Source organism: Mchenga conophoros, linkage group LG9 (genome assembly GCF_057382185.1).
Source record: "Mchenga conophoros isolate Kocher_MC1m ecotype Shallow Benthic linkage group LG9, M_conophoros_male_GT1.1, whole genome shotgun sequence".
Taxonomy (NCBI): domain Eukaryota; kingdom Metazoa; phylum Chordata; class Actinopteri; order Cichliformes; family Cichlidae; genus Mchenga; species Mchenga conophoros.
The window spans coordinates 18,789,346-18,933,524 of record NC_140534.1 but is presented as its reverse complement, the minus strand read 5'-3'; the positions used below and the strand labels follow the sequence as shown (position 1 = coordinate 18,933,524).

Genomic DNA, 144,179 nt, shown 5'->3' with positions numbered 1-144,179 from the left:
ATTCTGATAGCTTCAGCAGCCTCCCTCCAGGAACCTGCTGACATTTACGAGTCCTTATATTGATGCTATGATTATTAATCCTTAGTTTCAGACAATGATTGTTATTCTGCCACTGAGAAATTCAAAAACTGTGCACAAAAAAAAAAAAGAGCTGGAAATGCATAAAAGCAATCGATGGTACAGGACGGGCCAATCACAGAAGTCACCGACTGCATCAACCTGATGTGTTGTTACATTTCAAGGGCGGTGCAATTCAGGTTAAGTTGTGAGTTACGGCGTATGGTTTTACAGCAGTTTGTAGTTATGACGTAGCTACAAGTAGATTTCCCACTGAAGCATAAATCCCCAGTTACAAGAATACATATAGCTCATGAGTGAAGCATAGGACCAATGAGTACTGATTATACTGATGCATCGCTAAATTCTAGTCAAACTCAACACAAGACTGAATTATTACCCCTTTTCCTGCTGTAGTCCCTCCCTTTCTTTGATCTTTTCTTATCCTTATGGTGTTTCTTGCGTCTGTGTTCACTAGATGCTGCAGACACTTCCGATGAGTCGGATGCCTCAGAGCCGCTGTCGCTGCTGGTGGAGGAACTAGAAGAAGCTCTTTCTCTCTTTCGAGATTTATTTTCTGAATGCTGCACTCTGCTCAGCTTGGGAGCTGAAAAAAGACAAAAAAAAAAAAAAAAGCGTATAAGAGACAGTATGATAAATAACTTTGTGTGCACGATAATATTATACAGTATATGCTGTATACCTTAGTAGCGTTATAGTAACATCAAAGTTGACCTGGGCAGTTCAACCTACCAAAACATACTATCGATCTAACACCTAGCTGGCTAGCTGTTAGATCGATAGCCAATTGATGCCAATTGTTACTAGCATCATTCACAGCTAGTAACAATTGGCGCAAAGCAACATTGGAGCAACCGGTGGTTCAGGGGGCTGGGAAGCTCATCTTGTAACCGGAAGGTTACCGGTTCGATCTGCCGATCTGTCTTGGTCGTTGTATCCTTGGGCAAGACACTTCACCTACCGCCTACTGGTGTTGGCCAGAGGGGCCGATGGCGCGATATGGCAGCCTCGCTTCTGTCAGTCTGCCCCAGGGCAGCTGTGGCTACAACTGTAGCTGCCTCCACCAGTGTGTGAATGTGAGAGTGAACGAATACTGGAACTGTAAAGCGCTTTAAGGGTCCCGAAAAGCACTATATAAATGCAATCCATTATTATTATAACATTATTCAGCATAATATAGCAATACAGGATCAACTTAAATAAAATCATTTATTTAATTAAAAACAACAGTTTATTTAAGATGCTTTATACAGTAAAGATACTTCAGTATTATAGAGAAAACCTCAAGAATCATCTGATCCTCATACGAGCAGCAGGTGATGATGGCTAATGATGGAACCACAGGGGAACAGCTAAGAGGCAGTGGGGCAAAATATCTGCATCTTTTATGTTTTTTAAATGTAGTTCTTCAAGTAAAATAACTATAGACCATATAGAGGCAAGTGAAAGTTTTAGGCTAGTTCTCATAAAAAAAGGCCTGTAGTACAGTAAAGAAACAGTATACTTCACTTCAGTTACTGACTTTCAGTCACAGGACTGGGGGCAGCAAACGCTGGCATGGAGCGGTTACTTGTGAGGTTTTCAATCTGGCTTCTCAGGAACTTGCGGTCTTGCATCAAATCCTCCACCTGCCTCTCGAGAGCAGCGATGCGTTCTTGTTTGCTCTCCAGCATGCACTGCAGCTTGGTGATGGTCAGCAGCACCCTCGGGGGAAGACCCTCTACTTGGGAAGCAGCTAGAAAAGACAAGACAGCCACACAAAAGAGGATTACAAGCACACAAGTTAAACTTCTATCATTTTTCTATCAGTTTTTGTCTGTAGAAAGGATGGTGTGCTTTTCAGGCAGTCGTTTCAGTATTTGTTCAGGATGAGAAGATAAAATCAAACAAATTATTATCTATTTTCTTAACTATCAACATGTTTACATCACTGCTAAGCCAGAGGCTGATGCTGGCTCAGCTTAAAGGACCATAACCATAAAAAGTAAACTACATGAAGCAGCAAATACTGTCAGAGCTTCCCATACCAGACATGGCACTGCTGGGTGTGTTGTCCTGAACAGCATCTGCTGATGCTCCCGTTTGAAAATTCTCCCACTTAATGATACGAAGGTCGTCTTGCTCCTGCTTTAGCCAGGCAGGAGAGCTGAGGCGCTCTTTGGTCCTCACGGAGCTGGAGTCGATTTCTACACAGGGCGAATAACATGACGGCTCCTGATGCCAAACAGATGACATCTCTTCAAACCTGGAAAAGGACAAGAAGGGGGTATCATAAGCCAAAAAGGTCAAAGGCTAAAGGACAGAATGATGTAAGAGTTCCTATATGGATGACACCCCAGAGAGAACAGGTTTTTCACCAATCAGAAGATTGGCGGTATAAATGACACCTCACCTGTACAAGTGCCCATTGGGAAGACAATGAATCTCAAAAATCACTCCTGATGCATTTATCAGTGAGTGTGATAGATTAAGTGCTTAAGCCTCAGTCACACAGTCCTTTAGACCAGGTAGCAATCCCCTGGCAACCACCAGTGATAAGGGAAAGGTAAGGTAGCACTTTAATTTGGTTTTTTTAAGGCAAACATTTGCAGTGTAAAGTTTGTGTTGCACGTTTTAGGGTTGCATTATCCCATGGTGAGTCGTTGCTGAGTATCTTCATTTTCCGTGCAAACTATGGGTAATTTGCTAGTGACCAAAGAAAGGAGGTTTTTGGTGCAGCAGCCTCTTTTGACCAATTTCATGTAGCAACAGCCAGAAACCTCCAGCAACCACACACCAAGCAATAGGGGAACACTAGCCTGTAGGCCTGCTGAGGCCTTTAGTACTGGTGATGACTCCAGTACTAAACCTAAAACAACTTTTACTGTGTCACAGAAATTTCAGTCTTACATTAATGCAGGAGCATAGGGGTAATGCAATATCTGGAGAAACATTGATTAAAACAACAAAGCAACTGAGGAGTTTTTTCAAAGTTGCAACAGTACTGCTCAGGAGAAGACTGAAGTGCTTCTAGGGAACCAGAATCAAGTTACAAAGGCGTTTTGATGTCACTGTAAAAAGGGCTTCAACTTCTGGAAAAAACAATGTAATGTCAGGGACTCATGTGTAGCCACAGAAGGTGCCTCGTCACATGCACTTCTTTACAAAATGTCGACACATTTTAAATAATATTTACTGGTTTTGAGAGTACTATTCAGCAAATGTAGTACTTCCTGTGCTGTTCAACGGGGCCATGCTCAAATGTTAACTAGTCATTACTACAGAAAGAAACCAGGATTCTTCGATTACCAACAATCTTGAGTTTGACTCTGCAAAATCATCTGCAAATTTCTGTTCATGGAGATTTACAGGATGCCACTGGCAGTGATTTTTCTCAGGACTGCAGCTGTATTTTTTTGGTTTAATTAATGGATATGTGGACTTCCTTATGTTACTCATGTTAAATGTGACCACAGTTTAAAATGAAGAGGTTGGCCTATGTGCAAGTAATCCCTGTGAGCCAAGGTTCAGCCTCAGGTTCCAGACAGCTCTCGACACTCAGGTTTTCATTGTTGGTTTTACATGATGTCAGCAAGAGATGATACAAAGTGAGAACAATTCTGTACATTCGGTAAAAAGTTAAGACAATGAAGCATCATGAGGTTTTTGGACTGCCTGATGCATAACACAGTTTTAAGAATGGATCATTTAGTATTTCTTTATTGTTCAGAAAAAACAAGCAAATGTGATTTATAACCATGAAAAAAGTCAGCCACCCTCTGTTCCTGCACAAAGCTACAGGTTCAAACCAAAGGATTACTCACATGTGGTGGCTTGCATTGTTACAATGTTTACCATCAACAGCTCTCTGCAAGTAAACCTGCACCAAAGCTGTATCCATGGCAACTTGATATGATCTTGTAATTAAGCGATGTGTATCTTGTAATTAAGAGATGAAGATCTTGCAATTATGAGATATTTTTAAAAGATGCAGATCTTCTAATTATGAGATGGTACGTTAAAATTACGAGCTACAGAAGTCATAATTACGAGATAACATCACCAGTTCGTGCAACGTGCTACTGAGCAAATGAAGGCTTGATGTAAAACTGAAACATGACTCAAAGCGCTTTAGTACCTGAACAATGCTCACGCAGTATGACGGCCCTCTACGGCCTCATTTAATGCATGGCTGGCTGCATCAAGAGCTGTCACTCAAAATTAACATAACAAAGGCGATATTACTATCACGCTGTAGGTCATGCACAGCAGGCTTTAGTCCATACGTAGGTCTGAGGCATATAGTTTTAGCTGCAGTCAGGTTTACTCTGAGAAGAAAATAGATTTTATCTTCTAGATTCACTTGTAAAGAAAAGAACATTTTCCAAATTGTATATAAGGATGCACCCAGTTTTAGAAGTGTTGATGACTGAATTTGTCATCTGGATGAAGGACTGAAACAACTATTATTTATTAATTAGCAATGCTTAAAATAGCTTGAAACAAACTAATAAGCAAATATGACTTTTGTATATTAAATAATGAAAGAAAATCTGTTTATGCATTATGTTCATTAAAGAAAAGATGAACAGGATATTTTATTCTTCAATTATGATCTCTGTCATTCATAATTCTAATTTACTCACTCATAATTACAAGGAAAGGTCATCAGATGCTTGATTAGAAGTTTAATTATTATTATTTAATTTACCTCTATTTTAACATAACATTATACAGGATACCTGAAGAAGTTAGCAGGGTTTTTTCCATGTAGAATGACTCATGTGGCCTCTCATGGAAAACAGCCACATAATAGTTTCTGTTTCCCATCATCGTCATCATAACAGATCCAGAGGTTGACAGTGAGTCTAAAACATAGAGGTGCAAAGTTTTCCTCTGTGAGCTGACTGTTACCAAACATGGGAATGGTCACACACGGACTTTGTATAGTGAGAGTCATAGTTTAACATACTAACCTGAACGTATATGGCCACAATTATTGGATAAAGACTATTAAACAAAGATAGATAGAGATGTGGCAGATTTTTCAAGAAAAACAAACGTGTTTGCATACACTGCATAAAAAGCAAACAAAGAAACAACACAATAAAGTGTATAAGAAGAAGAAGTCACCACAACCAGTATGGATCTACATATTTGAGCTGGCCGAATATCTTAACTTCTACACTATTGAATCATTCACTACCAGAAACCAACAACAGTTTCTAAAGGGTAAAATTAATTTTGAGTAGAACTGACTTCAGCTTTTTGGTTCAACCCAAATAATCCCTGTTTGTCATGTGGCCCCTTGGGAAAATTACTGCCCACCCCTGGTGTAACATCACAAAAACATCTATGCTAGTGTGGGCCACAGTCCTCTGGTGGGATATGAGGGTACTGCAGGTAGGCCACATATCTATTTTCTTCTACATATCCAGTACATGTCATGTCAGTAGGTGTCATGGAGAACTGGGACCTATCCCAGCTGTAATAGTGCGAGAGGCAGGCTTCACCCTAGACAGGCAGTTGATCCACTGCAGGGGCCACAGTCATTTACAATAAATAAACTTTTTATTTGGTTTTCTGAAATTCAATCAAATCAAATCAAATTTTTATGAAATGTTTCTACTGTTCTTCTAAAGAACTTTTGATGAAGGTTTTCTAATTTTATTTACTGGGTGGCCGAAGATGTTCACATTTCAAACTATGTTCAGACATCGATGTTCAGACACCTTTCATGGATCAGTGAAGGGTGCTTGCTACTTTTTCTGCTCCTGAATGAAACACTAAACAGCACTATGAGATCTTCAATCCAAATTATGAGATAATCTCTTCTGTGCTAAAACACTGAAACAAAAACACTTAGTTAAAAGCACATGTATCATTAGTTATTGTTTTAATCAGTAGTTACTATGAATATCCACAGTGTGTCTTTTGTCCTGTGTCCCTCCTGTTAACCCCCATTGGTTGCAGTAGATGTCTGCCCCTCCCTGAGCCCTGCCAGAGGTTTCTTCCTGTTAAAAGGCAGTTTTTCTTTCCCCCTGTAACCAAGTGCTTGCCCACAGGGGGCCTTTGACTGTTGTGGTTTAATTTAACCCTAATATTGTGGCATTTACCTTAAAGTGGCTTGAGGCAACTGTTTTTGTGATTTGGTACTATATCAATCAAATTGAACTGAATAGGTATAAACTGCAAAACGTTTATATGACGTTTATCACGTCTGAAACACAGTAATAATGCATGAGGAATAGCGAGGAATAGCAACTTCTGAGTATCTATACATCAGAATAATGCACTAAGTGCATTAATGGAACCACTAAGGTATTTTTATCCTCTATAACTGACGTCACATTGATCAGAAATTGAGTGCAGTTAAATAAGTAAGTGACCCGAGTGTTAGCTTTTCATGACATCAGTGGGTTTGTGGGCCTTTGGTAAATGATTGATGATTAATGATTGAAAAAGATAAAAAACTAAACTAAAAATAATCTGTCTGCTTTACTGCTGCAGTGAGCATTGCTTTTACCTTTGTGCAAAGGCCTCGTCATTTATTAATCAAGAACCATGAGTTCATAACATATCACACATTACTACACTCAATAGGAGATCATGAACAAAGCACAAGTTAAGCATTGATTGATTATGTCCTAATTTCTGCTTCACTACAGTGTTATGCTGTTTTTCTAATTTTTTATCACTCATTAGCATGAAATGTACTTTGTTAGTCAGGAGAGGTTTCTGAATCAGACACACCTTTGCTGGGAAGATGTGGAAAGGAAACTCCAGGTGGAAAATATTTCTGAGTAATGCAACAACGCTCCATCTAAAGTGATGTATGTTTTAAGCTAAATTCTAGTGTTTACTGTCACAAACTTCTGGTAGCAGTTTCAAATGCGGCTCAGCCTCCTCACATGCATAAAACAAACAGCTGCTTCTGCAGGTAAAGAAAGCTTTGTTTACCATTTCTACTGTGGCACTTACAGTGGGATCAAATATCAGAGGCTGCCTGCAACACATGAAGACGCACACCCTGTATTTACAAGACTTTGAAGGGTGAGCTTGGCTCTGTGTTGAAACGATAAAAACTCTTAAAGGTAGGAGGAAGAGTGGGTGACAAGCTATAAAAGAGATGTAAATAACATGACTTGTGAGTTTAGACACTTTTCTCTTTACATAATGAATTTTATGCCACCAAATGAACTCAAAATTGGTTTCTATCAATCAAACTTTTTGTCTGAAAGTAGCAAAGTGTAGCATGTACAATTATGCACTGAAAACCAAAATGATCTAATGTCTCTTTAATCTCTCTAATGGTTTAAGATGGTAGTGAGACTTGCTATGATGTATGGTTTGGAAACAGTGGCACACAAAAAAAAAGAGCTGGAGGTGACGTAGCTGAAGATTTTCAAGGCTAACATTTTTACTGGGAATAACCAGAATGGACACGTCTAAAAATGAGCGCTGCAGAAGGACGGCTCTGCTGAATGTTTTGGAGACACAGTTGGAGAGGCAAGGCTGAGATGGTTTGGACATGGGCTGAGGAGAGATAGTGGATATATTGGACAAACAATGTTGAATAATAAACTGTTTGGTAGAGGGATGAGAGGAAGACTACAGAGAAGATTCATGGATGTAGTGAAGGAGGTCATACAGGTGGTTGGTGTGACAGAGGAGGATGATAGGGATAGAGTGCCATGGAGGCAGATGGAGTTGAACTTAAAAAAATGTAGATACATACAATTTTCTGTTAGAAATATGAAGCTTTATTTGCTGGAAGTTGGGCCAAAACTGAAGCAGAATTTCTCATCATATCTTAAACCAGTGAGGCCAAAACATTTCCCATAATGCAACTGAGCAGCACCTTTCAATTTCAGTTGTAGCACATTAATTCTGTTTAAACACTGTATAAAAGTCAACCAAAAAAGAAAAAACAAAACAAAATAATGAAATCACAACACACTGACTAAATGCTAAGCAAAAATAGTTCATCATACGTCTCCATAAATTCCTGCACCAGCAGACGCCAATCGTGAGAGACTGGACAAATGTCAGTGGTTAACGTTTGTAAGAAAAATTCCTTTTAATGAATGCAATATATGTATATATTATTTTAATCGTCGAAGGCTGGGCCAAAAAATGAAGCAGCTATGTCAAACCTCCATTGCCCAGAATGCAACCAAACTGTATGTTTTGTATTAAAACATCTTGAAGCATGCTCAATCATCCAGGTAAGCAAATCTCCAAAAGTTGATTCTGTTCATCTGAGACTGAAGAAGTCACTGGATGAGTGACGAAACGTTTCTCCCACTGAAAACGCTACGTCCAGATGAACAGAATCAATATTTGAAGATGCATTTTTTGTAGTTGTAATCAAAGTCCTCATTGTATAATTTCTCTCTTGCAACTTTTGTGGAAATACTAAAGTTTTGTGATGTTTGTGGCAATTTCTTCTAACCTCTTGGCCAGATCTCTCTGGAAAGAGATTCAGTCTCATCTCAATGAGACTTTAGTATATGTAAAATTAGCACAAAATTAACACAGAATCACAACATCATGATAAAAAACTAATGACACATCTGCATTAACTCCTGCATTAACTCACGATGATTCAGAATACTGGCCTTGTATTTACTAGGTATCTGATCTATACCAGTTATCGATCGATAATTTGCAGTATTGCACAGTATTAGTGTAAGATGTAATGGCTGCAGCCACAAGATAAGTGGTGCATTTAGGTGCTCAATTCCTTAATGCAGTATATCAAAATGACAGTAGTTTATCTGCTTGTGTAAACTGGAGGAAGTGGACATCACTGCTTAACTTGGTGTTTCCATGGAGATGTTGACTAACTCTAACAAGCTGAAGCACCAAAACACAAGTAAGTGAGTAAGTGCTGCAGTGATTAATCTGAGTCCAAAAAACACATTAATATCCGTGAGGTGATCCTAAGCTACTAAGAGAAAAACATGGGGCTCAATGCAGAAGGAAGACCAATGTTATTTTTTTTAACCTCTATGTTAATTACAGAAGCATAAATGTGTTCGGCAACTGTTTTAAATAAGGATATTTAGCATGACAGAAGTTACAAACCTTATAAAACACACAAAGGTGCAACGTTTAGAAGACTACACAGGGCTAAACATGTCTCCTTGCAGTGGGTTTAATTAGCTCCTACCAAGATGGATGCTAATGACTGTAATTACCAGCAAAAAAAGGGGAAAGGGGAGCAAGCAACAAAGCCGGTGAAACACGCGGGACAACGTACCTTTAAGAGAGTCCAGTGGATAAAAGTGGAGGTGATAATGTCGTCCTGTTTGTCCTGCTGTCAACTGAAAATTCACCTGGAGTAAATCACTTGGTTGGAGGGAAATATAAACAGAGACGGGTGAGAAAATGAGGGAGTACTGTAACGTGCGTGTCTGGCAGAGGGGCGGGGCCATGGAGCTGCCTTCAGGTGCTCCACAGAAAGTCAAGCTTCTCGTAACTGTAACTTTGATTTCAAAACTGTGGCGCTGTCGTTTCAGAGGTATAGCCAATGTAACTGGTTGCAAAGTTCTTGAAGTAACAGGAAATCATTAGTAGAGCTCCATGATTATAAAAAGCAATTTCTGGATGTAACAGTTGGAGTGCGAATGTTCTATATATCCAATATGTACCTTTTGCTGATGAGTTGTACACCGGATGCCCTGACTTGTGTCACCAGCTGGAAACAAACCAGACCTTTTACTTACCAAGCAAATGTGTGTTTTCTCGCCGGCTGGATTACAATGTATTAAATGCATTGTTGGACGTTGTTAATAATTAAATAACAATGGTGTTATATTACTGGAACAAAGATTGAAATGGTGACTGAATCAAATTTCTTACTAGCAGATCATAAGCTCTCTTGAAAATATAAGATATGGTGAATCAAATCTCAAAAAGCATTTTCTTTTTTGAATCTTGCTTTATCTCAGTTATTGTTCTGAGCTATGGGATAAAGCATATGACCTTAATTTGAAAACCTTAAAAAAATTATAGAAAGAACAACTAGGATAATAGCCGAGATGGGTTCAGGAGATCCCACCAACAAATTGTTTCTGAGTTTGTAAAACTTTAAGATGTGATTGACTTGTGATCAAAATTTGATTAATCATGTTCAAAGCAGTGGCCATTTGAGGCTAGCTCCAAAAGCATATTGATTGTGATATCCAGAGCTAAAAAGTCGAACTTTAAATAATTAAAAATAATCTTTGGATAGTTTCTCCCTTTCAAAAGGTCTTCACATAGTTCTTGCAAAGCTTTGATGTGTGTCTGGGCTCATTATTCATCTCCATGATGATGCAACAATGACACAACAATCATGGCTGCATTCACTGTTGCAAATGTTGTCTGTTGCAAATGCCAATCACCCATGGTCTTCTTTCCCCCAGAAATGACTGCAAATGTGTTTCTAAATCTTTAAACTTTCTAATAATACTATGGAAAATAGTTTTTAAACTCTTTCACACCATCACCAGAGTAGGTACTTTAAGTTCAGAACTAGAATAGGAAATAATATTTATTCATGTTTGACATTATTTCTTGTGCGTCTTTGCTGATTTTATGAAGGCCAAGTTAGGATAACCACATGTTTTAAGAGTTATTTTTTGTTTTGTTTTTCAAATGTGTATTTCTTTTCTTTTCCTTTTTCCACAGAGAGAATTTTCTCTGGCTAGTGTTGTATGGTTCTGATCACCCCAAATTTATGTTCCAGTGTGAGTCAAAGAGTAGGTACTTGTCTGTGTCTGGGGTTTCTGGTAAATTTCATTACTGAGGCTTCCATCTTCCTCAGTGCACACAACAATAGTAACCTATTTTCTTTGGTTTTTATCCACAGAGTTAATGTGTTTGTTAAGTTACAACAAATATTCTTACAATCTCAAAGATATTTTGAGGTTAATAAAAGAAAGCTCAACACTTACCTCCCAACTTGGTTAACTGTGTCCTTTACATGTGAACATTTCCCATTTTGATTTCCTAAATTAAATTACATTTACGTGCTGTTACCATATTTCCCACTGTCCTCGAAAGCAGCAAAGGGGTGGTGACAAACTTGAAGGTGGGGTCTCCTTTCACGGAACATAAAATGATAGTAAGCCTTTTCCCATTCAGTGTAACATGTTCAGTGTTCATGTTCCAGGCCATTTGGATTACTGAGGTATGAATAAAGTCAGACATGATGACATTAAAGGAAACTTTATTAGCAGTAAGACTAAAATTCTTTGGCTATATAGAAGCTAATAAGCAGGCTGATGCTGTGACTATCTCATGTGCTGTAAGTCATTTGAGTATCTTTTTGCAAAATGTTTATAATAGTGGTCACTCATAAGAATAAATCTCAGCTGCCATTAACGGACACACAAGTGACACAGACATCAGATTCTCCACATGTTAAAAATCAACCTGAACATCACGATCAGATTTCTTTTCACACACCCTCTGGTCTATTCTAAGCAGTATGCTAAATAATGCTCCGTATTAAACACTCTTCTTTGTTAGTCATAAAATATATAAAAAAAATACATGTATAACAAGGAGAGGTGTATTTGGATTTGTCAATTCCTTTTTTTTGCAACTAAATATATATCAATATATAATTTATTTCAATGAGAAACTGATAAAATATATAACCGCTGCTGTGAGAACAGTTCAGATTCAAGTCCATTGCATTGCATAGCCTTCATAATGCCAGCTAATACTCCTTCAACTCGAAATTTCACATTTCTTCATTTAAAAGCACAAAGCCATGCTGACTGATTGCATTAGTTATAACAGGCACAGTTTGGGGCACGGAGGGTGAAAAAGGTCAAAGAAGTATTTGATCTAAAGAAGCATAATACTTACATGAAAGTCTTAATAGATTAGTGAATGCAAGAGAATCAGGTAGCGAAGTAAATACAGGTCTTATGTTTTTAACATCATTATCTTATCAAGTCTTAAGCCACCTGATCACACCACGCTCGATCTAATTGATTCAGTGTGACTACAGCTGGCTCCTGTTTGTGTTGTAGAAATCTTGGTGCTTTATACTGGCCACTATATAAATGCTGGTTAATTAAAGATTAAAAATTGACTAAGAAATGGGCAGTAATTGTGAGACACAGCTTCACTCACTGATAAGTTCTAAGTAAGAGAATCAAGGTCAGCGTCTGTGAAGGAGGTAAAATAGAGAGCCAACCACATTAACAGTAAGTCAGTTTGGACAAGACACGAGCCAAGTTAATTATTTAATCGCCCCACTACCCTCCTGCTCCGGTCACAATATCATACAGAGAGACCGAGTAAAGTTAGTTTGTTAACCAGACAACCCGCGTCCTTCCTGCCTGCCTCTCTGGCTTTCAGTGGCAGATAGCGAGAAGGAGGCGCTTAAAGTCACCGCTGCACTCGTCCCTCAGGGCGTCCTTAAGGGACACATCATACTTCTCCAGGTACATGTCCTTGATGGTCTCCAAATCATACTGTTGAAAAAAAGAGAACCACAAAATTAAATTAGCCTTTATGTCGAGCCTGCCAGAAGTCAACTCATGGGAATTTACCAAATATAATATGATGGAAATAATCAGTTTCAACTTGACCCTCTAACAAATGTGGAGAAGACAAACTCATGTTTAAAGTTTCACTCACACAGGCCTAGAGACAGGCCAGCGATTCCCTAGAAACCTCTGGTCACTAGGGAAAAATGTGTATTCCCCAACTGGTTGATTAGCAGTCACTATAAGTTACTGGGTGAAAGTGGTCGCAAAGACGGTGTGGCATCGACAACCTGGAGTTACTGGGAGTACTGCCCAGTATCACCAGATAACATCTGGGAGTTAATTCTGAAGTGGTGCTTCTATGCAAATTGCTGATAACTGTGGTGACCAAAGCAATCACATAGAAGTTTTAGTTGCAGCAACATATACCTGTTTTTGCAACCAGTTTTTACAAAGCTAGAGCCACCAGTCTTCTGCAACCACTTGCCAACCACTTTGGGAATACACATTTTTCTCTAGCAACCAGTGGTTACCATGAGGTTACTGACTTTAAATCTCTGTGAGTAGGGCTTATACATCAGTTTCACAGTGACTGTCAGAAACCTAAAGCAACTACTCATAATTTATCTAGAATACAAATTTTTCCATAGTGACAAAAGGTTGCCAGGCAGTTGCCAACTGGTCTCTAACCTACGTGACTGGGGCCTAAATCATTTACATTTTCTGGAGTAGATTTCTGATCCACATTCTGCACTTGTTTGAATTCTTTTTGATTAGCATTTAAAAATGTCTTGTATACTATACGTTTGTATCTTAACATAAACCAGGGGACAGGATTTACCAGAGTTTGCCTGAAGATGGCAGTGAACAGTCTTATAAGTGACTTTAAAGTGTAAGAACATGCATACTGTAAAAACAGATGTAATAATCAGTGAGCTGTTTAGTAATCGCAGCATGTTGTGAATGTTTTTAATCATCTTTTATCGTGTATTTTAGCTTGACAGTCTTTGGCCCCTTCTTATAAACAAGGTCATGCATCATTAGCGGAATTACCTCGGAGCGACACACAATAATGCGAATCAGGGTGTCCTCATCAGTGCCTGCTCCTTTCATCGCTTTGTTCACACGTCTCGCAAAGTAAAGCTGGGGATTCTTGGCAACTCTTACTGTGAGGAGGAGGAAAGGGTTTCATTAAATTCCACAGCAGATTATGAACCATATGTTCCTGCAGCAACAATTTATTATTCTTCAATATGCTTATTAAACACAAAACTTTTATTTGCATAGCACAATAGGAGTTTACCCAACGTACTTTCCTGTCATCTAGTATACAAAAAACTAGCAGTTTGCCATGTGATTTTGATGCTACCACTGCTTCTCTAATCTTCTAATCAAATTAAATCAAATCTAGAATCATAGATTTTAATATGGACAGCTTTCTAATTCATACTAACCGAGAGCAGTGTAGCATTTTTTCAGTGTCCCTCCAGTCTCGTTCTCAATGGCATCGAGGATTTCTGTTCCAGAGAGCTGTTGAGATAGTATAACTAGCTGAGTTAAGCACTGTAAATGTCTTACAGAGTAACCTTTCACTTTCCATATACAAATATTTCTTATGTAGTGATTTAGGTGTCAGGAAACAGTGATGTGATATGTGCAAGCAGATATGCAATATCACTGCAGCAGTGGGCACAAATACCAACCTGCTCATATATCTTGAAGGTGGCCTGGAGCTGCAGGTAATTTCTGGTGGCCAGGATGTAGGTGAAAGTGGATTCGTCTGTCCCAAAACGGCTTTCACCAGCCTGCATCAGTTCAGCGAATATTAATGTTTTTCAGGGTCAATAAATCTGCCACGATGCCATTATGAATAATTTAAAAATGAAACTGTACCTCAAACAGGGCAATAGCATCTTGTTCAGCCAAATTCTCATCCACCTCATAACTCTCATCTCTGTTGCCCTGGAAGAAGACAATTAAGAGGACTTTGGTCCTTACTGAGGTCTATTTATCTGACTCACGCAACTTTATCTGGGCTCCGTTTTACTCGTGAGAGGCTGTCTGGATGTTGGCCAGTGTGTGTGTGTGTTCACATGGCATGGTTTGGCGAAGGGAGAGTGAGCTCGATTTCAGTCCAGGGACAGATGGGAGGAATTTAGTTACACGAGTAGAGTAGAAACTCAGGGCCACTTACCTGCAAAAGAGCTGTGAGAAGGTTTCTAACATCCCCGCTCGTATCTCCCTCGATATCGGCTTCAAGATCACGCTCGTGCACTGCAAGAGTGACACCGAGAAAAGTCACAAAGCATGAGGACCACCAGATATTCTTTTACCATACGATACAAGTGTGTTGGTGTTTTCTGGATAGTATTTTATGTTAGTATATTCCTAGATTTCATCCACCATTTTAGCCATTTCCTGCAACCATTCACCTATTCTCGTTTCCTTGCTGTGCATAAAAGTGTACAGCAACAATCAGAAAACTAGTTAATAGTGTAAAGTGAAGTAGTGCAGTTAGCTGCTTAGTTAGCTTCACAAGTAATATTGGAAGCAGAGCACATGACTCAAGTAAATATTTTCACATACTTGGTCATAGTCCTGGTTAAATGGGGCAGCACTCTAAACTATTAGGATTGGGCACTGGAATGATGGCATCTTTCTAACAAGCTATTATTTATTCTTTATAGCTGAGGTGACCAACAGACCAATTACTAGACAAATCTAGTGGTCTTTCTAGATTTGTCTGACCATTTCTATTTTACTCTGTGCAACATTTGTCACAGTTATATTAACCTGCACAGCCTTTTTCCTTTGTGTTTACACTCAATGTATGGAAACAGGAAGAGAACTTATTTAAAGATTTTGCAACCAGCCTTTTTATTTTTGAATACAAACCTTCTTTTACTTGAAGTGAGAAAATAAGATTTTATTATTATTTTATTATAATTAATAAATTAATAATAAAAATTGTTGAACTACTGTTGAATTGCTGTTTGTGTTTTATTTATCTCTTATGCTATTCGTTATTGGCCCGTAAAGCATCAATAAAACATTTGATAACTATAACATGGTGCTTGACTACTATATGGAAGCTTGCTATTACATTTAATAATTTTCTCATTATACGTTTATTAGCAGTGTGCCCTGCATATGCTATTGTGCTAGCTTTATGCTGTCCCAAGTAAAACAACAATACCTAGCAAAGTCAGCAAAGTCATCGCTCAGGTCTATAAAATGTAAGCTTTAGCTATCAGTGTGCTAACATAGCATATTAGCTAGTTCACCCGAAGAATAAGGACAAAGCATGCTAATAATCTGTTCAGCTAACCAGCATATCCACAGGCTGATTAAAAGCCATCAAACACATCAACCAAAGAATCTTCTAGTCATTCTAAATCCTAATAAAACAAACTCTTAAATAATCATACGCACTCTGTAGAAAATTACAACGACAAACTTGAATGATGATGTAATTCCTTCCATGCATAATTATAAAAAGAAAACTAAACAGAGGTTACTCTGTTCAAAACTCATAAGATTTCAGTGCCTATAACCACAGAGGATATAGCCAGCTATAGTGGTAAGTATAATCAACTCTCAGCGCCAGCATAATAATGAAAGGGAAGTGGAAACAGGATGGGCCTTGACTAAACAAAATGTGACATAGCACTAGAGACAAAAATAATAAGCTACTGTATGAGGTGTAGGTTGATGACTCACACTTAGTAATTTCATCAAACGGAGAAGAGATTTAAAAACTGCTAAGTTGCTTATTGTACTAACCCTGAAAGTAGCATTCCTTGAACATGGCAATGTCCTGTTAAAAAAAAAAGTAGGAAGTTAGACATTTCCTCTGAAATTGAATTGCAATATGATTGTCAATATAAATATATATTTTGCTAGTTACAGCGTTTGTAGCGGTGCAGAGGAGCTCCACCAAGACATCTTCATCAGTGCCCGGACCTTTCATTGCCTTCCTGAGCTCCTTCACAGCATAGATAACCGGCGGATCCAGCATGGCAAGGACAGCCTTCTCAAAGTTCCCTGACAGCTCTTTCTTCAACACATCCACCAATTCCTATCCCAGACAGACATGCTGATTTTAGCAGAAACATAAAAAAAAATGTTTCTTACACATTTGAAATGAGAAACATGTCAAATGGCACTCACGTCATCATATTTTTCAAAATAGGCCTGTTTAATTTCCTGACGCTGAGCTGAACTCCGGTTTGCCAGGATGTCAATAATAGCCTGCTCATCAGTTCCTGAAAAGAAGTCACAACAGATCAGATGCAGAGAAATCAGATGCATCCTTTCAAAGTTTAAAGAGACTAGTTTAATTAAATAATGTACCGTTTTCATCATATTCACAACCTACCTAACCCCTTGCAGGCTTTGCGAATGGCCTTGATGTCAGCAACAACATCAAAATCTTCATAGGGAAAAACTGTGGGCTGAGAAAACAAAAATAATAATGTTACATGCAGTAACTGTTATGGACACACACTGATTACAGCTAATCACTGTTTATGCAAGGATTTCTGATCGCAGGCAAGAGCAGCTGGCAGCTGGGGGAAGGGATGGTGCTCCTTGTTGAGGAATTCAGCAACTGAACTCTTTAAACAAACTTGGTGGAGGCCGCATGAATGAAAGCAGTCAGTGAAGTGCAATCGAGGGACCAAAAGCAAGCTGAGAGGGGTTTCACAGAGTGAGAGAGAGAGAGAGAGAGAGAGAGAGAGAGAGAGAGAGAGAGAGAGAGAGAGAGAGAGAGAGAGAGAGAACAGTCTCCCATAGCAAAGATACATTAGACTACATATATGGGCATGAATATTATGGTATTTTCATATATACAGGTTCATACAACACCCCTAAAATAACATATGCGATATTTTAGGGGTGAGGGGAAACATTGATACAGCCGAGTATCTTAATATTTTGTATGGCGATAGGAACGCCAAATATCGATATGTTATTAAACAAATTCAAATACTGGACACACTTCGCTCGACAGGACAGCAACCTTCCTGCATCTACAAAAAACCTCTGCCTGATGGGAGGCAACCTTTCTGCAGTCACAATCTGCCTGGGACAGACGTAGAAAGATTGTCGTAGGCCTGTATTACTCTCTAATCTAAAATTGCAGACAATGCCAACATGTTGCCATCAGTCTGAATGAGTCTTTGTCAATAAGCCCAACTCAAGGGTCTGATCTCAGCTGGCTCCCAGCCATACTTGCCCACCTTGAGACCTCAGAATTAGGGAGACATTCAAAAGGGGGGGGGGGTATACATATACATATATTTACAAAAAAAACCTTTAATTTTGCAGTGTTTATTTATCGGATAAAATAAGTTAAATGTCACCGTTATTATTGTCCGGCGGAACTGGCCTTCGCGGTCTAAGTGGGCCGGGTACTCCGAAAGCCAGGTAGACTGGAAGTGAGCAACTGTGAAATTGGAGGGTCTAACCTTCTTCTGTTTGACGTTTATTCAGCTGTGTGGAAACCCTCCCGAGGGATTAATAAAGTTTTATTTAATCTAATCTAATCTAATAACTTTAAACTCAGCCAAACCGATTTACTCACGAACAAATAAGACACTGAAAAAAGCCAAACAATAACATGTTTACGTTATCTAAGTGACTTATATGTCATGTTTAATGTGCCAGGAGTTTGCTGTTCTCGTCAGCTCAGATATTTGAAGTTTACACAGCTACATTCTCGCCTGAAAATATGTTAAAAGTTTATTTTGCGACCCAGAAAAAGTAATAAGAGTAATATAAAAACTAAGTAGCTGCAGTAGTAGTAGCCATTGTTGGAAACTGGAATTGACTGGGCCAGTGTGGGATATGGTTTTTCAATTTTGTTGTCCGGGTGGAAAATCGAGAGAAATTCGGGAGAATGATGGCTCCGGGAGATTTTTGGGAGGGGCATTGAAATTCAGGATTCTCCCGGAAAAATCTGGAGGGTTGGCATGTATGCTCCCAGCTGGTTTTATTCTGGTTATATTTCTATAGAACACAAAGGTTTCTGAGCACAAAGGTAACAAATGTGAATTTCTGTCTGTGTAGACAACATCAGATATGGGATTTTTGATGATTTATGACATTTCATTGGTGTATTGTCAAAAAAATTTAATAACTGGCTTGACACCCTTTAATTGCAGACTGATCGCAGACTGACTCCATCCTATGGCAGCATTTGTGGCAGGTTTTACTGATAGGGGCTGGCATGTTTTTGGTTTTTTTTTTTGTCCATTTCTAAGCAAAAAAAAATAACTTAAGTGAGATAACTGTATACTGGATAAAACAGATACTGACAAAGTTTAACTTTGAGGACCCCTTCCTGTGCCCCCTTCCCTTGTTTAGTTTCAGCTGATCTCCTGACTGATCCTCATTTCAAATTTAACACCACGGGTGCTCAAGCTTTCAGCTGTGCCGCACCTTGTTTCTGAACCCATTATCGCTGCACTTTTGTCAGCTTGAGTCTTTGACAGAGTTCAAATCTCAGCTCAAAACTCATCTGTTTTCATTTTCACATCAGTGATAATCCATCCTGATTTTTGTGTTGTAAGGTGACCTTGAGTGTTTTGAAAGGCACAAACAAAAATATTAATTATTATTAATAATAATAATAATTTGCAATTAAATCACATTATAATTGCAATGAGTTTTACAATACTCAGCAAATCTTAAAATGTGAAGTCAAGATCTTCAAAATCAACTGAAATTTCCAGCCCCATAAATGGACGAGCCAAATAGCTTCTGGGAAATTTTTTTTTATGGTCAGACGAGACAAAGACTGACTTATTTTGGTTACAATGACAAGAGGAGTAAAGATGAGACTTTCAAACCTTAGACCACTGTACCAGCTGTCATGCATGGTGGTGGTAGCATCATGCGCTGGGGCTGTTTTGCTGCCAGTGGTGCTGCTACATTGCACAAAGTGGATGGAATAATAAAGGTGGAGAGTTTTGAATTCTTCAGCTTCACCTCAAATCAACTTTTAACAAAATATCAGGCGGAGTCTATGGATGTATTAGAGCCTGTATACTTACATATAAAATAAATAAATATGAAATAAATCTCCTTTGCAAGTATCCTTATAACTGGACCTTATTCTACCTATTCTTCCTTCTGCATTTTAATCAGTCCAGTTATTTTTCTTTTCCCAGTTAAAATATATCAATAGCATTTTTAAAGGAACTTTGCCAAAAACTTCTCACAGAAATTTTCTTTCTGCCTTAAAATGTTTGACATATTATAGGTTCACAAGTTATTCACAACAATGTGCCAAGCCATATTACCTATAGCAGTATATAAGGAAGCATCTGAAAGACATCTCCTGGACTATTCTGCTCTGCCCTTCTATAATATTAAATATGACTAATATTGAAAAGTCCCTGATTTCCAGATGAGATTTTAAAGTCGAGGTCTTTTGCAGTGGATAGAATATGTTTTCACTGAGATAAGCCTTTGTGGATTCAGAAAATATATTGTACTTGTTTTTTTGTTAGTTTTTTTTTACATTTCAGGCTGGAAAATGCAGCCAGGAAGTGGTTAGTATGGTTAGTACGTTTCCAGTGGTCGAGTGTTGACAAAAACAATTCATCTCACGCTCTTCTCTCTACATCCAGCGCTGAATCATTAAAAGTATAGCTGTAGTATTTGCTCACTCAAATAAAAAGAGTAGTGTCAACCATTTGTACTGATTAATAACATGGTGATAGGACAGGATCCACAGCCTCCCGTGAAATCCTTTCATTGCGCACAGTCGAACTCATTAAAGAAAAAAAGAACTAGTGTAACGGGACCGTGATGAAATTCCGCAAAGGAGTGGCCCTTTCCTTTGCGTAAACCCCGATACGGCGTCTCCCAGACGGTGTCATTTGCAGCGTTTACACCGCTTGAACCTTAAAGAAACAGCGCTAACTGAGAATCTATATTCACAGCTCTTTATCTCGTCAGTGTAGTCGCAATAATAGAGGTTCCGTATGATGAAATGGGTTGTGCGTAAAGCCTTAAAAGTGGAGGGCGGCTCGCATTATACGGACTAAAATGATGCAAATAAAACATGTTTTAAACTCCTACAAAGACATAATCCAGCCGTCATTCCTGGCGGTGGTCGAACCGAAAGTATGGCTCATACAGACTTAAACCAGCGAAGCCAAGAGATTTTTTTTTTTAAATCTAGCCTTTAATCAGTGTTTTTCTCAGAGAGATTAGGAGGAGAATGACGCCTACTTGACAGTTGCCCATTTTCGTGGAGATGATCCGTCAGCAGCGGCTGATCTCTTGTTGAACTGGCAGCCTTTGGGTGGGTTTGGGGGATATTTGACCTCTTCTGACCAAACTGCGACTCAGCTGCACATACTGGAATGTGACGTCACCGCGGAGCACAGCGTGGCCCGGTTACGTGCGCAGTTAACGTCCACAGCCCTTCCCCCGGTTTCTGTCTGACTTAATCATGCTTACTGTAAAGATCCACTCCAGAAATGTTGCGTTATATAAGAACATATTAGTAATTCTTCCGATTAAATAGTTTAATTAGCCAATATACAAATATTTTTAATAGTCGGTATGAAGATATGGTGCACAAACGAGGATTTTATTACACAGCAACCAGGAGCGTGTACTGAAGAGAGGCATAGGGCACCAACCCCCCCCCCCCCCCCCCCCCCCAATATTGATTATATGGTCATTATTTATAGTGAAGTTACTCTTCCTGCTCACTTCATGATTAGCTCCTGATCATTTACCATTATCAAAAATATTTAAAAAAATTAGTATGAATATACTTTTTTCTCTTAATGCCCCTTCAAGTTGGGGACAGTGTGCATCTTAAACACATTTATAGTACTTGGTCATATACAAATGCATAACAAACACCAATTAGGAGTGTCATTAAATCAGAAGTTAACTTTACAATTATAATGGTCTAACGTAGCCCAGAAGTCAAAGCCATCCCACCAAAGTCGAGTTAATTAATAACTCAAATCAGGAAAATGCATTGTTTTTTTTTTTTCCCTTTTCCTCTTCCTATGTGATACCAGAATTACAACAAAAATAATGAAAATCTGTGTGGATCACAAAGAAGAAATATTGTTTAGTTATATAAAAACAACATCGCATTTGAACATTTTGTACTTTTTGCAGATCCACTGTCCTATATGCATACCATACATTGATATGAATGGATACATTAGATGAGAACATTTTGAGAATCCATGTTGTCCCATATAGGAGGCAGCGAGGTGATTTAGATAATATATGGATTCCCTGTGGCCCTCCTGTACAATAATACAGACCCCCCCAGAAAAGATCGTCATGGATCAGTCCACTCCCTTTACAAGACTTTGTAGTAGATATAATAAATCATTGGGTAATGATTATTAGATCGCCATCAGTAACTCAGATACTAACCACACCTGGTGTGACTGCTTCTGATCAGTACAAATTAGTCAGACTTAATAAGGCATTCTACCAGATCCCAAAGGTGCTCAATTAGATTGAGATCTGGTGACTGTGGATGTCACTTAAGTGCAGTGAACTCATTTTCATGTTCAAGAAACCAGGTGGAGATGATCTTTGTTTTGTGACATGGTTCATTATCCTACTGGAAGCAGCCATCAAAAGATGGGTGGTCATAAAGGGATGGACACAGTCATCAACAACACTCAGGAGTCAGGTGGGGTGTAGTGTTTAAAGATTCTTAATTGATACTAAGGGGCCCATAGTGTTGCAAGAAAACACCCCCACATCACCCATAGCCTGAGCTGTTGATACAAGGCAGGATGGATCCATGCTGCGTACACCAAATTCTGACCCTTCTGAACAATGCAGCAAAGATCAAGACTCATTAGACCAGGCGATGTTTTTCAAATCTTCTGCTGTCTAATTCTCTTGTCTGTATGAATCATTTCCTTTGTTTCCTGTTCTTGGCTGGCCAGAACCAACCCAGAATGATTTAGGTGTGATTTAACCATTTTTAATGTCTTTGACCAAAATGAATCTCATTTAATTGAATCATTCAGAAATATTTTCCTACATATATTTTAATGTTATTTTTAACTTGTTCACACATCGTGTTTTTCCCACAAAGAAGTAAAGAGACACGAAATTAAACACTTTATTCATTTATTATAGTTATTGTACCCCTTTTCTTTAATTTAACAAGCGTTTATATAATTAATAAACCAGAGTCAGAAAGATGATCTGTTAAATCGTTAAAGAATTTAGTTTCTTACAGCATAATTACCAACCTTACCAGCCTGTGCTCCAACAGTGAGTATTTTACTGTCCCTTAAAACTGTCACTGCATCATAATTACTCACCCACTGAATGATAGCGCTGCCGCTGCCCTCCATAATACACGGTTTCCAATTAAATGCCTGATATCGTCACACTTACAAAGCCATATAATCAGAGGGAATGAGTCACCTCTCTTTGATATATCATTAAATGCTGATTTCCTGAAACATCAATCAGGGAAAGTTAAACTTATTTCGGCTGATTACTCACACAGTTTAATGTGAGACACTATAATAAGCAAATTAGCAACACATTCTAAAAAATGTGAGTCATTTTCAGCGACAACAATCACTAGCCAGATTAAGTTTCATCAGTAGTGATTCTCACTGGCCTGTGTAGGATGTCGTAATGACACACATTGTAAGCTCACATGAATTTGCTGAAACCAATTAAATAACAGTTGTCCACACTGTAATTTCTCATTCATAAAAGTTTCTGCAGCTTCGGTTCTCACTTTTGCAGCTCACTTAGTAAACAAGGTCTTGTGCAATTATGCTTGTGCTGATGCAATTCAAAATTCCTCCTAACATCAGAGCTGTAGACCTGGACTAAACTTAGATTAAATATAAATAAATAAGACATATACTCACAGGATGGTTGGTGAAGTTAGGAGGGCTGAGAGAGTCCCACACAGAGTGGTCCTGCTCAACCTGACCTGTCCCTCTGATGTACACATTTCTAATGCTGGCATGTGCTCAGTGAATACCTCAGGCAGCAGAAACCCAAGAAGAGGAGCAAGAGGAAGAACCATCATGGAAGGACAGGCCCTTGCACGGTATGTACCACCAGCAAATAGAGGAAGTGGCTGACATCCAGAAATCCTACCAGTGGCTGGACAAAGCTGGACTGAAAGACAGCACAGAGGCACTAATCATGGCAGCACAGGAACAAGCTTGGAGCACAAGATCCATAGAGGCTGGAGTCTATCACACCAGGCAAGACCCCAGGTGCAGGCTGTGTAAAGATGCCCCTGAGACAATCCAGCACATAACAGCAGGGTGCAAAATACTAGCTGGCAGAGCATACATGGAACGCCATAACCAAGTGGTCGGCATAGTATACACAAACATCTGTACCTGGAGCGCACGTTGTGGTGACCCCCAAGCTAGGTGAGTGGCTCCAGCAGATCCCAGGAACAACATCCGAGATCTCTGTCCAGAAGAGTGCAGTCCTAGGAACAGTTAAGATACTGCGCAGGAGCCTCAAGCTCCCAGGCCTCGGGTGGAGGACCCGATCTTGAAGAACAGACCGCCTGCAGGGATGAGAGGGGATTTTTTTAATGCTGTCTTGTCTGGGAATACCTTGGAATCCCCCAGAAGGAACTGTAAAATGTGGCTGGGGAGAACAACATCTGGAATACCCTGCTTAGTCTGCTGCCTCCACGACCTGACTGTGTTTCAAGCTTCACTACTGGCAATTTTTCCTTGGTGAAAAGCCAAAGTATCTTTAATGGATGCCAACTTTTTTTTTTTTACTGAAGGAGAAACCCTGGAGTGTTTAAATCTGCTCCAAAGCATTAAGCAATCTACTGCTACAGAATCACTGCCTCAGTTTAAACATGAAGGGAAGCCACAGCAGCCTCATTCATGGTATAGATCCCAAATAAATGAGATGTAAACTGTTTGTGGGCCAAAATGGTAATAGGTTGCTATGGTTACTTTCAGGCATCATAATGATTGTCTTTTGACTTTCTAAATTGATTGAAGTGGGTTTTTTTTGAATACTCTAAAATACTCTATTTCACTGAAAAACAATGACAACAATGTCAAATTGACCCCTTTACTAACTGACCTTTACTTGTCCCATGTAAACACAAACTGATCTATAAATACAGTCTGATTATTTATGGCAAATATTTTTAGTAATACTCATCTGGCTGTTTGCTTTTCTTATGCTTTCAAAGAATTAAGAGATCTTAAGTTCAGATATTGAGACCAAAAGTTTTGCAATAACTTTAAACCTCTTTGAGGATTTGAAACACAATTTGTTGACTCACCAGTTAAGATGAACAAGTTCAATATGCTCAATATGCATTGACTTTTTTCTGCCAGGACAAGGTGTGATTGCGGTATGCAATGAGGAGCACAACACTGTTGCAGGCACCTGTTTATTTGGCAGCAGCTGCAAACTGAAAGCTTGCTTTTGTTTTTGTAAATTGTTCAAAATGTCTCTGTTTGTGTTGTCTTAATTTATTGTTTTCCTTGCGAGAGTTCGCTGCTGAAACAGTCCAAATTTCTGAAGGACTACAAAACTTAGACGTGTCTGGGGGAGGGTGGAAGGGTCCTGGGCTTTATTTCACAGGCGGAGGAAAGGGATCCTGCTGAAGCCTCTAACACAGATCTGGGGGAGGAAACAAAGGCGACATTCAAGAGGATCCAGGCTGTAATGTCATGCTGGCACAGCACCCAGACTCCCGTTATGACCTCAAACACATCTTGTTTGGAGTCTGAGCAGCTCCGACTGTTAATAATCACAGACAGAGGGCTGCGTTTCATCTGCTCTGACACTAAAGACCTGCCTGGAAAAGGAGGCCAAAATATTTGTGTTTAAAAAAAGAAAACTACAGGAGAAAAATAGTCTTAGCACATCTTCATGGATTTGTTTGTTTCAATATTTTAACAAATTCATCAATTCAAGATTTTACTTCAGTTTTGGCTTCTTATCTGAGCAGATATTTTTCAGCCCTCTTTGAATTCTTTTAGTTCAGAGTGATCATGAGGCTTTCTGAGCACACTAGGCTTTTGTTTGCACAGAACAATGCTAATAAACAGTGCATTGTTTACCTGCTCTTGTGGTAAAATTCTAGCATTGTAGTGGCTTGTGGTCATTCTTGCTGTACCCAGGTGGTAGTTTGGGGCACCACACAAAGTGCTGCGTGGTCTCATTGTGTGGCAAATAAGAGCTGTGAAAACTTTGCATGCAATCTCGCTCAAATAGTTTAACTATTTGGCTGTTGAGGTTGTTGTTGTTGTTTTTACCAAAAAGAAGTATGAGGATGCATTAAAAGTATAAGTGATGCAATAAAGTACAAATGTTCTTCTTGGACTGAAGTAACTAACTTTTTAATCATCAGTGAGGTTTCAGCTTTTCACCATTTCTTTGTGTTGTCTCCTCTTCTCTACCTGCTTATTGATGTCTTTCTAGTACCAATTTTTGCTCTGCTATGGACACATTTAAAATAAGTATCTAGAGAAATGTTATGAAGATGATGTAGATGAGATGAAGTTTAACCTCTCTGCTGATACTGGATGCCTTAAAGTTCATTGTGGACTCTTTGGTGCTACTGGTGTCCTGCAGAAGATCTGACAGCGACACCTTTCCCTGGAAGAAACTCGTTGCTCTGCATAAACCTGTCGTGACATTCCTTAAAGTGGATCAACACCACCACCTAGTGGTCACAGTACTAAGTACAGTTGAAATGTGATTTCCGACTTTTCTCCTTAGTGCTTTCCCTCAGTTTTCAGATGTAATGTGTAGAAAGAGCATTTTTCTTTTTTGATTTGTTTTCAATGCAAATGTTTTAGGACACTGGGCCAAAGTGCCAAAGAGAAAATGTCTAGTGTCAGCAAAAACTACTCGTATATGACGTTAAAATGATTAAATTCCACAAGGTATTACATGCAGAAATATTCCATCGAATTGTCAAAATCTGTAAAGCCCACTGACTCTGCCAGCAGTCCTGTGAAAAACTAAGCCCTTCCTTACAACTTCCATAGGAATTAAGAGGGTAAGTAGCAGCCAGGTGCTGCTAACTATATGCACGTGATTAACTGATCATCAGCAAGTGCAAGCACTTCTTTAAAAGCAAAGGTTTTGGCAGTTTCCTGGTCTGGAGCAGTCAGGTGTGTGTTAACACAATGCCACAATCTTACCAGCAGTTGATGACCCTGCAAATTCACTCCAAAGTCTGACCTAAGAGCTACATTTCTACAGGCCTCAGTTAGCACGTTCAATGTTTAAGTTGATGACAATACAATTAGAAAAAGTTGGACCTGGGCTACAAGTAGTACCAAAGTATTCCAGAGTTAAATGTGACATCATTTATCTGATAGCTAAAAGGTCGGCTGAAATTGGATCAGGTAACAAGGTGAAGGTCCCAAGCACAGAAGCAAAAAAAGACACGCAGCAAGGCATTGCAATGTCCCCGTCAAAGTCCAGACCTCAACCTTATTGAAATGCTGCCACAGGAACTCACATGAATGTCCACAATCTCAACGAACTGAAGCAATGTCATATAGAAGAGTGAGCTAAAATTCAACAATAACAAAGCAACAGACTGATAATGTCAGACAAAAACTATTAATTCAATTCATTTGTGCTCCTTTAAGCAGTTCTTTAAGTTACTGATGCATGAACTATCCCAAATAACTGCCATTTCCATTTCAGTCTGCACCAGATTTAGGGGGGTTTAGTTATTTATTGTTTTGAAACTGAATCTGTATATTCTGTATTTGTTCCGTTGGGAACAGCGCTCCGGTTCTGAGGCTGGGAAAAAGTCATTATTGTTGGTCTTCATATAACATTTGTTGTAAATAAAATTGATGTGAAATAGTACTATGTTTATCCTTTACAGGAACTAAAAATATGCCCCTAATCTGACACATAAGCTGTGAAACTTATTGCAAGTGCTGCTTGAAATGAAGCAGTTCCTTTAGATGTTGTTTCTCAAAGTTACAGTTCCTTCCAGGGTGAGTAATGGCAACAGGGCTGGGGGATAAAAGAGATAGGGTTGAAGCAGTTTATGTTATAGGCTGTGATCTGAACGTGAAGGTGTTTGCAAGCATCTACTCTTGTGAATGCATGACAACTAGAGCTGAAAGAATTTGCTGTCAGCTTTCACAAAAAATCTCTTATGTGTATATAGACAACTTGTTTTAGCTTCTTTTTCTTTACTTTTCTCATGCTAATGGGCATAAATATAAGGAAATATAAGATGCAAACATGCCACATTCATTCACAGTTTCCAGACTTGTCAAATAAAACTTTACAATAAACAAAACAAACAACAGAAACAACTATAAATAGTAACTTGATAAATACAAGAACAACGAGTCTGCTCCTTTATTGCCACTGCTAAGCTACGCCAATATTTAGTATCTTTACTGGTAGCACAGTTTGTCCAAATGTAGGGAACCCATAAGACACTGGTGGCACTGGTATCAATCTCCCTGTCAGTTTTGTGTTTAATTAATTTAAACGTAGTTTGTCAAGTCCATGTAAAAGCTCTAAAACCACATGGCTGCACTTTAAATGATCATAACCCAAAATATTGTGTTTCTCATTATAAAATGAGAATGACTTGCTACTCAAAAAATTTAAAATAGTTCTCTTTGAAGGTGATCCTACTGAATTGGTGTTTCTTCTGTTAATGACCAGGCAGTGAAAAACAAATAACTATCCATCCACCCGCTTATCCTTTTCAGGACTGCGGGGGGCGCTGGAGCCTATCCCAGCTGTCATAGGGCGAGAGGCGGGGTACACCCTGGACAAGTTGCCCGCCTGTCGCAGGGCTAACACATAGAGACACAGACAACCATTCGTACTCACATTCACTCCCGACATTTTGGTTTAAATTATTGTCATTTTGTATAACAGTGTTTGGGTGGCACTGGGATGTTCTGCCCTGGCTCCACCCATGCATAGGTCAATTACCCAGGCTTGTCCTCTCACACCTGTGCTTCCGGGATGTTTTCCATCAAGGAAGCACATTTAGGAGCTAGTGTGGCAATAGATCTCTGCCTGACCATACTATCCTCATGCGAGTAATTTTCTTGCCTTCTGTCTGCATGTTATCCTTGAGTAACCTATGTCTTTGTTCTCTAGCTTCGACCTGCACTCCAGTCTGAAAAGACCTGTTTGGCTTGGGAGGCCCGCACCTCAGAACATTAACGAAGCAGTGTGGGATCATACTGACAGAGAACAAAACAAAAGGTGCCAACATCCATAAAAGAGCTTTGAATGTGCTTCAAGAAGTCTGGAGAACTATTACTTAATACTGCTTAAAGAAATACCAAGAAAGCTTTCCTAAGAGAGTTCAGACTATGTTGAAGAACAAAGGAGATCATACCAATATTGACTTGTTAGGTTGTTAGAAGAAACTCTGTTTTTACCTTATATACTGTATTTCTATGAGTTTTCAAATACTTCACTAAATTGTTGCACCTATTTCTAGAAGAAATCTATAAAAAAAGAAGAGTAGCTTAAGACAATGTTACTGCACATTACAGCACAAAGGAGATCATTAATACAAAGTACAAATAAAAGGGGCCCAAATAAGGAGCCTTGGAGGATTCCTGCAGAACATTTAAGGTAAGGAGGCTTGAGATTGCTAGTACATATACATTGCTTCCTATGGGCCAAATCTGATTTACATCACATTCTTCATGAAAATTGAAAAGTATTGTTGCATCACTCGAAATCACTTCTCTTCACATTTAAACCAAACAGGTAGTTAATGATGAGGGACAGTTGTTGGCGGTTTAATGGGAAAATATTGACCGTAAGACAATACCACTCAAAACCTCGTAAAGGCCCATTTCAGCTGGTTTACTTCAAATGTGAATCAATTGGTGGAAACGCACTCAATGGCACAAACCAGCAAGAAACTTTGCCAGTATACTCATACTGACCCCAATTGCTCATACTTTTCTTTTTATGACCTGAACAGTGTTTACAATTTACACAAATGAATACTAAAAAGCAATAATATTGAGATATTTGGTGTTTGGCACTGATCATTTCCTTCTGTTTTTGTCTATGACCTTTACCAGTGAGTAAATACAACATTACACCTGAACTGTGGACTGCCAGTTACACATCATATCACATGTCTCTTTCTCCATTCTTGTTAAAGTCACGATATCTGAACTTTTATCGGTTTTAAATGCACAATCTGAATCTAAATTCCTCTACCCTGAAGCACACATCATTTCGTGCTCCAACTTCTGCAAGGGACTCGATTTTACTCCCAGATAATAAATCAATAAACCTGTTTTGTAACCCAGACTGTCTCCTCCGCTGACGGGGGAAAAAGCCTTTTGTGAGAGCTGGAGTTATCCATTTAGCTCCCACTGTAGCAAAGCCCACTCAAAATAAGTTGTACTATCAGGCTGACTCACATCGCCTTTCAGGCCGTGACTGCAAATGTGCTCTTTGTCTCCTCGTGCAGAATTCCCCTAGGCTTCCCGTGAGTGGAGGTGTGCAGTGTGGAGTGGCTGTATTGTCATGGAGGCAGTGATTAAGTAGTCTCAGCCTGATTATGTAACTAATTCAGTACTACAGTAGTGTGGATTAAATTCCCTGACTGCTCTCATTTAGTCTGAAACATCTTTTGATTAAACACAGAGGAAATACAGCAGAAATAATAATTAAATGCTTCTGACTTTATTTTCTTTTCCTTGTTTTATTCATTGTTGATCCACAGCTGTAGCAGCAGCTATGTTAACTCTGTTTTTGTTGTTATGTGGGTCTTACAGAGCTTTAGAGCATCACAAGACCTGCCTTTATATGTGCAACAATGGCTACTGAACATTTTGTATTTCTACAGTCATATGGACTGTGGCTACAAGAGCCTCCACACCATTGGTAAGACTTTATGTAACTTTATCCAAAAGTAGCTGAAGAGATTGAGGTAAGCAGCAGTTTGTGGTATACATAGAGAAAAGCAATCACATAGCAATCACACAGCTTTTGAAAACCATGTTTTTAACTCCAACACATCTTGTGCCTCATAATCACACACAATTTTAATACCTTAAATCACGTCTCAAACTCAAGCCTTGAGGGCCAAATTTTTCCCTTTTCAGATTTCAGCCTGGCCTTTAGGTTCTCAATTAATTTTTGCCCATCCTGCTGTGGCTGTGGTTGAATTAAGGGAGGGAGTCCTCTCCACTGCAGCTGCAAGCTAACAAGCTAGCTAACATGAAATGGATCCAAAAAGAAAAGGTGATGGTTAAAGCCTCGATTATACTTTCCACATATGCAAGGTCGACTAAGGTCCGTGCAGATGTCCTCATACCTGCCTGGTTTTTCTGACCACGTGGACTTGCTTGCAGACAACTTACATTGCATGTCATTGGTACAATAACTAACGAGCTACGCGTGTGTCCTAGGTGACAGACTTCCAGGTGCCTTTAAAGAAATATAACAGGACCGGCGAGATGTCTGTGTCCATGTCATCAATGCAATATATCAAGGTCTAACGCCAGATTTCTTCAAGACAGAGCTTTAAACAAGGCCTAAGTATCTGCTTGCAATAATGTTTTGTGAAGATAATTATTTTAAAAGAGCTGGGAATTGAATCAATGTGTAGGGAAAGGAAGCTTTAGAAAGTGGCTAAACTATAAAAAGGTATGAAGTTACCACTGAATGTCCTGTTTGGAGTCGAATTTCAAAGTGATGAAGGCAAATTTCATCATAGGAGAGGAAATGATATGATGAGAGAGGGGGAACAGAAAAACTACCAAGCTCACTTGCAGTTTTTATGAATTTATTTGAGTGATTGTGAATTCTACATTATTTATGTAAAAAGGGCCCTCTAAAATGGGTCTGCTGCTCATGGTGACACATGAAGATACTGCAATCCTGAACATGTCTTTTATCCCATCAATAGTAGGAAATAAAAAATAGCGCAGTGGTTGTCAGGTACACCTGTTAATGGAAAATCAGCCTTGATGAGCAAATCATAAGGAGGTCAAAAGATATCAAAGAATGGTAAACTCACTGGCTCTTCTAAGCTCCTGGAGCACTCAAAGCACTTCATTCATACAAGCACCTTTTTTTTCTCTATGTTCAAGTGTTGTTTTCTATCCAACATCCACACTCCGATGAACAGAGGTGAGTATCTTGCCCAAGGACACTTTGGCATGTAGACTGAAGCAGGCAGGGGTCAAATCACCAACCATCTGATTAGTAGATGCCCTGCTCTACCTCCTGAGCCACAGCCAGGAATCATTTTAGGCTCATGTGATGATCCGAGTTGTGATAAAAGGTTTGACATTTTCAGATTTCCAAGTTTACTACGGCAGTCTTAAGTTAAAGGATCGCTGGTGACAGCTGTAATTGTGACAAATTTAGGTGCAAGGTTAATTTGGTGTCCAGGACTCTGTGTTCCCTGCTAATCAATGGAGGAGTCTTAATCACGTAAATTTGCCTGTGTAGTCAAAGAAAGGTTTAGTGGGAAGCATCTGCTGATGGAGAAGTCGCCTCAGGCACCATAGCACTCTGGTTCACAACTGGTTGAGGTCAAGGATATTCACACCAAACGGTGGTCTTATCTCACTACCTCAGGGTTCACATAATAGGTCAAATATCACACTTGTTTTGGTGATTTCTGACAGTGGTGCCAGCAGCTGTAATCCTGCATTCACTGTGCTTACTTTTAAGAGTTTGTAACTATTGGCCTGCATTCTTTACTCGTTCTTTAAAGTGTTTGATATTCACTTTGGCTAGCGTTAATCTTGTTAAAATGACATTAACGCCATATCCGCATTAACGTGGCAAATCTCCGTTAGCGAGTTAGCACGGCGTCAGCGTTAGCGCGGTTAGCTCTATCTAACGGAGATTTGGTGCGTTAATGCAGTTATGGCGTTAATGTCATTTTAACGAGATTAACGCTGACAGCGCTAGTTATGATACAAATACATTTGAAGGCTGATGATTGAGGTTGACGTCACTTTATCACGTAACCTATGTGGTGCCTAATTATATTTCATTTTGTTTTTTGGGGGGTTTATTTTGTGTCTTAGCAACATTTTACAAAAAATACTATGAATTGCACTTTTTAAAATGATGATTTAATTTACTGAAGAAAAAAAAAATCTATCCGGCCCTGTGTGAAAAAATATTTTATGATGGCGTTGCACCAGCAAAGTAAAAGCAACTTTTGAAAAGGAAAAATAAGGGGAATAAATCTCTTTGTCTTGACCACTGTGGGCGGTGGTGGTAAAGCTACGTTTTGTTATATGTGCGTTTTTCTTTGTCTTACTATAGCCAATCATTGCAGAATCGCGCACATAGTCACATATTTCCTGCACGCATGAGTAAGAGTGAGTGACTAACAGTGTGTGAATGAGCTCACATTGGTCCCTGAGAGAGGCCGCCTCGTTCCCATCAATCAGTTGCCTGCATTCTACCTGGAGGCAGAAAACAGTGAAGACAAAGCACACTTACCTTCTGGAAATTGCTGTAATTGAGTGATTAAGACTGATGACGTCAAATGAAAGCCTGAATGAGCGCTCATTCACAAACAAACGGTATGTGGGTGACTCACCAGCATCCTGGCCTTGGGCTTTGTGCATGGCATCTGCATTCGTGCGGTAGCAGCTCCTGGTGAAAGACAGCGCCATGATTTAGAGTCAAACAGGCAGCGTTTGCACCTTTTCTACAATCAGAACAGAATATTGGATGAGTGGACCCATGTTTGTCCTTTCCACACCAAGGGCATGTTTCTGTTGCCTACACTTGTGCATAAACCATGCCGGCGTTGTGATCGCTGCCATCATCGTACTCATAATCACTGTGGGGATGAGCCGTGTAATAATAAAAAACAATTTTACTGAGATGATTATCACGTAGATCTTTAACTCCATTACTGTACATCACTTACATCCAGGGTTCACTGTCATACAAACACAGGAAGAAGACTTATGTTTTTATCCCTGCTGTCCACTCACCCCTCTGCCTGCTGGACTCTGTTTAACGTGCAGATTTCCCCTGCCCTTTATAAATCAGATCACAACATCGCATCAACTTACAACTTAATATGATCACTACTCTGGAATCAGATAACAGTATACTTAAGGGACAAAGGCAAATGTAATTTTATTAATATTTTATAATTCCTGCTAACAGAGATTTTTTTCCATAGAATTCAATAATTTCTTTTAAAAAAATGCCACAAAATATTTTGTTTCTCTGCCAGATTTAAGAAGTTAAAGCTTAACATACTGCAATGTACTATAAATGGTTAAGATACATATTAACTCTATATGATGGAAAATTTCTTTGTTACAGCAATGAAAAATGTATTTAAACATAACCCATTACAAACTATGTTAAATAAGAAGAATAGTATATAGTTAATAAAATAAACCCATAACAATATGAGTGCTTTTAGTGGAGATAGCATCTGAATTTCAGGAGCGGGACCGCTCCTCCTTCACGCCCCCTCCGGCCTCAGGCTATAAAAACCCTCCTTCTCCAATACCTGCTGTTCTCATTTTCATGCCCCACCCTGCCCACCCTTTTTCTTTCCACTCTTCTCCTGTCCTCTCCTCTCTTCCTTTCTCGTTAGTACATGGGGGGCCCTTCAAGGCCTTCCCCAAACCGCAGCACTTTTCACACTCCTCATCACTCATCGTTACCAAAGATGTGGTCCCTGCTAGTGAAATCAGATTTTTGATAACTTTATTTGACAAATCAAGATGTTTGTGTGGACATATACTTTAACAATAGTTAGCTAGCTAACTAAAATTATTATCACACATTTATGCAAAGGTAGGACTTATCTTTTTTTTTTTTTAATAAAAGTTAACTTTTTTCCTTGAGTTTTTTTTTTTTTTTTTTTTTTTACCCTGTTCATAAAGTCCATTCATTTGTCTGTGGTTCCCTGTTCAGCTATGGTTTCTTACTTCCTATTTTATTTTGCTACTTACCTGTCTATACTAATGATTGTCACTGTACTGCAGGGGTGTCAAACTCCAGGCCTCGAGGGCCGGTGTCCTGCAGGTTTGAGAGCTCACCCTGGGTCACCACACCTGAATCAAATGATTAGTTCATTACCAGGCCTCTGGAGAACTTCAAGACATGTTGAATAGGTGATTTAGCCATTTAAATCAGCTGTGATGGATCAACAACACATCTAAAACCTGCAGGACACCGGCCCTCGAGGCCTGGAGTTCGACACCTGTGTTGTACTGCCTGTATTGGCTTGTGCTGTGTTTGATTTGACTTCCCCTTCTCACATAATCTGATTAAAAGCTCAAACTAATCATGTGATCAGTTTAATCTGTACTCAGGTGTTTCTACTTTCCTCATTACCTTGTCTGTCTTTTCAAGCGTCTGGTACCCCAGGTGCTGACAATCACGCATCTGGCCTGATTGATGCTTGATTAACAGCACCTGTGAGCATGGCCTTTGCTACAGCAGTTGTTGTGTGCTCCTGACATGCCACATTTGACTTATGTGGTTTGGGGACTTAGCACAGGGCAACTTCAAGCTGGTGTGCTGCAAATTCAAGTTGCAGCATTTTTTGGACCTATACTGGAGTCCTAGTATATAGAAGTAGTACAGTATAGATATTTATTTGTGCCTTTGAAGCTCAGGAACAGTTCAAACTGTTCTATGAATTTTGTTTCATAGAACATGGACGTCAGTTCACCTAAATATATATATTTTTTATTGTTCTGCCTTGAGACTGCCACATTTGGGCCTTTCTGGTACAAGTATAACAGTCCATACCTTTCCTATACCAGTAAGACAGCGGTTAATGAGGTTTGTTTGCCAAAGAGCTTTACGGGTTAAGATTATACCGGCAACGTGATTTGTGGCCAAACTGGCCACTCATGAACCAAAATACCTGCCTTCAGAGAAGAGTGCCCGGTTGTTTCAGGTGAAATTAAATACATCCAATCAACAAACAGAGTGAAAAGTGGGCAATGAATAACACACACATGAGCACACACACACGTAGGCCTACAGGACTCCAGCATAAAAATACAAACACTGTGTTCGCAGCTGGAGTGTGTCTGTCCAAATAACAGGAGCAAGAAGGGGAATTTCTCAGAGAAACAGCCTCCTCAGGGCTGAAGGCCTTCCCTAATTGGGAGAGAGGTGTCATCGACCCCCAGCAGTTAATCATGGCACTGTGAGGAGAGAACTGCAGACACGGAGGACTCATCGTTTCTCCCCCCCCCTGCAAGACATCGTGAGTGCTTGCACAGTGTGCTGGGGAAACTCTCAGCTCCTTGTTACGTCTGCCAGGACGATAGCTTACACAGGTTCAAATAATTGTCTCGAGTATGTGGGATAATTACTGTAAAGCTATTTTCTGCTGGGCCATGTCTCTCTACTATCACTCAACTTGGATAAGCAGATATAATTTGGCTGATAAATGTCTAATAAACTCTAGATGTTGGGGAGGACTCCAGAGATTGACAGCATCTTGGGTTTCAGTAATAATAGCATTGATTGGCAATGTTTCTATTTATACTGTATATCATCCTGAACCAAAGCCATTATGTTACATTAGTCATCCGATTTCAGAGATGAGCCAGAACTAGGGTTGCCAACTCCCTGAAAAATAAATAAGGGACACCTCGTGGCCAGGGCCGGGCGACCCAGTTGTCTTCACCCTTCCCAGTGTGGTAGCTCTTTTTTTTGTGTGTGAAATTATTTTTTTAACCATTTGACTTGAATTTGATTTAAGTAGATGTTTATTCTTTGTGATATGAACACATGTGAAACAAATGATCATTTAGCCATTTATTTTTAGCTCAAAAATGACAACATTAACACAGTAAAACAGGTCTCCTTCTTAAACAGAAGCCTGTCATGCTTAACTTTTGAGAATATAAGTAAATCTTTCTTTAAAAGAACTCTGTCCTGCTTAACTTAAAATAATAGAAAACAATAGAAAGAAAAACATTCTTGTAACAGTGCACATTTAGTGCATTTAGTACAATTGGCTTCAGTTGAGGTATTATTTCAGCTTTTCTAATGCTAATCAGCTGCTCCTGTTTGTAAACCCACTTGTTCCCATGATTACGCATCTTAACTCATCATCATTATTCATCTATGTATTACTTTTATGTATTAGTCATCTATTTGTTGTAATCATCTATTCTTGCAGTTGTTTATTACACAAAATAAATTATATTATCACACTTCTGGCCACATAGCGCTGATATTCACTGCACATGCCCATATTAACTTTTTCCAGCCAGGTGTTTTCCTTTTCCCATTCTTCCCCTTCTCTGAGGGGAACAAACATTGCTGCTCTAATGCTGGGCTTACACTGTGCGGTTTTAGGCCCATTTTGAGCCGATTTTTGAGTGATCTTCATCGTGCATCGTGTAGTATACGTGGGGTAACTTTGGAAAGCTCATCCGAGCCTTTTCGATGTGGCATCACAAAATTATCATGACCACAACAACAGTGAAAATAGTGGGATTTACACTGCTGCTCAATCACAGCTGCCTGATCAATGTTTTTCATTAGCAATTTAGCAAAGTTGATGGTGGTGGTGTGTCTGTGTGAGTGTAATGCTGGGCTTACACTGTGCAATTTTTGGCCCATTTTGAACCGATTTTTGAGTCGTGCGACCGATTTGGCGATCGGCCCGATTTTGGCCTTCATCGTGCGTCATGCATCGTGTAGTATACGTGGGGTAACGAGACGCGATTAACACCTCACGACCAGCTCCCGATCATCAATCGCTCGTGAGGGTCTCACCACAGCCGCTCACACTGCTCACGCGCAAACACGTAAACGTCGGTGAAAAAGACGGAGCAGCACGGCTGTGCAGCGTGTGATCTGGACACAAGCGATGGAGGCACAACTTGTAGAACTTTGGAAAGCTCATCCGAGTCTTTTCGATGTGGCCTCACAAAATTATCACGACCACAACAACCGTGAAAATAGTTGGATTTACATTGCTGCTCAATCACAGCTGCCTGATCAATGTTTTTCATTAGCAATTTAGCAAAGTTGATGGTGGTGGTGTGTCTGTGTGAGTGAAAGACAGAGAGGGAGAGCGAGCGACAGATTTTCTGTTATAACCTTAATTTTATGGAGGCACAGTGTGAGCACTCAGGTCCCATCAGAGCATCGGGCCGTATAGTGTGAGACCTGCGTCGTGACCTGCAAACTTCTAACCCCTGCGAGTCAATTGTGCAGTTTGAGCAGGAGCTGAATAACGTGACTGAAAAAATCGCACAGTGTTTGCCCAGCTTTAGGTTTACTGTCGTCCGAGACTTGCACCGCAGTGTCGGCGTTTGTTTCCCTGTTGGCCATGCTTCTTGTTGTGGTCATCTGTTGTCTTCCGGTATTTTCTCCGCAAGCGACCTTTCCTCGACCAATGAGATGAGCGGTAATCTGAATTGTCATACTCGAATTGTCATAAGTGTGCTGTCAGCTCATTGGTCACAAAGCAGGAAAGGGGCTGGGAATTATGTTTTCAAACAAAGCGTTAATTCCATAAACATTTATAGACTACTTTTGATTCTCACTGTATTACGGGACAAAGTGCGTCCCTTATTAGCTCAATACGGGACGTGTACTTTTGTTTCGAAATACGGGACGATTCCGTATTTTAAGGGACGGTTGGCAACCCTAGCCAGAACTGGTCTCATCCTGTCAGCTGGGGGAGATAAATTGCCTATTAGCCCTCTGGGTTTATGATAATTTTGTACAATCAATCATAGTGTATGAATAGGTGTCAAATAGAGACTCATCTAACTGGAATAATAAAAGGCTGTATTCATACAGAGTGTCTATTTGTTTTCCCCTGAAATGTGTGCTTATGAGTTGTTCGCTTATACTTTTTAAAAAATGTTTTAAATCAGGGCAGCAAATCTTTCATTGGTTATTAGTGTGTAAAATTAGTACCTGGCCTTTTAAGTGTTCTTGGAGTGCGACTGGACGTTTTAGACTCCTCTCTCCTGTCATTTTTTTCTCTCTTAGACTGGTGACTGGTAGCAACACGTCACAACAAAAGAGGAAAATGTGACACGTAATTTGTGCTTTGCTAGCATGGTCGCAGTAGAGGTAATGAGATGAGAAAGGGTTTTAACTGATTGTGGTGAGATGGGGCAATTTGGAAGCTATTCTGACGAGTGAACAGATATACTGAGCTGGGACTTTCTGCTCTCAGGATTATCTGCAACTGAATTCATCTAGAAAGCAATCGTTCTCTGCTAGGGTGAATTGAGATGCTCAGCCAGCCATAAAACACACAAATAAAGATACAAACTTTGCTTAATTCACTGTAAATATGTCCAGCATGAGGTGATCTGGAGCTACACAGCTTTATGAAATTGATCACTTATTGCAAAATACTGTATAACTTGTTTTTATGGTGTAATTATAGAGTCATTATTCTTGGCATGCATGACAGACTACATGCCTGCTACCAGTCAGTCAGTGCTTAATGGCTTTATATTCAGAAAAAGGTGGCAGGCACTGTAAAAACAAAAACAAACAAACAAACAAAAAAACAGTGTTTGCAGCAATTAAAATCCACTCCCTGTATATAAAAGATGTAAACATTTATGGGCCTGAAAGGTGAAGCGAATGTGAAAGTTAGACCTGCATTCCTTCTAGTGGCCAGCAGAGGGGTGTCTCATCTGGTTGCATATGAAAGTGTGATTGCTTTGATGACTACGGGAAAAGATCCATTTCCTCACTTGATTTATAAACTCAGGTTTTATGCCTGTCATATTTTATGCCTCTCTAATATTATTTTATGTTTATTTTGTAAATGAGGGTCATTATTGGAAAATAATAGATGATAAATCAGAGTTTACTGTAGGAAAGGAGTAGACAATTCATTTTTCCAAGGTATCCCATTAAAAAACTGGTAGGTTTAAAATTAACTTGAACAGTCCCAGTTTTTCCATGTGGCCCTTTGGGGAAATCAATCCCCCAAACCCCTGCTTTGGGTCATGGCTAACTCGTGATTGATCATTTGCTATTGCATGGCAGTGTGGTGTCTTTTTATTTTAATTTCTCTGTTCTAATATCAGATATTTACTCTGTCACAATCTGCACTGGCACATTTTCAGCCCTAACAACCTACATGTAGGGAGTATTATGATGTAGTAGATTGCCTGTCAGTAGCAATCCCAGGCCAGCCTCTGTAATTTGTATCTACAATGGCAATTTTTAGTCTGGTTTGCCTCCGCTGACTGCCTACCTGTTGCCTATCATGCCTACTGAATGAATAAAGTCTGCTTTTATCCTTCACCTCCCCGTCTGCTGAGCCCACTTAGTAAAGAATTATTTTGCAAAGTGTCCAACCCACAGTCTGACATCCCTCCTCCACCTCCTTGTTGGTATTTGTGTGGTTGGTTTGATTCTCTGGCTCAGGAGAGAACAAGCAGATTAGAAGATATCACGAGCTGCTCAGACCTCTGGCTTCTGTATTTTCTAACCTTTCCATGTCTCTCTTCTGCCTTTCAGGCACCTATAAGTTGATTTCAGGTGACGTGCGTCCGCTCAGCCACTCACTGTATTCATTATTGACCTTAATGACTGATCTAACCCCTTAACATTCACCCTTCTTTTTATCCAAAAAGACTAAAAGCTTGGCGGCTTTTTGTTTGTTGGACTCTCACAGTAAAAATAATGTGCATCGGTGATTCAAAAAGTAACTTGTGTGGTCCTCAACACAGAAAATCTATAAAACTACAGAAATGGGCTCTAGTTAGCTGTGGTTGTGGTATCTTTAAAAATGTTTGCACCATTTAAATGTTATAGTCTTGTGTACCAAAATCATTGGATTTTAAATCTGCTGATACTTTTCAAAACATAGCCACAGAATTTTCAATTACTGTAAATTTAAGGGTCACTTTGAATAAATTTTAGGTTCAATTTATCATTTTAGTTCAGTACTGATTAATATGTGACTCCTTTATTTGTCATTTACTTCAGGTTGGTGAATCCTATAAAAAAAAAAAAAAAAACCAAAGGACAACTTTGTGTCCACAGACGAATGGGGAAACACACAGAGAAACACAGGAACACGAACACTGGTACAAATACTGAGGGAAGACCGCATTTTTCATACATAATAATATAGAGGTTTTGGTAGATTTAGTTTGACACTATTAAAAACACATGGCCTTTTTGGCTCAGTATAAATGCAAACACGGAGTATTTCTCCATAAGTTTAACACATCATGCCAGGAATGAAACATGACAGAACTTAACTGATGAAGGAAATGAAAGAATCTGGTTACAGGACACAGTGTTACCCTCAAATCCAAAGCCTAAGAATTGTGTCACTGGTTTTATAATCATAAGCTATTTCGATGAGTGTAAAATAAAGCATTTTCAGAGGTACTGCCAACCTGCTCAGACATAATCTTTAAGAAAAGGTTTTACAAAAAAAAAAAAAAAAAAAGCTCTGTGTGCCAAATAAATGAACAATAAAAGAAAAATCAAACCTTAAGAGTGCATCAGGAATCTGCGAGAGTTAAAAGGTCCTTTTCGGGTACATGTTTTGGGATGTATGCAGATGACATCAGTCCTCCAGAGATGTGTCATCATGTGTAAAGAGCTGATCTGTCAGCGTAATAGAGCAGAGTTACATTAGCTTCAAGGTTTTAATGCTCTTTGTTTCCACTTGTTTGCCTCAGCAGCAGTCACATCAGGGCATTTTTTTAAAATAACTGAATGACCCATTCATTACATACACAAGTAATTCAATCGTGATTGTGCACCTGAATGCTGAATTGTCTGTTAAAGCGTCGATTATTTCCCAGTCCTCCTCCCTCTGAGTGTGGAGGTGGTAGTAGTGGTGTTGGCGGCAGCAGCAGAGGAGCGTAACAGGAACGCTCTGTGAGTCATGAGTGCTTACATGAACCAGGGCCTCCTCCAGTGATGAAACCACCATTGAAGCTTGTAACGCTGTGTGGGAGTCCAGACCAGAGGACAGAGGCTTGTGGGTGTGTACTACTGGCTGGGGTCTCCAGCTTATCAAACATCCAGCTGACTGCTGAAATAAATCAGACTCCACGTTAAATAAAACAGAACCAAAGTGTCAGAAAATCCAAAAAGCTCAGAGGTACATTTACCCACTGAAACTCAATAACAAGATTCAAATCCTATCTCAATTCAAAGGTCACTGACCACTCTTGTTAAGGACATTAATGGGGGGCTTTTTTTCTCACTGTTGGTCCCACATTTGTATTCTTGGAGTTTATAGAGAAGCAATGCAAGATTTATGGCTGTAAATAATCTTTATTTATCTTATACTGGGTCTTGTTGCCGCCCTTAGTTCCTCTCCCTTAAGCCATCTTTATCCTAATTGGGTGCTCCACACAAACAGACGGTTTAAACAGCATGTGCTCACAGGATATCATCATACATACATGTCCAACAGTAAAAAATGATTTAGAGCTGTATGAAGTATTATGGAGCGGTATTTCACTCATCTGCCTTCACACAGATGAACTCGAGTATCCTAATTTAGCCCTTAATCCACAGGGTTTAATTTCATGTTGGCCCACACTCGGAAGCTATAACAGCCTCAACTCTTCTAGGAAGGCTTTTTTACAAGATTTAGAAGTGTGCTCATAGGAATTTTTAACCATTTTTCCAGAAGTGCACTTGTGAGGTCAGACACTGATGTTGGATGAGGAGGCCTGGCTCGCAATTCCCACCCTGATTCATTCCAAAGGTGTTCTGTTGGGTTGAGGTCAGGTCTTTGTGCAGGCCAGTCAAGTTCTTCTAGACCCAACTCACAAATCCATTTCCATGTCCTGCTTTATGTACTGATCCACTCTACTCATCCCCAAACTGTTCCCACAAAGTTGGGAAACATGAAATTATCTAAGATTTCTTGGTATGCTGAAGCATTAACAGTTCCTTTCACTTGAACTGAGGAGCCAAGCCCAACGCCTGAACCCACACCATAATCCGGCACCACAGTACCACGCTGGAATTCACTGGGCCCCTGAGACCAACCCATTCTGCCACAAATAATTGTAGAAGCAGTCTGCATGCCTAGACTCTTGTTTGTTTGTTTTTTAAACCTGTGGCAATGGAAGTGATTGGAACACCTGGATTTGATGATTTGGATAGGTGAGTCAATACTTTTGGCAATACAGTGTATGTTGTCCTGATTATTTGAAACAGAACAGTATATACATGACAGAAAATACCATATGATAATAGGTCCACTTGGGGTTACCACAATGGAGCACCTTTCTCCATTTCACCCTATACCTAGTATCCTCCTCTGTCACACCAACCCTCCTAATGTCCTCCTTCACTACATCCACAAATCTTCTTCTTTTCCTTCTTTCTGGCACTTCCATATTCAACATCCTTCATCCAATAGATCCACTATCCTTCCTTGCACAAACCACCTCAAGCTTGCCTCTTTAACTTTGTCACAAAACTGCCCAACCTGAGCTGTCCCTCTGATCTACTCATTCCCAATTCTGTCCACTGTGGTCATAAATGCTTTAAAATTTTGTTAGGACAGGGAGAACACAGGAGGGTCTTGCCCACGTTCAGGCGCAGGCACCCCTTGTTGAGCCAACCACTCAGACTTTGTGCATTTAAATGACAAAATATATCCTTTATCCTTCACATCTGAATATTGTCTCATTTCTGAAAGCAGTTTGTCTGGGCAGCAGTGAGACAAAGTCATTAATTTACCAGTGAAAAATAAATGGTGAAGTCAAACTCTCCTCTTAAATTGTGTCTGTACTACATGAAGTTCAGTGTCGTTTCAAACTTTTTAATAGGTAACAGTTTGTGTGATTTTATACAGGAATAATGATCACAAAGTCAAGCTCCAAGTCTGGTTTGAGCTTAGACAGGTTTAAAGTTGACAAACTCTTAACTGGACTTACATTGTCACAAACTGAAAGCAGGGACTCAAGCGCAGAGCAGGTTGACGTATCAGAACACGATTTATTTACACACCAGTGCAATACTATATACAGTGACGGGAAAAGTCCAGGGTTCCAGGGGATTAGGGGAAGGCTCTCTCTTTCTCTCTCACGCTCGCTCACGTCCTCACATCCGACTCACACACGTCCGTACCGCGGGGAGGTCACAGGTCCGGGAAGATAAACTGGAATAGGGAAGGGAGAAATCACTCACAAATCACGAAGGTAGGGCGTAAAGGTATAAGACCAAAAGAAAGACTAACGTCAGTAGCTCAATCATCCAGCGATGAGAGGATCTGTGACCCAGCCTCAAATAGTAGATCGGTAATCAGCTGATCGCCAACAGCTGTGTGAGCCAAGGGTGGGAGCCAGCTGTGAGCTCCGCTCAGGCAGAGAGGTAGGGGAGAGAGAGAAAAAGCAAAAACACAAGTGTAGCCTTGTGAGGCCGGCTGGGCAGGCACAGGGACCATGACATACATTTTTTTAGATTTCAGAATATATAAAAGTTTTAAATTAACCTCCTAGGACCTGGTGTCCACATATGTGGACATCACATTTTGGGTTATTTAGACCAAAATACTCAATTTTGCTCAATTTTGCCTGATATCCATTTACGAGGACATTATACTATCAAAATATTAAACGAATATCCTCATATGTGCCTCTTATTTTTCATAAAATCAAAAATAAGGTAAAAAAAAATATCTGGTAATTCTTTGTTTTTACATTTATCGGGCCCCAATATGCCCAAATATCAAAGAGAAATGAAAAATGCATGCCGTGGAAGAGTTTGGGTCTTAGGAGGTTAATCCAAAATGACGTCCTTCTGTGGTCATGAGCTACAGTAGAGAAAAACCAGATGCTTGCAGCTGTAATTATGTTGTACACATTTTGTGTTTCCACACGCATCTCCCACATTGCTCTCCCCCCACGCATGCACCCCCCTCTTTGTGAGTCATGAGTGCACCACAAGACACGATATGTCCTCAGTGTCTTTCCCCCTCCCACTATCCACCACCCCCACCCTCCCTCCGACCCTCCCTCAGCTGTTCCTGCGTCTGAAAGATGGATGAGTCAGCAGCAGAGTATACTTTGGCTTGTGCCAAGCCATCATCTTCCGCTCATCTCCCGTCTCGCCTCCTCTCAGCCGCCGTCCATCTCTACACGCATGCCCCTGCCACGAAAGGCTGTGATTCATGTGCTGTTCACTGTCTATACATAACAGACAACTTAGCAAAGAACCAGTTTTAAGTTATGTTTTCAGATGCTTTGTTAAAGAAATTATAAAAAAAATAATACATTATAATCTTCTTGTGACAAGCTGCTAGTAACAGAGTCTATGAAAAATGCCAAAGGTAACAGTTTGGCAGGCATTAAATAGTATTGTTGCAATAACATCAGCAATGTGATTCCCAAAGAACTATTAGCTTTAAAACTCGTGTCCTTAAAATATTTGAGGAAACTGAAAATAAGTGGCAACAGGTCCTATAGAGGGACAAATCCAAATGTGAGAATTGAATTGGTTCATGCTGTTCTGAGGCACTGTGCAGGGCAACTAGGAAGTGTGTTCCGGACTCTATTTCAACACTCAATTGACAGTCACACCGTCCCCCAGCTGTGGAAACACTCGACAGTCATCCCCATCTCCAAAAGAAACAACCCAAAGTCTCTGAATGATCTTCGTCCTGTGGCCCTCACCTCCCTGGTGATGAAGGCCATGGAGAAGATCATAAAACAGCACATTGTAAGAACAACTGACCCCCTGATGGACCCATTCCAGTTTGCTTACCGTGCACGCAGAGGTGTCGATGATGCAAAAATCTTCATCTTGGACCCCATCCACAAACATCTGGAGCTCCCTGACTCCTCCGACAGACTTCTGTTTGCTGATTTCTCATCAGCGTTCAACACTCTGCAGCCTCATATCCTGGCCACTAAGCTTTCCACCCAATTTCACCGGAATGATCAGCTAATACTGTGGATATTGGACTTTTTGACCAACAGGACTCAGAAAGTTCGGGTGAACAACTCTCTTTCTGGTCTCCGTTCCATCTCCACTGGCTCCCCCCAGGGCTGTGGGCTCTCCCCCCTGCTTTTCATCCTCTCCACTGATGACTGCAGATCCACACAGCCCAACTGTCAGCTGGTTCAATATGCTCACAACACAGTTCTCCTGTCACTGCTGTCAGGCCCCTCACAACACCATGGGCCCGCTCTGCAGGAGTTTGTAGAGTGGTGTGACAGCTCCAAACTTGAACTGAACGTGAGCAAAACCAAAGAGATGGTGGTGACCTTCTCCAGTAGGCAGAGGGATCTGGCTGCTTCAGTCACCACCACCATCCACGGGAAGCCAGTGGAGGTAGTTGAGGAGTACAAATACCTGGGAACCATCTTTCACAACCTCCTGAAATTCTCTGCCAACACAGAGGAGATTCTCAGGAGGTGCCACCAATGGCTATACCTCCTTAGGAAACTCAACTCCTTTGGAGTCAGCACACCCATCAAGACGACTTTTTACTATGCCTTCCTGGAAAGCATCATGACCTTCTCCATCACCTGCTGGCTCCACTCCCTCAGCGTTCAGAACAGGAACAGACTGCAGCACACTGCATCAGTGTGCTCTAAAATCATTGGCCTGCCTGTCAGAGCCCAAAGACAGGTAGCCAAAATCATCAATGACCATTTCAATGGCTCCCCTCTGGGCGACTCCTCCGCTGCATTTCCTGCAGGACTGAGAGGAGGAGAGCCACCTTTGTCCCCAAAGCCACTCTGCTTTTTAACTCCAGCCGATAAGACCATCTCCCACACCAGAAACATAAACTACTCTACACTCTTTTTATACTACCGACACTTTATTCACTTTTAGTCACTGTTATATGTTAATTGCCCCTTGGGGATAAATAAAGTATTTCTGATTCTGATTCAGGAAGAAGTCAGGAGAGAGGGTAATGAGGGAAATGGAAACATCTAGGGAGACACAGCTGACACAAATGAACATGACGCCACCCGGGAAGTAAAACAAAACACCTTGAATGCAAGAGTTTCAAAATAAAACAGGAAACATGGAGAGACGTAGACATGATAACACAAGCTTGACAACATGAAACACAAAGACAAGAAATACATGACAGACTAACACAGGCAACAGGAAAAGACTCACAAACACAGAGACATAGGTGCAACATAACCTAGACTAAAACTCAACTAAACTCTAACTAATAATAACACAAGAACCTGTTATCACAACTTAATATAATTCCAATGAAACACGAGGAATCAAAAATACAAAATAAACTCAAAATGCTGGGTCACACACTCAGCCCCTGACAATAGCTTTCTACTGTTGCTAACAATAAGAATAAACAAACAGGAAAGAAAGAAAATATGAGTACCTGAAACCACGATGAAAAAAATATAATAACACTGTAGGTAAAAGTGTTAAAAAAAGAATCTAGGTACAGAAAAGCTCATTATCTCAACATGTGCATTCAATATTTTTTATGTTATCCTCGGATGACTCAAACTGCTTTCTAACCATAATTAATATTAAATGGAGCATCAAGTTCCATTTATCCAGTATCAGCACATCACAGGTTATTTATCATAATTAGTTCTTTTCTGCTCTAATGTTTCTCAATTTTAGTTCCCTGTAGCAGCCTGTATTGATCTTGTATTTATTAGAAAGGCTCTGCAAATGCTCTTTAAAGAGCAGTCAATGCTTAGCCTTTTGCACTGATATCTGACTGCATCTCGTCTTATGGGATGTTCAAAACTGTTGTAGTCTAGAGTCAGCCCTCATTTCTTCCATATTTTGCTTCCATACAGCCAGAGTTCTCCATCCTTTGTGAACATAAAAGTTTCTATGCACATTGGCTTTCTCTCACTTTTAGTCCAGTGCTTGCAACGGATCATTTCAGAGGATTTTTGTTTTGTTTACTAAGCCACTTAACCTTGACCTATGAATCATTCAAGCATAATAAATGCACCGAACTAAAGAGATGAACCTGTGTCGTGTCTACACATAACAGTCAACTTAGCAAATAACTTTTAATGGTATCTTAAGGCACTTTGTTACCAGCAGCGTGTCACAAAGACACATGATTTAGTCCCATTTCTTCAGTCGAATCTATGAAAAATGCCTAAGATAACACAACTGGAAAGGCAGTATTTTTGCACGAGGTGATAAAGAGTTACTAGCTGAAAACCTTGTGCATTTTTGCATGGTGCACAGCATATCCCTAAAAACTGTAAAATAAATAAATAAATAAGTAAATTGGACAGTTTAGTTTAGGACAAAAGAAGAAGTGGGAGGCCTAAAAAATATCTACAGCAGATCTGAAAGTATCAGAAAGTCATGTCCTTAAGAAATCCACTAAAGACCTCAAAGGGCCTGATTGTTGCATCTGGCCTTTCAGCTGATCCATCTGCTGTTTACTGAAGACTCATCAGAAATAGTCTCAGTAGTAGGTTGGCCCAAGAGTTAAGAAGCCATTCTTAAGGAAGAAAAGCTCGAGATATATAAAATTACAAAAGAACTGGACTGAAAATATTATGTTGTTATGGATCTTATTGTGAGATTTTCGGTTCAGATCATTGTCAGTGTGCACAAAGGAAGTCAGGAGAGACGTATCATCGGTAACCATGAGTGTGTACATCCTATAAAACATGGTGGAGACTCTGTCCTGGTTTGGGGCTGTATTTTAATAAGTGGTGTTGGGGGATTTTGTCAAAACTGAATTTTAAACACACCAAAGCACTGCCAAATTTTTTGATTCCCCATGTAATATCATCTGGAAAGCATTTAACTGCAATGGCTTCATTTTCCTGCAAGACAATGATCCCAAACACACTGCCATTGCAGTAAAAGCAGACCTTGGTGGAAAAAACAGACAATAGAACACTATTAGTCATTGACTGACCTCCCCAGAGGCCAGACCTCAAAATTAAAGCAGTATAGGATCATCTTGACAGAGAACAGAACAGAAGGCAGAGGACATCCAAGAACCATTCCTGAAGACTCATTACAATTGTACATAATCTGTTTAGCCTTATATACTGTATTTGCATGTGCATGTGCATATACACACTTGATATTTCATTGAATGCTATGATTTTATGTTGCTTTAAACTAGTGCTGTCAAAATTATCGCGTTAATTGTTAAGATCAACGCGAAATGTTTAATGCATTAAAAAAATTTAACGCTGATTTTGTTTTTTTTATTAATTTCCTGTAATCTAAGACCTTTAAATTCATGAGCACCTCTGGAGGAGGGGGCAACAGTGTGCTATGCTGGCGTTTGGCCTGACAGAAATGATTAGAAGAAGAAGAAGAAGAAGAAGAAGTGACACCATGCTACTATCTAGCTAACACTAGCTAACACACGCAAGCATGGATGAGGGCGGACTTTTGGGTGGAAAGTTTCTCTTTAAGAAGTTGCCTGATGGCTTGTTGGACAAAACGAGAGTAAGATGCACAATTTGCAACGCTGAATTCAAGTACCACAGAAGCAGTTCATCACTGGCGTATCACCTGAGAGCAAAACACCCAACTGAATCCACCTCTACGGGACCTCGCCAGTCTACGCTTCAGGAGTATGGTGCTTGTGGACGAATAACAAAAAATGTGAGAGAAAAGGTAACCAATTCCTTGGTTGTTTGGATAGCTAAAAACTGCTGACCAGTTAGCATAGTAGAAGATGATGGACTGAGAGAAGTCATTCGTGCTGCATCAGGAGATGAGTGTTACAATCTGCCCTCGAGAGGAACCATTGTGTCGAGACTGCACACTTTGTATGGGGACCAGAGGGCTCAGCAGTCCAGCAAGCTTGTGCAAGTAAGGAATGTCGCTCTCACCGGAGACCACTGGACTTCGGTGAACAACGATAATTACTTAAAATATAAAGAATAAAAAAATGTAATTGGAGCCAGGCTATTAATAAAGTAATTGAGATTAATCGCAATTAATAACAGAAAATTGTGAGATTAGTTAGTTAATTTTTTTTAATCTATTGACAGCACTACTTTAAACAGTATTAACAGAGCAGGTTTTCCCTTTGGCTTGGGTATGAAATAATTTCACCTTGGCGGATAATTATCTCAGAATAGGAAAATAACAGCACTCAGTTTTTCTTCAGGGGTCTGGAGTCAGCATTTGATATAATCTTCTGTGTCCTGCTTCGTGTAGAGAATGTCCATTGATCTTCATCCAAAAAGACCACAATGAGCCATAAAAGCATTTCAGGGCAGTCGCCAAGAAGCACATACTCTAAAGTGGTTATGATGCACAAGGTCGTTAAATGCTGGACTTTCTCCAACTGTATGTCTGCACAAAGAATAAGCAAATCAATCTGAGACAGGCATGATTATAAGCAGAAATGCATCACGGGACTGTCTTCCTGTAGGATCTGAAGCATTGTAGTGGAAACAGAGGAGAACGCACAGTTAATTTTCATATAAATATTTATTGCAGAGGAGGTATCTTTTATGTACATGCTATCACAATATAACACAATATAAATCTACCAAATATTCCCATATATTGATGCTATAAGCTTGTCATAGAGCAATAGTTATAACAAGCACAATACAGTGGGTTAGAGACAGTATCACTCACTATACAACTTGTAACAGTCCATAAAAGATCAATTTTTTCTTTTCTTTATTTTTTATTTTTTGTTCTATCAAGGGCAGTGAAACATCGGTCCTACTAATTTCTTGAATTCATGCAGAAGCCACAAGAGCAAGATTTACGACGTTACAGCGTTGAGTAGTAGTAGTAGTAGCGATAGTAGTAGTTGTATTTGCCTTTGTGTGACTTTGTTTGGTCACAAGAAATAGAAGTCAGGTTTAAATGAAAGCAGCTAACCAACAAAAATGCACCATGGTAGAGACGACCCAATTGGAGGACAAAGAAGCTACGGGACACGGCGTGGTACAAGAACAATGGTCTTGGATTTTCACACCCGAGTAAATGGCTGAGGTTCAAATACTCACAGACTCATTGATGAATTCCAGAGAGACGGACAGTAACAAACACTTGGTTATGTATCACACTGTTTAATACGCATACAGCTATGGACTGGCAGAACTGAGAATTCCTGCAGCAAGCACGCTATTGTAAATTAAAAAAGTAGACTCAAAGTTACATAAAACAGTGACTTCATTTAGTGCTGGGATGTTGCACTGTCATTTTTTGGGGTTTAGTTTTAAAATCAACATAAATGACACCATAAAAATTCCTTCTGTTGTTAAAAATGCTAACATATTGCTTGTTTTTGGTTCTTTTTCTTTTTGGGATTAAATTCAACCAAAATCATGGAGCCTCTATTCGCTCCATTTCACTTTGAAATATGAAAACAAACACATCTTTCCATTTTGAAATAACTTTCCTACAGTGACAGTAAAAGAGGCAGCAGGTTATTCTTCTCCCGAGTTCAGTGAAAATGGCAGTGACTCCAAAGTTAGGTTTAAATAAAGAAGGGGCTTTTCAAATGTCGCTGTACTCATGCAATAAAATCCTGACTCAGATGATAGATGACGCTTAACATCTGGTTCATAAAGATCACAAGGATCCATCAAAGGATTGCAATCAATCAGTGCTCTCTGACACCTCCCACAGGCTGGAGGTGGAGGTAATTCTCAGAAAATGATATCAGTTGCTGGATTGTTTTCATTTGAGTTGTGCCAAAGAAATTTAGTAATTCAAGAAAACTCACCGATGGGTACTGGCCTGAATCATAGTCATTACCAACCCCTAATGGGTTCTGAGGAAATTGACATGAACACAGACAATTACAATCAGTAATTCTCACAAGATACCACAATGCACTGTGGATGCTTTACTGACACACAACTGCAAATATAAATGCGGGTATTTTTTTCACTTTGATAGTTTATGGTGACTATTTAGACATTTTGATACAAAACACGGCACATCTCAAAACCTTTAAAAGATTTAGTCAGATTATTATTTGATAACTACCATGCTAAGTTTAATTATGAACTTATTAGGTTGATAAACAAATGGGGGTTCAGTCTGATTTGTATTTAAGTTGAAATGACGCCTAATATGGAGATGCAAAGAAAAACTGCAGCAGTGCTTAACCTTTAAATATAAAAGGTCACACTATTGTCAGTATTTCACATCATTCAATGACAGTTCCTTTATCCAGTTAATAAAAACTTGGATTTTATTTTGGAAGTTATGGCCACTGTTTCTATCATTTAGATAGGATCATACTTGATGAACCTTCATTCATCCCTGTCTGTGTCCAGAGTTTCCTACATTGCAGATTTCAGACTTGATGCTTAATCTGCACTAGACCATAAACTTTGAAACACTATATAAGTAAATAAAAGATGGATGTGAACAACATGACATCACTGATGAAGAGTTGAGTTTGGCATTTCGGCTGCTGTTGGGATTTCTTCTATTTTTTGGAGCCAGAAAGAACCACATGTGGAAGTGAGGATGAAGGTATAAGTCATCAACTTACCTTAACTAACCCAACCTGGTACTAGCGAGCAAAGTCCTGGAAATATTCTTCAGAGACTTTGGTTCATAGTGGCATGATCACACAGTTGCTGTAGATCCATAATGTGAATCTCACCACTGGAAGGTGCGCTATTGGATTAAGGTTTGGTGGAGGCCATTTGAGTACAGTGAACTTAACGTAATGTTCAAGAAACCATTTGAGATGATTTGAGGTTTGCGTTAGCCTACGGGGAGCAGCTATCGGACAATGGGTACGCTGTGATCATAAAAGGATCAGCAACAATACTGGGGTAGGCTGTGGCATTTAAACGGTGATGAATTTGTATTAGAGGCCTACATCCCCCAAGCTATTACAACACCACCAGCATCACCCTGAACCACTGATACAGAGTTGAACCATGCTTTTGTGTTGTTAACTCCAGCTTCTAACTCTACCATGCAAATGTTGGAGCAAAAATTGAGGCTTCTTAGACCAGAGGGAATATTTTTCCAGTCTTCTATTGTCCAGTTCTGGTGAGTCAATGTGAAATAGGCTCAGTTTCTTGTTCTTAGCTGACAGAAATAGCATCTAGGACAGGCTTCTCCAGCTATAGGTCATCGGCTTCAAGGTTAAGAGATGCTCTTCTGCATACGTTGCTTGTAACAAGTGGTTATAAGTATTTTTCTTTCTTTCCTATCAATTCCAAGTAGTTTGGCCATTCTCCTCCGACTTCTCACATCAAAAATGTCATTTTTGCCCAGAGAACTGCCATTCACCGGATATTTTTCTCTGTTTTTGGACCATTCTCTGTAAACTCTAGAGTGGGAATGTGAGAAAATATAAACAAATCAGCAGTTTCTGAAATATTCATCCCAGCTCATCTGACAACCACAATCATACTACGTTCAGTCACTTAAATCACAGATTTTTCCCATTCTAAACTTCCCTATTAGCAGGTCTTTTTGACCATGACCATGTGACTGACTAAGTCAAGATTTGCGCTAATTAACAGTGAACAGTTGAGTGTAAACAAAAACATACCAGCACTCACACTCATTACAACTGTTGTACAGACCTCTTGCATAGACTCTTAGTACATTGAAATGCATCATAATCTATAATATTTGTCAGATCACTCGCACACTGTAAAGTTGGGCATTTTCAATATTCTCAAGGGATTGACTGACTTAAACATAGTGGGCTCAAGTGCAGTGTAGCACACAAGTGTAGCTAACAAAGTCATCTATCGCTGCAAGATCCAGAAAAAGTAGCTATGTCTATGAAAAACGAGGTCCCAGAGGCACAGCAGCATTTCAGGCAGCTCATTTCTTTAACTAAAGGTTACTTTCTGTTGCTACAGCATGGATCTCCACATTTTCGATATTTATGCTAACTGCCCTTGCTGACATGACCCAAAAGCGATTAGTGTCTCCTTCATTTTCAAACAGGGTGTCTTTTGCTTTTAGGCCATTACATTAGACTATAATCTACAGATGCATAGCATGTTAATTTGTTTAATTTTGATGGATGATTATCCAGACTAAGTAATAACTTCCAGACAGTTTTAGCTAAGCCAGAAGTCTCCTTAAAAACCTGTGGGACTATCTGGCAAATTTTAGTGGCCACAACTACTAGACAGAACCCAAGTTTTAATTACCCAGAATGCTTCTGTTATTGTGTAAGAGAAGTTGCTTTCCTTTTTTTTACGTTGAGGCAGTAGGATGGTAAACACAAAGGCAAGAACAGATCTTCTGCAAATTTTTCTGCATCTCATTTGTCCTTTAAATATTGCATCCTCAGGCACACACTTACTCACATTTGGTGCAAGACGAAGATCCAAGCTGGATTCATACACAAAGCTGGTGCAAATAACTTTTCCTTCACTACTTTTGACATATGTGAACATATCTGACACATTCATGTTAACGCTGCTCTCAAATATCACCCTTTAGCTTTTGAAACTATAAAACAGGGTCTCAAAAAAGTGAACTGAAAACAACATTATAGATTTGCCAACACATTAACTGTTTTAGTAGACAAACCGGTAGGCTTCATCTACTCTCGATACCTGGCTGTGCATGCTGTTTATATAATTCACCATCACAAAATGCTGAAGAAGAAGACACTCGCTTCTCTTCAGACTGATACAAGACAATGCTAGTTAGATAGGCACATACAGTACATCTCCGCAGACTTGGAAGCATTTTAATCTGCTGAGAACTACAATTAAATAGATCTAAACAAAAAACAAACAAACAAAACATGTCTGAGTTTGGTCAGTGTGTTATATCGTGTGTGATATCATGCCATGTGGTTGAAAATAAGAAGACAAAATGTACAAGTTGGACATAACCTGTCCTCAGTTCTTAATTTGTGAAATTGGCTAAAGTGCTATAGACTGATTTCTTTCCTACGCCAAGGACAAAAACTAATAAATTAACTTTAGAGCTTCGAGACCTGCATCCCTCTTTGCAACTGTTCACTTGTTCTTTGGCTTTCACTTTCCCTGTTATGCAATTCAACCTTCATTTTATACTTTCTTGTTTATACACATCAATATTTGTCTCTACAGTCTCGTCCAAGAACTAATCATAGCAAAAAAAAAGTAAGAACAGCTGACATGGTGAACATGGATGTTTAACATTGCTTATGAAGTGAAAAGACTGAATTAAAAGTTGCATAATTAGTCTACAATTTCTCTTCAGGAGTGCCCTGTAATAATCTGGAATGCTCATCATGACTTTTTTTTTTTTGTAGATTTCACTTTTTTCCAAAATAGATAAAACAGGAACAAAACCTTGGAAAGGAAGGCAACTTGTGGATCAACTTTGCTTCCAAGTCACCGTACTAATAGTAAAAGGTGATATTTAACGATTTCAAAGTGGAAAAAAAGTATACATCAATAATTATAATATATCAGTGGTCCATTAAGGTTGAGTGTCATGCTTTCTTGCTCGACGTACTATCCTCAAAGTCCCAGGGACAAACATCTGCCTTTTTAGCAGCACCTACAGGCCCCCCTTTAGGAGTTGGTTTGCTCTGTTTCACTGCAGAAGAACTTTTGTCTGTATCCGTTTTTTCCTCAAAATCCCACGGACAGACTTCCGCCTGCTTTTCTTTGGCTGCTCCAACATTAGCGCTTTTCCTTTTTTCTACCAGCAGCATTTCCTGGTGACTCTCTACATCCCACGGGCAGACCTCGGCCATTTTTTGCTGGCCGACATGTTTCTCTGAAGATTTACTCTTGTCCTTCACCTTTGTTCTGCTTTTCTCATCATCAGTGTCTTTTGATTTTTCTTGGTCAACTGTTCTTGTGAAAGGGGGCCCTTTCTTTTTAGAAGGGGACTCCTTGGTTTTGGGTGCTTGTGAGGGGCTGGGTATCCTCTCTGAATTTGGAGCAGCTGCACTGTTGTCGAATTCCCATGGATAGACGTCGACTTTTGATATTAGTGGCTGGAGTGATCCTTTAGGTGGATCTCTCACATCCATTGGAGAGGTTCCCTTTTTCTGCTTTGTCACGTCTGGTGAGTGAGCTGACTCTGTTGGTTTTTTCAGCTCTTCGAAGTCCCAGGGACAAACATCTGCCCGATGTGTTCTGGAGCTTTCAACTGAAGAGGGAGGCTGCTGGGCTTTAGACTGAGACATCGATTGCTTCGATGGTTCCGCTTGACTGGCTTGAATCTCACCTCTGTCTTCCCATGGGCACACCTCTGCTCGAATAGCCGATGACCTCTGAATCTCCTTTGGGTGCCTGCCACTGGATGGAGAATGATCAGAACCTTTCTGCTTCTGAGACTTGGCTCCTTTCGTGCTACCTCCATGAACAGTTGTGGTTTCCTTTGGTGCAATAGATACATGCTTTTGAACCTTATTTTCAGATGGAGTTGGGAGATCTTCCACCTCCCAGGGGCATACTTCTGAGAGATCATAGAGGTCTTTTCCCTTAATGGGGTCGGAGCAGATTGTCGGTTGGCTGCCACTAACTGGCTGTTTCATGATTATGCCTTTTGTGGTGCTTTGTTTGTACTCGACTGACTGGCTGATAATCATCTTGGGTTGGCATTCATTTTCTGGCTCTACATTTGCCTTTGTGTCTTTGCTCTTTGGCTGACTCTTCTTATTGCTTTCCTCTGTACCCTGGGTCTTTCCAGTCAAGCCCAAAGTCTTCTCTTTGGCACTAGCAATGACACTGAGGGACTTCTGCAGCATGGAGGCTCTAGGATGAATTGGTTTCTTGTCTGCAGAGAGATTATGGGCGCTTGCTGACTTGCATACCAAGGGAACTGATTCTGTAGATTCACTGGGGGCGTTTATGTTCTCACTGGATGTCTTCTTGACCAGCTTCTTGCCCATAAGTGTATCCAGGAGGGACCCTTCAGCTGTGTTCTCATCAATCTTATCATTTACAGTGCTGCTGGAGTCCTCATTCTGGTCCCGGACGTGATCATAGCTACTGTGTGACTTCTTCAGGGAGAACACCTTGTTCTTCAGTGTCTCTTCCTTCGCTGGTTTTGCTGGGTGAGTCGTATCCAAGGGGGTTTTCTTCAGCATGGAGATGCTGTTACGATTGCTGCCATGCTCTCCCGCCTCCTTCTCTTCACGGCTGCACTGGCGATGCACAGACTCGGGAATCTCTGTGATGCGCCTCATCAGCGAGCGACCTAACCCTTTCTTAGAGCTTCGCTTTTTCTGGAAATGAGGGTTGTTTGCTAGCATCTTCTTCCTTTTGTAAATCTCCAACTGGGAGTACAGTTTCTTCAGCTCTTCCTACACATCAATGATAAGACAGATACAAAGTTATAAGTCTTTTTTTAAAGACATTAACCTGGCTAAATAAAGAAAACAAACAAACAAAGGTCGCGCTCAAACACTGCTACAGAAAAGCACACAATCTGCTGCACAGAAAGCATGCAGTACTACCTAATGACACGTGACTACAAACAGTTTTTAAATAATGCATTACAGAGTATCACATGCTGAAAAAAAGCAAAGACGGGACAGTTTAGGACAGCATCAAATAAGAAAACGGAGTGTCTTTTAGTGTTAGGTCTGAAACAGCCTCTAAGCTCAGATCCTGAATCAGTTGGATTTCAATCTGCATTTCCCTCCGTGACAGTGAATGCTCTCAAACACCGGATGTCACCATAAAACCCCCTCTTCTACATTATAGGCTTAAGGTACCCAAATATTTTGGTAGAGAGACTTCTTCAGCTCTAACAGACAAACAGATATCTCTGCTCACGTTGGCACGTTTTTCCCAAAGGCTGTCGCAAGACCTTATGCCACAGCCATTAATAGAATTGAGATGGCCCATTTCGTCTGGTGTCTGCAATAAAAAACTGCCATGGCTCAGTATTTTTGGAGGATTCAAAAGGTGCACAATGGAAATGTAAAAGTTGGTGGAAACACCCCTCACCCTGATGTCCTCAGGGTCCAGGCTGTGCTCGCTCCATGCTGACGTTATGCTGCTGTTGAGGTACGATCCAGAGCGACCCATGTCCAACTCGTCCTCATAGGCCTCAGACGCGATATCATCTCTCATGTGGGTGCCAGCAAACAGGAACTGATGGAGGGCGGTAAAATTGGTCAACACTGATTGTTTCCATTACATTTCTTAAGCAAGGAAAAGCAAACAATGCAGAAATCACAATATACATATATAGCTTACTTACTTAACCTAACATTATTTAAGAAGATGGAAACAGTTCTTTAGTGCATTACTATGTATTTACGTGTCTATATAGCAAATATAAAACATTATATTTTACTGATGAAAATAAAGACCACCATGAAAGATAATTAATAAAATAAAAAGTAAGAATAAAAACAACAATAATAACAATATCTTAAATTGGAAATGCCTAAATCCTGGACAGCATCGAATACCAAAGGAGCTAAATTACAAGTAAAGCAGCATGTAAGCACAGGCTACATATGAAAGGTGAAGCCAATGGAGAAGTGCTTTAAATCTGGGCCAGTGGGGGCAAGTTGAATGGCCAAGTTAAGGCAATTTACTCATATACAGTAGAACATTTAAATGAAACTTAAGTGCTGCACAGATTCTTCTTCTTCTTTCCTTCCCTTAGGGGTGTCCACAGGGAATTGTGGACCCTATTTCTAGTGTCCTCCTCTATCACATCACCCCTCTGCATTTCCTGACTGCCAGATCCATGTTCACCATCCAATAATCCACTATTTCTCCTCTGCACAAACCTCTAACTTTGTCTCCAAACTGCTCAACTTGAGCTGTCTGTCTGATGTAGTCATTTCTAATTATGTCCCAATGAAAGTCTCAACATCTCCAGCTCTGCCTCCTGTTTTTGTCAGTGCCAATGTCAATGCCATGAAACATACATCATAGCATTCTCACTACTGTTTTGTAAACCTTCCCTGTCACTCTTGCTGCTGCTATCCCTCAGACATAAATCACCCCCAACACTTTTTGGAGCTTAAACTTGAATTAATAAGAACTTTAAGGCTAACTGACCTAGGGAGCATGACATCTAAAACTGGAAATAAGCCCAACAGATACTCAGAGTGCTTACTGCTGATTTGTTCTATGAGTACACACTATTTTAGGCCCCAGTCACATAAGTCAAGAGACCAGTCAGCGACTCCATAGCAACCTTTGGAAAAATGCATATACCCCAGCTGGTTGCCGAGTGGTTGCTGCACCAAAAACCTTGCGATTTCATTGGTCGCTAGCAGTTTGCCAAAATTGACCACAGTTTGCATGCAAGACACTGACTCATCTATGGCAATCTGTTAGCGACCAAAGCAATCACAAGCAGGTTTTTATTACAACACAAAGTAAAAAGTAAAATAACCTCCAGTAACTACTCACTACCTGGTTGGTGAATATACTTTTTCACCCTAGCGACTTTTTTAGGGCAACCTCATAGACTAAATCTATACAAGTTGCTACACTGTGAGCATGGAGGGGTGCTTGTGATTCAGAGCTTCTGAAACTGAGGTCTCACAGTGATGGTTCACAAACTACAATTATTATTGTAGGGTCTTTACTTTGCAATATAAAGCGTCATGAGGCGACTGTTGTTGGGATTTGACGTTATATAAATAAACTTAAATTCAATTAGATACTACACCCATCTTTTCCATACATTTGTGAATGTATTGCATACATTGAAATGGTTACCTTAGGAATGAGTAGAAGACCCAGGGTGACAGTGACAGTTAGGTGAGTGTGGGTGAAGAACAGGAGCAGCATCCAGTCTGGATGCAGCTCAGGAGCGAGAGTGAACCTGTAAAAATAAAGACAGACATCCAGATGTGAAGCTGATGTTAGTCAATTTCATTGACTGCCGATAGGATTTCAGTTTCTTATATTCTGATATCTATAAAGCTGTTCAGCATCACTATTCAACCTGCTAAATCTCATCACATAAACCAGGAAAGTATTTGGACACAAAGACACATCTTTATTATAGTTCATCAACTTTAAAGTGTTCATTCACTAACTGAAGTGAAACCTGCATCAAAGCTCTTGGATACAGATGGATGTGGGAGAGAAAGCTACCACCAGTGCAGCAGATTTAGCAGCAGTGTCTGTCTAGTCGTCAAATGCACTCCTGCAGTGTTCTACTTGGGTGATCCTCGTGCCAGCAAGGACACAATATTTTCCTCATCCGCTCAATTGGATTCACAATAAAAAGGAGTGACCTTCATCTGGTCAAAAGATTCAGTCTATGTGTACATCAGACGGGAACACACTAGGCTAGCTGTGCTGCAGCAGTTGGAGGAAAATAAGATAATTACCATCTGAAACAACAGTGGTGAGAGGAGTAGCTCCAGCCTGTTATTTAGAACGAACTAACAGGCTTTCAGCACAGTGAGACCTCGTGTGCACTAAGGATATGAAGGCATGTCTTGTTAGATGCTAATTCCACCACTGGAGAGCCTCTAACAAGCAAATGTCATGTAGCAGGCTCATTACGCTGCTGAGGTTGGCAAATGGCTAATTAACAAACAGTTACTGTGGTAATAGCTGTGAGGCATGAATGAAGGCAAACGTCCAGCATATGAAATGTCTCGAAGCTTTGAAGTCTTCTCTCCTTCGTGTTTTGTGATGAGTTTGTGTGCAGATGAGGATTTAATAACTCTGGCATGCTGTTTCCTCTCAGCCAGCAGCATTTCACTGAGCGATCTCCACCACTCCTACGACTCCAGCGGTTTCATTCCAGCATCCCATTTACCTGGACCTGGCTTATACCTGAAGATGACCACAGCCAACACGGAAGCCTGAGCTTTAACTGGTCACTATGGGATCAAATAGCAGGTTCTTCATGCAACATAAATGGATGGCGGTTGCCTTTAACTAGCCCCGGTGCACACTGGAGCCCCAGGTGGCAACCAGACGGAATTAACCCACCACACCAGGCAGTTCTCCAGTTTATTAAGGACCTCATCTGGCCATTTTCTGCAGAGGAAAGCCTCACAACAATGCTCGAGAGGCTCGTTAAAAGAACTGGCCAAGCAATCACAAGAGCCAGATGTTCAAAAAGACATCAGAACACTTAAAAACTCGCATTTCTTCCAGTAAACTATCGATCATGCACAATTTATTGGTAATGAACGATAATAAAGCTACCAATAGTTCAAGTAATTGATGCTGTCTTAGAAAAAAAAAATCACCCTGACATGGTTCATTAGTGAATAATGTGATGTAGCTGAGCTCTCAATTAGGGCGGCTCGAGCTAGGAGCGGCTGTGGCAGTGTCAGCTGAAACATCTCATTTATTAAAACTGCACATTGCAGCTACTTGACGTGTAGACTGGAGGGAGAGGGCTGATTTCACTATGATCAAAATTAACTACGAGCTGAACAGAACAGCTAGCGTACACGGAAATCAGGCGATCTACTGGAGGATATAAACATCAAAATGACAACCTGAAGACAGACTATGATATTAAATATGGAGCCAGTACGTACTGGGAATTTTGCAAATTTAAGTGACAACATTTGCATGCTGAACACAATGTATCTATTAGTAACTATGCTTAGAGCGCTATGTGGGTGGATTCGAGCCTTACTGTTATTCCAGTGTTAAGGTTCTGATTTTTGTGTTTGTTAAACTTGGACTTTGCTTTTGTTTCCTTTATTATTCCATTTACGTGTGCACACAGAAAGGTCCTGAGCTGGATTTGAACCCAACACCTTTTAGCTGTGAGGCAAAAGTGACACAGACTGCCATCCAAATAAAACAGACAAAACAAACAAAAAAACCCACTTCTTTATCTTAAATATCTTAAATAAAAGTGTCTCTTTTTCTTTTAACTGATCCTGTCAGTTATGTTACTGTCAGTTATCATCAGTGTTAGTCATAAAATAAAAGTTGGAGCGTATTTCAAGACAGAGGATTATTACCCAAAGAATCTCTAAATTCAGTATTGTATGGGGTATAACAGAATATAATTTGTGATGCTCAAAGTGTTTTGGTAAAAATTCTAGACAAATTTATTACATAAATAAATAGAAAATCAGTTTAAAAAGTTTTCAGTTTGGATATAGCATTATAACAGATGATGTAAGCTGTAGGCTTCTTACAGTATAGCACAGGTGGGGGAGTTTACTGCAAAAAACTGTCTGTGATGAGTCAGAAAACACAGCCTGACTGTGCAAACAGCACCTTTAACAAGTCTCACTGGACCCCAGAGTAGAGCCTTCCCAGTTTCATTTCAAGACAAGCTTATGCTTCTTCCTGCTCCTTTTTGAACATGAACGTTATTTGGAGTTGTGGTTGCTCGTTTTCCTTTTGTTTTGCTTTGTTCATTTGTCTCTTTTAATTCTATTTTGTTGTACTTTTTCAACATGTTCAAAATAAAGATTCAATCAATCAATCAAGACACCTCACAGATTTTTCTATCACACCACTGTATTCTTGGTTTGCATTTTGGGTTATTTTTGTTAAATAAATTGATTTTGCTCGGTTTCAGCCCTCTTCTCTTCAACTCTCTGTAGCTTTAAATTATTTGAGCTGCTGCTGCCCATTTCCAGAAGAGGGCAGTACCTTTCCTGCCATTACCACAAACAACCTGAACCAAAAATGCAGCAGAATAATTAAATTCTGTGCCGTAACCTCAAAGTGTCTGAGAAGAGCTGCTGGTTTATACCAGGTCTGTACATATGTACCAAGAATCTGAACAGACTGACTACTTTACACAAAGCAAAAATGTTCTTATGCAGTACTGATAACATATAAGAAATTTCTAGCTGATTAAACAACCTTTCCCTCACTAGTCTGCACCACAAATACCAGCTGGTTGAGTAAATAATTACTATTTTACTCATGTGCAATAGTTAACTGTTCTCAGATGCTACACAGCAGTATGTGATTTAGAAAATGAACAGTTGTATGCAGGCTGTGAGAGAACAAGCTAGTGTATAATCACTGGAGTAATGTGCCATGAAGTACAGCACAGGCGCGTGGATGCTAACCTGCAAAGAAGGAACACTTGGCAAGCTAATCTGACATCATGAGTATGATGATTTGCAGTACAAAGTGCCGCACTGTTGAGTGACATTTAAAATATGATTTGATTATTAAAGAATGTAATTAACAGTTTCAAGTGGTTTCTAAATATAAGCACTGTTTACACAGCCAATTTTTATCCTCATCCATTAGATTAGGCTACATGTTTAATGTCTTTCGTACTATTGCTGGTCTGCTGGCTACCAAATGCAAAGCAAACTTTCCCCCTGAGCTAAGGGTGGTCCACACACGGAGCGATGTGGTGATCAGAGAACATAAAATGCCAAAGATGTTCAGCAACTTCAAGCGATAATAGGAGAAGTGAGTGGGCATGAGCAAATGCAGCAAATACCAACAATGGCGACCCCCACATATGTTGATCGACATATGAGGGGGTGGCAAATAAATTAGAAGGTTACCTAGGCAACTGAGGGCTGAATTGTCCAAAAGCAACCAACCATTGAATGACCAACAGGATGAGGAGGCATGTAACTGATAGCTGGAAAATTTGCCATTTTGCACACCTTCAAGGCTTCATCTATTTTTCCCGTCTCTGCATAAAAGTGAGCTGTGGAGCTCCGTTTCTAATTGTCATCATGGGTTTTTGCTTTGCAACATGATGCAAATTTGAGTTGAAAAATTTTAACCTGCGCAAATGCGGCTTCGCCTCTGTTTGCATTGCCCAGTGTGAATTTGCATCAAATCACCTCATGGGATTGAAAACATGTTCGCAGTTTGAAGGTTTTCAGACTTTCTGATTTCTGTCATGTCATTTCCTTAAGATTCATTCTAGCTTACTCGATGTGCTATAACCAAGAGACTATGTTGGCAGTTCACTGACCTTATAAACAAACTATTTATCTCATATAACTTTTACTAATTTTCTGGTACGATGCAATAATACGATAGAATATATTTGCATTTTTTTTTAAATTCAACAAAAAAAAACTCATGGTGCCAAATCACTAGGAGGAGGAGCTCTTACCTGATGATGTAGAATATAGCTGACAGCACAAGCTCATTATGAACAGCGATGGCCATGTAGCGAGGCTCGTGGAAGGCCGACGGCACAGTCCTCACGGCGTAACACAGATAGACCGCCCACAGCAGGAAGAGGAACTCGGCTGGGAAGCGAAAAAACAAAAAACAAGCTGTAAACACAGCGAATGCTCTGGCCAAGAAATCATTTCAATGCGGCACACGCTCCTTACATGGGCACCAACCAACCAGCCACTTCACACTCCAGCGCACACATGGAGCTGCCACAGATGGTTGTAAAACACACGTATACAGGAAAGTGGCCTGCTCGACAGACTCATTTGCAACAGCTGTGGTTGTATTCTCAGGGCATTAAATGAGTCCCCGTGCACCTCCGCGGCAGCCTCACATAAGGTTTCCAAGGTATCCAGCTCCGCAACTGTAAACACGCCAGGTTGCTGCCTGTGAGGGCAAGTGAATCATGTTTCCTTACAATAGGAACAACAATCACTGCAAAGTGACTCATTACTGTAAACGCCTCCCTGTCTGTTGGACTTCTTTTTTTAAATAATTAGATCTCAAACTTTTATTTTTGTAAGTAAAACTATTTACTCGAGACAACAATAGAAATAAATTTGTTTTCTCCATTCCTTGAAATAAAATAGCGAGTGAGAGCAACGAGGGAAATCTAACTCTTTTTTAATGGTCTATTCAGAGCATTTGTAAATTATTTATCAGTAGTTCCAGCATATTAATCCTTCAAAATGGGCAGATTTGTTCATTTTTTTGTACTTGATTTTTTTTTTTTACAGCGTTAAACAAAAAATGTTTCTGGTACGTTACCAACTAAAAGACTTCACTCACAAGTTTAGCTACCTCAAAGCCTTTTCTTTCTTTTTTTAAACCATATATTCTGTTATAGAATATAACTTCTATAGAATAACTTTCTTTTTTTGTAATCTATCATGAACCTCCATACAGTTTAGAGTGGGCTTTGTGAAACCGATTATACAGAGGATTTGCAGACAAAGAACTGCTAACCCAATGACATTAACTCATCCCTGTGTATGAACACTTCTAGTGAAACTGGGACCATTTTCCTTCAAAATAAAAGCTGCACCTTTTAAACTTCTACTTTGATGGGGAGCCTTCTCCATTTCCAGTTTGCGTTGCACTTTTGCTAACTACAATCACTTGGGTAGTAGTTAGCAAGTATTTGCAGCCAAGCTGTTCGTCGCAAATTACAGGTGACCAAGGCAACCTACTAGCAACCAAAGCAATCATAATGAGCTTCTTAGTGCAGCATATCATATTCAATATGTTGAATAACGTGCACGCATGATATCACATGAAGAAAAAGAAATCTCTCTAGGTTGTATGGTGCAATATTTTTAAAAAATACTTACTACTCACTACTCATGTACTAATTTCTATAGTGTTTCTGTGTTCTATGATATTTAACCTTGCCATGGGTGTCACAAGAAACTAACTCGCACCAGCATGTGATTTACAAGAGAGGCTGTGTGAGGGATGAGGAAGAGGAGTGTGCAAAAGAAGTGTGTTCTCTTACCATGACTGCTGATAACTGCTTTTTTACTGTTTTCATGTTTATAAAGTTAGACTGCACAAGATTAATACAAGAATCTCAGTGTGCCTGTACTGTCCTCTACCTCTGCACATGCGAGCACATGATAACAACTACTGAAAGTGCAGTTTTGCTGCATGCTTGGGTCTTAACAATTCGTCTTTATTCGATAGGAGTTCATTTTTTATGGGATTGTTTCTGCGCAGAAACACAGCAGAGCAGAAAATACTACAATTATATCTCTTGCTGCGAGCAAATGCAGGTGTGGATTTCTAAATCTGAAAGATTTATTGCATCTCTGTGGGTGTAAATTATAAGCTGCATTCAGGTGGCATCAGAGTTGCCCCGCACTTCCATATTGCCAACCTATTTTTACCTCCTAATAAACAGAATGAAAATGTGTCCTCAGTATACAGTAGCGCAGCATGGCGGCCCGGCTGGGGGTCCATCTGTTTTCCCAGAACTCTAAAACGACCACAGCGCTCTCTCATGAAGCCTGAGTCAGCAGACATACACCAGCATGCAGACTTGCTCAAAGTGAGATGCTGCTCTCAAAGCATCTTTGATTTCTCATCTGTCTTCATCTGCTGCTGGTTGCCCTTCCCCTCCTGTGTACAACACAGGAAAGCATCCAAAAGCGTAGCACCAGTAGAGAGGATTAATGTCTTCTTTTGGGAAACATTTCCAAATGTACATGGAAGGGAGTTGTCTTAATCATCCAGCTTCACCCCATCACTCATTCTTCCCTCATCTCACTTTCAACTCCCATCGCTATCATGCCTAACAAATCACTTCTTAATTTCACGTGTCCATCAAGTAACCCACGTTTCCTCACCACACTTACCCACATGCAGAGTGCAGCACACTTAAATCTACTCACAGCGCCCTGCAGAGGCAGAGGGCAGTAACGGTACTTACCAACAGCCATCATATAGTCCCAGCGATCCAGGAGGCACATGCTGAACTGCAGCCCATTGGGCGTGTAGCCCACCTCGATGAGAGCCAACTTCCTGTCCGGGTTCTGACAGACAGCAGATGTCCAAGCCACCAGGAACCAGCAGACGATGAGCAGAATGATGCCCAGCAGACGTAGCACTCGCCAGCTGGTCATATAGGGGATCCTCTGGGCTGTACGGGACAGGAACACCTTCAGCACCCTGTGGAGGGAGAAGCTCACATTGAGACTGTTTCACAAAGTTTCATGTAAGCCTGTCGTCATTTCAAGTAAACAGAGTATCCATGAGAGGGAAATACCTCTACACTCAGTGTGCCTTGAGTGTATTTATCTTTTTATTTCCCATATCTGCTAGAATTTGAAACCTTCTACATGCAAAAGCTTTAAGCAAAAAATACATCACAGCTGCTTTACACACTGGTTTATTAGTCTATGGCAATATTAGTATCGGAAAAATATTGCTTCCACAATATGACATAAATACTTAACAGAAAACTAGTATTTCAATTTTCATAGACTCTTATTAAGCTTTATCCCAAAGTCAAGAGTGCTGCGGCCCACTTAAAAACCAGAAAATCCCAAGGGGCCCACTCATTCTTAAATCTTCACTTTAATCAAAATGCAAGAGAAAGTGATGTATTTCCTTGAAAAGTTTCATTCCAAAAAACATAAACAACGCAGGCTGTTAAGGCTATAAATTGTTGATGCTACTTGGGTGTATGCAAAGTGTTTAGGTCAGTGTGTGACCCATCTTCCTCCTTGGACACGAACTTCACTCACCTGTGCCAATAGCAGTCACTGAACTGAAACTCTCTGCTGTGCTATTGCAGCCTTTCAAAGGATTTTTATTGTGTGCTGCTGTGTCCAAACAAACATGCTGAAAACGCCGACGTCAACTCTGTGATCAAAAGTGGGCCTGGCAAAAAATTAACCGTGATGGTGGATGCTGATGTAAAATATTAGTCTAGTCATGCTGTCTCTTGCGAAATGAGAAGTATACGTCATATTACTTTTTTTATATGGATGAATTTACCTTTATTAGCACCATTTCCTGTGAACTGGCTCCAACATGCTCAGAATCGATGATTTTCTCGACCATATTAGTTCATGAAATTTAACCAAAACAGTTTATCTGCCTTAAACTTACTAAACATAACAAAAAGAGCTGAGTAGGGTTGAGCGATAGGACGAATATATCAACTATCGACGATAGGCTAAGGCCATTGGTGATCGTTTTTACAAGGTCGATTTATTTATTTATTTGCCCATGAGTAAGTTTGCTAATAATGATGGAGCTAATAGAAGCAGTCAACAGAAAAAAAAATAATAGCACTGTTTTAACAGCACCCTTTTTCATCTGCGAGCAAATGCACGCTCCTAAATTCTGTGCCCAAATGCGTGTTGATGGAGCTGCAGAAGTTGGTGATAGCCTTGCATACTCAGCCGCATGGTGGACACGTACACGCTTATGCAAGTTAGTCGTGTTTGAGTACTTTGTTCACACTATACGTCTGCACAAGCGGCACACCGCTTTGGTTACATCCTTAGGTTTACCTCTTTCATCCCAAATTGGCAACTTTATACTTTTTTTAGTGCTGTCAGCATAATCACGACTAACGCGATTAACAATTAACCCATCTGGAGCACAGACGGAGTCAAAGTCCCTGAAATGTCTCTGTCAACGCATTTCAGGCAGTTTGTCCAAAGTTTGTTCATTCTGCACTCCAGATGGTTTAAGCGCGTTAAAATTTTTAATCGTGATGACCACATTAACACTGACATCCCTAATTCTTTGGGGAAATTAGTTCATCCATGTTTGGCCTTCTGTGTTGTAAACAGCAAATCAGTCCGTGCATGATTACATTGCTCCGCCCATCAAAAAGTCTGCGCATACGCGAATATATCGTCGATCGACGATTATTGGACTGACGACTGTCGGTTGGAAATTTTTTACATATCACCCAACCCTAGAGCTGAGTGATCAGAAAAGAAAAAAACAAAGCAAACTTATTGTTTGTCACCTCACTAAATGGGTGAAATTTTACACTATTTATTAAAAAATGCTAATATGTTGCAAACTTATTTAAGCGCTTTGGTTTAAAAGAAAGTGTGCCTTGAGGTATGATTAAATGACATGTCAAGACTTTTTCCTGACTTCCTGCAAAGCAGCGCAGCAGAAAAAAACTGCTAGCCATCACATTTGCAGCACTTATTCCACCTGCCAAATCCACAGACTGTGGAACATGAGTTAAACTCTGCTCAAACACATCACCGGCATAGCTATTCTTAGGCTCTGCCCTTCACGCACATTGATGAAGTGTCCACTGCTCTCTCCACTAATGAGCCCCCCATCAAAAATTGATCTGTGCAATATGTTAACTTGCACCTCTAAGGGTGAACTGGGCCCCGGCTCGTGTTAGCCACATCCTCTTAATCAGTATCTCCATTAGCGCATTTTGACAGATTCACCTGACAAAAAAAGGCCCACAAATGAAGAATTTCATCACTGTCACTTTAAATACAGTGGACCACCCTGTCTCATTAACAGCTATTCACAGCTGGAGAACTCCCCCCCAACACCACTCCACTGCATCCTCTGGCGATGCTTTCTGTCCCTGAGTTCTGTTTTTGTCTTTTTCTCAGCAACTGTCATTCAGGACTTTGTTAAATATGGAGCTCATTTGGGGCCAATGCGCTCCGTGTTTTCTTAATTACTTTACCACTTAATGAGGCAGTATAGCCTGGTGATGAAGTAGCTGAAAAACACGCTGCCTTGACACATCACAGGACTCTTTATCAAAGGATTAAGAGGTCAGGTGTAATATAATCTGATAAGTGCTTCCAGGGATGGATAACAGTGTCGAACTGTGGGTGAAGTACCTGTACAACTTAAGAGTCAGCATCCCGTAGACGGTAGCGAAACCCAGCAGTCGAACCCAACGCAGAAGGATGCAACGGAAAACACTGGGCTGGAAGTAGAGAATCCCAACCTGGAAGAGGACAGAAGAAGCATTAAACAACAAAGGTCGTGAAAAGAAACTGAAAAATAAATAAATAAATAAATAAAAGAGCCACCCAACTGTGAGTGTTTTTTCTATCTAAATGATAATGGGCCCTCTTTCCCTGGGAAATTTCATTTAAATTCGTGGGAAGCTGCTGCCTCATTGTGCTCTCAGTGGATGTCTCTATAAACAGTAAAGTAATCTTATTTAAATGTTGGTTTTCTCCAACTGTTCTCCTTTGGTGTCGCACAAGTGAATGAGTGGGTTTATGCAGTTTAGTTTACTGTACATCCTATCGCACATTAAGTCCCTCTATAATCAGTTACTTGCTTTGTTTCACCACAGAATCTACTCAGGAAGCTATTTTGCTTGTGTTCTCTAAACCTTTTCTACTTCCTCTGCCACCTTTCATCCATCAAAGGGAATTTAAAATACAGCAAAAGTGACCATCAGTGTGTATCGCCGATGCTGCAGATGAACTCAGTGTGTTTTGGGGCTGTGAACTTTTTTTTTTTATAATGGTTTTTGTCAGCAGATGGTGTTTCCAGGGATGTCATGAATGTGTTGACATAAAAGATCAAATGCTGCTTGAATTCTGGGACCTTTTTGCTCATGTCGGCCAAAAAAAAAAAGGAGCACCAAATTTTTATTTTTCTCATATGCTACAAAGAGCAGCTCCATCTGCTGATGAAGATCATGTGCTATGATCAAAAGGTCTGGGCATCAGTTGAGCGCATACACTTGGACTTACTTCTAGGACTCTCAAGGATCAAAAGTTTTGACCGTACTAAAATTACTATGGCTAAACAGCTGCTGAGCTTGCTTCTCAATAATGAAAAAGTAACATTTGTTGAGCACTTTTCTAGTCTGATTGAGCACTAAAAAGTACCTAACAGATACAATATGTACAACAGCTGCAGAAACAACAAAAGGTTTGCTCCACTAAAAGGTATAAGATAGCTTTCTTAGAACAATACTTTAAAAAGCTTGTTGGTGTACGGCAAAACTATGTGCCAATGATCAGGTTCCCTTGATGGAAAAATAACTAAATAAATAAAAACTTCAGAAGGTTTATGGTCCAGGTATGTTGATATACAACCTATTCAAGAAGGGGCAGTGTCAAACAGAACAATAAGTGGACACGACCACCAAAAATGAAATCCAGAGGAAATGATGTGCTCACAGTTGCTATGAGACAGTAAAGCATAGTAACTAACTAAACGAATATATAACAAAGATATAAAATATAACAAAATAACTACAAATAGCTGAAATTATAAATATTCTAGTATTATTAAATATGCACGCAGTGTTACTGTATATGCATATCGTAAAATTAAATATGCATACTTGACTTACCATATTGTCAGCACCCTGTGAAGCCCAGTAAGTAAAGGAGCTTAAGCTCGCGGTTACATCCAGTAACTACTATTTTATTATTATTTTCACTGTATATTTTTCCCTTTGACACATTTTAAGGGTATGACCACTCATTTGTAATTATCTTACAAGCTTTATTAACAACCATAACAAGAACAATGTTGACACTGCATATCAAGGCTGAAAATTCCCTCCACATTGTACATGGATTGACCCCAACCATAACCTTTTGAGAAATGTCACTAAAAGATTAAAAAAAATCTAACCAAACCAAACACATAACACAAAGGAACCAAGCTAATAAATTAATAATGCTAATAATTTAATAACTCAATAGAAGATTACTTAAAACACTGATTATATTTGAATCTTGTGATTTGCCAGACATCGTTTTATGAGCAAGATAAAGCAGTGTGTGTGTGTGTTATATGTGCATTCAGCGCTCTATCTCATTTATAAATAATTATTTCAGCTTGGCCAACCTTTGGTAAAAGTTTGAGCTAAACTTTGACCAGGCTGGAATTGGTTGTCACTACTTTTTAGTGTAATTTTTAATTTTCAAGTGAAAAACAAAATGAAAGAGACTATATTGAGGGCCGGTATGAATATCACAGTGTTGTTGGTGATTTGATGAATTTAATGTCTAGCTCTTCCAGTCTGGCAGAATGAAACTCATCCAGGAATAGTCTCCCAATCTTTAGGGATTTAAATCCGCATTCCTCTCTTTAGTGCATTGTTTGAACTCCAACAACAGTGACTCAGCTCAGATAATCTTTGAAAGAAACCTTCTGTTAACAGGATAACATCATAATGAGTGACTGACGCTTACCGCTTCGCTCCTAAAATGCCTCACACACATCGTCAGGGTTCAGCCGGTGCTTTGATATTGTTGCGAGCATACAAGTAAACAACCCTTACACTACAATGATTGCATAATAGAGCAATTAGGAATGAAAAACAACTGACATGTTCTGCACATAGTGTCTCAGATATAACACTCAATGAATAAATGTCTAAGAAAGAAACAGGTAGAGAAATTTCTAATAATTAGCATTATTTTCTCCAATAATTATAACTATAGTACAATTAATAGTAGTACTACTGCTGCTGCCACTATTACGGGAGGTGAAACCATTTTGGTAGAGTCATTTTCATGAGAAATTTACCTTTTATACATCAAAGAGAAAATCCATGAACTGAATTAGTCATAACAGTAAAGTGCAGTGAAAGCTTGCCCTTGAGACACAGAGCGCATCCTCCTATGTTACATCTTCACGAGTAGATTCTTCTACAAGGACCTGAGCATGCTAAACAGTGCCCATCCATGCTGGTAAAAAAACGCTGATGGTCTTCCAAAGACATAAAAAGAGCCAGAACAAACAGAGAGAAAAAAGAAACAAACATCTGAGGCGACGTAATTATCTGTCCGTTGCAGATGTGCAGAGATTTCCCCTGCGGGATTGTTAATGTTAATCGGATTAGCTGAGGCATTAATACGTTCCCTCAGGCAGCGGCGAAGACGCAGGCATGTGGATATTTTTGCTCACTAGGTTCGAGTCAGTTAAGGGACACAGAGGACCCCACGGGAGGAACGGTGGCCCACATCTTCATCAGCTCACAGAGTCTGGAAGACCAACTGGAGAAACTTCTGATTCAAACAAAGCATGAACAGTTTGACTCGATTTTGCAAAAGGAACGTTGTGCTGAGGAAATAAAGACTTAAAGAGTGCTGAGCTGTTCATTTTCAATACATACAAGGTGCTTAATACTATATCTACTGTCAATATGTTTTTTAAAAGCCTTTTTTTTAAACAGGTGGGATTAACATAAATATCTAAACGATGTGTGACTGCTCCTCAATGCGTTACCTTTTTCACAAAATAAAGAGCAGAGGAACAGGAGCTGATAAAAAGATAGCCAGGCTGCCGCCGAGCAACTTGCTGACGCACGTTTGGCTCCACGGGGACAGGAGAGGGCACAGGAACAGGAGTAAAAATGCACAATGGGAAAACACAGCTCAGGACTCCCTTTTAGATAAACTACCAAATAGCATCTGAATCTCCATCACGTGCCAGTTTTAAGACTGGTGTTGTTTGTGATGAGACGGAAACGGGGAGGTGTTATCCGCCACATTCTTCCCTTGAGGGCTGGCTTTAAATGATCTGAATAAGCTGTCATAAAAAACTTTTTTTACACATTTAGCAGTCTGAGCTTCTCTTTTAATGGTGCGATCTCACCTCTGGTTATTTTAATGGCTCACAACAAGAAACAAAAAGTGATGGATATGTACAAACATTTAAGACATCCTTTTCATCCTTCTCTCCTGCAGTCGTGAATTGGATAATGGATGGATGGTGTGTCGTGTTCATCTTACTACAGTTCGAATGACAGATGATGAAGACATTAAAAGGTAATACCAAATCATTTTGATGATCGCTGCTGATACAAACATGGTGGAGAGGTCTAGTTCAATGACTTCAATGACTTCTGGCTTCATCGTACTTCCTTTGACTAACTTTCAAAGTGGTCACACCCATTACTAAAGTATCTTTTTGGATGATTTATCCAATTAAAAATAAGAAAACAAACAAAAAAACTACTGGTAGTGGTTGATGCTGTTTAATGCTGTCTAGCTCAACATTTTGAGGACTTCCTTTTGGAGCCACCCTCATGTGGCCATTTAAGGAACTGCACTTTTTGATGCTTCTCACTTGGCTTCATTTTTCAGCCTCAGAGGTGGTCACTTGTCCACACGTGTCTTCAAAAATTCTCAGACCAAAAGGCAAAAATAAGTCGCTATTGTCAGACATTACCATGACCCTCAGGTTTCATGATGATCTGCAGAAATTACACAATCAATTTATGCTGGCACAGTACTTCCCATCAGTAAGGTTTCTGGGAAGTTACTGGCCCCGATCCTCAGACAGGTTTCTCTTAATGTTAGTGGGTATAAAGAGTAAGATCAGTTTCTGCCCTCCTTCTCTTTTGAAACCTTCCATTAATAATCGATGTTAAGTGCTGGGAATACTGGATTCAGCGTTGTGGGGAGGGGAAGGAAAAGGATCAAATGTTATTGGTGAATATGTGTGTGTGTGTATGGTGTATATGCATGCAAGTGAGGTACAGTATACCTATCTAATGGACATCAATATCAAGGAGACAATTATGAACTAATATCAAGCCTCTATCTCAGCCCCATTTGCCTTGTCGTTTGCTTACAACATAGCAAAGGCTTCAGCTGAGCTGAGCAGTCCACTTTCCAGTTTTACTTTTTTCATTTCTTGAATCTCATCCTATTGCTATTTGAGATTTTAAAAAGTGCTAGTTCTTCTGTCAGTTTGCATGCAACAGATTTTGCAACTAGTAGTGAAGACATTTAGATAACGTAGTTTTTGTTTTGTTTTGCTTTCAGGCAGGTAGGTGAATATGTCCCAGCTGGATAAACGCCTAGATCAAGGGTCAGCAACCTTTCACACCCAAAGAGCCATTTGGACCCGGTTTCCACGCAAACGAAAACACTGGGAGCCGCAAATACTTTTTGACATCTAAAATGAAGATAACACTGTATATATTGTTTTTTACCTTTATGCTTTTTGTGAACAACTAAGGTGTGTTGCTTATGAAATCCATGAAGTGCTACAAAGAAAGTTACATTTTATTTATGTAATTAACACATTTTGAACTCTTAAAGAAATATAACCAAAGGAAAGACACCCAGCTGAACTAAAATGATCCATGTAGCAAACAAAAACTGTTGTGAGCCGCCACCCTTATATTGCCTTTGGGCTTTTGGAGCCTTGACCTGACTTTTAAAAAATAATTGGAAAAAAGCACTATGCTGCTAAAAGATGAAAAATAGATATTTGCAAAATTCTGCCTAAATATGTATTTTACCTGGTTAATGTGTGTGGTGGGGCGTGGTCTACAGAGCCGCTGCAGGGGAGGCGGACGCACCTGAGCGGCACCCGCAATCACGCCTCGCCGCCTTAACGTCTGTGCTATCTATGCTGTTGTTGGTGTGTGTCGGGCTGTGAGCTGCAAAGCTACAGCCGGCTGTATGCGTACAGCAACTGTGTGTGAAAAGGGGTCAATAAAGAGATTCTGAAAAGCGTGTTCATGGAAACATCGTCGGGTCTGCCGTGATATGTTTACAATGGGACTTCTGCTCCTGAACCTCTGTGCACAGCGTCTGCAAATCGGGGCTTTTATCTTTACGCAGGACTGTAAGCTGTCATCTGTGAGGCGTGAGCGGTGTTTGTTTTTAACATAGTTCACGGTGGAGAATAGCTGCTGACATAATGTGGATCCGAAGGTCCATAATTGGCCTACCTGGGGTTGAAAGTCTCGATAAATGCACGGCGGGTACACCGGCTTCCGCAAGTGTGATGCTTATTTTGAGCGATGAAAAAATAATAGAATATATTTGTATTTTTATATTTCAATATCACAATAATCTTCCAATTTAGAACTACAAGTTAAAAAAGAGAACTAACATAAATAAAATACACTTCAGCTAAATACTTCTAATTTATTTTCCCAAACCACACGGAGCCGCACTATAAGGACTAAAGAGCCGCATGCCACAGGTTGCCGACCCCTGGCCTAGATGATAAAGTTTTATCTGCTGGCCTGGTCTCCAGGCTCTGCAGACACCTGACTTATCACAACCTGGTTCTGCACCTGCTCTCTAAAACAAAGTCTTATCATGTGGAAGCTACAACACAACACAAAGTGTTATACAGACATATACCTGAGATGAGCTTTCATATGCAAATATAAATATTTGAAGTTGTAAAAATGCACAACTGAATATTTTTAAGAGTTCTGGAATCTTCTATGTCACTGAATTTTGACTTAAATTACAAAAATCTAAAATAATTTGCTGCTACCTTTTTTAAACAACAAATATTCTTGTTATGTGTTATTATCCTGTTAACCAATTAATAATAACTAGGAGCAGTTGGATATTATGGGACATACACATATGCTTGCTTACTAGTTTGGTCACATAAGTAGTATGTAAAAAAAAAACAATAACAAAAAAACAAAAAAAACAAAAACAATGGTAGTGTCAACAGCTAATGCACTGAGCTGCTGCCACTGGAATGGCTGATTGAATAGTTGAATTACTGAGCAGTTCAACAGGTTTACTTTTCTGTGCATTTTGTACCAGTGGGTCAAGCATCTCTTTGACATTTTCCTTTTCAGATGAGCCACAGTACTAGCTACATATCCAGCATTGCACTAAGTGAGGATGTACAACTATTAACAAAATAATCAACTTCTGTCGGAGTAAAGTTTAAGTAGCTGATTCCCACTCTGCTGGTACATGACATGAAAGAAAACAACCATGGAGGAATCGCTTCCATAGTTCAGTTATAGCATTTCCAGAAACAAAGGCATCTACTGTATTGAAATTTATTTGCTAGTGTTTTGTAATATAAAACATTGTAAATCTGAATGTTATTAAAATACTCAGACAAAAGAGAGTTTTTAGGGATTAATGTTAAATGTTAAGTTTCTATGCTATATGTCAGGACAAGTTATTGCAATTTTATTGCAGTGTTGAGGCTGTCATATTCTTCATAAAGATGAGTGTTAATATTACCCAGAATAATTACTTAATCTAAACTGAACAAGTAAATCAGATTTTAAAAAAAAAAGTCTGAGAAGTTGAAAAGTCTTACCTACACGGTATTTTTGAAAACACAGCTTTTTCTATCCGTTTGGGCCTTTTGTCCACACGTAAACGGCGTTTTGGATTACTGAAAATGGAGATTTTTAAAAACTCCTGCCAGGGTGGAGATTTTCGAAAAACTCAGTTTATGCGTTTACACGTGGACGAGGAAAACTGAGATTTAGTCACGCAACGTCAAAGCTGTGCGCCTTTTTTGACGCTGTCCTTCGTCACGTTATTGTTTACCTGAGATGAATTTCTACAATGGCGGATACAGACAAAATACTGTTGCTGATAATCTTAGAGATCTTAGAGATATTTTTTCAGAAATGGGATTTGGGATTTTTTTTTAAACGAAAAGGAAAAAAATCTCAGTTTTCCAAAATACCTGTGTATGTTTGGACGTAGCCTTAGTAAGGGCAAGGCAGATGATTCACAACAACTACTAAAACAGTTTTTTGAGTTTTTCACTTACGGTGGACGAGGTTATGGGTCTGCTTTTGAAATGAATTGGAAGAGAGCAACCTTATGGTCAATGCACTGTGTTTATTTGGATTACCTTTTGGTGCAGTTGAGGATATCTATATTTTATTCTTTCTTTTCCACTTAAATGTTGATGGTATGACATTTAGCACATTATATCTATGTTGAACAGTAAGGAGCAATGGGAGACTGAAAGTGCAGACAAACATGACACAAGCAAGATTCACTCACTCACCCACTTAGTGATTCAATCAACACTCGGTCACTTAATTTGCGGTTATCTCTCATTCCTAATCATCTCTCATTTCAGCACCCACCAGCTGGCTTCCACACTGAGATTCACTGGGTTGGTTACCCACCAGAAAGTGTCCCTGTTGATAGGACTGTGACGCAAGCCGGCCAGCTGTGGTGTGAGCATCAGCTTTCCAGGGAGCTATTGTGATGTTGGCTACTTTAACATTCTTTGAAGTTTTGTTATGTGTCACCGTTTAAAAGCTGCAGATAGTCTGTGTGATATTTGTTCTTCAATAAAATCCAAAGAATTTAACAAAGGATTTGAACTCACGTGTGAGGTTAACTTTTGCAAAAGGGGCTATAATTTGGGGTTAAACGGGAAGAATGTCTTGTTATTTTGAGTAGAAAAAACGCAATAGGAGAAAATGAATCTGCAGGTTAGAAACTACTTGAGAAGTCTTGTTAAAATGAGACAAAAACAACATTATTATGTAATATGTCATTACTACCATTTGTACAGGTTACTGTACAATAGGTTTTGTGGTACTCGGGTTTTGCTTTTGGATATTTAGACCTTAATGTGACCTTAACTGAAGAAGTCAGTTTTATCCTGTAAATGTAAACAGAACCTGTCATAGCAAACTTTTAACACAAACTTTAGCACTTTTCATTCCCCGAAGGCTTCATGTAAGAATGGCTGTACACCCACAACAAAAATATGACACCCAAACTAGATGCGCCACAGAGTGTAACAAAAATCATTTAGTGCTAGGACGCTTTGGATAATTAGCTCTCGCTGCAGGGCAAAAAAGAGATATTCAGCAAATAACACTTAAAAAAGGAAGTGGGTGGATTCTTTTATCAGACTAATGCAGTTAGAAGAAGCACTCCGAGAAGCAGCAGTGTGTAATTAAGTTGTTATGTGCAGACAATAAAAATGCAAATGCATAGGTGCAGGGTGTTTGGTGCAAAAGGTGAAAGCTTTAGGGATAGATCCACCTTCTTGTGAAGGTCAGGATGCCACAGGATATTGATCGCAGGGGACGACAGACCTCTCCCTTTGTGCCATTAAATCAGTATACTGCTTTCACTAAAGAGCAGAGAGCAAAAATTAACTGTGGTCTGTTTTCTTATGTTTTTAAAATCCTCTGTCTTCACAAAATAATGGCTGCTTAAATGCAGAGACAAAATTATTAGTGAGCTGAGTTCTTATGAAGCATTTAGAGGAAGTTTTCAGGTTATAGGGCAATGAGCTAAAAGACACTAAGGTGCTCTGTACCTCACAGTAACTCACACAGTCAACCAACTAAATGATCACCATTTTTCCTGAATGAATGTCTTTTGTCCTTTCTTCCTCCCCTCACCCCCAACTGCTCACGGCAGATGGCCGCCCCTCCTTGAGCCTGGTTCTGCCAGTGGTTTCTTCCTGTTTAAAGGAAGTTTTTCCTTCCCACTGTCGCTAAAGCGCTTGCTCATAAGGGGCCATCTGATTGTTGGCGTTTTCTCTGTAGTATTGTAGAGAGGTGCTTTATATTACATTACAATATAAAGCACCTTGAGGCAACTGAAGCTGCCCAAAAAAGTGATATAACTCAAAATTTTGAGTTAGTATCTCATTAGTTATAACTGTAAGTCAAAATTTCAACATACTAACCTGACATTTTCACTTACAGATGGAAAAAACTATTAAATTCCAGTAGTGGAAAAAAGCTTCCATATGTGCTGGGCTCAGACCGCACAATATTCTGTCTGTTACTGTTATGGTCTGTGGCACTCGTGGGCTTTGTTGAGGGTTGTTTCACGTTTAAGTGCTCCTAGTTTGTGTTTCATATTCTTAAACTCTAGATTTCTAATTGTTATTATTAAGCTGAGTGGGTCCTTACTTCAGTTCTAGTTTAGTATTTATGGAGTGTGCTATTTAAATTTAGTTTTTGTTGTGTTTTCCTGTTAATTCCTGTTTGTCATTTAACCTGTGATAGACTGGTGACCTCTTTATGGTGCTCCACAGTCTGCATACGAACCTGAATTGGATGAGCATTTAAGAAAAAGGATGAATGGATAGACATTTTGCCCGAGTGAGACCTGTGAGGACTACGACTAAAGCAGATATATAACCTGTCGTTCTCCATAGTTATTACATTAAATAAAATTCAGATATTTGTATTAGAGCTATGGCTCCATTCCCAGACCTCCTGTCTCTCCAGGAAATACCTCAGCACAAACTTGAGCAGATATCAATCACAACAGACGCCATCGGATGCAGAATGAAATATGCGCTGGGAACATGGTATGTTGCAAACCAGCTTGCAGAGCACAGCAACTTTGCATAGCTGAAGCAGGTTAATTAAAACACTATACATGACTGTGTGTAAAGGCAGAGGTGTGGACTCGAGTCACATGACTTGGACTCGAGTCAGACTCGAGTCATTAATTTTATGACTTTAGACTTGACTTGAAAAAATGTTCTAAGACTTGTGACTTGACTTGGACTTTTACACCAATGACTTGGGACTTGAATTGGACTTGAACCGGTTTACTTGAAAAGACTTGATATTTTACCCCAAATATAAAATTTAACATGCATATTATATAGAGATTGAAAATGTGACGTCATTCAGGGGTAGAACCGCAAAGGATTCTGGGAACTCGTGGCAAGCGGTACTAGCGCACGCAGGCTTTCAATTAAAATCAGTTACACAGCGATAAAAAGAAACACAAAAATGGCAAGAAGCTGTTGTATTATTAACTGCAATAGCCGGTCGCATGACAGCCACGGGAAGCCGACGGGTAAAGAGATCGGTTGTTATCGGATTACGTCGTTGAAGAGAAATTGTTCTAGCCATGTTTCCGAAGTAACAAAGACGCGACGGATGGCCTGGATCGCAGCCATTCAAAGATCAAATATAACGTCCCAGAACACTCCAGCTCACAGGTTAGTCTGCTCCAAGCATTTACACGAAGGTCAGTGTTTTTTAGTAGTTAATACGTCATTTTCATAACATAATTAGTGATATAGGTTACAAGCAAGTCTGGCGCTGAACAGAAATTGTCGCGCTATGCTCCTTTATTTATTGTGCATAAATAGTAAATTGTCCTGACACAATATTGCGTTTCGCTTCTGTTATTATGGTACATTGACAAAAACATATACTTTTATTCACAGGATAAAACAGGTTTTTTGTATCACTAATTGCCCAGTACGATTACAGCATACAATATTATTGTCACTGCTACATTTCTGTGATGCTACCAGAAATTATTTCCACTGCTAATTAATTACCGTTGAGCTCAAAGGTCCTATTAATAAACGGTTAAGGATTGTGTATTTATGACGACAATTTGTGAGACTGGTAAACTTATGATACGTACGATGGTCTTTCGTTCTACACGGTGCATTTCAAGGTCCTGCACCCATCCGTCGGTAAACTGTACCTGGGCTTGTTGCAGTGACCGGAAGTTACTAAACTTCATGAGTGTATGCACTCACTCCAAGAACCGTATGATTATAAATATGCATATAAATATGCTACGATGAGATAGCTGACTTCATCTAACTAGCAAATGTTGTACAGGCTACGTTGGTGATGCAGTTTTTTTTTAATGTGTATGATATTTTTGTCATGCGATTTTAAAGCCAGTCCTACAACCGCATCCAAGAATAACATGCAGCTTATCTCAGAACTGTCGGTGAAAATTATTCTTGGAGCTAGGTTTAATTGAGCTGCATTTTAAAGAGGTGCAATTTCACAATTTGTGTATATTTTCTAAGTTCACTATTTTGTCATGTGTTGAGAAAAACACAGATTTAAAAATTACATGGTCTAATATTTACATTTAGCATATAACTGCAACATTATTTTTTCGTTGTTTTTTTTTTAAAGACTCGAAAGGACTTGAAATTCAAAGTTTCAGACTTGTGACTTGACTCGGACTTTTACACCAGTGACTTGAGACTCGACTCTGACTTGCCTGACATTACTTGAGACTTGACTTGAGACTTGAGGATAAAGACTTGAGACTTACTTGAGACTTGCAAAACAATGACTTGGTCCCACCTCTGTGTAAAGGTATCAAGAGATAAGAGCCAACCCATCAGCTGATGTTAATCTCACATGAAGATTAACCTCCTAAAACCCAAACTCTTCCACGGCATGCATTTTTAATTTCTCTTTGATAAATGGGCCGATTGGGACCTGATGAATGTAAAAACAAAGAATTACCAGATTTTTTTAACCTAATTTTTGTTTCCACATATGAGGATATTTGTTTAAAATTTTGATAGAACAGTAGCAGTATAATGTCCTCATAAGTGGATATCAGGCCCTTGTAGAGTAACATTGAGTATTTTGGTCTAAATAACCCAAAATGTGATGTGGACGCCAGGTCCTAAGAGGTTAATGTTAGTTTTTGAGCAGTTTTACTGTAGTCACAGCAGTGTTTGCTGAATCATTGTTAGATAGCTTCATACTGTAAAGGTCTTACTATTTATTAACAGATTTTAAAAAATAGCCTGCAACAAACTTTGCGTAATACAAAATTACAGTTTGAATTATTTTCAGGGTTGCCAGCGATGACGGGTATAAGAGCAACATCATCCTAATGGAGCACTTACCGAAATGAAAGTGCAGAAATACAACATCATATATTAGTCATCTGTCAATTATGGAGTATAAACACATCACAATTTAGGTTCAAAAACGACTAACACCAAGCGCTAAAAACATTAGCCAGTTCCAGTCAAAAGAACAGACAGTGCCGAATTTCAGCCTTTTGTTATCACAGTTTCTTTGGAAACTGCTACCAGCTAAAAGGGAGAAAAATGACTTTCAGCCATTTAGTGTGTCTGTCTCCATCTGAGTAGAGAATGGGATTGTGCAGCCTCGGGAATCATTCTGTCACAACAAAGCTCTCACGCTACTTTTAATGTTTTGACATGAAATGGTGACAGCCATGCGGTCCGCCCATGCCCCACTTTGTCCGGTCATCATCTCCTGCTCATTCCCCGACCCTTCTATTTCTAATCTACGAAACACCTTCAGTATGAGAGAGTGGGAGGGAGCTGCGGTGGGAGGTGGAAGCAGAAGAGAGGTGGAGTGTTGTAATAGCAATGGATCCATTTTTATATGAAAGCTGACACTGCCACATGGGAAGGGCAGCTTTCTGGAGGGAGGTAATGGTTTCTTCTCCTCCCGCCGCTCCCTGAGGTGGGCTGAGTGTAAATTACATCCAGCTCAGCCTCTGCTCAGTCAAGACTGGAGCTGACTTGCACCCACCTCCCACATTCCCTTCCCTTCTCATCACCAGTTACAACCTCAGAGAGAGATATTCCCATCTTGCTAGGACACAATGAGACATATCAGAGGAAATAGCCTGCCTGCATGTCATACAACTCTCTTTTTTTCCCCACTCTCTCATAGTTCTTGTCTCTCTGCTCAAGCAAGTAGGAGCACTTGAGCTACAGCAACGCATCCTCAGCTTAGTCTCTGTATGCTCTGGGAGACTCTGGATTTTTCAGAAGGAGGAAAGGAAGTAGAGTATGAAGGGAAGGCTGCACATGCACAAAACAACTCTCCAGATCCACTCAAGTCAGATTGAAAGTGTCAGAGCAGCTTGGATGGCAGGCAGAGCAGAGAAAGGCAGACTAACGGGTGGCAGACTGTGTTTCATGGCCTGTCAGGTCAGGATCCATTATCCTCTGGCCATACTGTTTCTCATTAGCCCCCTGATGCGCTGTGAAGGCATGGCTTCGTCCTGCCATGCATGGCAAAACCCCTAAGTTGGAATGAGGCAGCACCTTGGCCCTCCTTGGCACAAAGACAATGCCGAGATTGGACAGGTGGAAAGACAGGGATGGGGAAAAGGGAGTAATACCCAAAAGACCAGTGGTGGAAAACATGGGGACTCTATAGATTCTCTACTTTGCCCCAACCAAACGACTGAGCAGAAGGTAGAGGACTATAATCTCTTCTATTATGGTTAAACACATTTTTCTTTTTCTTTTTTCTTTTAATATTTATTTAGTCAAGAAGTGAAACTCTTGAGACACTCTTTTACAACTGGATTGTGAAAAGCGTTTGGAACTTTCACAGTGAGGATTTGGCAGATTTTTTTTAAGTAACACCCCAGTCACATAGGTCAGGAGACCAGTCAGCAACCACAAGTTGTTGAAAAAAAAAGTGTTTTCCCTACAACGGCTTGACAAGTTGTTGTTGACTGTCACTAGATGAAATTGCTTGCAAGAAGGTATACAGTGCTACACCAAAAACCCTTCTTGGATTTGATTGGTTCTCTAGCAGATCGCTAAAGTTGTCTATAGTTTGCATTCGAGATGCCAACTTGTCTGCAAATACTAACTGAGTAGTATTGAAACTGAAAAGTGCAGAAGTGCAGTGCAAACACTAAACAAAGACCCTTTGTCTTTGCTAAAGTAAATGTTGCACCTTTTGAAATATGTTGGTTGCAGAGATAAGGCACAACTTTCATTCTGAAGATATACATTCTCAACCAGCATGGCAGTTTCACTCCTGCTAGTTAGTGAAACTTGTAGTTTTAGTTTGGTAGTGTTTGCAGATAAGTCATCCCCTTCCTGTTCCAACATGACTGTCAGTGCACAAAGCCAGGTCCATAAAGACCTATATGAGCGACTTTGGTGTGGAACAACTCGTCTGGCCTGCACCTGAAGAACACTTTTGGGATGAACTAGAATGGAGACTGCGAGGCAGGCCTTCTCGTCAAACATCAGTTTCTGGCCTCACAAATATACTTTTAGGATAAGTCCAAAATTGCCATAAACCCACTCGTAAACCTTGTGGAAAGCCTTCCTGGAAGAGTTGAAGCTGTTATAGCTGCAAAGATGGGCTGACATCATATTAACTCCTATAGATTAAGAATTGGATGTACTTATGGACTTTTGGCAATATAAATAAATATGAAATACTGGTGGGCAGTAAAATTAAAGTAAAGTGGTAAACACAGAATAGAAAACAACAGAAACTCATCAGCTGCCTGGTTATTTAGAAGGGAAAAAAAGAGGAAAATCTAATTAAGACATGATCTCTGGGAAGTGAACTGACCAAAATCAAAAATAGTAAATTTGATATTATCGCTTTATTACCACTTTTACATATGTGTTAACATTTATGAATGCATGAGCAGCAGCGCAGGGGGTGTGGGAGGAAGAGAGCAACAACGAGGGCTGTCTCTGGGGCAGACTGCAGTGGAGTGCACACAAGAAGGGCTGGGAAGCCTCATATGATGCATTTACATGGATGTTACTGGTTATCTGCAGTGCTTTGTTATTTTTTTCCACCAATGGGTGACTTGGGTTTCCTTGCATTGAGTGGGTAAAGGAATCAAGGATGTGATTTCTGCAGGGGAAACCTTATTTTTGGCAAAGGTGATTTCTAATGTGTGTGCATATGCATGTGCATTTTTTCCATAACTGACTACAGAGATGTGGAAGAATTAAAGGAAGTAGATTTAATTCAACCCAAGTAAATAACCTGAATTTGATCATGAAGATATGTTTGTTTCTTTGGATCAGTAGTAGCTATTATATGAGCTTTAGTGTCCCTTGGCCTTAATTTTTCACATCTATAGAGCTCAGTAGGGATTGCCCACTTTTTCAGCATCCCCAGTCCTAAAAGTAAATTTCCCATGAATTCGATCATAGGAAAATAACGGGCCAAAAATAATGTCTAAAATCTCCAAAACTGTTAATTTGACGTCCTTTAAGTTATTAGGTAATTAAACATACTACAAACATAAGCCAGGAAAAGAGTAGGCAAGTACTGAATATTTGACATCACAAGTACTGAGGTGCATTGCTAAGAGCAACAGAAGCTAGAAGGTAGATAGAAAATAACAACAAGTGAAAGAACATCAACACGGATTAAAGTGACACACAGAAAACATGAGTAAATGGAGCACAAGTGAGGCAAATGTGGAAGAGTCTCTCTCTTCTGGAAGCTGTAGAAAACTAAAATAAGTAAAGTCATGTTCAGTAAAGCAGCTTCCTGTATTTCCATGTCTATCTCCCTTACAAGTCAAGTTTCCTATCTGAATGTGTTCCTGGCTCCACCTGAAAGGAAAACGCGCCGATCCAAACAGTCACTTTGCTCCAATCGAAGCCTCACCAACAGCGTCAATAAGAAGCCACAAAGACGCAAACTGGCAAGCTCATCCAAGGATCACATTGTGATTCACAAATGCGTGTCCATCTCTCCATCTCCGCAGCCAGACAGAAATAGTCAGTTTTGGCACTGCCATAGTTTTGCCTCTTTCCCTCTGCACTGTCTGTCCCTCCCTCCTCCCCTTTCATCTCAAAGCAGGAGGGAGTGGGGGGGGAAACTGAAGTTATTGCATGTGACACACCCAGGAGAGAAAAAAGGGGGGGAAAATCGCATTACTTCACAAAGCTGAATGCTACAGGAGCAGAAAGAGATGTAGCTCTCCTGCTGCTTAATAACAGTGGAAATATTTAAAATAGGAGCAGCGGCAGCAACGGTGGAATATTTCTGAATCTATATTTAGATTGGGAGTGATGTGCCTCGCCCTCGCAGCCATGGCTCATGTGGGATTCACAGGGGAGACATGGAAATGCATCAGGGTGGAGATCAATCTAGCATGCTGCAGAGTAAAATGCAGAAAGATGTCTTTCCCCTTGCACGAACACACACACACAATCGGGCCAATATATCATATATTATCAAAACAAGTTCTGTCGTGTTCAGGCTGATGGCGGACGATCAAACTGAATCCTCCTGCATTTATTCCACAAGAACATTTCAAAGCATTGTAATCTCTAAATGAGGTAGGATTTACAGAGTGAGCTACAAAGTCAAATTCCTTTGTACAGCCTCTTTACAAGCCATCTATTTTTAGCTTCCGCTGCCATCACTACTCCAGCTGGATGCAAGAATATCATCTGCTATTCATTCATTCACTAACCAATAACCTGACTCCCGGGCTTGCTTTCACTCGCAGATTTCAAACATTATTACTTTCCAGGATCTTGTCACAGCAAATTGCATTGATTATTCGGCTCTACATCAGTTGGCTTTAATTACATTTACTTTGCATTGCTTCGCTAAGCATATATCTCCACGTGATTGCGACTAAATTACAATTAGCCAATGCCCCGTGCTCCTGGGAGAAAGACATAATGGTGGTTTCATGTAAATCAATGGCATGTGGGTGTTCATCTGCAAAAAATAATGAGGTACTGCAGAAGCTGGCTGAACAGTGTCACTGATAAACCTGAATTGATTTTCACTGGTATAGATTGCATAACACTGTTAGACATAATTTTTTTGGTAAGTAAAATAAAGAAAGAGCCTTAATCTGTCGCACAGCTTACAGCTTCAGTGGATATTTTACATGGGTGGAATTACATTTATTCTTATTTAGCACTATTCAAAACTTATACCACAAGTGACAATCCAATATGTTTCTTATTTTCTACTTCAATTTCTCCCTGAATTATAAGAAATCCATTTCCAAAGCCCATTAACACACTGAAGAAGCTTTAAATCTTAAAATAGGATCATTATGTTTATTTATATCCCTTAGTTGCTGTCACATTGATACCCTTTTACAGTCTAAGTTGTTCATTTTAAAAATGGACACCATTTCAAACAATCAGGTCAAGAGAATTCCAGTGAGCCAAAAACGTCTAAAATCAACGTGCTTAAAATATGCAACGGGGGTTAGAGACCATCTCAATCTGACTCTGAGTCCTAAAACTAAAAACCCCTCCAATCAAAAACCAATAAAAGCCACAATTTCAACACAGTGTTTATGTCTGTGTTTGTGGGTGACACATATTTCTTAAATAAATCATACAAAATATACTTTGTAACAGAATCAGTTGTCTCTCCACTGAGCTTCTAATTACTTGGAAATACTCAAATGTTTGAAAAAAGCAAAACCATACCAGGTACACACACTGAAAATCAAAAAATCAGACAATGTCCAAAAAAGCCCTTTAAAGGCCTCTGGAAAGCCTGAAAAATTACTGCTCTAGACTACTTTAAAAATGAAGAAAAAAAAAGTGACTCCTTGGAAACAAAACATAAAGAAGAGAAGACTTTTGGACAGTACTGTAGGTATGGGCGAATCAGTATTGACACCAGCATTGGTAATCCAATTGGACTGAGGGGACCAACATTGTTATTTCAGCTTAGACATATCTGAAGTGAACATCTGAAGCCTCAGTAAACTACCAGCATAAAACAGTTTTCAGCCAGCTGCACGTTCTGGAGTGTCAGACCAGATCATGGAATACCAGCAGCTGCAGTCCGAGACTGTGGAGTTAGATCCTGCCACAGTAGAAAACTGATGAGTTCACCAGTGCTAAAATACAAGTGTGGGGATTGCCCAATTGTATATTGATCCCATCAGTGTCTCAAATGGAAGTAAATCTATATCTAATAATAACATAATAATAATATATATTTAAATACTTGGTGTCTAGTAATATATTTAGGAAGCCGGCCCAAATAAATGTTAAATATGTATATACTAAATTTTACTTATTTAGTTGTTTTTTTCCGTCAGTGATACAGCTAAACAATTTAATTCATATTCATGAATATGACCATGTATCTGTTCGGTTTGTATCTGTGAATTTTTATGTTATATTCATTCACTGATGCAGGTATATATTATAATATATAAATGAACATATTTCAGCTGTTTACTTATCATTCTTTTGATTGGGCGCACAGTGCAGTGTTTTTTTTTTTTTTTACTTTATCAAAATCAGTGAGGTCGCATGAGGAAAAATATCAAGCCACCCTTGCTCTAAATGGTCAGTTTTGTTTTATTTTATTCCTATATCGCTCTGGGATTAGCTCGTTTCCTTATATGGGCATTTCTGAGACGTGAAGGCGTGGCTTAGTTTTGTTTGGAGAAGCCAGGCGAGGGGCTGCCAATTAGAAGATACTTTCAGGAGGTGAGGATTAAAGAGACAGGAGCCTGGTTTTGTTCAGACAGAGAATGAACTGCAGGACTGTATATACTAAAGATACAACAAATTTTAATGTTAATTGTTAACTGTTAATTATGCAATGACGCTGCAGCAGATTCCAAGATTAGAAATATGGAGGTGGAGAAGAACACAGTAGGTCTTCTTTGAAAGTATCTACTCAATTATTTGATTCCTTGTGTCTTTAAAGCAAAGCGATTAAATGTATGTGTGAAGCAAAGAAAAAAGAAAGAAAGAATTGATCTCTAGATTGATGGATTAATAGATCAATGAATCGGTTAAAGGGAGAGTGCAGCAGGGGTTGGGTGTGGCTGACGTAGCAGAAGCTCAAGTACTAAATAATGAATTTAAAAATAAAAATAAATCTTGAATTCAAGACACTATTAATGATAAGTTTAGTTCAGAACTAAAGAAACTGGATCAAATGATGGTAGTTTGTGTTAAGAATAAATATAAATAATAAAGTCTTAAAAAGGTTACAGTAAAAATAAATTCTGTGTGCTGGTTTTAAATTAACACAATGCGTATGAAGCAGCGTGAGTGGCTGGTCAACAGATGGTAGTGTTGACAGGCTGCTGGGTTCATTGGCCAGCTCTGTGTACAGTTAGCAGGGGGTCACCAACAAGCCCTGGGATGTTAGTCTCTGCCAGTCCCATTTTATCACATACACACTTCGGCTGTGAAATCCCTGCTTATCACAGCTCCATTCAGCTGCCACCAAAAAAGCACCTGAACAGTATGATTTATGAACTGGGGTTTGCACTGTCTGACAAGGCAAACAATCCCACTTTGTGCCGCTGCTGCAGATATGAAACTTTGTTCTCAGATATGTGATTTTGCTTTAGATGAATGAGCGACGGTGTGAAGTGAAGGTCGAGCTGAATGCCAGCCTTCAGTCAAGGAGAACATTTTTATTTTCAGCTCAAAGGAGCATGGCATGTAGATTATCAGCTAACACTTCAAAAAATGATTGCATGAAGAGATCCAAGGCTGCACGGCGACACATGCACAAGCTCACAAGAGTCTCAGGCTTACTGGAAAGTAGAGAAGCAGAGCCCCGCACAGGATGGCCTCCAGCAGGACAAGACCTGATGCTCTGATACTCTGTGGAAACACAAACACACAACAATTATTAAACTTCTGATTTATCGACCATTTAATATATAAGAAATCTGAGCACAAAATAGGAATAATATGTTTAGCCAACTGGTATCAAAGACATTCACAAGCTCAAGTTGTTCATCTTTTACTAGTACAGGGTGGTGGGACTAGTGGTGTTGTTGTAGCCCCAGGGAGATCAGTCAACACATCAAGCTATGATTATTTAACTTGAAATCTGTATAAAGCAGAGATGCAGAGAACCACAACAGCAGCCAAGTCCTGATTCTTTCAGTACCTGTGCCAAATACTCTCAGTCTGGTGACGAGAAAATATAGCAATAGCAAAATCAACTTGTAGCAGTGGACAGAGCAATATTAAACCATTAAACCAACCATTAAAGGATAAGGCAGCTCAGGAGAGACTGTGCTGGTGGAAAATTGTCGTTGGCCGATCCTCCAGGAAGGACCAAAGCCTTAACTAACTATTACTGAGGTTTTATTGGGGCCTTTTCACTGAAGAAAAATCCACCAAACAACCACATTTCAAAGCCATGCAATGGCCATAACACCAAAACAGTGATGTCAAAGAGACTCAAATGCTACATAAAGAGCAATTGTAGTGTTGGGTGGTTTGTCACTATGACCAACTTCAATTACATTACAAACAGATTGCAGAAGAAAGTTTTTCAGTTTTTAATATAAAAACATAAATGGACAGCTTTAATTGTGATGTGTGTGTACCGTAAACAGAAATAAACCAAATAACATGTACAGAACTGCCCACTTTTTAAAAGATATAACAGAAACAGGGTATCATTTAGGCGATTCTGTAAGCCAAAAAGTTTTTATTCACATTAAAAATGTATCACACAGCATGTCAAAATACTCAAGGCTGATTTAAAGAGGATGGAGGTTTGTTCCTTGTTACTTGAAAGAGGAGAAGAGCAAAGCAAAAGCTCCTCCCTTAAGCACTTTTTATAGAAGCATCCACCATTTGCAGGCGCTTTGTGTGCACCTCTTGTGTAAGATATTTAGCAACATATCGTCCTCTAATTGACAAGGCGCTTGAGGGGGGCTTTCAGAGAGCAGAGGACAGCTGTGCCACCCATTTAAAGATACATGCAAAAGAAAGCAAAAGGGCTCTCTTGGTGCACCAGATAAACTTATTTAATTAAATTGCATGAATGTAATTGAAAAGTCTGCAAAGAACTTTGAAACAAAATCTTAAACTTAGTTTAATGACATTAATTGGAATTATATAAGTAGCCTTTAAATTATGACAAAGCCCTGGAGTACCTGAAACATCCATCTGCTTTAATAATGGGGATGATCCTTTGATGAACTCTAGCCGTTGTAATGGCAGAGTCCTCGGGTGTGGAAGACAGAGCAGCTAGAAGTTCCTTTGTCAGGAATGTGGAGCATCTTCAGGCTAAACCTCAGATGTTTGATGCTCAATTCAAAGCTAGTAATTAAGACACTTAACTGACAGAAACAACGGGAGCAATGGGAGGCTGAAAAGTTCAGAGATTTAATTAGGTAGATGTTAAACTAAAGAAAAAATGTTTGAAATATTAACCATACAAAATCAAGTTTTGTGTCTTGACATGAATATATATTTATTTTTTTGTTCCAAAACACGAGACATTGTACGGTGTATTCAGGTAACACTGAACAGTGGGAGCAGTCGCAGTTTTCCCCATATGGTATCTCACTTTTTCTTATCCTGGAAAAGTACACAATACACACCCCGTCTCCTTCTGCTTTTTGTGGGAGTTTTTTCTTCCCACTGTCGCAGAAGGGTTACTTGATTGGGTTGTCTGGCTGTTGAGGTTTTCTCTCTAACATTGTAGGGTCTCACACCTGAGTTGGCTCCTGTAGTGAAATGAAACTGAATCTCCTGTTTGTCTGCTACGGTTTGCAGATCCCAGCAAGTGTAGCATCCTGAGTGTGTGTTGAGGTAGTTCTGTGTTTTGAGTCGCAAAGCTTTTGAATATTAGTATTAATATATAAAACACTCTGTTTCTAATGCATGTTTCATTTTCCGGCATATTAGAGCAGTGATGCTCAGACACCATCAACAAATTGAGTTGCTAGACTGATGAGGAATCTGTGTCATCAAAGTGCTGCTTAGTAAATGACTAAAATATAGTCTTGCTGATAACTAACAAATGTAACTCAATGCCCTCCACAGTCCACAGCATTCTGACGCTAGTCTAATTCTGGTACTTGAAAACTCCAGGACTGATTCCTGGAGGATCGATCTCTGTCTCTCTTCCACAGCATGTCTTTTATCCTGTCGTCCTTCTCTCACCCCAACTGGTCGCGGCAGTTGGCCGACCCTCACTGATCCTGGTTCTGCCGGTGGTTTCTTCCTGTTACAAGGGAGTTTTTCCTCCCCACTGTCGCCAAAGTGCTTGCCCATAGGGAGTCATATGATTGTTGAGTTTTCTCTGTATGCATTATTGTAGGGTCTACCTTACAACATGAAGCGCCTTGAGGCGACTGTTGTTGTGATTTGGCGCTGGATAAATAAAATTGAATTGAATTGAGTTGAAAAGCCAAATCCCACTTTTAAAAAAGTAGTTACGTAGATCCAAGAAACAAAAGAATCACCAAAGAGATGCTACGAATTAGACTGAATTTGTAATTCGTGTAAGTAGTATGTACTACTTCATGTACGGAAAGTATAGACTTAGAGAGGGTTAGAGTCAGAGGTTACGGTTACATCACAATAACATGAAAAAATGAATGAGCTCTTTTGATCAACCACAAAATTTGTATAGGTATCCTCACCCAGGCAAAAAAAAAAAGGACAACCGTTGTATTTGAACCCAAACCACAATCTTTTTCTAAACTTAACAGAATAGTTTTTTAAGCCTTTAAGTCCATTTAAAATCTCAAACCTGACTAAGTCTCTAAATTCCTCCACTACCAGCACATCCAGCCTGTTTTCTTTTTTTTTTTCACTTTTTAGATAGAAATTGAGATCTAGAAAGGCGATACAGTAGATACAATGAGATGAAACTAGGAGGAGGATGATCCACTGTGGCGACCCCTAAAGGGAGCAGCTGAAAGTAGGTATGGGGCTTGTCAAATGAAAAAGCTCATTCAGGCAAAGAAAAACCAGACAAACACAAAAACAAAAATAAACGTGACTAATTCGCAAACTCATGCCATGCTCGAGTAAGAAACGAGTAAAATACAGTATTCTCCACGTTTGCTGATCATTCACTCTCTGTGACTGATTATAGGACCCCACCGTACCACAGGCAGCACTCTTGCATGAGCTAAATCTCAATCTTTACTTTGCATCACATCTTACATTCATACTCTTCTTTTTAAAGGTGCATGGTCTCAAGGTCATGTAAATAATGTAAAACTTAGTGAAGTTACTAAATTAAGCAGGGGATTTCAACCAGGTGTCATCATTCAAATATACATATAAACCACGCATCATAAGTAAAAGATTAAACAGATTGAATGGTGAGTGGTCTGATGTATGAATCAAAGTAAATGTGCTTTTGTGTTTGCAAACTTTGGTCGTGATCCAAGGTGGTGATTTTGACTTGATCTGAAGTGTTCGATTCATTTGAAATCATTTCAAAGCTTTATTGTGACCACCCACATTTGGAACTACTGTTTATTAGTTCGAGCGGGCTTTGATGACCATATGGCCTATAAAACATCAAACATGTTGATGTGATGTTGCAATTGTGAATTAAATTAGTGTAGATCTCTCTTATCCACTGTTGAGTCACAAAACTTTAGCTCTTCATGGCATTAATGACTACATTCTTGGTTTAAAACACATAAATATGATTATATTAAAGAAGAAGATGCCCTTTAATACCAATTCAAGATGACGTATCTGGAAAATCATTGTTTTATTATAACACCTACCTTATTCCTACGAAAGTGGTATATAAGGACCATGCTAATGAAGACGATCAGCATGCAGAGGCACTGGAAAGAGACCACAGCCATGCGAAGAGCGCCATCCTCTTGTACCACACAGGGGGTGTCATCTTTACAGTAGGCACAACCCTGCTGGCAAGGCAGGCAGTCACTGGAAGATCCCTCCTCTGTGTTGGGACTGCTATCTGCAGGTTTTCCCTTCCTCCCCATTCCTGTCAAAGAAAACATTGAAAAGAAGAAGTCCCAAAATCTTAAATACTCAAAGAAACAAACACTAAATAAAAACTCTCACAGGCTGATTTCATATATTTTGTGTGTTCCAGGACAATTATAGCTACATTTTTAATAATAATAAAAAATAAATAAACGGCCCGAAATACTGACACAATAACCCCGCCAACAATTTTCTGCAACTGAAGTTCATTTAGGCTAAAGTAGCACATAAATTAGTGCATTTAATAAAAATTAAAAATACTAAAAAATATCTGAATTCAAGAGCACAATGTGCTGAATAAATACATTTCTGAAATATTAAATGCAATTCCAACAGCTAAAAGTCACGGATAAATATTTATTGGATAAAATGACAAATAAGTTTAGCTTATTCAGTTGGCTAACAATAGAAATGAATTATGAAATATAATGAAGTAAACGTTGTACTCTTAGTTTATAAAGCAAAACAAAAGAAAGATCAACAGTTGAAAAATGCTAGAATTAATGGTGGGACTGATAAGTTGTCAACTTAAAATAAATGAGCTAGATGATAAACTGTCGTGTGAAAAAGAAAGTACGCACTCAAGTTTTAAGTTTTTACGTATCAGGACATAAAAAGAGATCATCTGGTCCTTAAGAGGTTCAAAAACTGGTTAAATATAACCTCAGATAAACAACAGGGCAACATATTACACAATGTTACAGAATATTTAACAAAAAAATGAATGTGTGAAAAAACTATGTACACCCTTCCTCCATCCATAGGAATCAAGAGGGTAAATAGCATTTCTGCTAATCAGATGCAGATCATCGTAAACAAGTCTGAGCAGCTCTATAAAAGTAAAGAAGGCCATCATTGTACACTAAGAAAGATTATTCACAAGTGAAAAACATTCAAGACAGTTGCCATCTCTTACCAGGAGTGGACATTCAAGAAAATTCACCCCTAGATCAGACTGTGCAATGCTCAGAGAAACTCCAAAAACCCAAGAACTACAAAGCTTTGTCCAAATTTGTTCATGCAACATGACAATGATGAGCAAATCCACAACAGAACAGCTGGAAAAGAAATCAAGGTAATGCCATGGCCTTAAGAGAGCTGTGCATAAACAAATGCCTTTAATAGAAATTATTTAATAGAAAACACATAACAAATAGAATACCCATACGCTATAAAATAAATCAGAATATAAAAAAGTACATTTATTAATATGGTAACACAATCTGACAGAGTTAGTTAGCTAGAAACAGAACTAGAAAATCAGTTTGCCAGTTGGTTGAAATTTTTTGCTAAAGTTGAATGAATGAATTTGAAACAATAATCAATAGTGTAGTTAAAATATTGGTTGAATGGTTTGATCGCTTTGTTATAGGTAAATATAAAGATAAAAGACTGTAACATCTACTTTCACTGAATTAGGTTTTACACAACTACCCTTGACCTGTAAATCTTTTTGATTTGTATATGTGTTTTTTTTTTTGTTTTTTTACTCAATAATTTGACATTCGACATCATATTTTGAAGAAGATAGGAACAGATGGTACAGCAACTGTCATTTAAATTTTCCTTGTTATTGAATTTTCCTCCAGATCTGTCCAGATGAAGTGCGTCAGTGGCAGAGTGAATCCCGACTGTATATATACTCTTCTTCGTCTCTGACCTTACAAGAAGCCATCGACACTGTGTCAACAAAAGGGAGATGGATCTCTGTGTGTGAACATGGAAAGTCAACACTGCTCAACCCTGTTCAGTCACAGGCATATCATACAAGGCTGATGACTTCAGCTCCCTAATAAAAACACACACAAAGACTTTTTTTTAAAAACTTTTTTGGTTTATCCTACCAGGACCAGAGAAGCTGTGAAATGTTTTTGAATGAAGCGTAGTATAAACTAACTATAACCACTTCAAAAGTAGCTGTTTTTTATTTGCTCAAATACATACATGGTCACATTGGGAAGTAGCAAAAACTTACGCAAACTTAAGAAAAAAACTCTCTCTCAGGGTAAAGTAAGGTAAAAAAAACAAAAAACGAAACAAACCCAGGGGGACAACAAGGAGGAAGTGGACTTGTTATTGGCTTGTATAGAAATCCCCTGAGAGATGCCCATGTGGTTGGATAGATAACACATTTTGGACTTATAGAGCTTTTATAGAGGCTTTATTGGAAGCAGGCATTGTCTCAGAGATTTGCAGGGATTTTGCCTTTAAAAAGAAACTGGCCTATTTTTCAAAGCTATGACTCGGCACATCATTGATCCCTTCAAAAGGAGTACTTATCTCGGTAGCATTGAGTCATTTCCTTTAGCTCATTCTCAGTGGTTTGTTGCTGCTACGTTTGAGTGACAGTCAAAGGAAACGCAGCTACAGTAACCTCTCTCCCATATTTATATGCAAGATACACAATGTAAGATCACTGTGAGAGAAAGGGAAGAGAGTTGCACAGGCTTCCTCTGCAGGAGTGTCAGTGATGTCCCCTTGTGGATTAACAGGCTTGTTATTGGCCCCATGGTGGGCCAAACTGCAGCACAACGCCTCGCTAACAGGCTTGCTTTTCCTCTCTATTGCTGGGTTAACAAAGATGCACACACACTGAGCTTTCATGCAGATTTGAACACTTGCACATGCAAGTTTGTGTGCCTTCGCAGCACAGCAAACAACACAAATTGGCTAAATCAGACAGAACATATATTTAGCTCTCTGTGCACGAAGTGTGACGTTTTAGAGTAAAAAATGGATGCAATAAGATGGTGGAAAAATCTGAGTGAAGGAAGGTAAGGGGGAGGGAAATGGATGAGAATGGGGGTAAAATTGAAACAGACGCACGAGAACACGCTGTATGAGGTTTGAGTGGGATGAGGCAGGAGGGAAAGTGGATTGAAATGAAAGTATGGCACAGAAAGTGATGGAGGGCAGGTGAAAACCACTGGGGTTCTGTGTCTGCAAAAGCCTTTTTTAATTAACTCACAGCAGACAGAATAAACTGGAGAAAGTCGCTACCATTAAAAAGATATTTCCCTTCTCGAACCAGATTAGCCTCCCCAGGTACTGGGGCTACTTCAATTTTCAGACAGGGCGGATACGGTTATCGCAAATAGCTGACGGTCTTCGTCATAAAGTGCAGCTTTTAGCAGAGTCAGAATTAATAAAATGAACTTATTGTTAATTCATCTGCTCTATTTTAGTGAGAGAAAAAAGGATGATTATGTGGAAACATTTTAAAATTTCCAAACATTTGCTGCCCAACTGCTTGAAAAATCTGATGCTAAATAATAATTTTTTACCTTTGTGTCTCCTGTGCTTTTTACTTCCTGTTCCGCTAATTACCCGCTCTCACCTGCCTCTCATTGTGCAATCAGTCCTGTGTGTCTACATATAATCCTCCCTTCACCTTCATCAAGACGTCAGTTTTCCCCCCATGTTTTACTGGTTCTTAGTGTCTGGATACGCCCTGTTTAGTCCAGTGACTGCAGTGGACATTGTTTTTTTCAGATTTTTGCCAATTAAGGCACTTCTTTTTCATTGTTATTCCACCAAACTCTACATTCTGCACTCAGCTCTTCTCTTCACCTCAGTCCAGGACAAAGGTTTTAACTGTGGACGTTGCAAATCAAAAAGTACGATAAACACAACTTACCAATCCTTCAGTTTACTCACATTTGTCAGATCTTTCAGCCACGTTTCATGGACTGCTGTGGCGTTTAGTCAGTACGAAAATTTCCAGACAATTTCCAGAAAATATTAAATGCCATCAAACATTTTGATATGCACAGAAGTACCTAATATATTTAACAAAGGTGAATTAAAGCCAGGGTATAATTGGGCACATACTGGCTATAATGTACGCACTTCCACCTGTGATTTCCCTGCTTTAAGTCGTAGGGTTGTTCATTGTTAGCATGTTTAGCAACACTTAAACGCAGCCACATGAATAAAGTCTGCATACAAAGGAACAATCATCTTACAGTGACTGATTTGCCATTACTTACTTGTAAAACCATTGACAGCTACTCTGTTGGGATGATAGAAACCTTTCCTGCAGTGGCACTTGTACTTGTCCAAGACAAATCCGTGACCACGGATCGGCAAACACTGAGAAGAGAAGACCAGAGACAAAAATGAGTGCAGTTTAAGCTAGAATAAGTTTTACAATCAACAGCGTTTAATCGTGACATCTTGTAATGCAGACACAGACGTGAAAACTATTAAAATATGTCAATACCAAAGCAAAATGTAAAGCCCGCAAACCACATTCAGCAAACAGACTGAGATCAAGTGCCTTGCGGGAGGGACACGGGTCTAATTATTTAAGTTGTGAGATTCCTCTTTCTGTCTAACTGTGCCTCCTCGTCTCTCCATATTAAATTAGTAAAGCCTCTTCCATTTGATTGAACGTGTGATAGGAAGTAGACTGAGAAGAGCAGAGAAAAACACGAGGGGCGTCAGGGGGCACCCTTGGCAGACTTTGTGTGCTGTTTGCCAAATTACAAGACATAATTAATAGCTAAATTAAGAACAGACTTATTTGCCTGATTAGAGAATCGCCATTAATTCTATTTCTTGTGGGAATGAGATTTCATCATCTCCCCAGTACAAACACATTTTCCCCTCTCATTCTTGCTCTCCTTCAAAAACTCCTTTACTGTTTTTTTTTATTTTTTTCTCCACACAACGTGAACATGTTTTTCTAAACCAAGACGATAATGACTTATGAATCCAAAGAAACGACAAGAGGCCCAGAATAGCAACGGTACTTTAGCTGACACTTGACACGCTATGAAGTGTTTGTGACCTGACTGAGAGATCTAGAGGAAAGGCCGGTGGCAACGTCAAAATGAAGCACCAGTCACTGTGATGCTCTTCACAGCGGACTGGACTCGGCATGTCTTGAGAGGCTGCTATTTCTGACTGTCTCTCAAGGTCCTTGGTGAGGGCTGAATGCATTTTTCAGTCCGAGAGTGTGCGCTCCTCAGTCGAAGCCTTGAGAGGCCAGCCAGGACTCAAAAGCCCAAGGTAATTACCAGGTTACTATTCAGTGGACAACTTCCTCAAGTAAATTCCACTGAAGAGGCCAAAGTATATGAAGTGACTCTTCACTAATCTGTCGAAGACGACTTGTCGTTTTAGTGGTGAGACCCTAGAAAGACCCTCAATCTGACACCCGTGAATCTGATTTTCCTCACCACTGTACTCAAACACTATATAATACCCACACGGCTCGTAACGAAGTAGATGCTTATTTCAAGACATACCCTCTATGTCACGTATCTGTCAAGTATTGGCGGAGAGACGACCCAAATGCAGGTAAAAATCATTAGAGAGCATGTCTTTATCAGCTAGAAAAACACACGGTCCGAAAGAGAAAACAAAACAGAATCACTGGGTGCTGTCTAGTATTTATAAAATGTCCTCCCACTTCCTTTACCCAAATCCATTCACCTGGAAAATGTCAAGAAATGTATAAAGTTATATGCACATAGCATTATATTTTAGTATATTATAGTATATTTATATTTTAGAATCCTTAACAACATGGCGACAAATCTCATCTGTGTTGCAGCATCAACAGAAAATGCACACCCTGCGTGATCTCACTTTGTTGTTTGAGCCAGGCCATATAAACAAGAACCACCAGTGAAAAACGTCAATTTATCCCAACAGCTGGAATTTTAAAGGAAAAGGAAGACGTGCTTGGATGAGGAAATCAATTAAAGGCAATCCCAAAGACTAAAAATACAATGACAACCTGAATCTTCAAAGATGACAACAATCTGTTTTGATAAGAAGCAGAGTTATTCACAGGAGCCTAATGTTCATAGTTCAGCTGTGGGCTTAACATAGCGACTTGTTGAAGGTTTATTATGGCTGCCAAACAGTTAGGAACCTTTCTGGGCACATTTGACTGTTTGAAACAAAAATGAAACATAAGCAAAAGCAGACAATCAGAAAGGAGGGAAAAGAACAAAAGCAGGAAATAAAAGAGCTGAGGAACCAAACCTTCAAAGTAAAACAGGAAGTAACCAAAAGATAACTAATTAACCACAAGGCATCACGACAGATAAAGGGGAACGCTGAAAGTAGAAAATAACACTAGAGACAACCGAACACTAACAGAACTGCTGACATTTTGTTATATATTTTATGCTATTAGTGTCACATGCTTTGAATATATTCCCCCATCATGCTTTTTTAAGCGCTCTTCCACCAGTCATGTTCATGGGGAATAAAAATGCCCAGAGTTTTTCTTTAAAATAAGTTTTACAGTAGCTTCTGTTAATTTTTGTTTATGCACAGACTGTGTATTGAAGGGTGTAGCCACAGTGATATGATTCACTGGTTTGTGAAGCTCCATCTGGAAGCCTTAAACTAAGTATTAAACACTCTGTTTTGAAAACAGACATATGAAGCTAGAGCTGACTGTCAAACTACAGTTTGACACTGCATGCTCATACCGTAGCAACTTCTCATTCAGAAAGTAGCCATGCCCGAAAGCATTCCCTGCTGCTGTCATCTGGTTCTCTCTGAAGAGCAACGTTAGTTACCCAATAAACATCATGTTATATTTAGTAAGATTTGAAACTAGTGACCACAAAGAAAATAGACCAAATGTTCATTAGCAAAGTGTTTAGTGTGGCTATAGAAAACGTGACCATCAGTCTTTATGTAGCCAGAGGAGTTGCCCCCAGCTGGTCAGCTACAATAGAGGTGCGACTCCTTAGCCATCCTTTATTTACAGTCTGTGGGTTTGTTGTTATACTGTTGACTAAAGGATATTTTAAACCTCACTAGAAATAAATTATTTTATAGTGAAAGGCAGGTATATTTTGTAAAATTTAGTTACAGTGAAGATCACACAGAATTATCACCCAACCTGCACAGCATTTTAGCATCTTTAGCTCAGTGTGGTTGTTTAGTGAGAAGTTCTAGAGGTCCATCTGTGCAGCTCCAAAGAGTGTATGAACAGAGTTAGTGACTTGTTGTGTTTCACGTAAAGAGTGCTGCAGAAGCTTATGAATCAGTTTTGGAGTTAAGTACATCAGGTCTGACTCAGAGAAGTGACTCCAAATAGTAAATGGTAAATGAGTAATTATCTTAATATGCCACTCCATTATCTTACAAACTTGTTAACTTGTAATAACATATGCAAACAAGAGCACAGATACTCTAGAGAACAATGAGGGAGAAGAATATAGTTCATTATTATAAAAGTCTTACAGATGCAGAATTTGATTACTTTCTTTTGTAAAACTGCATTTTACTGATACCTTGTTTTGTACTTAATAAAATCGAGGCTTATGCAGCTTATGGACCTGATTTTTCTTTGCTTATTATTGGCTTGAAATGACAGCCAGAGGTAACTGCAAACTGCCAAGTCACTCAAAACCAGAGACTCAGATTGGACATTGATGAGTAAAATGAATGAGCGCATAAATAAGGTGCTTAGGAAGCTGTTTGGATTTCACTGGATAGTTTTAGCTCCGCACTGTCTAGAGACCAAAAAAATCACAGAATTGAATCTGTAAAGCAGATGATTCGCCATATTGGCGAGTTGTCCATCTTTCATCTGAATCCACCTGCTCTTGCTTTAAATGAGGACTGTGGAACAACAAAAAGTCTGGTAACTGATTTCCCCACTGATTCTCCAAAAGTCACTACCTCAGGACAGGTTCATCGTGCTACAGCTACTGCCTGCCACTGTTAATATTCCCACCTGATGGAGACACTAGGGGAAACTGTCAGAGACAGGTGTGTGTGTGTGTGTGTGTGTGTGTGTGTGTGTGTGTGTGTGTGTGTGTGTGTGTGTGTGTGTGTGTGTGTGCCAGCATGCATATTTTTAGTGTGTGTGACAGGGGGAGCCAGGAATAGCCCTGGCAGTACATCCCATTCCTGCCTGCTGTGGTGACTGATGCAGGGGCTCAGATGTGGAGTTTGTTGAAGGGAGAAGCAGTCCACCTCTGAGCTACCTGCCATCAATCACATGTGATCTCAGGCAGAAGACTGGTACATTTCAAAGGACTGTAAAATGCAAAGCCACAAGAAATCTTTCATCTTAAAAAAACAAGATAATGTTCTTAGAAAATTAGTCATAAAACAGTAATTGTATCTTTTACATTGTTTTATGAACCATATTGACAATAGGTACAACTGTTCCTCTGCTCGTTAATCCAAATATCTAATCAGCCAATAGCACGGCAGCAAGTCAGTGCAATTAGGCATGTAGACATAGTTAGGATGTCTTACTGAATGTCAAACTGAGCATCAGGATGCAGCAGAAAGGTAATTTAAATGACTTTTAAACAGCATTTCAGAAACTGCTTATTTGCTGGGATTTTCCAACACAACCAACTTCAGGGTTTAAAGAGAAAATATCCAGTGAGCAGCAGGTCTCTGAGCTAAAATGTGTTATCAGTCAAGGTCAGAGTAGAATAGCTAGACTTCATCAAGCTGAAATAACCACTCGTTGCAAACCAAGGTTTGCAGAAGAGCATCTCTGAATACATAACCCATTTAAAGCTGAAGCAGATGGACCACAAGCAGCAGAAGACCACACTGGGTGTCACTCTCTGCACAACCTAAGCCCAAAACTGGACTCTCTGATGAGCTGATGACCATGCCACACATGTCACACTGTACTCAAATGGCCTTCACGGTCACCAGATCTGAATCCAGTAGAGGATTTTTGGGATGTGGTGGAACAGGAGATTCGCATTATCACGTGCAGCCAAAAAATCTGCAGCTACTGTGTGAAGCTTTGATCTCAATATTGACCTAAATCTCTGAGGAATGTTTCCAGCACCTTGTTGAATCTATCCAATGAAGAATCAAGACTGGAGGGGTTCAATCTGGTACCAGCAAAGCAGCTGTGCAGCAAGATGCAGTAAACACTTTAGGTTTGCAAATAATGATGAATATTGTAAAATATTAACATGGGGCTATAATTCTTTCCCTTATATACACTGTTACAATGGTGGACGCTCACATAGAGTAAAGTCATCCTTATGAGTAAAACTGAAAATGAGTGAAAATGAACACATCTTTCAAAATGTTTTATGGAGATGTGCACAATTCTAAGTTACCAAGAATATGACTTTTAGCAAGAAACAATTACCTGAGCCTATCACTGACAGAATATTGTCTAAGATCAACGCAGTATATTTGAAATTTAAGTCTTGGAACAATTAGTCAAATTGAAGATCATCTAGTTAAAATACCAAGCATTATGTACATGCATTTCATCAAATGTGTTTGAAATGTTTTCGAGTTTCAAGGGTTTTTTTGTGATGTAGAACGTTTTATGATGTAACTGACTAAACAACTGATTGCTGGAGGAAAGTATTTGCAGATAAATCAATAAAAGGAGGCTTTCAAATATAAATATATCACTGCCATTGTCTATTCTGCATTCTGTTATGTAGGCTAAATCTTCTCTGCTTATAAAACAACACAGTGTTATGGTATTTCAAAGGAAGCACACACAGGCAGTGACCTACTTCTATATGCATGACATCTTCTATTAATTATGGTCCAGGCAGGGAAGCTGCAGGAACCCTATTGCAATTGTTCTGATTTTTCTTCTGTTGCTTCTTCTCATTTTAATTTATATTTCCCTGCTAAACGCGGAGCTTCAGACCAGGAAGCACGAAATATAAAGACAGTATTGCAAATTCCAGCCATGTAAATAATCAAATTTCTATTTCTGAAATTATCCCAGAATAAGATGTAAGTAAATAGATTTATTCTTTACGACAGTCGCGTGTATAAGAGACGTGCAGCGCTTGTATTGTAGTGAGTGCCTCAGACACTCCAGGTTTATCCATCAGCGTTGCTCATTGTTGTTTACCTCCCAGCTGTGGCAGCTGTCAGTCACGCACACTCTGACACGCTAATTGTCATGGTGACTTGGTGCCTTTGTGTTAGAGTGCATTGTGCTCTCAGACCAACATGGCCTGCCTTCAACAGGTACGTACACACAACTGGCGGCATGCTTCACATCCACACTCAGACTCCCTATCTCTGCGCTGCCTCTAACAGACCACATTTTAATCATTAATGTCTGATTTTTTTGTGATAATTTTAATTCAAATTTGACCTGAAAAAGCACCAAACAGAAATCCATTTAAGCTCAGCTCAAGCTTTATTTAACTTGAATAATATACCTTGGAATATTACTCTTGACTTGGACACAGAGAATTTGTGGTTTGTTTCTTATTAAGGACTATTTTCAATAGTTTGGATAAACAGCATCGCTTCTGATTTCTTATGTGGCTTTATGTGGGATGATGTTTTAGACAAAAGAACGCCTCCAGCAGTTTCTGTCCTTTCCTGTTTCAGCACGACAATAATGCTCTCATGCAATAAATAAATAAATAAATAAGATTTTGTGTCAGAACCTCTGTCCTGATACGTCCTTATCAACTGACACCCAGCCTCTCTAATGCTTTTGTGACTCATGGGATCAAATTCCTGCAGCCAGGATCCAAAAATGTGGAGGAGAGCCCAAAACCGGAGGAACCAGAAAAGCAGAGGTTTACGCACTGGTGGATGTTTCCGTGGTAACTTAGTGTATTAAAATCAATAGAATCTAAGCGTCTGCTCTGTGGTAGGGGTCTTTTGTCAAAGATAGTTACAGTTTATTTCTAAAATTTATCTTTTTGCCGCCATGTTTCAGATTCATAGCAGTGCACAGCTGCACCTGAATCCATGTTGATCTTTTTTTAATGACCCTGAAAGGCCTCACATTGTATCTCACCTTTGACCTGTGCATTAACAGTGAATAGAGAGCATTATTGAACTCGAGACTAATTCATTTGGGCAAAGCAGGGTCAGATAACAACACCACTTCAATTGTATTCATTTCAGATCAGGCCACTTCAGGTTTTAAAATGGTTTTTACAAGTAAGTTATTATCATTATTGTGGCTATTACTGTCAGTGGATTTATAACATTAGAACCATCATTTTCCATACCCATGGCCTCTATTTGGCATAAACAAATCCTTATGGTCCAAAACCTTTTTAAATTATTGGCACAAAAAAAGAAATCATACAGTATCGTTTGTTGATACTAGATTTTTCTTTGGTAACACAATTTTTCTGACTTATTTACATTTCTGCAATACCAAAATCAATCAACATAATTTTATTTCAGGGTTTTGAGTTGCTTTAGGATGTTTGGACGTGTGTTGATGATTAGTTGTTTAGTCTGTTTGGTTTCTCTCTTTTTGTTGCTCAAAGTAATCTTGTATTTTGACCACCAGTCAGTGCTCACAGAGTCTGAATAATTGTAAGATCATAGAGTGGTGGTCCTGAGACCAGGAGGATGTCAAGAATCTGCAGATCCATCTCTTGCATTTAAGGTTATACTAAAAGAAGCTTTAAGCTTTTACTCTTCTACTGTTCGTTTTTTGTTTTATCTTTGGGTTACTTTGAGTTTGTTATCATGTCTGTGTTTAGTTCTCTGAGTATCCCCCCTTGAATACTCATTGATGCTACAGCATCTCCCTGTTGAAGTTATGGTAAATGACAAATGGACTGGTTCTTATATAGCGCTTTTCTACTCATCTGAGCACTCAAAGCGCTTTACACAATTTGTGGATTCACCCATTCACACCCATTCGCACAAGCACATTTTTCTAAGTGCTTTATAGCTAACATTCATACACATTCATACAATTTGGGGTTAGTATCTTGCCCAAGGATATTTGGCATGCAGACTAGAGGAAGCCAGGAATCGAACCACCAACCTTCCGATGATCGGAAGGCTGGTGAGCTACAGCCACCACTTATGGTTGTTATTCATTTCCTGCTTTATTCTGTTAAGTAGTTCACTCTTTTATCTTGTTTTTGGCTTTACTTCCTGTTAGTTGATTGTCTTTATTATATTCAGCTGTGCCTTGTTCACCACTTCCCTAATCAGCCCTCTGTGTATATACAGTCCAGTCTTCTGTGTGGTGTTTGTTACGTTCTCTGCTTTGTCTTCATGTTTTCATTGTTCCTTGTATTCTTTGAACTGTGGTTAGCTGACACTTTTCATTATCGCTTAATAATGACGTTTGGTTGATTTTTATTCTGTAAAGTTGCATTTTTAACACTGTCACACAGTTGGGACTTCATTGACGGTGACAAACGTTAGAGCACTTACATCGTCTGCACATCCAAATCTTGACAAATCCATTGTAAACTTGTTTTTTTTTACTATTTAGTAGGTACCAAATAAGAAGAGGATAGGTCTGAGAAGAGATAGGGTTAGCTGTAACTATTAAGTAACTAGAGTAATTATAACAGTATAATATTGTGTACACTTTCAACATCTATTTTGTCCAGGCAAAGTCTTCCTCCCTCACCTCTGTACGGCATAAAGCATGAAAGTAAAAAAAGCAAAAAACAAATCTAAAATCAAGTTTATCTTCTCTAATTGATGCAGAGGCCAGGAGTCTTCTACCTGAATGGGAAACCAGAACTACCTTAATTTTGTTAGCTAATTAGAGCCTGCCAAGGACTCTTCCTCATTTTGAAATAGCCCACGCTCTTCCAGTCCAGCATAGCACCTAATCAAGCACTAATTAGCCTCTGTAGATATTTGTAATGATCCTGCAGTTCAGCAAAAACCCAGAGGAAAATTTTTTTATCCAATCATTGCACACTGAACTATAGAATACACAGAAAGCAGGTTAGGCGGAGAAGGACGAGGAGGAGGGCAATTTATCCTGTTTGCATGTGTGTGCAGAGCAGGCAGTAAATTATCAGCTCGAGATGTGTATGCAGGCACGAGGGAAATTAGACGATGCATGTTTGTTTTTATTTTGAAGGAAGTTGTACGCGGTGTGCTGAACACTCAGGCATCCTGTTGCATTTCTCACCCTTCAGTGAGAGCTCTGAAAAAAAATGCATGCAAGTGACTTCCCATCCAGTCTCTTGTGTGGGTCGCTTCCCACTTGCTCTTTAAACCTTCTGTTTGCATGGGGCAGCTAGTTAGAAGAAAGTTGGCTTGAAGGGGTCTAAGGAGGTTGGACTTCTTTGAGTTTCGTGAAGACATTTCTCATCTGAGAAGCTTCTTCAGTTCTAAAGGTTTGAAAAAAAGTCATGGGTTATTTTTGGCTTATGTGATGAAGCACATAATCAATAGTGGGTCAACAACCCTTTTAAGGGACAGCCCTAAGTAGGGTTTAATACCTGGGACTCGCCACCATTTGGCTTTAGAGCTGAAACTCTTGGATGAGAGGAGAAACCTTGTCATGAAACTTAAAGAAGTCCAGTCGCTTTCTTTCCAAGCTCCTTAGATTACCATAACCTGGATGACTGAGAACCTGCACAAACATTTTGGCATCAAGAGAGGAGAAAGCTATATGAGATGGCTTGTTTTCAAGCAGCAGATGAAGTGAAGAGCAGCAACGTGGCCCATTTTAAGATAAATAAGGATTATTTTGATCGCTAAAGATCATGCAAAGTTACTTATAGAGCTACAAATGAGCATAAACAGTCCACTTTAATGATGAGAAGATAAATTAAATTAGAGTAGCAAGAATATAGTTCACAGATTTTGTAGCTGTCTATTTTTTGTGAGAGAGAATAACACAGAGGTCAAAAGAAGAGAGTGTCTGACGTCAATTTTTATTTTTGCTTCGGGCTAGTATTGTACTTTTTTCTTCTTCTTCTTTTTTTTTAGCTTTTAGGGCAAAGATGGGGCAATGCATCTTGGCACTGGTTATGGCTATGAAATTTAAGGCTTGTGCAGACTCACCAGCAAACACAGAGGCAGTGACACTGCAGACTGCTGGATGACTGTGGCTCCCTGCTCAGAGGGACAGCTAGACAGGCAGCCAGGCCTTTAAACGAGGTCAACTAGCAGGAGTTTAACCGGAGCGGAGCTGCACTGACAGCAAGGCCTCGCTTTGGGTACAGTCCAAAGACCAAAGCCTAAACACCAGCAAGATAAACAGTCTGGCCTACGGGGAGCTTAACACTGCCATCAGAATGAGACGAGTAAACACATAGAGCTTCTTAGTGCACACAACAGACACTGCATGGATATTGCTTTCATAATCACATTTGCAGCTTATGTATGTGTCAAAACAAACTAGCCAGGCAAATTTATCCACACTGTACAATGCAAGTGATTCTTGCAACTTGCAGCAGACCGTCCACCACACGAACACACACATAAGCACTGAAAAAAGAACTGTAAGCATCGTCAGTGGGCACAGGGACAGAGGTCATGAATGCCTGGGATGTCTGCTGCTTTTGTTCATTGATATATTTCAGAGGCTGTTCTGTACCTGCCTTAGCTTGTTAGCTGAGCATCTCTAGTTCATCAGGCCTTCATTTGAACTATTATAATTGAGTGAAATGTAATTTTTCTGTGTTGTGATTTTTCCGATATTCTCTTAATACAAGGCTGACAGGCAGCAACTGAAGGAATGTGAATAAAAGCAGTGAGAATCCTCAGGCACCCTTTGGCAGACCTAGATGAGGAATTACATTTCATCGATATATTAGGATCTTTCAGGAGTAAAAGACGTGGGTGAAAAGAAGCCTGCTGCCAAGTCATTGTCACTGCTACTACCTTATCTTTTTGCCCGTGCACCCTCACTGTTCTTTTCCCAATTTTTTTGTTTGTAGCCACACAGCTGCACTCATTTTACATCCAATCTCATGGGTCCCTAGACAAATGTTTTACCTTTACTTTCAACCCATCTCTTATCCTCTCTGGGCCGACTGTTTGCTTTCTGCGTCAGCTGACGCCGTGCTGCTACGGCTGGGTAGAGCGGATGCAAGACTTTGCCCGGGGGCAAATGTATTCAACCCTTCAAAGTGTTTCCACGTAAATTCAGAGTTCCAGGATTATTCACATAGCCAATTAGTGCGACAGCATTTAAAGAGGCCTGCACTGCTGGGGGCAGGGAGCCACAGTTAACACCAGAAGTATCTTGTGATCTCTCCTCACTGTGCATTATGGCCAACAGCTCTCTACCTTGATGTTGTCATCTTGAACACCACTGAAGCGAAAACACTGTGGCCCACAGAGCATCTTATTTGTGTCCAGTGGGGAGATTAATTTTGTTCATCAGCGGTTTTATTTATCCTGAGTTAACAGGATATCAGAAAAACAAACAGAATCCTCAATATTGAGGATATGGGTTATTTTTAATGTTGCATGCTTTTCCAAACTGAATACTGAAAACAGAAACTTCACCATTTAAAATTTGCAGTTTAAAAAAAAAAGAGGAAAAACTACATATGGGGAAAAACTTTACTTTCCCTCCACATATATGTGGGGGAAAAAGTAGATTTTCCCCCCATAAACGATATTATTTCTTAAAATAAACTGTATATGTATGTAAACAGACAGTAGAAATTACAGTATTACTATATAAATATTGTAAAAATAGAGAATCGCTACATACACACTATAGAAATGACATTATTGCTCTCTGTGTAGATTCTCAGTCAACTAAATCATGGTCATTCAAGGAATGTGAATGTTAACGTTAGATATACTGTATGCTTTTTATTGTGTTGTCCTCTAAAACAAATAAAAAAAACTTGAATAAATTACAATATAGTCACTGAAATTTTTACAGTAAAGAAATTGCAGCCTTGCTTCAAGTATTTTAATGTAAAAATGTGTGTTTTTCAATATATAGTGTAATATATATTTTTTAAAAAGTGCTTCCAGAAGGAGCTTTGTAAATATCTGAGGAATTATGAATCATTTGAGTGAGTCTGTTTGTTCTGAGACCCAGTACTCATATTTGTGACTATATTAGTTATGTTAGATCCTTCTGTTAAAGTTTATGTAGCAAAGGAATTCTTTTTACAGAATATGGGTGCTAACCTTATGCCCACCCTCCAACAGTCTTTTGCTTGGCCTATACCCTTCAACTTTGCCAGTATGGGTGATCCTACCTGGTATAACTCTAAGGATCACTGATGCAAGCTCCTTGACCAAAACAAGGTGGTGACCTAACAGGGGTTAGGAGGAAGGGCCTTCAACATCTTGGAGGCACATGATACTGTGTAGTGAAAGAGTTCTTGGAAACCAAAGGAGAAAACATCCACGCAAATACTTCTTGAGGTGAATAGTTAGGAAGAACAGTTGAGCAGTTATCCAATTCAGGGTCCCAGGTTAGAGCCTACCCCAACAAACCCAAACATGCATGTCTTTGGTTTGTGGTAGGGAGACGGAGTACTTGGAGAAAACCTATAGACACACAAGCACAGGGAGAATAAGGAAATCACAGAAACTGAAAAGTCCTATAACTGAACAGTTATATCAGTGGCTTGTTTCTACCCCCTGAAAAGCAGCATATACATGTTCCTAAAACAGTCTGGATTCGGTGGCACACCAACCCCTAAACGTCAGGCAGGAGTTTGAGTCATAGTTTTAGGTTTTGCTGTTTGGGTATTTGGGAGAAAATTGTAATTTGGCTTGAAATGCCCTTTATACAACATTAAGCATGTATTTAAAATCTAAAGTCTATGTTACCCATTTTGACAACAGTGCACAATTTACATTGCACTTTTTCAATGTGACAATAGGTCAGTACAATTTCAAATACAGCTATCAGTCTCATGAAACTACTTTTCCAGCACAAAACTATGTAACACTCCATCTGCAGAGCTGCAGATGGATCTAAATCGCTGTTCATCCTTAAGAAACTCCTTAATCTTTCTTTTAACAGTGGAAAGAGAGTTGAATTATCTTTTACCTTTTAAAGTTCTTCCTCCTTACAATGATGCATACCTCACCAGCACAAAAGGATTTCCAGACTTCCTTTCTATCTTATCAACTCTGAAGCATAATCACAGCTTTTGCTGAGATCACTGTAGATAATTATCAATTACCCTGTAAATCGCGTCCAACATACTCTTTCAACAGCAACAACAAGAAAGGAATGTAATTAATTAAAACTTGCTCCTCTTCACCGAGAATGCACAGGTTGAAAGGACCATGGCCCGTGTGACACCATTCCTGACATGTGCGTCTTGAGGGAATCTCTGCCCCACAACGATGCCGAGTCTCTAACACCAGGGGAATTCCCAAGGTGCTAAAACAACTGCTTTTTTTTTTTTAATCTTACAATACATGGGAGGCCTGCAGATGAAGAGGGAAGCGTTTTTGCTGAATGAGTGCAGAGGGAACACTTGGATGGGAAAGCTGTCAGAGAAACAAGCAGATAAATGTTGCTCAGCTAATGTGGATCACGTTCCCACAGGGGACTCTGGGATTTTCCTGAGTGTACGCCATGTCGAGTGAAATATGAAGATCCAGTGGAGAAAAAAAGGACATGTTTGGATGTAACTCAAAAGTAGGCCATGTAAAGCGCCTTTACTGACCACAAAAATACACCAATTCTTTGCACAGCATTAAATATCCATGTCTTTATATATTTTTGGAGTGTCAAAAAAATGGATAAATGGAATATTTGGATATATTACCAGTTATGACCAGCAATAATGTACTTAACCCGCCAAAAAACACTTAAAGTACATGTTTTTTTCTGTGCTCCCAAGCCCCTTGTCAGGCTTAAATGAGCAACAAAACTATTAAATTACACAAATTGAATATAAACTAAGATTTAATTGCATGTTTAATTGCTCTCAGTGTTGGGCTGAACAGGCATTTTAGCAGGAGAAAAGTAGCAACACTAGTTTTTCAATTACGGTGAATTTTAGGGAGAAAAAAATGGCAATTTTGCATATTCGAATGATTGCAAGCACAAAAGACAAGTCATTATGGGACAGAATGAGGTCTAAAACATTTGCATGCAAATACAACTCAAATCAATCTTATTTGTGACACACTGACTAATGAATGTCAGTGTTTTAAAATGAGCCCCATCAGTTTAACCCGTCATATGTCATTTTTAAACGTTAAATGAATAGATGAGCCAAATTAAGGGACTGTATCTCATGTTTTCAAGTAAACTCTCCCAGTAGATTTGCATGTTCTTTTGCATCCACTGCCATGCAAATAAAGGGCACGTTATCATAGCTGCCAGTACAATATGCAGCCTTTTTCTTGCCTGATCTTGGTAAGTTATAGTCCGGCTGCAAGGAAAGATTGCTAGCCAATGAGATGTAAATCAGGGAAACAATGCGTGACATGGATGGCTTGTGTTGTACTGTTGGGGCCAATCAGCTGTTTTCCTTTCAAGCTTGTTGGGACTGCAGGATGTGTTTGCATTAATCGTAATGTTAGGATAGAAATCTGTTCATGCTGAAGAGAACAAATATAGTATGCTTGTAAAACCACTGCAGGGCCAAAAACCTTCCGAGTCTAATGGCCCATTTATGCTCGCCACATCAGTCGCTTCACACGCAAACAGTGATGTCGCCACAGTTATGTACCATTTTTACCAGCACTAGCTGCACTATTCTCGTAAATGATAGGTTTCACCGCCTAAACAAAAACTCCACATCAGCGTTGGTATTACTAAAAAACAGAACCAGAAGCAAGTACAAGGTTTTTTTTTTTTTTTTTTAGAAAGCTTGGTCTTTGAAACTCTTGCAACATCTTCCTCTGTATAATCTATGAATCATCTTTGATTGTGTACTGAGATCATTAAAATCGCAGGAAAAACCAACACTGTCTTAAACGTGTGTCATCAATACACACGAGGTTGCAAAAAAAGTGCAACTTGTGCCAGCGATGTGATCCGGCACTATTTGCAAGAATGATGAGCACAAATGGGACAATTGTTCTCCCTCCAAAGTCTTGACAACAAGGACACAGAAAATTATCATTCAAACGGACAAAACTCAAAAACTACTTTTAAACTTTCCTATTAAGGTTAAGGTTAGGGTGATGACTCAGGGTGTTTTCATCCCTGCTCTGTTTAGTCCATCTGAATCAGACTCTGGTCTGTTTTCCTCTTCCTTGGAACCAGACACAAGCCTCCTCCTCAAAAAACTCCAGTACAGTTTGTTTATGGTGAGAATGTGATTGGGCATCGATCCAAACCAACTATCAGCTGCAAGTGGGAACCACTGGTGTATTGTAGCCATGACGTTAAATATTTATTTTGGGCTATACTAGGAAAAAAATGTTGTGGAAGAAACCAATTAAATCTGGTCTTTGCATGGTTAATTATTCATTGTTGGACTAAAACATGTTGGTTAGTTTTTAATTTATATTGTGGTAAGTTTGGGAGATTGAGAGAGACAACGCGGTCATAGTGGATGAGCCCCCAGGAAATAAATGGAAGCCACTGTAATGTCCTAATGTGAGGACAACATATGTGTAGGACAGGGGGAGGGACAGAAGGTGAGATAAGACGGAGCAGCAGTTGTTTAACACTGATGCCGTTATTAATTCAGCAGTGCTGGGTGCACGGCGGAGGAATCAGCATGTGATTGAGATGATAACAGGCTGGGCCAGGACAACCTTGTGATCCAAGGTCAAGATGAAACAGTGATTCAACAGACAGAGCACAAATAACCATTTCAGCTTTTCAACAGCAGACAGAGCACCACAGTGAGGCAAAAATAAACCGCACATGCTGCTGAGTGCATAAAACGCCATGAAACGTCACCCTGAAACGTCACCCTGAAACGTCACCGAGGCAGCGGTTTGGTTTTCTGAGTGCTTTCATGGATGTGCTATGTATGTTTTGAACAGGATGGTTGATGCAGCGCGTCCAAATGGAAAGCTTTTTTATTTATTTATTTATTTGATATAATAAAAAGTTTTGTTGAAAATCCTGTTCCATTTAAATTTCTTGTCAAAACAAGCACATACAGCAACTTGAATTTCTACTTCAGTGTCTGGAGTGAGATATCTTTAACAAAAAAAGTTAAGATAGGAAAAAGCAGAGTTAGCCTTTTAAACTGGCTGACTAATTTAGTTTAGTTTATTTCCTTTTTTCTCATATAAAAAAAAATAAATGTAATTAAGTAATATATACTTCACAGCTTTAATTTTAAATTAAAAATAATGAAACTCAGATACAAAAATATTATAATACACCAATATAAAGTTTGAGTTGCTGTCATTACCTTTGCCAAGGAGGTTATGTTTTTGGTAGTGTTTGCATGTCATGCTCAAGAACTAAATAAATTCTGGTAAAACCTTGTAGTGGTGTAGAGCAGAGTCATGGTAACAATCCAATACAATTTGGCTTACATCCACCGCAGTCTTCAAGATGAACTTGGTGACTTATTGCTTGAAAATTGACAAAAACCCTTGTAGACTGGATGACCCTTGAAAGTATGGTGTGTATTGTTAACATATAGAAAATACCATATAAAGATTTTCAATATCATGTCACATTTGACCTCTGACCTCTCCTTCAAGGTTGATAGATTGATCTGAAAGTCAGAGTGCTATATAGAACTATTTATAATGTTAATAATAATGTTTAAATACATTTTACAAAACAATAAAATAAATACTTCATTATAAAAGTAAATCAGGTGTGCTGAAATCTGTTTCAACAAAGCAAATAACAAAACTCTGCATTTTATATTTTAGTCGAAACAAGTGCAAATTTAACCTCCTAAGACCAGAACTCTTTGATGGCTATTTGGGCTGATTGGGACCTGATGAATGTAAAAACAAAGAATAACCAGATTTTTTTTTTTTTACCTAATGTTTGTTTCTGAGAAAAATGAGAGCCACATATGAGGACATTCATTTTAAATTTTGTTAGAACAGTGGCAGTATAATGTCCTCGTAAATGGATATCAGGCCCTCGTAGAGCAAAATTAGGTATTTGGTCTAGACATCCCAAAACGTGATGTCCACAAATGTGGATGCCAGGTCCTAGGAGGTTAAAATGCATTTAAAAAGAACAACAACAACAAACAAATATGTACAAAATGCAATACTATTCCTTTAAAATGAAATACTGCCCAGAGACTGAAAGGCCTTGGTGGAGGTTTATGCCCTTGGAGTGCTTTTTGTGGAGTTTTTGTGTGTGTTTGTATTTTAGGTTTTTCTTCTTTCTTTTTTTTACTATTTCCAGTTAATAAAACTGAGTGAGAGGTTACTCATCTTACTCAGCATCCCTCAAAAAGAAACGGCACAGAACAGAGTCAGGGTTTCTTGTTACGGCGGGTGGCGTAATCATTCAGGTAATGTGTCACTGGCTTTCACAGGCTACGATCCCCCTGGGCCCCACCACTTGTTCCCAGCAATAAGCTAATTGATTGAAACATTCATCATCATCCACAGCCACATTCTCTTATGAAAGCTGACCCCAGGGCAGCAAAGTCCTAGACTTTTGGAGAACATTGAAACGCACTAATGGAAGTGCCATTAGTGAGAGATGAGAGGAGGAGAGACGAGAACCCCAACAAGAGTGTGTACACTTTTTCCACAGGAAATGAAGGTAAGATTGGGGTTGATCATCCGTGGGCTTCGCGCTCGTCTCTGTTCATTCGTGTAGTTTCATCGTGATTGGTTTAAGTCAGACCTGCATCTCTAATCAAAGGAACTGCAGTGTTTGCGCCTAGCTAAATAAATGCAGTCTATAATTAAATTGATTGCTATACTACTTTTTGACAGCAGTACAGTGACAAGCCTGCTCCTGCAAACTGATGGTGATGTATGTGTAATGCCTAGCATATAATCTTCTGCATAGAAAACCCTGAGCTCATTGGCAATATAGGGAAACATCACTTGTGCTATTTTCCTGCACCAGTAAATGCATCATTGCACATGATTAAAATATCACCGATCAATGATAAATAAATACAAAGATGTATTTTTATGATAAATAAAATGAAATATTAAAATATTAATACTTCATTATTTCGAATACTGTTTCCTTTCCTCTTTTATGTCTATATTTCGCATTATGGTTTTAAGTGCTTGAGTACTGATATTTCCTGAGGCAATGTGTGTATAGTAATGTACTGTACGGTGCAAAAGCCATCCATCCTTCTTTAGTTGGCACTATTACAAAATGCCCAAGATAGCATAGCTTGAAAAGGCATAGTGCAGCATATTTGCACCAATGAGGTGATTTCCAAAAGGCTATTAGCACTGAACCTGGTATAGTTCAGCATGGTGTGCAATGTGTCTTTAAAAATTTTGAGGAAATTGGCCAAAAGAGATGACAAAATAAGAAGTGGCAGGCTTAAAAAAAAATTCTGTCTACAGCAGAAGAACAGTATCTGAAAGTCATGACTTAACCCTTTAAGACCTACCATAGAACCAAGTCCGCCAGAGCTTATATTATATTTTTGGTAAATGGCCTGTATTTATATAGCGCTTTACTAGTCCCTAAGGACCCCAAAGCGCTTTACATATCCAGTCATCCACCCATTCACGCACACATTCACACACTGGTGATGGCAAGCTACATTGTAGCCACAGCCACCCTGGGGCGCACTGACAGAGGCGAGGCTGCCGGACACTGGCGCCACCGGGCCCTCTGACCACCACCAGTAGGCAACGGGTGAAGTGTCTTGCCCAAGGACACAACAACCGAGACTGTCCAAGCCGGGGAGGCGAACTCCCAACTCTTGAGCCACGATCGCCACGAACGATTTACATGCTGTAGTGCCATTTTTGGGACCATTTCAAGTTGCTATACATCAATACAACCGTTATAGCCCAAACTTAAATAATATGTATGCATTAAGTGCATAATAACTACATAAATTGCAAAAAAGTGCAATAAACTACAAACAAATTGAAAATTGTTTTTGTGGGTTTTTTTTTACATATATTTCTAGTTAGAGAAATTTAAGAGGTTTATCCCTCAAAACTGTAAATACAAAAAAGTTGCACAAAATAGTTTCCCACCACAGGAAATTCATTTTGATTGTCTTCATAGTTTTATTTTGAGATACACCAATTTTTATATACTGCAGGAAAAACGAAGAAAAAATATTATAATGCAAATTTACAAAAAAACAGCATGTGCATCAAAATAAACTATTTCCAGCAGTGCAATTTTAGTCCTAAGCATCCCTGAAACTATTCAGGAAAGCATAAAGTCAAACATGACTTTAAAAAACACCAGCATAGGCTTATAAGGCCCCGAAGGTAAACTACATTTTCTGCGAAAATGACGTCACTCCCGGTTTCGGGCAAGTAATGGCAGACATAGTTCGCTCTGACGTCTGTTCCAACGTAGGAAGTGTTATGAACAGCTGATCGGATCGGCAAAGCGTGTTTCTGGAATATAACCGAATAAGAAACCGTGACCTAGGGCAAGCTGATGGCATAACATGTAAGTACAACTCCTCTGGTTTCATATGCAAAAAAATTATTGTGCTAGCTTACGTGGTTGCAGTTCTATAGGGATTTAAAAATAGTTACGCAAAACGGAGCGTGCCCACTCCGACCGGTTTTAAAGGGTTAACAGACCTGACAAAGGACCTGAGAGATGCATCTGACCTTTTTAGTTGATCCATTTAACCTAAATGAGATTATCCTAATGGAAGAGTAGCTGTCAAGAAGCCATTCTTATGGAAGGGAAACGGGAATAATGGTCGAACCCAAAACTGGATTGAAAATCAGCAGCAAGGGGTCTTTTTCTAGGAAAATACAGAGAAGGTGTGACTTCAGCCTTTTTCACAATCTCTATGTAGGAATCCTGTGTATTAACAGGTTGAGCAGGTTGCTATTTTGTGAGTCTTTCATATCACTCAGTTGCTTCCCCAGAGATTATGTCATACACAGTTCAACTTCAGCTTGCACAGCAGCTGGTGACATCTTGATATTCATTTGTCAAATAATATTTTTTCCAACAAAATGGTATTGTTTAATGATTTCACACACAGTTTAGAAATCTGTAAGAAATGGTGAAATGAAAATGAAGTTGTCCCGTTGGGCAGGCCAGTGCGTTTGTGGCATGGACCCAAAAGCAGACACGGAAGAGACAAAAACTAAGGTGTAACAAAACGTGAGCTGTTTATTTGGCCAAAAAACGTGAATACAAATCAATGCAGAGCAAACCGGGACGAAAACTAAAACTAAAACCTAGACTGGGAAAAACTAAACTATGACAACTATGACAATAAGACATGATCATGATTCTGAGCAGGTAAATATGAGAAACTATGAGACAAACATGAACATAACCTAAACAGAATCATGAGATTCCTGAAGACATGACATGAAGAAACGAAAACAGACACACCAACACTGAACAGAGGAAGACAGAGGACTTAAATACACAGAAGGGCAATGAGGGAAGTGGAAACACCTGGGGAGACACAGCTGACACAAATGAGCAAGATGCCACGGGGGAAGCAAAACTAAACACACTGAACATGTAAACACAATACTTTCAAAATAAAACAGGAAGCATGGAGACACATGAACTGGGATGCAAGTTGCAAGCCTGACACAAGAGACAGAGAGAGGGAAAGGGACACAGAGGAGAGAGACACAGGGGGAACCTATATAGACAAGGAGATAACACATGACAAACAGAAAAAGACTCATAAACAAGGAGACATAGGTGAAACACAAACAAGACTAAACACAACAAAACTAATAATAACAATACAAGAACTTAACATATTTCAAATATAACATAAGAAATCAAAAATACAAACTAAAGAATCAAAGACAAATATTGACAGATTTTAAGACAGCATTGCCCTAAAATAACCACAGGCTTTGGATGCTGTTGGGGTTGTTGTATTTTTCCTGTCAATAATCTGAGCTTCATTGTGCTTTGCCTTAGTGTGCGCGCCTGTTGGATCAGTCATCCATGTCATCTGCCTCCATCTGAGTTTGGGCTGCCTGTACGCTCGGCTGGACAAACAGCAGCTTGAGAGGAAAGAGAGGCCTGGAAATCCGGCAGGGCGGCTGGAAGCGACTGCATTTTATCAAATTCAGTTGCTGGAATGGTGCCACTTAAGCAGCTCCTAAGATGCAAATGAAAAACAGCGGATGCGCGACGCATGGAAGTTGTAGTTGTTATGCAAATAATGATGGCGAGATGCATGCATAAAGGACACTAAGTAGTAGTGACGGGTTTGCTGTAAATGCTGCTATAAAGAGCATCTGAGGGTGGAAAAGAAATGTGAATGCTGCACATAAATAAACAACCCCAACACCATCATAACAAAGTGCTTTGTTTCCAATAAAACAAAGAAAGTACGCCTTACATGGATCTTAAAATGGTCCCAAAGAAACCCATTACACATCAAATTGCTGCACATAAAGAGGGAATACCTATACAGCTTAAAAAACAGTCAATAAAACTAAATGAATGCCTATTTGCAAATACAGGGGAACCCTTTTAGTGTTTTTTACAGCATTACCACACAAAAAATCCTAAAACACTTGATTACACTTCAGTCATGCTTTCTATGCCTCCTCTATCAGCCCCAAATTGCCTGTTCATGCACTTTAAGACCAGAAAGAGGCTCTAACAGACACAAAGATTTTGCTTTTTAGTTTCTTGCAAAACATATGAATTACAACCCCTGCATTCCACATCAAAGACTAATAATGTGGTGGCTGCAGCTGCTCTTGCGCTTGGTCAGCGTACGTCCACATATACAGTTGCTCTCCCTGTCCACATAGTTTATCTAGCAGGCATGACAATAATGAGCACCTCCGCACGATAAAGCTGTCAAGCAACACAGGACACATCCTGTAGTGTGCCACAACCACAACAGCTTTCATCATTCGGCTCTGAGCAAGCACGCTCCTGACATGCTCCCGCGGTGTGAGCACACATTATTCCGCAAATCCATGCCATTAACCAAGCATTTCTCTCCTCGCAGTCACCCGACACAGAGGCACTATGTCAAATGTCTCTGCCATTGACTGTCCACAGAGAGGTGCAAGTGCTCAGACAAAGAGAGTGATTAATTATTCAAAGAGGCTCACTGCAATCCATTACATCACATGCATTATGAAGCAGCCTGATCTACGGCACCTCTTCAAAATCTATCAGTCTTAAGGATGAGGCTGAAACGCACAGGACACTACCTGCTAGGTAGACAGCAGGACAGGTAAATAAAGGGCTGCAATTAACAGCAGGAATAAAAATGTAATGACCTGCACATAACATGGCATTATTAATTATTTAATTAGTGAAACTTTAAATCTTTACTTTTGCACTTTTATTTTCATACTTTTCTCATTTTAAACTGGTCATCCACTAGGTTATTGAACCATCTTTACCAGCAATAACCTAAGTTTAAATAGGTAATCAATGTTCTGTTGCATGACCCACTTTCAGCTGTTGGACGGATGGTCTCATATTTAACTCCAGAATAAGTGCCCAGTTCACATGTCTGCAAAACCAGCCCATCCCTCCACCACCACGCTTGACTAGCATAAGATGTTTGGTTTTCTCTAAACACGACGTTGTGCTTTTATAAACGTGCTCACACTGATGCAGAGCTAATCAAGCTAACTTGAAGAACGTGGTGAAATTAGAAACTAAAGATCAAAAAGTTGTCCAAAACAAGCCAAGTAATATGACTATCTGACCCAAAACCTAACTTCAGTGTTTAATGATAATAGTTTTCAAAATGGTGAATGTGAATGTCTGACATTCTCTTAAAAATAACAGTACTGAGAATTTTATCATCTTTTCCAAGTAGGCCTTGAGACAAGACGTTTTTCATTTTAAAAATGACCAGAGCTACTCTGCCAATGCTGAACATGAGTATAACCCTCCGTCTCAATTCCAGGCACCTATACTTAGAGTTAAATATATTTCTTGACCCTGGAAGGAAACCCTCAAGATTTGAACCAATAGGGTCTGTGTACTTTATCAGTTGGCTAATGACTACAAAATGACTTGGCTCATCTCTGTCTACCTAGTTTCACGCAAAGCTGTGCATTCAGTGTCAGACAAACACATCATATTTCATGACAACGCAACCTTGACAGAGGTAATAGCTGAGACGAGCTGCAGCTGCCTTTGACAAAGCTTCATGTGTGACAAAAACATAAATCTTCCCTGCAGCCTTGGCACGCTGTGGGATATATTCGCATAGATAAACATCAAGTGATGCTTTGTATCCACTGTACACTTCAGTTTAGTGGTTATATTGTTAGCAGTATCATTTAAGGTGAATCGGATCCCCACATTTGTCACAAGACATACAGATTTACTGGTTTTCCATTTGGAGCCTTGTGTAGATGTGACACAGTAGGTGTGGATTACAGTTCAGTTTAACTGAGCAAATCAATCTAGCCCCTATGCTTGGCACACTCACCTCCATAGTGGTCAGGTTGCATCGATGGGTTCCAGCAAACCAGCCATCAGTGGAGCACTGGTCGATATCAACATCCTGTAGATTAATGTCCACTCGAACCACTCCCCTGCAAGATGGAAGGACATTAAAAGAGATCTATTAGGGTCATTTCTACCTCCATGTTTTTATTCTTGGACTCAACTAGAGCTTTACATGATTTTCTAACATTTCGCGATTTGATTGTTATGGTGAACAGCTGTGGAATTGAAGCACTTTGAAATTGTATCATTCTTTCTTAAGCATATTGTATATCAGAAAAGTTGAGTGTGGAGGTTTGAATGCAAAACAAGGCCATTAGTTCAGGCAGAAAAAGTTCACGACATAAATGTGAAAACCAACACACATGAAAAAAGATCAAGTGCAAAAAAGGAAGCACAACAGACGCTTCCCTGTGACGACGGGACTATTTATACACACAGGTTTGATTGGACAGTAGAACACACGTGGTATAACTAACAAAGGACATGACAGAAAACTCAATCTTCAAATAAATCAGAAAGTAACAGAAAGAAAACAAAGAATCACTGAGGGAACTACTAAAAGAAACAATGAAATGAACCAAAACACAGGATGTAAAACTGAAACTTGGCATTACAAAAAAACACAAGAAACAACAGGAAGCAAATACTCAAAAATGGACACAAAAAATAAAGCTTGTAATCTGCTAGAATAAAGAAATCAAAACAAGAACCGAAACATTCAACAAACACAAAAATCAAAACTTGAAACATTTGGAACAACAATAAAACCTCAAGTCTAAACTCAATTATATTTGCAAGGAAATCAAAACCCGAAAACAACAAAAAGACCACGGAGTAAACAAAGTGTAGTAAAGCCAACTAAAACCCGCTGTTGAAGAAAGTCATTTACCCTTTTGTTGATTTATTGATTGAGTGATTGATTGATTTGTGTCAGACGGGATTTTTTTGGATGGTTTTCTAAATAGAAGCTTTTCAAATTAAAAGAGTTGAACTGAGGAAGGTAGATAAAGCAAGTACATTATGAGCTGTATGTTATTGTCTGATCTACAAATTTCACTTAAAAGTACAGTAAAGTTACACCAGCGGTCCCCGACCTTTTTAACGCCACGGACCAGTTTATGTTTGACAATATTTTCATGGACCGGCTTTTAAGGTGTTGCGGATAGATGCAACAAAATAAAACCAGTACCGGTACCAAAAAAAAGGAAGATTTATTCATAACACATGGGAAAAGACCCAGGGAAACTGAGTTAACGATAAGGATTCTAAAGAATAACGCTAAAAAACGATAAAAACCCTGAAAACCATAAATTTCACACGCGAGGATTAACTCTCGCGGCCACTGAGCCGGTACCGGTCCGTGGCCCGTGGGTTGGGGACCGCTGAGTTACACTACCTTAAAATCCTCAACATGTAATTGCACAAACCTGTACTTGGAATCTTAACTGAAATTTTAATAGGTTCTAACATGTTATAAAGCAAAAACAGACATTTGTCTGCCTCATGTCTCATCTCTTCTTCCTAAGAAAGAAATCAGTCTGACAGAGATGCAATTAGCCGTGCACTACATCACAACGAGACACTCTGCAAGAGGCTGGACTCTTTGTTCCGTTTCGACCAGCTGAGCCAGGCAGGACCTTCTAATGGAGCTGTTGAGGATTTAGACTTACTTAGCTTTCTGAAGCTCTGTGAAGAGAAGGTCACTGTATGTGATTTTGAAGGTCAGCCCCTTTGATTCTGACAAATCTTTTCACTGGTGTGGCATATGTCCCTTTCACAAGTGCAGCTCACAGGACAAGCCAACAGACAGTTACATAATGCTGTATACTATATGCGTAACTATACAAGGAAAAAAAACTAAACAAGCTTGACAAAATACTTCAAATCCACAAGAAACTCTAAACTGTCTCTCAGCGACCTCAGCCCACTTACAGGCTTTCTCTCTTGGTAGACTTAAAAATGGAGCACAGCCCGAGGCAAGTGTTGTTAGAAAATCTATACCGACTTTAAACTTTATGGAAGACATGCTCTGGAGAGTTATAGCTCAGTAGGACGAGTGTCATGACACCAAGATAATGTGCACATATGAAAAAAGGTATTTCTCTGATCCAGCATTCAGAGCCTTCAAGTTTCTCACACACAACATTTTACATAAACGCCAGCCGACACAAGAGGAAAAAAACCCGAGTGTTGCCGTGTAGCTTTCGAACAAAATCACCAAATATACACTTTGTTATTTGATCAGGATGAATATAAACACAAACCCTGCTCTGAAGTGAGCGGGCGAATCAGCGCTGTTATCTATTTAATCAGGCAAAACCTGCAGCTGCTTCCCTGCAAATAAATCAGCGGCCGACTTTGCACTGACCTTTAACTCCTTTGATGCCCGTTTGAACACTGACATTCACACTGGGTTTATTTTGTTATAGGATTAACAGGAAACTTTGGTCTCCCAGTTTCCAGGATTTGTGTTTTGCGTTTAAAGGAAAATTAGATTTTAAACTATTGACCCTGACCCTGAACTAGTATGGATATACATCATATACCACCGCATTAATCACCTAAGTCTAAGTTCTCATTGTCATCGAAATACTAACCCTAACCCGTAATCTGACCTTAGGCAATTAAAATATGTAATTTGTATCTTTTTTATACTGACACAACATCATATACAACATTTTTTTTTCCAAAAAAGTCTGTTTTGCCTTTCTCCTGAAACGATGGGATGGTTTGATCAATTGCTCGAATGATGTAGAAAAGTGCTACAAAAGTGTCAAAGTGGTTTCTTTGTCATGGTCCTGCGGCCATGACTCAGTGACTTTGTGTTTGTGTTCTTTATTGTTATTACTTTCATTATTATTCGTGGCTGTTTTGGGATGGTTTGTATTTTGGGATTTTAGATACTGGGTTCTGGGTTTGTGCTCCCTCTATTGGTCCCTGGTGTTAGTGTTCCCCTGTCTCGTCAGGTTAATCAGGTCCAGCTGTGTCCCCCACCTGTGTGTGATTTCCCAGTGTCTCTCTGTGTACTTATAGTGTGTGTTTTCCTCTGTTCCTCGTCGCGTCGTCTGTGTTCATACTCTGTGAAATCCCTTGCGTGCTCTCCCTGCTGTTCTCCCTTCATGTTCAGGTTTGCTACTCCTTGGTGTAGTTTCTCCCAGTTTAGTTCATCCTTAGTTCTGTTTTGCCATCTCCACTTTATGTTTGGTATTGTTAATAAATCGCCCTCACGTCTAAATAAGTACTGCATTTGAGTCCTCCTTTCCACTCCTCACACGGCCACTGACCCGAACCGTGACAGTACGACGCGACCACAAGATGGACCCAGCAGCGCTTAATCCGTCTAAGGAGCTACGGGAGAATCTCATCGATGCCACACAGGAGCTCATCGACCTGTGGCTGGAAAACCCGGGTGGCAAGTCCCAGCGCGCTATAGAGAGGCGGCTACAGCGTCTTGTGACCGGTCTCCCATGGCTTCTAGGCTCGCTTTGTCCGTGGGAGCGGGAGTTTCTCCTTTTGGATCTTGGACTTCACCCCCCGTCTGCATTCACTTTCGAACAGCCCGATACGGTGAGTGAGCGGGACGCTTTGGCTTCCCCAGATTCCGGGACTTTGTTTTCTGGGGCTATTCAGAGCGGGATGGAAGACAGTATGGGTTGCTTACCTACCTTCGTGGTAACAGATCCTTCCCAAGTGGGCGTCTACAAACCCTCTGCAAAACTGACGGACTGTGTCTCTGCCGCTCCTTCTGAGCCAGGACTTTATCGCCATTCTCCGGCTCAGTTCTGTGTCCAGCCACAAGCTTCCCAGTCTGTAGCTCAACCGTTAGCCTCGCTAAGGGCACAATTACCTGTTCTGCCGCCGCTCCAGTTAGCCACTCAGCCATCACCACCGCTAGCATCGCTACAACCCATAGTTCAGTTAATGGCTGTCACAATTTTCACACTGTTTTTCCACCGCTGTTTCTGAGCAGGGAGAAGAAATGTTTCACAACGGACCTGTTCCTCAAAAGCTGGCAACATTAGTGACCGTTACTCGCTCCGGGGCTTCCCCAGAGGCTGGGTTACAGCCCTCAGCTTACTCTGGACCCCTGGAGGCCGAGATGCCAGCTGTGAACTGCACCGGGCTGTCACTGCCTGAGCAGGGTCAGTGCTCTGCGCAGCTGCGGCCCTCCTTATGTGTGCCAGAGGCCCATGTGCCTACTGGTTTTGTTTCATGTGTGCCAGAGGCCCATGTGCCTACTGGTCTTGTTTCATGTGTGCCAGAGGCCCCTGTGCCTACTGGTTTTGTTTCACGTGTGCCAGAGGCCCGCGAGCCTGCTGGTTTTGTTTTTTGTGTGCCAGGGGCCCCGGTGCCCACTGGTTCTGTGGCTGTTTTCGCTGGGGGGCCCGAGGAGCCCGTCCAGCCTCCTGTTTCGCCGGCTGGGGGGCCCGAGGAGCCCGTCCGGCCTCCTGTGTCGCCGGCTGGGGGGCCCGAGGAGCCCGTCCAGCCTCATGCCACGTCGGTTGGGGGGCCCGAGGAGCCTCACACGGCCACTGACCCGAACCGTGACATTCTTAATGCAAGCCTCATTTGTCTATTAATACACATTCATGCTCAAGTCTCTTTTTTATGCCAAACCACTTTTAGTATTTAGTATATTGCCTAAACAGGGTCCCGTTATACCGGCGGGCCATTATTATAACATTATACTACGGGCTTTGTACACTAAAGGTGACATCATCACACCATGAACTCCAGCTTTACTTTACCTACAGCAAAACGTCAGAGGTTACAAAAATTGAGTGGTGCACAATCAGCCAAAACTTGGCTCATTTGCAAGATCAAGAACATCCACATTAGAGGAGCCAATGTTCAAACACTAACTTTCTGATTAGTAAATGCCTCAATCTTCCTCCTGAGCCACAGTCAAGCCCAGAGTTCATCAGAGAATTAAGACAACTTCCATCCATCCATCCATCTTCATCCGCTTTATCCGAGGCCGGGTCGCGGGGGCAGCAGCCTAAGCAAAGAGGCCCAGACCTCCCTCTCCCCAGCCACCTCCTCCAGCTTATCCGGGGGAACACCAAGGCGTTCCCAGGCCAGCCGAGAGATATAATCTCTCCAGCGTGTCCTGGGTCTGCCCCGGGGCCTCCTCCCGGTGGGACATGCCTGGAACACCTCACCCAGGAGGCGCCCAGAGGGCATCCTTGTCAGATGGCCGAACCACCTCAGCTGGCTCCTTTCGATGTGGAGCAGCAGCGGCTCTACTCTGCGCCCCTCCCGGATGGCCGAACTTCTCACCCTATCTCTAAGGGAGAGGCCAGCCACCCTTCGGAGGAAGCTCATTTCTGCCGCTTGTATCCGCGATCTCGTTCTTTCGGTCACTACCCACAGCTCGTGGCCATAGGTGAGGGTAGGGACGTAGATTGACCGGTAAATTGAGAGCTTCGCTTTTACACTCGGCTCCCTCTGCACCACGACGGACCAGTGCAGCGTCTGCATTCCTGCAGCTGCAGCCCCAATCCGTCTGTCGATCTCCGGCTCCCTTCTCCCATCACTCGCGAACAAGACCCCGAGATACTTGAACTCCTCCACTTGGGGCAGGAACTCATCCCCGACCGGAGTGGGCACTCCACCCTTTTCCGGCTGAGAACCATGGCCTCAGATTTGGAGGTGCTGATCCTCATTCCCGCTGCTTCACACTCGGCTGCGAACCGTTCCAGTGCGAGCTGGAGGCCATCACCCGATGAAGCCAACAGAACCACATCATCCGCAAAAATCAGAGATGAGATTCTGAGGCCACCAAAGCGAAAGCCCTCCGCCACTTGGCTGCGCCTAGAAATCCTGTCCATAAAAATTATGAACAGAACCGGAGACAAAGGGCAGCCCTGGCGGAGCCCATCACCCACCAGGAATGGGAACGAGTCCGACTTATTGCCAGCAATGCGAACCAAGCTCTTACAGCGGTTGTATAGGGATCGAATGGCCCGTAGCAATGGGCCAGACACCCCATACTCCCGCAACACCTCCCACAGGACACCCCGAGGGACACGGTCGAATGCCTTCTCCAAGTCCACAAAACACATGTAGACTGGTTGGGCAAACTCCCATGCACCCTCAAGTATCCTCGAGAGGATAAAGAGGTGGTCCAGTGTTCCGCGACCAGGACAAAAACCGCATTGTTCCTCCTGTATCCGAGGTTCAACTAGTGGACGAACTCTCCTTTCCAGCACCCTGGCATAGACTTTCCCAGGGAGGCTGAGGAGTGTGATCCCCCTGTAGTTGGAACACACCCTCCGGTCCCCCTTCTTAAAGATGGGGACCACCACCCCGGTCTGCCAGTCCACAGGTACTGCCCCTGATCTCCACGCAACATTGCAGAGGCGTGTCAACCAGGACAGCCCTACAACGTCCAGAGCCTTCAGGAACTCGGGGCGGACCTCATCAACACCAGGGGCTCTGCCACCAAGGAGTTGTTTAACTGCCTCAGTGACCTCGCTCCCGGAAATTGGCGGGTCATTCCCCTCATCCCCAGACTCTGCTTCCTCCTCGGAAGACGTGTCAATGGGATTAAGGAGGTCCTCGAAGTATTCCTTCCACCGCCTGACAATTTTCTCAGTCGACGTCAGCAGCGCTCCGCCAGCACTATACACAGTGCAGGTAGAGCACCGCTTTCCCCTCCTGAGACGCCTGACGGTTTGCCAGAATCTCTTCGAGGCAGTCCGAAAGTCTTTTTCCATGGCCTCTCCGAACTCCTCCCACACCCGAGTTTTTGCTTCAGCCACTGCCCGAGCTGCATTCCGCTTGGCCTGTCGATACCTGTCGGCTGCCTCCGGAGTCCCACAGGCTAACCAAGCCCGATAGGACTCCTTCTTCAGCCTGGTGGCTCCCTTCACCTCTGGTGTCCACCATTTGGTTCGGGGATTACCACCACAGCAGGCGCCAACCACCTTGCGGCCGCAGCTCAATGCAGCAGCTTCGGCAATGGAGACGCTGAACATGGTCCATTCGGACTCAATGTCCCCAGTCTCCCTCGGAATGCTGTTGAAGCTCTGCCGGAGGTGTGCGTTGAAGATCTCGCGGACTGGGGCCTCTGCTAGACGTTCCCAGCACACCCTCACTACGCGTTTAGGTGCACCAGGTCTGTCCAGCGTCCTCCCCCGCCACCTGATCCAACTCACCACCAGGTGGTGATCAGTTGACAGCTCAGCCCCTCTCTTTACCCGAGTGTCCAGAACATATGGTCGCAGGTCTGGTGATGCGATTACAAAATCGATCATCGACCTATGGCCTAGAGCGTCCTGGTGCCACGTGCACTTATGGACACTCTTATGTTCGAACAGGGTGTTCGTTATGGCCAAACTGTGATTAGCACAGAAGTCCAATAACAAAGCACCGCTCGGGTTCAGATCAGGGAGGCCGTTCCTCCCAATCACGCCCCTCCGAGTCTCGCTGTCGTTACCCACGTGAGCATTGAAGTCTCCCAGCAGGACAACAGAGGGACAATTAAGACAACTTGCCTAATAGAAATCCCCCTAATTCTGCCAAAATAACTATGACACCATCAATGAAATCACCAACAACACCTCTGAATTTCTTCTGTAGTATCAGGCACCTAACCTTCACAGTAGATGTTTTTAAGCCCTGAAAGTTGTATGGTGTGGTGGTCTGAGAAGTTAACCTCTTCAAATCTTTGTCATGGTCCTCTAACCATTCCTGAAGAATATTTGAAGTGCGGCAGTACGCCTCTTCCATCAGGAAAATGCACGCAGTCTGCGTCAATGCTTAAGGAGTTAATATTAGTCAGTAAAATCTACATAAACGTTGGGAACCAAGCTTAGCCAGATGAATTGTGACAACCGTAGTTTCCGCCATTGCGTCTTTGTTTTGATATATATTGTGCATGCATAAAAACACATAACAACAAATTATATCTGATTTCATATAAACACTGATTTATTTATCATTTGCTGTAGAGTGCACATGTAGTTCATTTTTGTATCTTTAACATTTTAAAATGTCATTATCTTATTTTACAAGCTTATTTCTGATGTGTATCAGCGCAACACCAATGCTGTGTCTGGTTCCACTTGGTAAATGGACTGGTTCTTATATAGGGGTTTTCTACTCTACAAACCTTATCCAATCCTATCCATATTCACCCATTCATACAAGCACTGTTTTCTACGGTGTTGTTTTTTCTTCTTCTATCTAACATGCAGACTGGAGCAGCTCGGGGTCGAGCCACAAACCTTTCAGTTAGTGTATGACCTGCTCTACCTCCTAAGCTATAATCACTTTATAGCAAAGATACCCCACAAGACCTTTTGGGTATGCTCTAAACCTCAGCTGTCTACACGTCAGAATTTGGCTTTAAATTTTAACTGGCAGGAGCTATGCTAGCAAAGCTATTCACCTCATCTATTTTAGTGTTGTGGCTGATTGGTGATTCATGACTGAGATCTGTTTCAGGGTGTAGATGATGAAAGTTCCAGCTGATCATTGGCTATTAAGGCTTTAATTAGTGCCCAATGATTTGTTAATGCATTTCGCCCCTGGTGCCACTTTGTTAAAGTGTCATGGTCTGGAGAACACTGTTATCTGCAGCCTGTTTTTAAATGAACAACCCTCTTCACATCTTATTCAACTTGTTTTTGTAATTTAACGTTAATAATAAGGCATTTTGACTGATGACAAACCTGTATGTAAAAGAGTTGTTGATTAGATATTTGGTACGATTCTGTGGTTTCCATCATATCATACAGTAGAGTTGCACCAACCACTAATGATCAGAATCAGAATACTTGAATAATCCTTAAGGAAAATATGTGGGTTACAGTTGCTCCAACACAGTAAGAGTAACAGACTAAACTAATTAAATAATACGATATATTATAAAGGTTACAGATCTCTATGTAGTTTAGATTGATGACTAATGTAAAATTAGTTATGGCTTCATACATTAGCAACCTAGTCCTAGATGGCAGTTAGCATACTCTGTGCTCACATGAGCTGGAACTCATACAAACACCTTGTCCCATACTGCTCAGTTTTGAGACCAGGCAAAAGTGTGGTTTCCATAGTAACACCTTGGTTGAACCATGTCTTGCTGTAACTAAACAATACACAAAACAGCAGGTGGCAGAAGATGCCGTCAATGTTGACATATCACTTTTTGGGGAGAATAAAAGACAGAGTTCATGGTTTATGTAATTTAACAAAAAGACAAAAAACTAATGACAGAAAGCAATAAAAAAAAACTGCACCTGTGACAAACTGAAAGTGGGAGAAGCAGCAGGTACCAAAGGAAAGGCTAAATTTACTGATCCATAAGCGTTAAAAAAAACTGTGGATATTTCTGAATGTCATAGCAGAAGAAAAGACAGGCAGAACTAGCAGCTTTATCACAGGACTGTAACCGGCTTACAGTCTTATTATTTCCATCTGTGTGTTTAAACTGTCCACCTGTTCACCATATAGTGCCCTATATCATGCCCACACCATTTTATAGTGGTGCTCAAAATCTCATCTGTAAACTTCCACTGTAGTGCACTACAAAATCATCACACGTACCACGCAGGTTCTATTATGCTTTTGTGTGCAGATGCAGTTCTTATCATTTTTATTTAAATGCTGTGGGGAGATAAGTTTCAATTGCACTGTGCAATCATTCAGACATAGCAATCCTGAGTTATCCCTGGCCCCAAGTATGATGCAGATGTTCTGCTATTGTTTTGGTGACAGATATCTGGAGCAAATTTGGGGATGTGTTGCACTGGTGTTTCCCTGTGCATGAATAGACTAGTTGTTTGTCCCAAAAAAACAAAATAAAAAAATATATTCATGTTATCAAAATAGCAATAAAAAATAATAATGTACACGCATACACAAATACTGCTGCTCTGGCATGTTCTCCAGGTGTATAAGAGGCGGTTTACTATTCCCGGTTCCCAGTGGACACCAGGTGAGTGCAATGCTCTCTTTGCCTGTACCTCTGTTATTAATAACTGCTGCTCTGGTCCTGCCTTGGGGCAAACTGACCTCGCTGCTTTCTCCTGCACTGCTGGTTGTTTCGTGTGAGAAATTACATGCAATTCTCTGTTATATAATAAGGATTGGAAATGTCGCACTGAAACACAGCAGACGCACAAGAATACGCCGATTTGTTAGTGATGGAGGAGTCATGAAACCGTTAGTTTCAGTGGCAACTGAAGTAATAACATTTGCTTAGGTTTTGCATTTGAAAAGTGAGTCTGCACAAAGAGGAAAATAGTCTGCAGTCGGCTTCTCTTTTTTTCCCCTTCTGCTCCCAACTCCCCAGGCAACCTTTAGCTTCCCAGTCAAAGAGGACATATGGTGTATAAAATGGCTTTTGGGGGGAAAAAAGAAAGAAGAAAATGTTGGAAACGGTGGTGTTGACTGGGTATGTGCTGCACAAAGACTGGGTCGTAATTGAGAGCAGCAGCGAGGAGCATGTGGCAGAGCCATCATGGTGGCCATCAAGGCCCTCGGGCATAAAGACAGGATTATCACAGAGAGCAAGAGATAGAGGTGCCCAAGGAAACAGAGTGCTTTCTCCTTTCATCCTCCATTCTTTGTGGGTCTAAAGGCCAGGCCAGCAAAGAGAGGAGCATCCCACCAGCAGGAGTCTTTCTGACTGACTCTTTCTGAGCTAATGTTAGCTGCACAAACATTAAGAAGCTGACTGTAGATATATCTGCATAATAGCTTATATTCACAAAAGGATATTCATCAAAAGATGCTTGCATTGAAGGCCTGCTTGTGTCCTCTTTGTTACAAGTCAGTCTTAGATGTATTCATCAGTGAACACTGAATTTCATACGCTTTGAGCTATAGGTCTCAAAGCAGAAAATAGACTCTGAAACTGATTAGCCTGTTTAGTCACAGGACAGGATGCTGCAATATATAACAACTTTAGCTAGTTTAGGGCCTTACACAGACCTAAAACAAACCTACTTTAAAAAAATGTTTAGTTATGTTAAAACAATGGGAAATTGATAGACTACCAAATGTGAAATGTTACTTATACTTAACAGCTGTCTGGTGTAAGTGTTCATTGCATATAAGCACTGCGATACCTAAAATCACAGGTGTCGAACTCCAGGCCTCGAGGGCCGGTGTCCTGCAGGTTTTAGATGTAACCTTGATACAACACAGCTGATTTAAATGACTAAATTACCTCCTCAACATGTCTTGAAGTTCTCAAGAGTCCTGGTAATGAACTAATCATTTGATTCAGGTGTGCTGACCCAGGGTGAGATCCAAAAACTGCAGGACACCCGCCCTCGAGGCCTGGAGTTCGACACCCCTGCTTAAGTCTTCAGTTTACAGTTACAGCTAATTTCTCAGTTTCCAACATCCTCTTATTTTTTCACTCCTATTCTTTCAAATACTAAAATTTCTTTGTTTGAACATTTTTAACTGCTAGCTAACATTTTTTAACTAAGTGTGTAAAGAACAGTGTTGGGACTAACGCGTTATTAAGTAACGCGTTACAGTAACTACGTTATTATTGTGGTAACGAGCACGGTAACTAGTTATTATGCCAAAATCAGGAACGCGTTAGTCGTTACTGGGATTTAGATAGGGTCGTTACTCGTTACTTCGTGTGGTGGCTATCGCGGAGCTTCCACAGATTCAGTAACATTAGCAAGTGGTGGAGGCCAGCAGGTGGATGAAGGAAAAGGGACGCAGAAGGAAAAGAGACCCGAGGCGGCCACCGGTCCAAGTGTGAACTGAACTTCAGGTAAGAAGTTATGACCTGCAGTCTCTCTGGGTCAGATATGAACCAGGTTTAGGTGCAGTTTATTTTCGTTATTCTGACTTTTTCCGTACTGCGTGCTAGCTAGCATGACGGAGTTTCTATACAGCTGGGTGGTGCTATGAAGTTAATGATGTTGAACTTTATTTTGTTCATAAGTTATTAGAGTTGCCAACCGTCCCGCCTGGTATTCAGAGAAAATATTACGTGTTTCTTATTGAGGTGAAAAGGAACAGTTTGTCCCGTAAATCAGCTACAATGAAAAAGACACAAAGCTGGAGTTTTCCTGTGTCTTTGCTGCACAGCTGCCTCTTCTTCTTTCATTCTCTCCCTCCCTCTCCCGTTTCTACTTCAATCATGAAACTGATCAATGATCAGCTGATCGGCTCTCTTGTTTGTTTATCGCTCACTTTGCGCCAGAAAGAGGAAACCAGCGGATGTCGCGCTAAACAACAGCAGCACTTTTAAGCTTGATCAGCTGTTGTTAGAATTTATTTAATATTAATTTCTAGTATCAGCTGATGTTTGCTGGAGCCACAGCTGTAAAGCTGCTGGTCATGATATGGTTTGGTTATCTGGTGAGAGGGAAACATGAAGATGAAACCAGGAGATGTCCTTACTGGATCATCAGAGCTGAACAGGTGATGGAGAAACAGGTTTACCTTTTAGGTGACATGAATGAGTTGAAGGGAAGTTATGAACTGTTTCTGAGAGACAAATAACCCCAGGATCCTTTTTTAGGTAGCTGACAGCTGGTAACTGTGCAGGGGCGGGTCTAGCAAAGTGTTTCCAGGGGGGCATGTAGGGCATTAACAGGGAAAGGGGGGCACAAAGAAATACTTTTCTTTCTTATTCTTATTTAAAATGTCTAGCTTTTAAAAAATAATTATCTGAATCTTTCAACAAACGATTGATAGATTGATGCATATATACCATCAAAACAGTGTACATCACTGTCACAACAGTGTTTATTTTCATTCAAAGGCTTTATGATTTTTCCTATAATGGTGGGCCAGTCTCTAGTCAAAATGCCCGGGCCAATTTTCTGTCCCAGTCCAGCCCTGTATGCAGCTCATCTGCAGTCTGGTGTTGCCTACATCTTCCTATTCAGAAGGCAGAATTTCTGAGTTCTGAGTACAATCGAAAGCACCACGACTGCAGTTTTTGTGTTGGATGTAAAAGGCGCACATGACTCTGTGACGTAGGCTAGAATCATGGCAGCAGTCAATGACGGTCCAGGCGTGGAATTTCTCTCGTGGAAATATGAACATTATCTTTTCCTTTCTATTGGTAGGTGGCACAGTGCACTTGTGGCAAGTAAGCAAGCTAGAAGACTGGCAAAGTTATGAAAGAAACACATTAACAAGAGAATTCTGAGTAAAACCAAAGTTACTTTCCCTAGTAACTAGTTACTTTGAAAGTAACGAGTAACTTGAAGTAACTGAGTTACTTTTGAGAGAAGTAACTAGTAATGTAACTAAGTTACTTTTTTAAAGTAACTTACCCAACACTGGTAAAGAATAAAAAAAACATATTTAATATATTTAAGTCTCTTCTTTTCATTGTGCAGGGTTAAAATTTCAAATGTTTACTACAAGCTCCTCCACAATCAGAAGCTGAGCAATTACATTTGGCACATGGGTATGATGTCATCACGTTGCCTATCAACCACTTACTAAAATGCTAAAATGACCCATTAAGCTGTGTACACACTAGAAACGATTTCCTTATCACACGCTGCTTTGAAGTTGATGGTGCCATTCCAGGCTGTGGTTGCCTATGTGATCCTCTCACATTTGTTCTACCAAGTAATATGTCAATGAACATTATTGTTCTCTCGCACTGGCATTTGCTTCAGTTACTCACCTTAAAGTTGTGAAAAGTTTATCTTAGGTACTGCCCACTTCTCATCATCAGCAGTTATTTGCCCGTAGTGAGTTGAAGTTGCAGAACGTTATTCACTTTCTATTCACGTTCTAGAAGATCTCATTTACGCTCTTCGCTGCCTAATGCCTCTGTAGAGAGGCTTATCCATGATTTGATAGCTTAGCACAGCTAACTGTTGCCAAAAAATTCAAGGTCAAACTCAAGACACAAGAATTGGGGTTCCAATATCTACCCTTCTCATGGTAAATACAAGCCAATTGGAAGGTACCATAAATTCATAAAGCACCTTGTTTCAGATGTGTAGACACTATCCCTTCACTATTTAGATCACTAGCTAAGAAGCTAAGAAGCTAAGAGCTTCTTAGCTAAGAAGCTAGTGATCAATAGTTTAAAAGTTTACTGATTGTTTTAAAACTGCTTTATAGACAGTTATCTGGACAGTTATTGTACAGTTGCAAGGTTTATTGATAAAGCACTGGTAATGGTTAATAAATACTTTACATCACATCTATACGCATTGTCGGATGCTTGTTATGACATTATGAACAATGCTGGGCATCCTCTGCACATGGCCATTAACAACCAGAAGAGTCTGTTCAGTGACAGGTTGCTTCTCCCCAAGACAAGAACTAACAGACTTAAAAACTCCTTTGTCCCACACACCATCAAACTGTTTAACTCCTCTCTGGAGGGGAGAGGGAGGGGAAACAGGAGGACAAAGGAGGGGGGAACAACTAAACTGTAGTGCCTCTTCACCTCACTGTACAATACCTTGTGCAATACTTTTTGTAAATAGTCAATGGTGCAATAGACCTCAATACTTGAAATGTGCAATTCACTTGTATTTTTATTTTTATTCCTATTTATTATATTTATCCCCTTCGTATATTTTATTTATATTTGTCTCTGTATTTATATATGTGTGTGTATGTGTGTGTGTGTGTGTGTGTGTGTGTGTGTATATATATATATATAATATTCTGTAACTCTGAACTTCTGTCGGTGCTGTGCTTTTTGGAAATCGAATTTCCCAGAGGAACCCACCCGAGGGATTAATAAAGTTCTATCTTATCTTATCTTATGAAGCTGAAACTGGTTCTTGTAAATTAAGTGATATTTAACCTCCCAGTTCCCTAGCAAAAAAAATAAAAAAAATCAGTGTTTGATTATTCTGTGGAGGTTAAAGTCCAATGACTTAATCGGTGGGCATGCTGTACACTGCCTTCTGCATGCTCTATCCACGTGGCACCCTCACCTAATGTAGGTAAATATTTTGAGTATTTTTACAAAACACATCTTGAGCAGACCTGTGCTACATGTAACAAAGTGCAACTTTGAACGATGGAAGTATTCACATACTGTCTGGAACTGAAGCAAAACATTCCCTTAAACCAAAGTTAATGCAAAAGAGATGAAAACACAAAAGCTTAAAAGTCATCCTTTAGCAGTGTAGCCAAAGGAGTTGCAAGCCTGCATGAACTTGCATGCACATATCTCCTACTCCGGGTCTCGACAAGAACACGGTGCTGTCCTTTTAGGAGGGCACAATTTGTGCATTATGCCGTGGAACCATCACAATGCAGGAACCCGTGCAGCTTTCTCAAGGAAAAATGTCCCTTACGTGATGGAAATGCATTAAGCTAACAGGACACGTAGAAAATGTGAGTCGAGCCGCCGGGCACGATGCTGCTTGTCTACCATTATTTCAGTGCAACCTGGGTTATTTTATTGAGTCCTGTCTCTGGTCATCAAAAAAGACACAGCGCCTGCGGGGAAGTGGCTGTGACAGAAAGTGAATAAAGACTGCTTCTTCTTCAGAGTGCTGGCACTTTCTCTTATAGTCGGTACGCTCGTGTCATTAAAGGAAAAGTTCACCCCAAAATCCAATTTCTGTGTATTTTTTTCTCCCTCTGGCTTGTAGCGCTGTTTATCCATCTAGATTGTTTTGGTGTGAGTTCCCAGTTTTGGAAATATATTTGCTGTAGAGATGTCTACCTTCTCTTGAATATAATGGAAGTAAATGACTCTTGCCTTGTGGTGCTCAAAGCAACAACAACAAAATACAGCTGCAGCGTCTCTTTCCATAAATCACGACCGGATACTTTATAAATATATTGCAGGCTGAATATAGGAACTATTTTTTCTAGTGTCCACATTCACCTTTTTTTAACTAACCAAGTCATAATTTTTGGAAAGAGACATTGCTGCTGAGTTTTTCTAAATGTATTGTTGGTTAATCGACTACCACCAATGCCATGTAATTCTCCTATATCTCCATAACTGTGCAAATCACACCAAAGCAATCTAGATTCATAACCAATGCAGGAATAGTTTGATGAATTTTGCAGTGGACTGCCCCTTTAAAACCCTTCTTCCAATGAACAAACCAAAGTAAGACGGAGGTATGTTAGCGATTATGAATAAATGATGATAAATGATCATAAAGCATTTGAGCTACAGAACAGATTTACTGAATGAACTACTCAGTTCTGGGTACCTTTCTTTTCTATGTAAAAATATGTACCAAATTGTACAAACATGAACATTTTCCTGACAGACAAGATGAAACTGGAGCGATTCTTCCATGGCAATATTGGAGAGATACACCAAAGGACCAGCTGCAGCACTTCTGTGTATTACATATCACCTATCCTAAAGCTGAATTTCCTTCTATTTGTCGTCTTCGCTGAGGGTTATGTTGTCATTGTAATTGTCATGTTTATTATAAGTTATCTTCTGTAATATCTTCCTGTATTTTTGTCAATTTATGGAATCTAACAACAGTCCAAATCTTTATAAATTCTCCAAACGCAGCACAGCACTCAGTCCTTACTCTGTTAGACCAGGTCATTAAAGATAACCTTACATAGTTATTAGCAAAAAACAAATCCTACCAAACAGCACTCTTTAATACCTGAGTAGCTCGATTTTCCTTAATGTTGACATTTACTGGCTGAAGGCTTTGACAGGCCACCTTACTGAGCAGCGGAGTCCCACTGACGTCAGCAGTAAGAGAAGCAGCGCCTCGGGGATATTTAACCCCTGCTTCCTCCAGGTCGCACTCAATGGAAAATCTACAAGGTCGGACTCGTTTTTGCTCATCGGGTTTAAAAGCTTCCTTCTGTGTGTACAGTTTAGTTTTCTCCTTGCTGGTATGCTTAGCTGAAAATCTAATTTACCTCTTGGATGCACTTTTTTTTTTACTCCTACCACCTTTCATCTCAGTTTAGCATCAAACATTATTGCATTTAGCCTCAGGAATTGTGGGATTTTCTTCCTATTTGTTTCTGGATGGAGTCCATGGAAGCAGATGCTGCTGGCTCCTCCTGGAGCTCCAGGCCTCCCACTCTGTTACATGCTGGGTATCACAAAGCACTCGGGCTGTCCAGACAGAGCTGCATTAATAGTAAAATGAGAGGCAAAGCAAAAACGTAGAGGATCCTGCACATAGTTAGAACTTATTTGGCCTTTTTGAGAGATAAGCTGAAAATGCATACTTTTCACCATTTAGTTTTGCTTTTAAGCTTCATTTAATCTTGCTTATTCCTGCTGCTGCCGGTGAAACTGCCTGAGCTCCAGCCTCAAAGCAATTAAGGTCTGTGTTGTGAAAGGTGAGCTTGAAGTAATGCACCTGCCTCACTTTCCTTCCCTTACTTTCTTTTGTTTGTTCTAACACATTTTTCTTTATTTGTGCCTCTGCTGTCATGAGTTTCTATCTGAAGTTAGAGTGATCTGCCAATTAGGACTAGAAAGTGTCATCCTGAAGAATTTCTGAACCTCCACCAATGGCATTCACACGCTCACACAGACAGATACACACTGCACACTTGGAAACAGCCAATCCTCTCTGTGCGGGCTAAGCTGTCTCCCCTGTGCCTTGAGCGCAGCTGAAGAGACAGACTGGAAAGGAAAGAGACGAAGTGCGAGAGGTGCGATTTCTTGCACCTTCGCAGAAACAACAGGTCGATCTATCGCAAACGAACGTCCGCACACTTCTGCTTCGACAAGTCACATAAGTTGTTTAGCACCTGCACGCACGTTCAACAAGCAAAAGGGGCGACGTGGGGGGGGGGGGGGGGGGTAGTCTCGGTTTGTGTTAATTTCCATATGCCAGAGCCACGAAAAAGTCCAAACGAGTCACCTTGCTGCTTGCAACATCATCACCCTAAAGAGGAAGTGACTGAGGCTGGAAATAAAGACAGCCCGTGCAGGGTTGTTGTTCTACATCTTTCATTATTAATTCATTGTTGTATTGATTGTGTATTCATCTGGAGGGGAAGCGGAGGAGAACTGATGTCTGAGGCAGCTATATTAGCCAGCACTTCCCTTCCTCTCCTGTTTCTTATCTGGCAGGCTGCTGAGGCGCTGGGAGGATGCAGGGTGAGCCGCCTGCTACTCTGATACAAGCGTCAGAGGAAAGATACAAACCTGGAAAAAGGGCACGACAATGTGGAAAAAAAGAAGAGCTTGACCAGAGATGGGCAGTAACGCGTTCATCTCGCGTTACTTGTAACGCGTTACTGTAATCCGATTACTTTTTTGAGTAACGAGTAAAGTAAGGGATTACTATTGCAAAGAGGGTAATTAGATTACTGTTACTTTCCCGTAAGCACGCTGCGTTACTGCGTTACTAAAACCGTGATTTTCTTGCGAGAGTGTCTCATGATAATGACGTAAGCGAGTGTGACATCGTGGCAACAGCTGTGTGCAGATCAACAATGGCTAATATATGGAGTGCGGGAGAGAGTATGAGCATGCAGCGTTTAAAGCGTGGAAGTACTGACCTTACTTTGAGTTTGATTCTGTAAAAAGTGACAAAAACATTGGCGTCCGTTGTTCACTGCGTGGGAAGAAAACCCCTAAACTTCCGAGCAAGCACCGAGTAATGTGAAATTCACAGAGAAACTCGCAGATTCTTCAACTGACCAGGGTAAACCTCCGCCTACCCCACTCCTGCTGTACAGGTGAAAATAGAGCAAAAGGACCGCTAGTCTTTGATTTTATTTATTTTCTTCTGTGTTTTACTTGCATTTATTTGAAAGACTGAGTGTAAACACAAAAAAATATTTTATTTTTTGTGCTGGAATGTGCAGAAAATAGGTTTAAATGTTAAACTAATTTCTTCCAGTCAGTGAATGTTGCATATAATTAAATTTTTGCTTGATGCATAAAGTTAAAAGATTAAAACTAATAAAACAAGTTTTAAAAAAAGACTTTTCCATTTGATTACATTTTGTATGATGGATTATGCAGAAAAAGTAGAATTGGGCTGAAAGATCTATTTATCACCTATTCATGTTGTAAATCGTGTTTTTAAAAAGTAACTAAGTAACTAAGTAATTAATTACTTTTGAAAATAAGTAATCAGTAAAGTAACGGGATTACTTTTTGGGGAAGTAATCAGTAATTAGTTGCTGATTACTTTTTTCAAGTAACTTGACCAACACTGAGCTTGACTGTGCAAAATATGTATTTCAAAGCCAAGTGGTACACATGAACCAAGCTGACTGTCAAGTTTTTCAAGACCATGCCAGTGATTAATGAGAACAGCATGTCCTTTCTTAACAATTTTAATTTCTTTCTAACATTTGGGTCAACAGGAGAGAGAGAAGGAAACCAGACAGAAAGGGTAGTGAGAGGTTCAAAAGTTCTACTGCAATATTTCTCCTAGGACTATTCATCTCATCTCCATGTGTCCTGTTATATTTCAGGTTGAATCAGCACACATTTGATGCAATCTTTGAGATCCTCTCATGGCAAAAAGATGAGATTTGGTGAGTATTGACTTCATTAGTAATGGGGTAGTTCAACACTTTTACACAGTGTATACAAAGCCACTGCAAGAAGCCAATGAACCGGACTAATCATAAAGGTTGAAACCACTAGCCTGGGTCTGCAAAATTCATCTGAACCTCACTGAATGCAGCTGAAAGTACACAATTGATTAAAACTGCTTATGTGGCTTGATTTAATATGGCTTGGTATCAATCAGAAAAGCAACATGCATTTTTGAGAGAAGACTATTCTCACGTCTGTGAAGGTTCCCAGTCATCCAGGTCATCGTAGTCAAAGGAGCTTGCAAAGAAAAGCGTCTGGACTTCTTTAAGTTACTTGAAGACATTTCACCTCTCATCCGAGAAGCTTCTCGGATGAGAGGTGAATATTCTCACATATTTATGTTCAGAGCAGGAGAGGAGAGATGAAAGAACAACAGATCTTATGCAAATGTTAAGGACTAATACTATTCCTCCCACTTCATCCTGCTTGGTAGCTCAGATCGCAACCTGATTTACCTAACCCTCTACTGTGTCCCTCTAGTCAAGAAGCAGCCTCTGACCCCACGGATGGTGAGTATATGGTCATAGGATGCTTTTGTGGCCCTGCCAGGCCGCTCTGAGGGGAATGGTTGGCCAGTCCTCTGTGAGTCGTAGTGAGAGGACATTGATGGGAGCGTAAAATTGATCAGTCTACATAAATTTCTGCACCGACTCCATAATTCCAAAGGAACAACAACAAATCATGTGTAACAAAGGACATCAAAGCACTCCTTAAAAAGAAAACGAGGACCTTCAGAGCTGGCAGTATGGAGGAGAGAGAAGCTTAAAGTATCCTAAAGAAATCCATCAAGAAGGCATGGACAACTACAGGAGAAAACTGGAGTGGAAAATCCAGCAGACCAACATGAGGGCAGTCTGGAGTGGCATGAAGTCCATCATTGGTTTAAGACCAACAAACAGCGCTGCAGTTGAAAACTGTGGAATTAACCAATAGACTAAATCCGTTCTTTAATAGCACAAACCTATGTGCTTTAACTTTGGAATATTTAAAGCTCCTTAGTTTTTCTTATTTTTACTCTTTTTTTTTAGGGAGACTTTACTTTTTATTTGAATATTTATATTTAACTTATATTAATGTCTGAAACAAGTCTGATACCTCAGTGGAAAATAAGGACACAAAAACTAAAAAGCAGCCTAAGGAGGCCACTTTTGGACTGCAACTGACTGTAGCAATGGGGTTTTGTAAAAAATAAATAAATAACAATAATAATTAAAATAATAAAAACAAATACGATATACTGTTCACTTTCAGTCTCTTTAGCATTAAGTGGTTCTTCGCTGTTTTGCTAGCTGCACTGAAATGGGAAAATCCAGCTACTGGCCATAATTTTAGGGTTTTTAGAGCATTTTCTAAATGAGGACTGTGTGGGGGAGAGCCTGTTTGAGTCTGGTGCACCAGACAGACAAGCTGAAGTCCGACACTCTGATTTTTAATCATCAGTTAGGGTGTAGTTAACAAATGGCGTGTAAATTAGCCTTTATACATGTAGTGTTTCATGTCTACTTTAAGAGTATGAGGAGATATTTAGAAGATTTTAATGCTCCAAGAACCAAGAAAAGCACTAAAATGTAAAAATTCTGATTGGTAAAACACTTAACTGTAAATTATGGTATAGATTGTACTCTCCTGTTTCTTTACTGTTCTTTACAGACAGCTTTTCAGGGATTTCACACAATACAAATACCTATACATCGCCTGCAGTGGGTTATGGAGAAGGCTTCAGCTGAACTGGTTTAATAAAAATGTCTGTAACTCAGATCCTTTGGGGACAAAAAATCTCCAAACAAAAAGTCTGGTTTCACTAATAAACTAGAGTTGGTGTGTCAGACAGGTTTGACTTCAGGTTGCTTTAGTGGGAGTCTGAGCTTTGCTGTGAAGCTGCTCTGAGAGGATTTAGTGTGGGATAACACCAGGTAGCTGATAGCCTATTACAGTATAATCACTGAAGGTTTTTGCTCATTTGCAATCCGTGCCAGCCTGTGAGCAACTAGAGTGTATCAATGAAAGATTCATTGAAGGCAGTACAAACACAACTAGTGATCTGGATTAAATATTCATTGAGGAGATGTTAGTCGGGATCCTATGGAGCTTTAACACTTGACTCTTTCAGTGCATGTCACTATTGCTGGAATAAAACATGGCTCATTATAGCATCGAGCTGCAGCCGAGGAGGTTTTATGGTTTGGAGAAATTCAACCAAATATCCTCATCTGCTGCTGCTGCTGAGCTTGTTTTTCTTACGGAACTCATTGCAGATTTAACAGCCTCCTCTCTTGAAGAAGGTAAAAGAAAGGGCACAAGGCATTTCCTGAGTGCATCCCCTGTGAGTTTGAAAAATGAATTAGGGCCTGCAGCCAGAGGTTTCCACCGCTGTTACATCCAGTAACACCCTGGGTTATTTTTAGCATCCCGCCGTCTTGTCAGACTGGAGGAGAGAAGAAACACCCCCCCCCCCCCCCCCCCCCCACCCTCATGTAACAAGAGGAGGCTAGTGGGAAGCTGTAAGGCAGGTATGATCACCTTATAAAGCTTTATCCAGGTTTGGAGATGTAGTGGAGGGTAAGCTCACCTGAGCACACCTTTAGGTTGACAAAAAAAGTCATTGTTACATAAATATATTGTTCTGCTGAAAAAGTGAAGGCGCTGCACATTTGTGTTAGGCTTTGGAAATGTGGTTTTATATATATATATATATATATATATATATATATAGATAGATAGATAGATAGATAGATAGATAGATAGATAGATAGATAGATATGAATCACTTTTAGACTTTGTGTTGCATATATATTGTGTTCCTCCACATCATAGCGCAGGTTTGGACCCTCTGTGCTTACCTGAATTCAGGAGCCAGGTTGGATTTCAGGCCATAGAAGGCAGCAGATAAGGTCAAAAGCCAACGGGGAACAAAATTCCCATTCTCACACTCCAAGTAGGGCGCAGACCATCTGACGTGCGTCTTGTCCGGAATAAAACTCTCTCCTCTTTTCACTGAATTGTCCACCGATCTGAAATCTTGGCTCAGCGCTCTTTTATGGAAATTGGGGTTCTTCCTGTCTTTTATTTCGTGGTACCACTCTGTCTCTGCCGTGCGGTTGTGCAGATGTCGGTGGGCCATGCTGGAGAGGTCTTGGAGTACTATTTCACCGCCGGCCCTGGTGGCTTGAAGAAGCACCGAGGGCCCCGGGAAGGATGAATCCCCGCTAAAAGTAACAACCGCCCGGTGAATCTTGGCGTCTCCCTCCAGTATACTCCTGACTAACGCGTGGTACCACTCAATGTCTCGCCGGAGGTTGTGCTCCCTGGACCTGTTGGCTTGCAGGATCATGTTGAGGAAGTTTGTGGCGTGCAGCACCGTATCCAGCACGCTGCTCATGGAGTAATGCGGGGTAGCGTGTGACCTTCCCCGCAGAGAGGTGAGCTCGTACTTTCGCGAGCAGTTGGCATGCTTTAAGGTGGTCGAGTCCCCGGTGTGTAAAAAAGCCGTGACGACCCTGGGTAGAAGCTCGTCTGTCTTCTGCGGCAGCTCCGCCGTCTCCCCGGCAGCGTGATGAGGCGCACGGAGATGCGCCAGCTGCCAGCGGTGCGTCTGAGCGCCGTGAATCGCCTCCCGTGCCCCGTTATCCTCCCCGTGCCCTGACCATTCCGCGTATTTATGGTTTGATCCGATCACAAATCCAACTTGCAGCAGCAGCGACAGCCGGAAAACAGCCATCTCCCTCAAGAGAGCGACCACAGATGTTTGGGGGATTGCTGCTCGGAATTAACAGTGTCGTCGGGCGAGTGTGCTGTAGAAAAAACACAGAGAACCTATCAAATTGCCCCGCTAAACCATCGCTTCACCACTTGTAGGATATTCTTCTGAGCTCCACGCCTCTGTTCTTGAAATCACAAAAAGAGGGAAACCCGCCAGGAACCCCTTCCCTCGTCAAATGCCTTCTCCTTCCTCACAGATGCCTCATACAGCTTGTTGATGTTGAGTATCCGCTTGCAGCTGTTTTCCCCCCACCTCTCTCTCTCCCTCTCTTTCACACACTGTAGACAAGACTGTGTTGGCTTTGCTGTGCCGCGGACGTTCTCCTTCTGCGTGTAGGCTACACAGACTGAATCAAAACGAGGAGGAGGGAGGGGTAAGGGGCGGTTATTATTATATTTATATGCTTTTTTAGGAGGCACCGAGTCGATGAGCTTCTCACTTGGATGGCAAACGCACTCCGCCCTCTTCCGACCACAGCAAGCATTAAGCAGGCCTATAAAAGCCACGAAGAAGCAACATCAGGATCCGTGCGCTTTCAAAGCCCGTCGTCTTCGTCGTCTCATAGGGGCTCCAGGAGCGCCATTGATCCGCGTGTGGCCGCTTCTTCTGTCAATCTCGGAGCGGTGTTTGGTGGAGCGGTGAAGGAGCTGTCCGGCGCTGAAACCGATGAAGCACTGAAGGAGCTGTCCGACGCTGAAACAGACAAAGTCACCCTCAGCCGATTTATCACAATCAAGCACTTAATTTTAGATCAATTTTCGGAGACTAAGATTTTTTTTCTATCATCAGTGAGGGGAAAGCTTTATTAAATACG

At 40.2% G+C, this 144,179-nt stretch overlaps 3 protein-coding genes and 1 pseudogene across 5 annotated transcripts in view; 1 reads left to right on the top strand and 3 right to left on the bottom strand.

Annotated features, from left to right (window-relative positions):
- The window catches only part of LOC146567146 (uncharacterized), an 11,252-nt gene extending 1,777 nt beyond the window's left edge, over positions 1 to 9,475 (bottom strand). The window contains exons 1-4 of one of the 2 annotated variants that reach the window (XM_085285942.1): positions 9,323 to 9,475; positions 2,106 to 2,323; positions 1,601 to 1,813; positions 458 to 664 (exon numbers count right to left, since the gene is read on the bottom strand). In XM_085285942.1, coding sequence (XP_085142068.1) covers positions 458 to 664; positions 1,601 to 1,813; positions 2,106 to 2,313 — 628 coding nt within the window. In that variant the 5' untranslated portion in view covers positions 2,314 to 2,323; positions 9,323 to 9,475. Of the gene's footprint in view, positions 1 to 457; positions 665 to 1,600; positions 1,814 to 2,105; positions 2,324 to 4,799; positions 4,903 to 9,322 lie in introns of those variants that run through there. The other variant, XM_085285944.1, reaches the window with a different exon arrangement.
- A 1,783-nt stretch (positions 9,476 to 11,258) lies between these two features.
- Positions 11,259 to 20,932, bottom strand: anxa13 (annexin A13). The gene is made up of 11 exons (XM_085286777.1): positions 20,793 to 20,932; positions 16,930 to 17,005; positions 16,722 to 16,816; positions 16,459 to 16,629; positions 16,335 to 16,368; positions 14,746 to 14,825; positions 14,445 to 14,513; positions 14,255 to 14,356; positions 14,006 to 14,081; positions 13,605 to 13,717; positions 11,259 to 12,536 (listed from the first exon to the last, which is right to left on the bottom strand). The coding sequence occupies exons 1-11, from the start codon at positions 20,805 to 20,807 to the stop codon at positions 12,417 to 12,419; spliced, it is 951 nt and encodes a 316-aa protein (XP_085142903.1). The 5' UTR covers positions 20,808 to 20,932; the 3' UTR covers positions 11,259 to 12,416.
- A 21,689-nt stretch (positions 20,933 to 42,621) lies between these two features.
- On the top strand, positions 42,622 to 45,711 carry LOC146567144 (uncharacterized; annotated as a pseudogene).
- A 4,214-nt stretch (positions 45,712 to 49,925) lies between these two features.
- Positions 49,926 to 143,771, bottom strand: gpr158a (G protein-coupled receptor 158a). Of its 2 annotated transcripts, XM_085286775.1 has the most exons (12): positions 142,446 to 143,771; positions 120,100 to 120,205; positions 96,943 to 97,045; positions 92,725 to 92,951; positions 88,760 to 88,828; positions 68,842 to 68,951; positions 65,925 to 66,163; positions 63,429 to 63,567; positions 59,111 to 59,216; positions 57,371 to 57,517; positions 57,197 to 57,280; positions 49,926 to 56,721 (listed from the first exon to the last, which is right to left on the bottom strand). In XM_085286775.1, the coding sequence occupies exons 1-12, from the start codon at positions 143,321 to 143,323 to the stop codon at positions 54,895 to 54,897; spliced, it is 4,035 nt and encodes a 1,344-aa protein (XP_085142901.1). In that variant the 5' UTR covers positions 143,324 to 143,771; the 3' UTR covers positions 49,926 to 54,894. The 2 variants fall into 2 exon arrangements, with proteins under 2 accessions (XP_085142901.1, XP_085142902.1); XM_085286776.1 differs by lacking the exon at positions 57,197 to 57,280 and having other exon boundaries at positions 142,446 to 143,769.
- Between the last annotated feature and the right edge of the window lie 408 nt (positions 143,772 to 144,179).

Excerpts from the sequence above, each read along its gene's own strand:
- anxa13 (XM_085286777.1), bottom strand. Across the intron at positions 16,817-16,929 it reads CAAAGCCTGCAAGGGGTTAG|GAACTGATGAGCAGGCTATT; the intron begins GTAGGTTGTGAA and ends ACTTCTTTTCAG. Across the intron at positions 12,537-13,604 it reads TTATTGTGTGTCGCTCCGAG|TATGATTTGGAGACCATCAA; the intron begins GTAATTCCGCTA and ends TTTTTTCAACAG.
- gpr158a (XM_085286775.1), bottom strand. The coding sequence starts at position 143,323 with ATGGCTGTTTTCCGGCTGTCGCTGCTGCTGCAAGTTGGATTTGTGATC. Across the intron at positions 59,217-63,428 it reads GCTATATTCTACATCATCAG|GTTCACTCTCGCTCCTGAGC; the intron begins GTAAGAGCTCCT and ends TTATTTTTACAG. Across the intron at positions 57,518-59,110 it reads GTCTTCTACTCATTCCTAAG|TTCCTGTTTGCTGGCACCCA; the intron begins GTAACCATTTCA and ends GCCCTCCATCAG.